The sequence below is a fragment of the Myotis yumanensis genome, unplaced genomic scaffold (assembly GCF_028538775.1).
Source record: "Myotis yumanensis isolate MYYU_CA2020_CCGP unplaced genomic scaffold, mMyoYum1.0.hap1 SCAF_3, whole genome shotgun sequence".
Classification (NCBI taxonomy): domain Eukaryota; kingdom Metazoa; phylum Chordata; class Mammalia; order Chiroptera; family Vespertilionidae; genus Myotis; species Myotis yumanensis.
This window is the reverse complement of record NW_027223754.1, coordinates 148,813,980-148,954,753: the sequence shown is the minus strand read 5'-3', so window position 1 is coordinate 148,954,753 and position 140,774 is coordinate 148,813,980. Positions and strand designations below refer to the sequence as shown.

Here is a 140,774-nt window from a genome sequence, read left to right as displayed (position 1 = left end):
CATAAGAAAAGATTACTCATTTCAGAGTCAAATTAGTAAGACAAACACAAAGACTCAATTAGAGAGCATTAAAGTAACAAACAGTGTGGACATTAATTGTGATCTAGATTCAGATCAGGGTGAGAAACAAGTACATGTGCAAATTTATTCGTAAAATACTCCTCTTTGGAGGTAGACCTAGCGGGAATCGAAGATGGCGGCATAGGTAAACACCGGAGACTGCCGCCGTGGACAACCACTTCAAAAATACAACTAAAAGTCGGAGCGGACATCAACCAGAACCACGGGAAGGCTGGCTGAGGAGAGTCTCTTCAACTAGAAGCAAAAACAACAGCATTCCGACGCTCAGCGGAGGCGCAGTGTGGAAAATTTAAAGGTACGGCGGTGCGGTGGTGAGGGTGCGCGCTCAAAGCGGACTGGCGGCTGAGGGCGCGATTGTCGTTTCCAATCAGGAGCGAGTCTCAGACTCTGGGCTACAGATCCGGGAGAGTCTCTAGGGACCCAGACTCAAACGGGAGAAGCGGGACTGTCTGGCTACGGCCCCTCCGAGGTTTGCAGCGATTGCTGGGACAGAGAGGCAGAGCCCCTGGGGACGGACTGAGAGCGGCCATAGCTGCTCCCTCCCCCCCGCCCTGTTGAGCCCGCCCCTCCCAAACCCTGCGCACAGCCATTTGCCGATCGCCTCAGGCAAGGGCTGGGCTAGCGCCTCCCCTGAGGACTGAAGTTTTCCCACAGCTGATTTCCACCGCCAGTCGGCCTGGTGGTCAAATCCCTCTAGTGTTAACTACAACAATTAAGGCTTGGCTAGAACAAGACTGCGCACAGAGACCACAAGGGGGTGCACCAAGAAAGCATAAAAGATGCGGAGACAAAAAAACATGACAGAAATGGAGGATATGGAGCTAAGAATCGCAATTTTGAGGGCTTGCCATAAATTTGTGCAGAGCCTCACGAAAACTAATGAGACCCTCGATGCTACGATAAAGAAATTAGAAAGTAAGCATACACAGACTGAAATAAAGAATATTATACCCAATAGCAGACCAGAGGAGCACAAGAATCAAACCAAAGATTTGACAAAAAACACCCAATTGGAAAAGCAAAATGAAAAAAGAATCCGAAAGTGTGAAGATAGTGTAAGGAGCCTCTGGGACAGCTTTAAGCGGACTAATATCAGAGTCATTGGAGTGCCAGAAGATGAGAGACAGCAAGATATTGAAAACCTATTTCAAGAAATAATGGCAGAAAACTTCCCCCACCTGGAGAAAGAAATGGACTTACAGGTCCAAGAAGCGCAGAGAACCCCAAACAAAAGGAATCCAAAGAGGACCACACCAAGACACATCATCATTAAAATGCCAAGAGCAAAAGACAAAGAGAAAATCTTAAAAGCAGCAAGAGAAAGAGGCTCAATTACCTACAAGGGAATACCCATACGACTGTCAGCTGATTTCTCAACAGAAACTTTGCAGGCCAGAAGGGAATGGCAAGAAATATTCAAAGTGCTGAATACCAAGAACCTACAACCAAGATTACTTTATCCAGCAAAGCTATCATTCAGAATTGAAGGTCAGATAAAGAGCTTCACAGATAAGGAAAAACTAAAGGAGTTCATCACCGCCAAACCAGTATTATATGAAATGCTGAAAGGTATCCTTTAAGAAGAGGAAGAAGAAGAAAAAGGTAAAGATACAAATTATGAACAACAAATATGCATCTATCAACAAATGAATCTAAGAATCAAGTGAATAAATAACCTGATGTACAGAATGAACTGGTGACTATAATGAATCAGGGACATAGAAAGGGAATGGACTGACTATTCTTGGGGGAAAAGGGGTGTGGGAGATGCGGGAAGTGACTGGACAAAAATCATGCACCTATGGATGAACTCAGTGGGTGGGGAGTGAGGGTGGAGGGTGGGGTGGGAGCTGGAAGGAGGGGAGTTATGGGGGGAAAAAAGAGGAACAAATGTAATAATCTGAACAATAAAGATTAAAAAAAAAAAAAAGAAAAAAAAAATACTCCTCTTTGATTGTCCCAGGCTACACAGGTATGAATGCCTTTCTGGGACAAATGGCACTTAAGACTTGACTGACAAGGGAGGAACTGATGAGGAGGCTGGTATTTGAAGTAGGGTGGGATGGGATGGGGTGGCAGGGAAGAGTGAGGAGGGATAGGTTATGTGTAGAGGAAATAACATGTGATAAGGCCTGGAGGTGAGAATGAAGACAGTGCAATCAAATACCTGACGTAAGTTCTATATGACCTCATTGCATCAGGAAGAGCAACAAGAAGTCGTCACCAATGTGCACGTGACCCACTCCCTGGCCTCCTTCGGGTGACTTCTCTCTCTCTTCCAATCTCCTCTCTTTTTAAAGTAAATTTTGGGCGCTTAACCGGTTTGGCTCATTGGCTAGAGCGTCTGCCTGCGGACTGAAGGGTCCCAGGTTCGATTCCAGTCAAGGGCATGTACCTTGGTTGCGGGCACGTCCCCGGTGGGCAGTGTGCAGGAGGCAGCTGATCAATGTTTCTCTCTCATCGATGTTTCTGACTCTCTATCCCTCTCCCTTCCTCTCTGTAAAAAATCAATAAAATATATTTTAAAAAATAAAGTAAATTTTGGTTCTCAGCCATTGAGCAGAAGATACAGAGATTCCCCGTATACCTCTTGCCCTCACCCATGCGTACCCTCCCTATTATTAACACCACCACCCTCCTCCAGAATGGTACATTTGTTATCATTGATGAACCTACATAGACATATCATTGTCACCCCAAATTACCCAAAGTCCTTCAGGTGTTTGTTGCAAGGCTCCTTCTCAATAAGGCCCTTCCCCAACCATCCTGGCAACTGCCAACACCACCCAGCATATATATTCACTATTTTATTTTTGTATTCATTATATATGGGCTATGTAACAAATGGTCCCAAAACGTAGCAGTTTAAAAAAAAATTTGTTATTTCATATGATTTTTAGCACTTTTTTAATTTTTACTGACTTATTTATTTTAATTGAATCTATTAGCTTGACATTGGTTAATAAAATTATATAGATTTCAGGTACACAATTCTACAATACATCATCTGTATACTGTATTGTGTGTTCACCACCCCAAGTCAAGTCTCCTTCCATCACCGTTTATCCCCCCTTTACCTTCTTCTACTCCCCCGCCCCTTTCCTTCTGACAATCACCATACTATTGTCTGTGTCCAAGAGTCTTCCTTTTTATTCTTTGCTTAATCCCTTCATCCATCTCCACCCTCCACCCCCTGAGAGTTGTCAATCTACTCTCTATATCCATTTTGTTAGTTTATTTTGTTCATTAGATTACACATATAAGAGAAATCATATGGTACAGTACTTGTCTTTCTCTGACTGGCTTGTTTCACTTACCATAATAAGTTCCAGGTCCATCCATACTGTCGCAAAAGGTAAGATTTGCTTCTTTTTATGGCTGAGTAATATTCCATTGTATAAATGTACCACACTTTTTTTATCCACTCATCTACTGATAGTCACTTAGGCTGCTTCCAAATCTTGGCTATTGTAAATAATGCTGCAATGAACATAGGGGTGCTTATATTCTTTTGAATTAGTGTTTAGGGTTTCTTTGGATAAATCCTCAGAAATGGAATTGCTGGGTCATAAAACAGTTCCATTTTTAAACTTTTGAGGCAACTCTATAGTGCTTTCTACAGTAGCTGCAGCAGTCTGCATGCCCACCAACAGTGCACGAGGGTTCCCTTTTATCCACATCCTCACCAACACTTGTTGTTTATTGATTTATTGATGATAGCCATTCTGACAGGTGTGAGATGACTTCTCATTGTGGTTTTAATGTGCAGTTCTCTGATGATTAGTGATGATAGCATCTTTTATCTGTTGCCCATCTATATGTCCTCTTTGGAGAAGTGCCTTTCAGGTCCTTTGCCCATTTTTTAATTGCATTGTTTGTTTGGTGTTGAATTGTATAAATTCTTTATAAATTTCTGGCATTAAGTCCTTATCAGATGTGTCACCAGCAAATATGATTTTCCACTAAGCAGGTTGTCTTTTTATTTTGTTGGTGGTTTTGTTTGCTGTGCAAAAACTTTTTAGTTTGATGAACCATAGTTCCATATGGTTTCTAAAGGTCTGGCTCTGGGACATTTATGATAGTGTGTCAAGATCTACTCTCTCACCTTAACCGGTTTGGCTCAATGGATAGAGCGTCAGCCTGTGGACTGAAGGGTCCCAGGTTTGATTACGGTCAAGGACATGTACCTTGGTTGCGGGCACATCCCCAGTGGGGTGTGTGCAGAAAGCAGCTGATTGATGTTTCTCTCTCATCGATGTTTCCAACTCTCTATCCCTCTCCATCTCCCTTCCTCTCTGTAAAAAATCAATAAAATACATTAAAAAAAAAAAAAGACCTACTCTCTCAGCAACCTCCACGTATAGAATACAATATCATTAACTACAACCACAATGTTGTGCATTAGATCCCCAGAACTTATTCATCTGATTCGTTTGTACCCTCAACATCTTCCCAGCCCCACTCCCGGCCTCTGGCAACCACCATTCTACTATTTCGATGAGTTGGGCTTTTTAGGATTCCACATACCAGTGAGATCATACAGTATTTGTCTTTCTCCGTCTGACTTATCTCACTTAGCATGATGAATACCCTCAGTTCCATTCATGTGTCACAAAAGGCAGGATTTTCTTCTTTTTATGGCTGCATAATATTCAGCATGTGTGTGTGTCACATTTTCTTTATCTATTCATCCACTGATGGACACTTAGGTCATCTCCACAAAGTCTTGTCTATTGTGAATAATGCTGCAATGGACACAGAGGGTGGGAGTTGTAAATGGTGATTTAATTTCCTTCAGATATATACCAATGGGACTTCTAGATCATATGGTAGTTACATTTTTAACTTTTTAAGAACTTCCATATTGTTGTCCATAGAGGGCTGTAATTGTGTTCTATAAAGTCTCCATTAACATGAATTCGCAAATACTAAACCATTGCTCCTAGGGAAACTACAGGATTGGCTTCTTGTAAGCCTCTGGTCATATCATTTTTATCAACTTATCAATCATAACCTTGTTTTATGTGTGTTTCTGCCTAAAGATATCTTACTTAATATATATTTTGATTCATTAACCTTGATCTCAGAACCAACAGCACTGTAACTCATGCCTGAACAAAGCTTATGTAACACACGTTTTCTCCATTAAGCATATCACAGCCTTTTTGCACTTAGGAGGAACACCAGACAGCACTTCAGCAGTTCTCTGGGGGAGGGGAGAGGGGGGGGATTTGAAATAGCGAAGTCATCGATGGAAAGCTACAAATATGCAAAAAAAATGTGACACTAAGTAGGCCACAAAAAGGAAACCAGTTTACAATGTGAGAGCTGAAAGAAGGCAGAGAGTCCCTCACGTTGTTCGACCTCTTGCTGAGAATCAGCACGTAGGGCAACTCAAAATTTCATTACTCTGCATATGCCTGCAAATGACCAACATTCACTGCATGTATTGACTGGGAGGTTACAAAAAATGTTTAAGCCTGTGAATTCTCAAATATAGAATCTGCAGATAATGAGGATTTACTATATATCCAAAAGAAGAAATAGTCATTCTCAAAAGAAATCAGTTGCTAGTAAAAGGAGAGAACAAAAACCAGTTTCACAGTCCACATAGTGCTCCAGTAAACCAAAGACTGAATAAGGATCCCCCATATGCTGTGAACATAAGGTAATTGTTGGCATTTGTTAGAGCACATTCGTGGGGGTGATTGAAGCAAGAGTATGATTGGTATGAGTTGGAGAATAATTGGGGTGGGGGATGAAGAAATGAAAGGAGGGGAGGCATCATTTGAGGAAACTTGGTTTTGCTCTTCAGAAGGGAAGACATTCAACATTGAAATGTAAGCTCTAGCCCTAGCCGGTTTGGCTCAGTGGATAGAGCGTCTGCCTGCGGACAGAAGGGTCCTGGGTTGGGTGTCAGTCAAGAACCCATGCCTGGGTTGTGGGCTCGATCCCTAGGAGGGGGCGTGCAGAGGCAGCCGATCAATGATTCCCTCTCATCATTGATGTTTCTATCTCTCCCTCTCCTTTCCTCTCTGAAATCAATAAAAATAAAAATAATAAAAAATTTTAAAAAGAAAAAAGAAAGGTAAGCTCTATAAGGGTAGGGTTTTCTTGTGTTTATTCCTGCTTCTACAGTGCCAAGGACAATGCATGGAACATAGTAGGTGCTCAATACAAATTGTTCCCAATAGCCCTGGTCTGTTAGAGCTGGGAGGGATCTTTGACATCAATGTGCCCAACCCCCTAACTTTACAAAGAAAAAGATCCAAGGCCAAAGAGGCTGAACAATTTGTCTACAGCTCACAGCTAGCTAGTGGCAGAATTATGGCTAGAAACCCAAGACCTCACTCTTACTTCAGTGCACATTTTTCCTACACTATGGAGCCCAAAATAGGAGAGTGGAAATGGGAGGAAGCAAAAGTATGTGGCCACATCACTAACAACAGGGATTTCAGTATATGGAGGGGCTAGTAGGCTTCCTAAGTAAAGAATATTGCAAAACAGTATACATAGCATGACTCCATTTTTGTAAAATAAGAACAATTCAGGCAGCGTACTCTTTGGAAAAAAAATTGAGGATCACTATACTGTTAAAGTGGTTTTCTCTGCAGGGTACAATTCCAAAAAAAAAAAAAACCCAACACCTTCACTTTTAACAGTACATATTTCTGCACTATTTGGATTTTGTCTAAGTATCTATTACTTTTGTTAAAAAATAAATAAATAAAAGAAATACTTTTGACAGCCACAGAGAAGAGTCCACCACGGTTAGAACTGTACAATGTTGTCTACATAAATCAGTGGATCTTTGGCCAATGTGTAGAACAAGCTTTGTGAGGATGCTTGCCACTGCCTGGAACAGCCATGGAAGTTTTCTTCAAATGCCATAGGGATCTAGAAGAAAAATGAGAGAAGATAGAACTTACTACTGCAAAGTAGGAGAAAGAGAAGGTGGTGGGAAGAAATAAGAGAGGCATTTCCACTGCGGGGGAGGGGGCGCGGGAAGCAAGAGATATTAAAAACAAAACACAAATAATCCGGGGATTAATAACATGGGCACCTACTGAGAAAGAAAATGACTCAGAGATTTGTAGTATCATAAACAGAGGGTTTCCTGCCCACTCCCCCCCCCCCCCCACCTCCTTGCCCAGCTCACATTCACACATACAAGCAAAAACAGCCCCGCTGTGCTCCTGCTGCCTGCACAGCTTGTAAATTACTAAACCCCTTGGAGCTCCCTTCATCAGGGCTGCCTGAGGATCCAACAAGCTGAGGCGTACAGCAAGTAAAACAGGCGGCAGGCTCATAATAGGCTGTTATCATGGTGGCTGAACGCAACGGCGGTCTTCCTATTGCCTGCACCTTGGGGAGATTCACAGATTTGTTTTCTGCTGCTCATACATTTTCTCTTCATTCAACGTCATTCTGTAGCATCGTTTGGAATTGGGAAAAGTTGGGTGTACGCGTGTCTACCTGAAGACGATGCTAGAGAGTCTCTTACACAGTGGTTCTGTTTTTTGAGAACATGGTGGACAAAAGATGGTTTAGGGGGCTTGTTAGCCAAAGGTCAGGGGGTACTTCCCCTTTTTTCCAGGCTCTAAAATAATAACATCGTTTTGAAAGTGAGCAAAAAGTTTAGAATTCTAAGAAGCAGGCATCATGCATAAGACTTTCAACTTAGATATCATTGGATAGCAACAGATATTCTCTGTACTGCTTTTTCGGGAATTGTTCAAACATCCAAGTACCAGGTAGAATAGGAGATCACTTCCCCTCTCACCCTCAACCCCATGCAATTCTCATACCACCCCTCCCCTACCCCTACAAATTAGAAGTTGTAAAAGAGCACCCAACTCCAGCTACACAACAACTGTTGCCTCCCTTGCCAAGAAGTTAGTGGTGGAGGCACCCTGGTACTAACTAATATGTTGATGTGTATAAAGGTGAGACTTTTATACTCAATATAATTGATAGGAACAACTTTCCCATTTGAAGCACTAAGAGGAGGTCTTCTCTTCCCTAAAAGAAATGTCACAAATTATTAAAATATGCTATAACGTGTCAATAATTGAAGCAGTGTAGTACTACTAGATGAATAGAGCAACAAGAAAGAATAGAGTGAGAATTAGAGCTAGATGCCTACTGGGCTTTCGCATATGATAAAGGTAGCATCTCCAATCAGTGGAGTAAAGGTGGACTTTTTACTAAAACAGGGCTAGGGCAATCAGAGGGTCACATGCAAAAAGAGTTTTTAAATAAAATAATACTCATCAGAATACTGTAAATCAAATAAATCAAAGATTTAAACATGGGGGGAAACAGAAGAAACTTCAAAAATATTAAAAAATGCAGGTGAATTCCTTTGAAGTAAGGTAGGATTTTCTGTGATTCAAAGTCCATAGGTTATGAGAGAGAATAATGACGCACTCAGCTATATAACAAACAAAAGCCTTCTAACTGGCAAAATAATAGTCATAATAAAGATACACCAAGAGCAAGTCAGAAGATAAGTGAAAAATTAGGAAAGATATTTATAATTCATATCTCAGGCAACGTAATCTCCCCACTACATATTTTTCACAGAATGGGTCTATAAATGTCCTTTAACACATGAAATGATTCTCAACCTCAGTCACAGGAAAGACAACTAACTGTAAGTCAGAACTGTATTGGGAAGCCATTTCTCGCCCATTAGATTGGCATCAATCCAAGAGTGTGACAGCACACTGCTGGAGGGCAGTGGAGACTCCTGTGGAGGAAAATTTGACAGCAATCAACAATGCATTTGCCCTTCAACCTGGCAATCCCACTTCCAGGAATTTATCCTACAGATATAGCTGCATAAGGAAAACATAATTTGTACCAGTGCATTCATTGCAATGCTGTTTGTAATTACAATATTTCAAACAAACTTAATGTCCATTAACATTATCCTAATGCCCCTTAAGTCCACTAATATAGACTAGTTAGGATAAACTATGGCATAGCAACACAAATAGAATACTATGCAGATGTAAACAGTAAAAACTGTATGCTTTCTACATATTGATACAGAAACATCACCAGATGTGATATTGTCATATAGTAAGAAATACATATTTGGTCCCTGGTACCTGGAACAGAGCACTGAAAACCATTGTAATTTCCTAAAAAATAAGGGTGACAGGAGCATCTTTTGTTATATTATTTGTTTTTGTCCCAGGTTCCTGACACAAGAGCTTCTAAGACCCTTGAAATCTCAGAAGTGATAAGAACAAATGTTTCTTTGTATGCTCATGAGGTGCCTTTAGTTGGGCTCAAAGATGGCTTCTGGATGTGGGCTAGTTTCCAGAGAAACCAGATCAAGGCAGAATCAGAGGGTTTAAACTTTCAACCTCATCTCTCAGACCTTCCAGCAGGGAAGAGGGGCTGGAGACTGAGTTAATCATCAGAGGCCAATGGTTTAACCAGCTGAGCCTATGTGATAAAGCCTCCATTATAAACAAAGGGGTTTGAAGAACTTTAAGCTGGTGAATGTGTCCACCTACTGAGGGCATGGCATTACCCAAACTCCACAGGGACAGAGGCTGCTATGCTTGACCCTTCCAAACCTCTCCCTATGTACCTCTTCTTCTGCATGTCATTTGTATCCTTTATAATATTCTTTACAATAAATTAGTAATAAGTGAAGTGTTTCCCTGGGTTCTGTGAACCATAATGGCAAATTATTGAATCTGAGAAGGGCATTATGGGAACTCTATTTGTAGCCAAAATGAACAGAGGGGTGTTCTGGGTAACCTGGGACCCCTCTACTTGTAGCTGGCATCTGAAATGGGGGCAGCCTTGCAGGACTGGGCCCTTAGCCTGTGCAGTCTGCACTAGCTCTGGGTAGTGTACGTTCTCTAGGCCTTTTAGAAAACATGGAGTTGTTCCTTTGGCCACATACATGTGAATCCAGAAGAAAGGTGATATTGTGGACATCAGGGGAATGGGCACTGCTCAAAAAGGAATGCCCCACAAGTGTTCTCATGACAGTGGGCATTGTTGTGAACAAGCAAGTTAAGGGCAAGATTCTTGCCAAGAGAATTAATGTACATATTGAGCATATTAAGCACATTAAGAGCTGAGATAGCTTCCTGAGATGTGTGAAGGAAAATGATCAGAAAAAGAAGGAAGCCAAAGAGAAAGGTACCTGGGTTCAACTGAAGCATCAGCCTGCTCTACCCAGAGAAGCACACTGTGTGAGAACCCATGGAAAGGAGCCTGAGCTGCTGGAACCCATTCCCTATGAATTCATGGCATGATAAGCGGGGGAAAAATACTTCTGTGCTGATAAAAATGTTTCCCTTAATTGAGTAGAAGTATGGCATCCCTTACCCCAAAAAAATAATTAAAGAAAACTTTGTGTCCTAAAAAGAAAAATAAATAAATAAAAAAAATAATATATTACAAAAATATGCCTGGCCAGCATGGTTCAGTGGTTGAGCATCAACCTATGAACCAGGAGGTCACAGTTCAATTCCTGTCATGGCACATGCCGAAGTTATAAGTTTGATCCCCGGTGGGGGAGATGGGGTTCAATGATTCTCTGTCATCAATGATGTTTCTGAATCTGCCTCTCCCTTTCTCTTCACATCAAAATAAAAAGCTTCTGCTCAGCAAAATAAACCATCAACAAAACAACAAGAGAGCCCACTCCATGGGAGAACATATTTGCCTATGTTATCTCTGATAAGGGTTTAATCTCCAAAATTTACAGAGAACTCAGACAACTTAACAAAAGGAAGATAAACAATCCAATCAAAAAAATGGAAAAGGACCTAAATAGACACTTTTCAAAAGTGGACATCCAGGAGGCCCAGAGACATGTGAAAGCATGCTCAAAGTCACTAATCATCAGAGAGATGCAAATCAAAACAATAAGGCACCATCTCACACCTGTCAGAATGGCTATCATCAACAAACAAAAAGTGCTGGAGAGGATGTGGAGAAAAAGGAATCCTCATGCACTGCTGGTGGGAATGCTGACTGGTGCAGCCACTGTGGAAAACACTATGCAGTTTTCTCAAAAAATTAAAATGGAACTCCCATTTGACCCAGTGATCCCACTTCTACAAATATATCCCAAGAAATCAGAAACACCAATCAGGAAGGATACTAGTATGTGCACCCCTATGTTCATAGCAGTGCAGTACACAATAGCTAAGATTTGAAAACAGCCTAAGTGCCCATCAGCAGATGAGTGAATTAAAAAAAAACATGGTACATCTACACAATGGAATAATACGCTGCTATAAAAAAGAAAGAACTCTTACCATTTGCAACAGCATGGATCGACCTGGAGAGCATTATGCTAAGTGAAATAAGCCAGTTGGAGAAAGATAAATACCATATAATCTCACTCGTTTGTGGAATATAATGAACAACATAAACTAATGAACAAAAATAGAGCTAGAGACACAGAAGCATCGAACAGACTGTCCAACGTAAGAGGGAAAGTAGGGAGGGTGAGGGAGGCGGGTAGGAGATCAACCAAAGGGCTTGTATGCACGCATATGAGCATAACCAATGGACACAGACGGAAGAGGGTGAGGGCATGTGCTGGGGGGTGGGAGTGGGGGAAAAAGTAGACTTATGTAATACTTTAAACAATAAAGAATTAAAAAATAAAAAAGAAATATAATATTGACACAGAATAAAATATGGAGACTGAAAAATAACCCATGCTTCTGTCTCTTCCCTTATTGCAGCAAATGAAAATCACATCCTCAGGTAAACTTCTAACCAAGCCCCTCAAAACCTCTTTTTCCCACTGTAAGAGGGGTTATCACATGCCAGATAGATAGGAGTCCCTGCTTGTAGGATGGGCTTGTTCAAGGATCTTCAAGCACAGGACTGTGATCAAAGGAAGACTCCATATTTGAAGGGAAGTCGGGATATGGGAGTATTGGGTTTGCGCTTGCAATCCCTCACCCAAGAAAAGGAATCTAGGTTCTATTGGGCAGGAATGCTGAACAAAGCAGAACTCTACAGTCTGGTGGATTCAGTCTAATTGTTTACTGGTTATGTTTTTCTAAGAGAGGCAATATACCATGCTGCCCAAGACTGAGGTCCCCAAAGTCAGTTGGGCTTAAATTTCAGACTTAATTATAGGATGTGAACTTGGCTTAGTTACTCAGTATCGGGAAAGCTCAGTTTCCTCAACTGCAAAATAAAGGTGGTAACTGGTTAAATTATGCACATACAGACACTTAGCACAATGCCTGCTACATAATCAGGACTTAGTAAATAGTAACCATAAATATTATTTGGCCCTTGCTCCAGGGGGCCTGTTGTCCTCTATCTTGTCAGGTAAAATATCATGCAGAGGCAATGCAGTTTTGAAAGAAGGCTACCGAAAATTTCACGATCTCCCTGTCATTTCATTTTTCATGTCAACCTAGATTTAAATTGAAGAGAGTGAAGCCCTCATTTGTACAGTTCTGGAATTGAAGATATGGTTTTTAGTGTGACAACTCTTTCAAAGAAACCTATTCTTTATGTTTCGGGCCTAGAAGGCTACTCCGTTAAGGAGGAGTAAGCCACTTACAGCAATTTAACCACGTGTGGGAGAAAATCTCAATGGAGGATAGACATCTTTGAACTCAGTTAAGCCTTTAAAAGCAGTTCAATCATTTGGCTTCAGAAAATCTTTCTTTTTTTTTAAGAAAAAGACTAAATATTTCAACTTTATTAATAACTGATCACATCTCAAAACACATTCCAGTCAAGTTATCAATCATAAAAAAAGTTTATCAAAGATCTATATATTTTTTATTTTTTAATGAATTAATCAGGGTGACATCCTATATAATATAATAAAGAGCTGATATGGTCGTCACACCCTCGTGCCCTCGAGCTGGGGCCGGGGACCTGAGGCCGTGCCCCCCGGCCCAGCACCAGGGCCAGGAGACCTGAGACCAGGCCAGAGGACCTGAGGTGACCCCCCCCCCCCACCCCAGTGCCAGGCCAGGGGACCTGAGGCTGTGCCCCCCGCCCCCGCCTGGCAGGGCTTGACGGGGAATCTGAGGCTGCGTCCCCACCCCCGCAGGGCTTGATGGGGTCCTGAGGCTGCACCCCCTGCCCTGCGGGGCTCGATGGGGTGGGGCCAGCCGGGTCTGGGTCTTGCGCAATTTTGAGGCATGTGTGGGTGGGCAGGAACTTGACTCTGGTCCTGCAGCACGCCCCAGACTCTGACAGAAGGAAGATTTTCATATACATTTTCTTTCATCTCTGACACTTCTATGATAGAGAAAGGACAAATAGCAATATTAAAATATTTCCTCTAATAAATTCCCTTTTAATGTGCACAAATTTCATGCACCAGGCCACTAGTTGGTTAATAAAATTATATTGGTTTCACGTGTACAGTTCTGTAATACATCATTTTGATATTGTATTGTGTGTTCACCATCCCAAGTCAAGTGTCCTTCCATCACCATTTATCCCCCCTTTACCCTCTTTTACCTCCCCCACCTCCCTTTTCCTCTGGTAATCAGCATACTATTGTCTGTGTTTATGAGTTTTGTTTTGTTTTTTTCTTTGCTGGTGGGGGTTGAGAGTTGGGTGAAAAAAAGAAACTCTTTTAAGTACAAGTGCAAATAGCAGCTTGGCTTCCCCCCAACCCCCCAGATTTATTAATACGTTATTGAGATATAACATATGTATGTTCAAGGTATGCAATGTGATGTTTTGTACATGTACATATTGTGAAATGATTACACAGTAAGATTAGTTAAAATCTCCATCACTTCACCTTTTTTTGAGGTGAGAACATTTAAGATCTACATTCTTAACAGCTTTCAAGTATATAATACAGTATTGATAACTATAGTCACCGCGCTGTCCATTAGGTCCCCTGACTTATTAATCTTACAGCTAAAAGTTTGTACCTTTTGGCCAACATCTTCCCATTTCCCCCACCCTCCAGCCCCTGGCAAGCATTCTTCTCCTATTTCTATGAGTTTGGCTTTTTTAAATTCCACATATGTGAGATCATACAGTATTTGTCTTTCTCTGATTTATTTCACTTAGTGTGATGCCCTCAAGGTTCATTCAAATCATTATAAAAAGCAGGATTTGCTTTTTGTTAGCTGAATAATATTCCATTGTATATATACACTACATTTTCTCTATGCATTCATCCATCTATGGACACTTAGGTTGATTCTATGTCTTGGCTATTGTGACTAATGTTACAATGAACTTAGAGGTACAATATATCTCTTCAAGGCAGTGATTTCATCTTACTCACATACATACCCAGGAGTGAAATTGCTAGATCATATAGTAGTTCTAACTTAACCTTTCTGAGAAACTCCCATACTGTTTCCCACAGTGGCTACACCAATTTCTATTCCCAGCAACAGTGCACAACAGTTCTCTTTTTTTGCATGGCCTGACAAACATTTGTCTCTTATCTTTTTAATACGAGTCATATAATAGATATGAGCAGTTTGGCTTTAGCTGTTGCATTGTTCTTCAATTTGCTTTTTCAATTATCTCATTCCATTGTTTATGGTAACAGTAATATCTGTATCCTAGAGGTAACTCAGTAAATACCACACTTTGTGACTAAGAATTGAACCATTACCCAGAGAAATCACTTCACTGACACACCAGTGCAGGGGCGTTTATCTGTTATCGTCTGAGACATCACAAGCTCTAAGAGGCTGGTGCTTATCTGGGAATCCCATTTAGCACACTTCTCTCCAGTGGTATGTCTATGGCCCTTGCACAGTTTTGCAAGGAGGCCAAATTTAGTAAGCCCTTTATTGGAATCAATGCCCTTGATTGACCTAGTTTCCCAAGCAGTTTGGAAATGCTGAGTTTTCAAAAAACATTTGCAATGTATGTGTGTGCAAGGATGTTTATCATGCCCATAGTGAGACTGGTGGTAGCACCAGAGAGGATGGGGGAGGCTGCTTTGATTGGGAGAGGCGGGACAGAAAGGCAACGGAATGAACAAGAATAACTTCATGGTCACACTCTGAGGCCCAAAACTGAATCAGCCTCATTGCAAATTCTTCCTCTGCCCTCTACTAGTTTTGAGAACCTCAGAAAGTTTCTGAACCTCTCTCACCTCAGGGTCCTCCTCTGAAGAATAAGGAAAACAGTAGTATTTATCTTATAGGTAATAAGTTCACTCACATAGGCATTTAATACAAAGCTCAAAGCTGCCATATATATAACCTGATAAATCTTTCAAATGGAAATAATAATAGTTCTTACTTCATAAGGTTATTGTGGTACTAAGTGAATTAATATATATAAAACCCTTAAGCTCAGTTAGTATAAGTGCTTACAGCAACAAGGACTCCTCGTCCTATTATGATACGTAATTATAATCCAGTCCTACTTTGCAGAAGAAGAGGGGTTAGTCTGGGGTTGACTAATCAGTAGTTTGAACTACATAAATTGATTTGGGATCTGAAAAACTGGCAATTTCTTATGGTGCAGCCTAATTATTTAACTTAAACCTCCTTTCATTTAAACCTTGTCTCAGAGAAGCAAGTGGAACTTTCCCTGTTAGATATGGGTAATATTATGGGATTGTACTTTTAAGGACAAGCCCCTCAGCCTGGGTGTGTCTATGTATCTATGGATGTCACTCCTTTGGCATTCACGTAGCTGCCACCAGGTGAGTAGTGGTGTCTTAGTCTCAGGCTCCACAGAACAGCCGGCCGGGCTTTCCCCGGGCATGGCAAAAATATAGCTATATGCAATACCTAGTGTGGCTATCTTCACTAATTTATGAATTCTTTGTAAAAACAAAGTAGTATGTAATTTAGAGTAAGCTTTATGATATTTATTTTAAATAAAAATGAATACATGGGTCTATGGTAACACCTCTCTTAGACTGAGTGGTTGAGCTTTTTTGTTTAGAATAAACTTGGTTTCTATATTCTTCTCTAATAAAAACCTTTTAGTTTTTCATTTATATTTCAAAAGTCAAAAAGATTTTATGTAGCTCCTCATGACTTTAGAATCAGAATGTCTTGCAGTTAGTTTATCAACAGTTTTTAAAATATATTTTTATTGATTTCAGAGAGGAAGAGAGAGATAGCAACATCAATGATGAGAGGGAATCATTGATTGGCTGCCTCCTGCACGTTGGACCGAGCCCACAACCCAGGTATGTGCCCTTGACTGGAATTGAACCTGGGACCCTTCGGTCTGCAGGCCAATGCTCTATCCACTGAGCCAAACCGGCTAGGGCAGTTTAACAACAATTTAATTATCAATTTGTCACTGATGTGAGATGTAGGTGCCCCTTGTCCATTTATTTCTTCATTGCAGTGGAGAGGAACCTACATGGTTTTGTAATTTAAAAGTCTGAGTTTGGATTTCAATATCTCTCAGCCTCAATATTTTTTAATTTAAATTATTTATTATTTAAAGTATTACATATGTCTCCTCCTCCCCCCCCCATTGACCTCTCCCCAGCCACTCCCACCCCCCAGCACATCCTCTCATCCCCTATTTTCTGTGTCCATTGGTTAAGCTTATATGCACGCATACAAGTCCTTTGGTTGATCTCTTACCCTCCCCCCCCCCCCTTCCCTGCCTTCCTTCTGAGGTTTGATGCTGTTTGATGCTTCTATGTCTCTGGCTCTATTTTTGTTCATCAGTTTATGTTCATTATATTCCACAAATGAATGAGATCATGTGATATTTATCTTTCTCTAACTGGCTTATTTCGCTTAGCATAATGCTCTCCAGTTCCATCCATGCTGTTGCAAATGGTAAGAGTTCTTTCTTTTTTACAGCAGTGTATTATTCCATTGTGTAGATGTACCATGTTTTTTTAATTCACTCATCTGCTGATGGGCACTTAGGCTCTCTCCAAATCTTAGCTATTTGTGCTGCTATGAACATAGGGGTGCATATATTCGTTTTGATTGGGATTTCTGATTTCTTGGGATAAATTCCTAGAAGTGGGATTACTGGGTCAAATGGGAATTCCATTTTAACTTTTTTGGGAAATTCCATACTGTTTTCCGCAGTGTCAGCCTTAATAATTTTTACTTGCAGAAGAGAGAAAACATTCATAAGATTGTTCTGAAAATTTAATTAAATAATGTAGGCCAAGGACAAGTCACATAAAATGCCTTGATTACGGTTACTTCTCTTCTAATAATGGCTAGAGTTTGCTGTGTACAAGGCACTGTGTATGGAACTACTCATGGGAGCTATTCAATAACGTGTATGGAACTATTCAATAACTTGCCTAAGAGATGACATCAACATTTCAAAACGAAGACCTAAACCCAGAAAGTCAAACTCCACAGCCTATATGCTAAACCACCACATCACTCAAGGAAATGATTTTTTCAAAAAGATATCCCAAGTTTATTAATACTGTGTTGCTTTTACTTACCAAATGTTTAGAACTTTATCAACTAAAAGGTTTTGAGAAGTGGTTCTCAACTAGTTGATGCAAAGAAACCCCACGAGGTCTTATGACTTTCTTTTTTTTTTTAAATATATTTTATTGATTTTTACAGAGAGGAAGGGAGAGGGATAGAGAATTAGAAACATCGATGAGAGAGAAACATCGAGAGGCTGCCTCCTGCACGCCCCCTACTGGGGATGTGCCCGCAACCAAGGTACAGGCCCTTGACCAGAATTGAACCTGGGACCCTTCAGTCCGCAGGCCGACGCTCTACCAGCCGTGGGCAAACTACGGCCCACGGGCCAGAACCGGCCCGTTTGAAATGAATAAAACTAAAAAAAAAAAAAGACCGTACCCTTTTATGTAATGATGTTTACTTTGAATTAATATTATTTCACACAAACACTCCATCCATGCTTTTGTTCCGGCCCTCCGGTCCAGTTTAAGAACCCATTGTGGCCCTCGAGTCAAAAAGTTTGCCCACCCCTGCATCCACTGAGCCAAACCGATTAGGGCTCTTATGACTTTCTTAACAGGTCAAGTGGTGAGTCTAAAGCTCAGGGTACAAACTCATGTGTGCAAAAAATAATATTTCACTCATTTTTCTCTATAATGGGACTTAACTTTCTTTCAAGTCCCATTCAGGTGGGTGGTAGAATGGAGTCCAAGTCATCACAATCAATTACGAATCTCTCTCACTTCTCTATCATTCCTGCTCACCAGTGAGGGCAGAGAGGAAACTAAGTCCTCTGTCATCACCACCCTTTTATCTGCTGAGATACACATCTTCCTCACTGATTGGTGACCATCAAAGCCCACAGGAATGGTTCCATTTCAATTACGTCTGAGCCCTTCTCAAAAGCACAGGATAAATCGGAGTGCTCTCTCAGGCCATCGATGGCCATGGGAAATTCTGGGGGTACTGTTTGTCTTACAACCTTTCTACTGAAATCAGCCACAGTCATTCCTACTACTTTTTGCCAAACATGGGCTAGCTAGACAGATTTCCAAGGGGTTGCCACTTCTCTAGACTCTACCTAGGGAGTGAAACAGAGATCCCCTTTCTTCTCATAGTTCCCAAATCAGTGGTGTGCTGGTAAATGGTTATCAATCAGTTCTCCAAGAGGAGAAGTCTTGATTTGTTAAACTTTCCAATGTCTGCAGTATAAAGATTCCCTCCATGGCCAATTTCAAGCTCTCAAAGTGAGAATATTGAAGGTGCCACAGTTGGCTCCCACAAGCAGATGCAGCCAGCTCCAGCACACCATTGCCCCAAACTATCTGATCTCTGACTTCTAGCCTCCAAAAATGTGAAAAAATAATTTTTTGTTGTTTAAGCCACACAGTCTGTGATACTTTGTCATGACAGCCCTAACAAGCTAATACAATATTTAAAAATATATATATATACCCATTTTCACAAGGCCGGTAGATACGGTATAGTCCTCAGACTTTTAGAACTTGACTTCAGACACTGGGAGTGCCCAACCCTCTGCCCGCCAGATTTCATAGTGCACCTCTGCTGACCTCCAACTGCAGCCCCTGCTCTCCTCAGCCTGAGGGCTTTCTCATCCCTTTCTTCCGGCAGCAGTTGCCAGGGCACTTATGCTATTAATGCTTTTTCACTTCCCTCCCCATCCCAGCATCCTTCAGCCAGTGACAGACAGTGCTCCCCAACCCTCGGTGCTGAGATATGAGCTCCCAGAGTGTTCTCAGCTGTACTACGCTCCAGTTAGCCAGCATGGTAGCCGGTTTAATAATACACCTCTTTACTGGATACCTCTCTGATTAATCTCCAGAGTAGATGCATTTGCTGTAGTTGTTTTCAATATGAAAAGCATCCTCTGTCTTCTCTCTAACTTCTCTTTCAAGTCTCATTCAGGTGGGTGGTAAGATGGAGTCAGTGGAGAGAATGCTTGAGTCTGGACAAAAAGATGCCAACGCTGTAACACACCCGTTAGGGTTGACCCTCCTGGCAATTTGGCCACTGCCCTAAATTCTTGTCTCACTTGCTTAAAATACTAAGTTAAAATAATTTTTATTCCTCCTGGAATCCCTCACCTTTTTAAAAATAGAGCAATTTTATCAAATAAGCTAGAAATAGTAGTAATTACAATTATTGCGTTCCATGTGCCAGCACTAAGTGCTTCCCATGCTTAAAATCATTTCTCACAATAACCATTTGAGACAAGGTATTATTATTCCTATTTAACATACTCCCTAATCGGTGCTCAGAGTAATTAGGCAACCTGCCCAGGGTCACACAGCTAAGAAGTGGCAGAATCAAGATTCAAACACTCTCAGTCAGATTCAAGCGTATAAGCTGTTAAAACAAACACTGATGGATATTTCTTTTTCTCAGGTTCTTTGTGGCCTTGTTAAGATTGATAAGGAAATCTATTATAGGAAGACTTGTGGAAGTTTACTCATTCAGCCAGAGAAAAATATGGTAATATACTCTAACACATTTGATCTTGTATCATCGCCACGTCTGGATTTGAGACACCTTGCAGAGGCCACAGAAAAGACGAGTTTTAAAGTTAACCAATGCCTTGGGCCCATGGAAAACCGGAAGGCAAAGACAGGGCAAACACTCTTTAAAGCAGGTGGATTTGGCAGAGGGAGAAGCTTAGAAGACTTATTACAGTTTTCTTTTAATTAATGCCCCTGCAGTAAATGATACATGGCTGTGTGTTGGTGTTGTTAACACACATGTAAACACATAACATGCACACACAAACCATACACACTGTTTTATTGTGACTTGGGTTTGTCATTATTAAGAACTAGGAGTTTAACAAAGGGAACCTGACGCCAGAAAAGAAGAGGAAGACTCGCTTGCTGGATATGCTGACCTTCAGAGAGAAGAAATGGAAAATAGTTGTCATAGAAAATTTGAAAATTCGTGAAGCATGAGTGAAAAATGATCTTTCTCCTTATATGGAATTAACAAAAAACAATTGCTAAATGTCTGGTAATTTATTTTGCAATTTGTGATGGATTTAAGATTAAGTGGATGATTACCTGAAGAAACACTAAGATTAATGTGTTGCGCATGGCAGAAAATACCTGTGCAAATTTTGCATGCAGTTTTAATAAATGAGTGAATGAATGAACATAATCACAATTTATAAAATGAGGATCATCAGATGTTTTTCTAGGAGCTTCTCTAATCACAAGTATTTAGCTCTTAATTTTTATTTTTATTATGTTATTTCAGTAATGACTAAAGAACTATTGGTATATTAGTCTCTACTATTCTGTATTTTTATGTTTATTCAAATTTTTAAAATCTGAATGAAAATTTTTTTCTTGACCCCCACATTTTAATTCTGAATGGAAGAAACTGCCATGTTCTTAGAGCATGGATCAGTGATGTTTTTAACATCAGCTACCATTCACAGTAATTAATTTATGATTAATGTAGGGCGATTGTTTATGCCAGGTTATACTCTCTAGTTAGTAAAGCCCTTCAGATGTTTCATCTTGCAAAATTACAAATTAAAGTTTCTAACATTATTGGTTCTTTGGAACCAAAAGTGTGAGTATGGTCATACAAACCAATTTTCAATTTTCTTTGGATTTTCCACAACCTTAACGGCTTTGACCTAACTAATTTTTAACGGGAACAACGAATGCAAAGGTACTCATTGTGGGCAAAATTTTTCTGAGTGATAAGCCCAAACCATGACTATACTTTAATGTATGAATATAAAGCTTCTATTTTTTTCCACAACGTGTGGCATTTTACATTTAGTTTAGATTTTTCTTCTTGAAATTATAAAACTTTAAGTTCTAATTCATCTTTTTAAAAAATAACTTGAAGCACGGTAGGAAATCTTTGATATTGGCTGCACATTCATCCAGGAACCAACCTTACTATCTTTCCTTTCATCAGTAATTAACGTGGGTCCTTTGTCTCTGCATGGCCTGACTCATACCTGATAAGATCTCCGATTCATGGTTATGCTTATACAGTTTGCATCTATCAGGTAATTGATTCCACCTTCTGGAGTCGCTGAGTCACAATACTGTAGTCACAGACATTTTTGCTTTACCACATAACGGAAGCAGACAAATCATTTTAGCACTCCTGCCCCAAATGGCCTTTTTTAGCAGAATGTAGGTCATCACAGATAGGCTATGATGCGAGATGCCACGATTTCAGGAATACTGCCTCCTGCTTTCTAAAACACGCCTTTTTCTCTCACTGTTTTAAAGAGAATTGCCTTCAACACAATGGAACATTTTGAATTACATAACATTGACTATATGGAACACTTTTACAGACCTTAAGCCATTGAATTGTGACTTTTGTAGATGAGGAACACAGGCTCCAAAGTTTAACCAGTTTGTTCAAGCTTAATATAACCCCAAAGCCAGTGGTTCCCAAACTACCTGCATATCAGAATCACCTGGGATCACATATACAGCATTTCATCTCTAGCTAGTCCCATGGGTGGATCATGGGTAGTTCCTCTCTACAGTCTATTTATTATCTGCTATTTGTGGCTTGTTTTTATTTACAAGATGGACTTCAGCCAAGAAATGAAACTAAACCAAAGTACTTTATAAGCCAAGGAATATATGAATAGTATAGTAAATTAATAGTAGCTTATCTTGAGCTGCCTCTTCTTTTTTCTGCAGTGGGTTTTATCAGAAAATGAACGGAAAGAAAAGTCTTGACACCAGTAATGGCTGCAGCAGTGGGGCTGTAAATGCCCAGGAAGGGTAACTGGGGAGGCAGCCCTGATCCATAGCATTTGCTCACTTCCATGGTATAAATACGGCCACCATGGCAAATTTTAAACTACTGGTTTAATATCCTGCTCACAAAATTTCTGAATAATTTACAATTGGCCCAAAATATAGATTCAGCACACTACCAGGTTTAGTATATATTGGGGGGTGGGGGGCAGGACTGAACAATTTCCCAACATTATCTAAATTGTCCATCAGGTGGTTCAGATAGGTTGTGAACTTCCCAAACATCTATCTGTTGGCCTCATGCCCTGACTTCCAAAAAACCTGAGTGCCCCCCAGTCCTCATAGCTCACTCAGTTTTCAAGAACATGCTCTGATATATCTGGGGCATAACGATGGCCTGGATGGAGCTAGTAGATGGAGCGTTTGGTGGAAGAGAAGTGGATGTCCTCTTTCTCTCTTACCTGCCTTATAGCAGGGGTAGTCCTATGGGAGAGCTGCCCTCCACTATCCTTGACGAGCCTTGTAGGGCCAGGGTGGGAATAAAACATGAAATACAATTTCAGGAAGTTTGGCTCTAAACTTGAGAGAAAAGAAGGTGGTGAGTCTCTGTCTCCACTCACCATAGGAGAAAGACACATATGGTCAATGCCAAGTGTAGGATCAACATTAGTGTGAAGCTGAGCAGCAAAGGGCCAAAGATACCACTGTCCTGCCTTTAATTCATGACTTAAGCTAGAGGGACAGACTGGCTTCTCAGAGGCCCCACATGACCCACACTCAGCAGGGCACAACCATACCTAGTCCAATGACAGAGACTTCTTTTTCCTGAAGTAGCCTTTGTGCAGCAGAAACTGAGTGATGATGGCATTTTGACAAAGTATGGGCCCTGAGTATGCTAACATGCCCAACGCTACCACAGGTAAAAGTACCAAAACCGATTCCAAAACCAAATGTAAATGACTCCAGGATCATTTACATTTTAGATTACTTGTTTCTTGGTAAATTTCCAAAAAGGGGGATAAATATTTCCTGAGTGTCTACAACTACAACAAAGGTACAAAATCCATCCTGGGTAGCCAACTATAACATCGTTCTATGTAAGGACAAACTTGTGTCGATTATTAACTCAATTTCATTCTGGTTGAATCCATTTGTACAATATATGTATATGCTGTATACTCTTTTTTCCTGACTAGAAAGGTAGGTGTTTCATTTATCTTCTAAGAAAGCAAAGTTAAAATTTTAATTCCCAAATGAATCAACCAGAGAACTGATCACAGCAGGACTCGCAAGTTTAACACTAGAGAGTAGGCAACGTGGGTAGATTTCAAGAAGCTTAGGTTTGATTTACCAGCTGAGATCTTGGTCCAGTCATTTAATCTAAGAGTGTCTTCCCATTTGTAAAATGAAATTTTTTATGTTTAAATCTCTTGATAGCATCCCTAAGCAATTTACCATGTTCTTTATCCCTAATTCTCAAAATCATCCTTCTTAAGAGTTCAGATTCCCAAAGAGATGCAGAGATGAAAGCAAAAATGAACATGCAGTTTCCATATGCATTATTTGTGCATTTTTGTCTGGGTTCTCAACCAGAGACACATGGGAATCTCAGCATCTAGGGTGAAGGTGGGGGGATAAAAAAAACAGGGTGGTAGGTGTGTGCATTTTGGAAAAATTTCCATTGTGATTCTGATGTTCTCTCCCCAATCCAGTTTAGGAAATACCAATTTTGACAAAAGTTGTTATCACCACTTTATAATACTATATGTAGGAATGGAATTAACTGCTAAAGGAAATGAGGAAACTTTTAGGATGCTGGAAATGTAATGTTTCTTGGTGTTGGTTTCAGATGTATACATTCTTTCCAAACTCATTGAGCTATAATTTTTTAAATGATTGCAGTTTATTATACATGAAAGAATATTTTAATAAAACTGGTTAAAACATTGAATTAACAATCCCAGCTCCTAAATACCAATAAATCTCATGAACCATTTCTCTAGTAAACTACTTACCCAATTCAAATGCAGGTCCTTTGAATTGATCTTTTAGTAAGAGTGATGAAACAATATTGATCCCTCAACATTGCTCTCTACCCTGGGCCACTGAGTAGGGCTTTTGAGAGGCAGTCAGCAGTACAAGATGGAGTAATGACCTTGACCTCATGAGAACCACACCCTAACCCATCCAACACCCGATAGATCAAGTTCACGTGGAGTGATTTATTCCAGTGTATGACCCCAGACTTTACCGTCTACAGCTTAAGCTGTAATTCCTTACTTTACTGTAAATCAGTGGTCAGCCATTGAAAACTCTGTCCTAGCCAACTAACTATCTCTCAGTTCCAAATTAATGTGCCTCAGTAGACATTTATACAGAATCCAAGATGATTTGTGTTCAAAAATCCACTTGTACACTAACTTATAACTTTTATTTCCATATTTAGTGCCTTCATAACTTTTTTACCAACAAACTATTTTAAAAGGTCAGTGAAATATAAGCAAATAATTGTATGTCCACAGTTCTTTATAACCTCATGATAATGCTAAGATCTTTAACAAACTTACTGTGAATCGATGATTTTGTATAGCACTTTTGACCAAATAAAGCAATTTAGAACAGGTTGTTTTCTAACCAATAAGCACGAATAATCGTATATTTTATCCTCACTACCTTTTATGTACTATTATAAAGCTTTTCTGTATTGTTATAAAAACTCTATTTTAAGAAAATTAAATTTATCATGATTTACAAGGTAAAGTCAGAATATGTCCCTATGAGTGAAGAAGTACAGTCAAAAAGTTTGTGTTAAATTTTTTAAAAATTATTCTGCCTTGGAAATTCTATATTTTTCTACTTTTATACAAAGATATCATGGACTTGGTTTCATTGCATTTGGATTGATGCAAAAGCACTATAACATTTGACTAACCTATTATGAGTAAAATGTTTCTAATAGATAATTATTTGTCCCATGCACTTACATTTTGGAGAAGCCAAACACTTGAAATAAACAGGGAATTGAAATACTTGATTTTTATTTTGAAATATCTACAAAGTTTTAGTTTTCCATTATACAAATAATTTTTCAAAATTCAGACATTATTCAAATGTAAGCCAGTACTTGTACAAATAGAATACACACAAAGATAAAAAATATACATATTCTCTCAGCAAACTTTGTTACATAAATAAGAAAGATATGTACAGCTAGTATTTTAAATCTAAAAGTATCTTAACATTATAACCACATATGGAAGTTACTAAAAAATAAACACTACAGAAAAATAAAAGAGCAAAATATTCATTTTATGACACCTACAATTATAAAGATAATAGAAGCAATCTTAGGGAAATATATACTTCACACTGGGATCTTAATTTTTACTTCACTTAGAATATTTCCTGGATAGGTAAAATTCACAATTCTACCAACTATCCATAACACTAAAACAAAAGTTAGAACATGTGAAGAACTTTATAATCTATGTCTTTATAATTTGGAATAGATGTAAAAAGAATTCTTTAAAAGTTAAATTTGTGTAAACCTGTGTCAAAATTTTCCAAGTAAATTGAATTGGCTATTGAAAATCAAATAGTTCTTCTTAAGTAGGAATTGTTAGGAAAAAATCCAAATACTTAAAAAGTCTTAACAGAGTAAAGCAATAAAGAAAAATTGTGCTAATAGTTCCCTAGATAAAAGCAACTCAAATAGGTGTGTTTAATTATGTTTTGCCCCAGAAATTCTCCTTCCTTTTCCGAGCTCGTGCCAGAGTTTGAAAAGCCCGGAGACTGGAAGCTGCAGAGCGAGCAGAAATCTCAGATAATCTGTCGTCTGCAATGAAAAGAATTATAGTCAATGCAAAAAATACCTCTTATAAAAATATTGTTTTATAATAGTAACAGAAAAGTAAAAGCATCAAGCTTTGTAACGTCAATATTGACTGACAGAAAAAAGTACTCTATTGAAATATAAGATACTAATATTTTCAGGACAGTTCATAGTAAATTTACCAAGTTTACCATATTCAGAATGAAACATTTAAATGTTAAATGAGCATTTTGTCTCCTTCCTGAAATCCCACAATGTCATCACCTCAACACACGACTTATGATTTCAGTACTACCTGGAAACAATTCATCATCAGACTGTCCTGCCCTACTTTAAAAAGTACAGCTGCTCTGAGTTGAAAAGCTTTTTAAAACTTCTTAAAAACAAAATGCCATAGCTTAACATGGTATTTATATCACATTTCTAAAATAATCTTACTTAATGTAGAAATATTATTTGACTTTAATATGCTACCTTTCATTATTACTGAAATTCCTCACTCTGAGTAAGCAAATCTATTATAAGATTATTTGTAAACATTGTTCTTCCATTAAAAAGAAAACAGAACTGGATTCAGCTTGTCCAGATATTTGCACTTGAAAACATAATAACTTAATTTCCAGCTCACTGAATTCTGAAAAAAGTCCCAAACTTGCTAAGAAGACAACCTTTAATGTACATGAACTTAAAATACATAAAGTATTAATTTAAATTTACTTTCAAACCCAAAATTTACAAATTCAGTAATTTCATATTTCTAAGGATAAATTAAAATTGTCATTTTAGTTGTTCACATCAAGGATTCAAAATTTCTCCTGCCACTATTAGAAACAAATGATTCTGTCATCATGAAAACTACACAGAAAAAAAAGCTCATTTTTCAAAATTGTATTTTTTTTAGAATGAAAAATTGATAAGAATATATCGCATTTGGAAAAATAATGGCTACAATGGTAGGCCAAATTCCACCCACACCGGGGGAAAACAGAGAGGGTATGGACCTCAGTATGATCTGAGGCTCAATCTTTTATCATCTGTTTGCCTTAGAAACTATTCACTGGGCCTTTAGGTCTCAGTTTACTCATTTATAAAATAGAGATAACTTCACCTCCCACATAAGATTTCAAGGATCCAATGAAGTAACACCTGGTGGAAGCACTTTGTAAAGTATATAGTGCTGATCAATTGTAAGATGATTATGCTATTATTAACTAAATGCCATATAATAAACCTCATACTTTTATCTTGTTATTGGACTATGGAAATACCTTCATCATTATAGGCTTCATGCTGCGGTAACTGGAAATTGTTCTTCCTTGCTTTTCCCACTTAAAAAAATAAAAGGCACAAGAAATTATCTTTCAAAGCTACCCAACAGTATATCTTATTTATAGCAAACCCTTAGTGAAAGTAAGCTATCAAAAATTTTATTAGCCCTAGCAGGTTTGGCTCAGTGGATAGAGCATCCACCTGGGTACTGAAGGGTCCCAGGTTCAATTCTGATCAAGGGCACATGCCTGAGTTGCAGGCTCAATCCCCAGTAGGGGGCGTGCAGGAGGCAGCCGATCAATGATTCTCTCTCATCACTGATGTTCCTATCTCTCTCTCCCTCTCCCTTTTTCTCTGAAATCAATAAAAATATATTCTTAAGGCAACAGTGGAGGGAAACCAAGAAGCAAGCATTTTGTTCTCCTAATGGCTCAGCATTTGGGAGTACTGAGTAGCACTGAAAGTTGAAGTGAGAATAAGACTGAACCAGGAAACTGGTTGGATACTGGAAATATTGGGGGAAACACTGTGTAAAGTGTATGATTGTCTAACCACTATAATGTACACCTGAAACCAATACAAAATATTAAAAGTAACTATAATTAAAAAATAAAAACTTAAAAAAAAAACAAACCAGACTGCCAGATCCTTCTTTAAATTTGCACAGGTGGGTAACTACTCCTCTCCCAAAAGAGAAATGGAGGTTTCTCTCTAAAGGCTTATCAAAGCTACTCTGAGATCATATATATTAATATTCTGAAAGAGATAAAACATATGATCCATAAAATAAAAACAGGATACTGTATACAAAAAAATTCAGAGTTAAAAAAATTCTTAAAAGTTAAAAATATAGCCAAATTCTTTTAAAAAACTCAGAAGAAGAGGAAAACGATAAAAATTTGTAACCCTTTCAAATTAAAATAAAAAGACAGAGATGGCAAATAAGAGAGGTAAGGTAAGAAAATAAGATCATGGTCACCGGGTCAACACCTGAATAATCAGTGTATCAGAAAAAAATGAAACAGAAAATGGAAGGGAAGAAATTACTGACTAAATAATTCATGAAGATGTCCCAGAAGTGAGGAACCGAAAAGACCTACTGAGTATCAGCGATATGAACGAAAAAAGAACTACTGTAAAATTTCAGATCATTAGGTATAAAGAAATGATCCCAAAAAGCTCCCAGGAATAAAAAAGACCCATACAAAAGATGGAAAATAAAAAGAGTATCAGACTTCTCAACAGTAATGGTATAAGCTAGAAGAGAGCAGAACAATGCCCAATAAAACTAAAGGAAAATAATTCATTGAATTCTATACATAGGCAACATTTGGCAATGTATGAAGACATTTTCGGTTGTCACATGTGAGGAAAGGATGCTATTGGCATCTAGTGCATTGCCTGAATGTGTATGGAAAAGAACTTGAGACACCCTCATGATTATACAAAAGTAACCTTGGGTACAGTACAATGAACTGTTCCAAAGATTAAACTCCTATTTAAAGAAAATACACTAATTAAAAACTAAGTAACATAGTTTATTAATATTTAGTAGATACTTATAGCCTTTGTACCTATGCGTATAAGACTTTCATTTTAAAAGACAAAAAATTAAAACCAAAATAATTACCATTATGCTGAAATTCTGGATCTCTCAGACAGCCGTTAATTCGATGAGAGGGATGCCAGTAGGACGAAGCACAGGGTGGAGAAGGAGACCGCCCAGACCTGTTTGTTAGATATTCTGGAATTTTTGAAACTGGAAGAGTGGCTTCAGCAAATTTGGTGATATTAATTTCAGAATCTTCTCTTAAAGGCAGGGGATCAACTGTTTTTATACCAGCAGCTGGAGAAGTCAGAGCTACCACATGACCTTCTTTCTAAATGACACAAAAAAAAAACACAAACAAAGAAAAACCACGTGTGTGTGTGTTTACATATGTGTGTGTGTGTGTGTGTATAAAACATTTGAATACACACAAAAATATCTATAATAATAAAAGCAAAATATGCTAATTAGGTCAGATGTCCTTCTGGAAGAAGCCAGGTCTGCAAGAGAAGCCCAGATCCCAGGTGCCAGAGGGACGTCAGTGCCAGCAGCCAGGGGAAGGAAGGCCTACTCTTGCACGAATTTTGTGCATCGGGCCTCTAGCATCATTATAAAGCAGTAGGAGAAAATATGGGGAAACTTTATGTAAAGTCCACATGGAGAAGGTTTTATAAGCCTAACAACCAATATAAACATATTTAGCTATAGAAAAAATATATATAAACATTAAAAAATAAAAGAAAGCCCTAACTGGTTTGGCTCAGTGGATAGAGCACCAGCCTGCAGACTGAAGGGTCCCAAGTTTGATTCCAATCAAGGGCATGTACCTTGGTTGTGGGCACATCCCCAATAGGGGGTGTGCAGGAAGCAGCTGATCGATGTTTCTACTCTCTATCCCTCTCCCTTCTTCTCTGTAAGAAATCAATAAAATATATTTAAATAAATAAATAAATAAATGAAAAATCAAATTTGAGGAAAATATATAACATATGATTGATGAATTACTATAATTGCTACATAAGTATTTCTTTAAAAATAGTAAGAAGAGATAAACCTAACTAAAAAGTAGAAAAAGGATATGTATAAGCAATTCATATATACACAAAATATAAATGTCAAACATATTCACCACTTATAATCAAATATTTCAAAAGAGAATCATTGAAGTACTAATTTTTTACCTCCAAAATTACAAAGATTACTTTTTGAAAAAACAAACTATGATACCCAGAGCTGGCAAGGATATAAAAAATGACACTACAGTGTTGTTGGGAGCACAGTCTTTTGGGGAAGTTGGCAAAACATAGCTAAAACCTTAACATTTTGAATCCTTTCACCACTTAGTATTTACACAAGAAGACAACAGAAATTTAGCTAAAGGATGTGTTTCAAAATAGAAAAATTAAGAAATAACAATAGGCATCTACTTTTAAAAAATAGATTTCAACAATAAGCATGTGGTTAAAATGACGACTGTATAACCATAGACTGTATATCATGTTATTAAAAATTATATAGAAATGATATTTAATTATATGGAAATACATTCATAATACATTACTAAGTGAGAAAAATAGATTATAAAGCCTTATCTACAGTATGATAAAAAATATACTATATACCTAAATAATTCAAAATTTCAAAGGTGGAAGTCCCTGAACAGTAAGTATGACATTATTTTTTTTATTTTGACACTTTTTTTTAATTTTCCACAATGATAACATATCATTATCCTAAAAGTCTCTGTGTAGTTTCACTTTTTTAAGAGAATGTAAGCCAGTAAAATCAAATATAGCTCCAAACTTTCCTGATTAATCCTTGTAATTGTTGCCTTTAGCTATTAACTTCGAGTTTATCAATGCAATATTCAAAACAATGCTTTCTGATCTTAGGCATCATTTTCTGCAATTAAAGAGCTCATTGCTTTAAAGTAGACATGGCCTAGGACCCTGGTCGGCAAACTGCGGCTCGCGAGCCACATGCGGCTCTTTGGCCCCTTGAGTGTGGCTCTTCCACAAAATACCACGTGCGGGTGCGCACCTACAGTGCGATTGAAACTTCGTGGCCCATGCGCAGAAGTTGGTTTTCGGCCTGGGCTAGTCTATTTTGAAGAAGTACTGTTGATATTTGGCTCTGTTGACTAATGAGTTTGCCGACCACTGGCTAGGATCTTATCCAACAAACACATATTTTTAAATCAAGATTAAGATAAAAACTACGAATCTTCTTGCTTCCCTTTTTAACTACATAAGTATCAATTAGGAAAACTGTTCCTTGATAGTTTTCATTTTCTACACATATAAATAGAATTTGAGGTCTCTGTGAAAATGGTTTTACTATTGTTAAAAAGACCTGAATGAAATCGTTATAATATTTTAAACACAGAGGGTTCCCAGGTTAATTTAACTGACTTTGTGATCTGTTTTTGAGCTTAAGCCTCCTTATTGGCCTCACTGCTTCCACTCTCCCCCAGTACAGTCCATTCTCCACTGAGCAGTGAATGATTTTATTTACCATGTAAACCAGAGATTTATATTTGCTTTGTTGCTTCTAAATCCTCCAACGGCTTCCCCAGAACAACATCCCCACCTGTTATCCAGCCTCCCCTTTCCAACCTTATCCCCTACTCTCTTCTTCCCTCTCTAGGCTCCGGTCATATCAGCTTTTTCACTCCTTAAAAACTCTGCTAAACACTTGCACTGGCTAATCTTTCTACCTGGAAAACAATCTGTGCCCCAGATCTCTGCATGGGCACCTCCCCTCATTAGTCAGGTCTTAGATAAAACACCACCTCCTCAGAGGTGCCTGTCTTTATGGCCCAAAGTAAAGCAGCCTCATCCACCCCATGGAAGTCATTTGTGGTTTTATTTCATTCGTAGCACTTACTACTACTTTAAATTGTCTTTATAAAATTTGTCTATTTCTCCCATAAAAACACAAGCTCCATGAGGGCAGGGATTTCGTTCTGAATATCAATTAATCCCAAGATCCTAGAACAGTGCCTGGCATATAGTAAGAGCACATTAAATACTGAATTGAGTGAATAAAAATGAAACTCCTGATATCCCCCTCTAAAAGTGGTTCCTGTCCAGAGTTCTCTTCCTCAGTGCACAGCAACCTCCATCAATCCTTTTGGGCAAGCCAGAAACCCAGAAGTCATTAATGGCCTCTCACCCCTATTATCCAACCAGCACCAAGCCTGGACATCGTTCCCCTTACACAATTCTTCAGTCTCATCCACTTCTATCTGTGCCAACCCTCCTTAGTTCAAGCCATCAACTACTGCAATGACCTTTTACAGGTATCCACAGCCTACTTTCACCTTCCATGGCAGCCAGAAAGTTCCTTAAAATATATCAATGGCTCCCCATTGCTCTTGAGATAATAACAGAAATTCTCAATATTGCTATCTTTTCCAGCCTCATCTCATATCTTCTCCCTGCCACACTCTATACTGGTCTGTTTCTTAAAACCCTAATTGTTCCTCTCTATAGGATCTTGGCATATGCTATGCTTCTCCTCCCCACTCTTTTTACCTGGTTAATTCTTCCCCTTCCTTTATATCTCAACTAAATTGACTTCCAAGAAGCTTTCTGACTTCTAGAACTATGTCAATTCCTTCCAGAATAGCACTTCTTTGAAACTTATTTGCTTTAACTTTATCTTTTTAGGGGAGAATTCTTTGAATAATGTGAATCTCTCTCACTGAACTGTAGGTTCCATAAGATCATGTACCATGTCTACTTTTGCTACTTCATGTGGATAAATGGATAAGAAACATCTGCCTAATGAATGAATGAAGTGAGCTAACAGATACTGGGAATTTTTTGTTTATTTTTTGTGTTTTTTTATATATATTTTTATTGATTTGGGAGAGGGAGAGGGAGAGGGAGAGGGAGGAACATCAATGATGAGAGAGAATCACTGATCAGCTGCCTCCTGCACACCCCACACTGAAGATCGAGGCTGCAACCCAGGCATGTGCCTTGACCGGGAACTGAACCATAACCTCCTGGTCCATAGGTTGATGCTCAACCACTGAACCACGCCAGCTGGGCCATACACTGGGTTTTTAATATTATTTATAAAATGGATAAATGGTACTTGATTAAAACAATACCATGAAAATTCTACTCTAAAGTTCTATGAAACAGTATTGTTCAGCAGTTAAAAATGTGGATTCTGGGAACAGACTGCCTGGACCCAAATTCTACTACATCATTTGGTGTGACCCCAGTTTCATCATCTAAAAATGAGAAGAATAACAATACCAATCTCCCAGAGTTCATTATAAAGTTACATAAAGTATTTAGCACAGGGCCTAGAAAAAAGTAAGCATTCAGGAAATGCTACCTATTATGATCATCCCTATATAAGTTACCCAAATTACTGTTGTACCATAATACTCCCACAATTCAAAGTATGTCATTAAAAGTTAACAGTGAAAAATTTTCCGGATATTATGATAATATACTAGAGGCCTGGTGCACAAAATGCGTGCACTGGTAGGGTCCCCAAGCCTGGCCGGCAATTAGCACTGATCTGTGGGGTGACTTGCGGGGCAATCAGGGGACCCCCGCTGGCACCTGCCTTGGCCGGCCCAGTGCTGACCGCTCGCCAGCCCTGCCCCCCGCCACCGCTGCTGGTCATCTCCCTCTGCGGGGCGATCGACGGGGCGATTTCGGGGGCCCCTGCTGGCACCCGCCTTGGCTGGTCTGGGGCCTGCGGGCTGGGGGCAGCTCCTGTGTTGAGTGTCTGCCCCCGGGTGGTCAGTGCGCATCATAGCAACTGGTCGTTCCACCAGTCATTCCACTGGTCGATTTGCATATTAGGCTTTTATTATAGAAGATGCTCCCTAATTTCTATAGTAAAAAGAAATGTAGAATGATTTCAATTAATTTATTTATTGAAAACTTAATACATTTTACATATTATTAATAATTAGCTTTTCTAAGGAAACAAAGGGGAAAAAATGATTGCTGCCTCCCAGCAATCAAGGGGGTAGAGAATGGGAAATAACTGATCTAGCTCCTGGTACAGCCCCTGGTAGTGCTGGTGGCAGAAAATTCACATCAAAGGAGTTCTAATCAAGTTAATAAGAGGCCTGCTTATTTTAGAGGAGTTTATAATTAAAATGTTACAGCTGTGCTATATACGATGAGGAGGATATTGGCATTAAAATGTTAAAGGACAATATTGCTCTATTTTAATTAATTAATTTTATTTAATTATTCAAAAACTTAGTTCCATAATAAATTAAAATAATACATATAAATCCAGCTGCAAATATAGATTAGGGTCACTCATTTTAGTTGAGGGTAGTGAGCCCTGTGGGCAAAGCTAACTAGAAGCTCCCTCCTTCCACATGACAGCCTGGATTCCTGAGGAAGTAGCAGGACAGTTCATGGGGGGCAAAAGATTCCTATCAATACTCTGAATTCCTATTGTCACACTTCTTTTAATAAACCAACAGGCTTCTTATTAACCACCTGATTAGAACTCCCTGGATGTGAATTTTCTGCCACCAGCACTACCAGGGGCTGTATCAGGAGCTAGAGTTAGTTATTTCCCATTATCCACCCCTTTGATTGCTGGGAAGCAGCAATCATTTTTTTCCCCTTTGTTTTCTTAAAAAAGCTAATTATCAATAATATGTGTAATATGTATGGGTAAGTAACAGGATATAGTTTAGATAGATATTGTCACTCCAGTCACACTCCTTCAACACAATTTAATGGGTACCAGCTATGAGCAGGTTTGGGGGACTGGACTCTGACCCATTCTCTCACCTCTCCCCAATACCTAATAACTCTCCACTGTGCCCTCTGGAACTTATGAATAGCCTTCAGCAAAATCCCCTAAAGAAATTCAACCTCTTCTTTGAATGTTCTCTATTTTACTTTAGCCACTTACTCCCATGATTATATGTTAAGCATTGTCACTACTAGTAACTGCAACCTCTTCATAATCTCAACTTCTGACCATCACCTCCTAACTTTAAAATTAATCCCCACGGGTACCCCAAGTCCAACAAGTCCTACATATACTTTAACTCCCTTTCTCACTGGGTCTCACTCCCTTGACAAAACATGAACCCCAGTTAAATCCAACTCTCTACCTATCCTGCATCTCTTAAGCCATATATGCCTGGAGAAAAACACACAACCCATCCTGACTGGCCTTCCATCAAATTTGTGACCACTGACCAAAAATGGTTCCTAACGCTGCCCTGCAATATTTCACTTTCCCTGGCCCACTCACTCTCCCGCTATCTGAAAAAACTATTTCATGCCTTATTCTCTTTCCTCAAACCTCCAAAATTTTCTTCCCCTGCCTCATTTCCATCAAGATCTTGCTTTATATTCCAACAAAATGCAAATGAGACTTTCTAAAAGCTCCCACATTTTCCTGTATTTCATCAGCAGTGCCCATAAAATTTGTTCTGCCTTCCCTTTTTTAACAATGAAGAAACTGTCAGTGCCTAAGGCTAACCCTTTCACATCTCTGCCAGGTCCTATGCCCTTTCTCCTACTCAAGAACATCTTTCCAACAATTTTCCTCTCACTCCTGCATCATCTTTTCTCTCGCTTCAAAACAGACACCAGGGGGTATGAGGGTATGAGTTGGGGCAGGGGGTTGCAATGGAGGGATATGGACACATATGTAATACCTTAATCAATAAAGAAAAAAATATTCAGAACAACAAAAAAAACAACTGCTGTCATCAACATACAAATGTGCTCTTATCTCCTCTTTCTTGATCTCACTTCTAACTCCCACTCCCTTACTCTGTTCTTTTCATAGGAAAAATTCTTGAAAGAATTGTCTGTGATGCTGTCTCCAATTCCTCTCCTCTCTGTTCTCTTGAACTCACATGCATTTCGGCTTTTGTCCCACACTACTACCAAAACTGCCCTCTCTCAAGGTCACCAATAACCTCCAGGTCGCTAAATCCAGTAATCGGTGTTCATGCCTTACTGACCCATCAGTAGCATTAGCACTCCCTCCTCCTCGACATCTCCAGGAGACCACAGTCTTCTGTTTCCCACCACCTCATGGCTGCTTCTCTTCAGTCTCTTTGCTGGTTACTCCTCAACTTCCCAATATTAAAAGCCTGGGGCTCAGACCTATATACACCTACTCTTCTCTAAAATCCACTTCCTTGATGACCTTCGCCAGTTTCAAGAACTTACATACCTGTACCACCTACATGATAAAGCGCCTTCAAATCTATCTGCAGCCCAGCCTCTCCTCTACACTCCAAACTCAATCAACTCCCTACTCAACATGTCTACTTGTATGACTAATAAGCTTCTCAACTTTAACATGTCCAAAACAGAACTCTTGGTCTTCCCCGACAAATCTTTTCCTCATACTGTCATCCCCATCTCAGTTAAAAAGCAATTCCATCCTTATTGCTCAGGCCAAAATTCCTGAGTTATCTTTGATTTTTCTATTATTCCCACCCCATATCTTATACATCAGCAAATCTTATCAGCTACACTTTCTATGAATATCCAGAATCAGACTTTATCCTATGACCTCCATTACAATCCAAGTGACCATCATTCTCGCCTGAATATTTTGACTCATATCACTCCTCTGCCTCTCCAAAGGCTTCCCATTTCATTAAGAATAAAATTGAAAGTCTTTGCTATGACTTATAAGGCTCTACACAATTTAGTGGCCCATTATGCCTCTGAACTCATCACCCATACTACTCTCCCTCTCTTGCTCTCTGTTCCTGAAGAAATGAGCTACCTTCTCACCTCCAGGATTTTGCACTTGCTGTTCTTTTGCCTAGAATGCCTTCCTAGATATGCATATGGGTCAATCCTTCACCAACTTCAGCTTCTGCTCAAATGCCAACCTCTCAGTGAGAATTTCCCTGGCCCCTTAGTATTCACTTGCCGTCTTATTTTTCTTCTTAGTACTTATCACCATCTACCATACTACGTATTTTACCTAGTTATCCTGTTTGTTGTCTCCTCTACTAGAATGTAAGTTCAATAAGGTTATATCTTTGGTGCTAAAATATAGCTGGAACACAATTGCCACACATTAGATACTCAATAAACAGAACTGTTTTTCTTCTCTTCCTGTTGAGTCACTACTGACAAGATTTGAAAGTGTATAGCAGAAATACAATGTCAACACCAGAAAAAACAATTCAATGCTTCTGCCTTACTAAAAATAGTTAACAGATTATCTCCACATACGTTACACAAAATTTTCTTAAGTCTGAAATTATCATTCATTATTACATGTGACTAAAAAAATCACTTCCTGAAGAGATGTTTTCCCCTAAAATAGAAATAGTTACCTTCCTAAATTCACTCTTTGGAGTTTCTAAACCATCCTGCAAAGACATTCTTTTCCTCTGTTCTGGGACTGGAGGCTTCACTTTAGATGGAGACACTAAAACAGCACCACCTGGAAAAATGCAGATGATGATAAGTTTCAATTAAACTAAATTTTCATGTAGATAAGGCAGGTGAAATAAGAGCTGCATAGTGTTTGCCTATTACCAACAGCTGGAGTGGTAAGATCGTGATGAGTCCTTTGAATTCCACCAAGTTCTCTCAGCTTCGGAGTAGGAAGCCTGCCTCCTTTTCCTGAGGATACAGAAGAAGAATCTGACCTACAAATTAAAATAATCTATTATGAAGCATTTCCTCCAGGAAATTTGCTATCATTGTGCAATAATAAAGTATAAAACTTTTAAGATAAGACCATTTTGTTTCTGAAAAACTAAATAAATCCACATGCAGGCAAGAGTGGCTGAAATACTGGAAAAGAGGGATGATCATTGCAAGTCAGCAAGAACACAGCAGAGAATTCTTTTATTAAATCAGAGCCTAAGTCTCATTTTAACTACAAAACTCATGAAAGAATGATAAGGGAGCTCAGCCGGCATGGCTCAGTGGTTGAGCATCGACCTATGAACCAGGAGGTCATGGTTCGATTCTGGGTTGGGGCACATATCCGGGTTATGGGCTCAATCCCCAGTGGAGGGCATGCAGGAGGCAGCTGATCAATGATTCTCTCTCATCACTGATGTTTCTATCTCTCTTTCCCTCTCTGAAATATATATTTCTTAAAAGAACTATATATTTTTTAAAAGAACAATAAGGGATTTGGACTATGGACAAAAAGCACCAGTACCAATGGTAGAGAACTACTCCCCAAAGAAATCTGCATATAAATCAATAGGAATTAGCTATTTGCCAAAATATTTTAACTTATAAAACACTAGAGGGGGAGGTCCCTCAGCTCGGTCTGTGCCCTTTCACAGTCAGTGACCCCTCAGGGGATGTCCGACTGCCGGCTTAGGCCCGCTCCCGCTGCACTTGCCAGCGAGGCCAGCTTCTGGCTGAGTGGCGCTCCCCCTGTGGGAGTGCACTCGCCACCAGGGGGCAGCTCCTGCATTGAATGTGATCAGTGCATGTCATAGTGACTGGTTGTTGTGCCATTCAGTCGACTTGCATATTAGCCTTTTATTATATAGGATTATCTTTTCATTCATTTTTGGTATAACCATCTGATATTTAAGAATATCAGCTATTTTCCTGAAATCATAAAGAAAAGTCATTCTTCCAGACACATTCACAAATCTAGCAAATCATAATTAGCAGGACATAAATGAAAATAACATTCACTACTTCCTCCCCAAGTAGCTCAGTATTCAAGTGTTCAATTACTAAGTTCAGATGACTCAAATACCTGATCGAATAAAATTAAAAACCATGTAGAATACCTACTTCCTGAGATTAAAATAAAATCTTTATTAGTCATAAAACCAAAAGCCCACTATACTTAATCAGTAACAAAATACATATTAACTGTGTACAATGCTGCTAAATATTGATTAATTTAAAACTCTCACCCTTCTTTTATGTTGTCTGCCTTAGATTTTTCATGTACTTCCAACTTCTCTAACTCTCCCATATAAACCTGTTTGTCCCTTCCTCTGTCCTCTGCATCTTCCTCCTCTCTCAGCTGTTTCTGTATGTTTTCATTGGTGACCTCTGCATCATCCCAAGCCAGGCGCCTTCTAACAGGTACGGTGGGAGAATCTGACATGCCCAGTTTCTCCATGGTATTTTTCTGGGGTTGTTCTTCCAAGACAGGCCTTTTTTCTTCTCGTTTTGTAGAACATTTCTTCAAAGTCTTATGGCTTGTAGGATCTCTGCATAACAAAATAAGTTTTATTTTAAACTCGAATAGTTTGAGTTTTCTAGTTATACCAATTTTAATGACTCCATCATTCCCTTCCACTATTCACAACTATACATTTCCCTCAGATATTGCCATGCCCAGATATTGAAGAAGGAAATCTAAGAGTTCATTTAATAGTATAATATACTAGAGGCCCGGTGCACAAAAATTTGTGCACTGGGGGGGGGGGGGTCCCCCAGCCCGGCCTGTGCCCTCTCAGGAGATAACGACCTGCTGGCTTAGGCCTGCTCCCGGGTGGCAGAGGGCAGGCCCAATCCATGGTGCAGCCCCTGGTCAGGCTCAGAGCAGGGCTGATTGGGGAGTTGGGGCGCCGCCCCCTGTCATGCACAGAGCAGGGCGGATCGGGAGGTTGCGATGCCACCCTCAGTCACACTCAGGGTAGGGCCGATTGGGGGGTTGGGACACCGCCCCCGTCACACTCAAGGCAGGGTTGATGGGGAGGTTGTGGCACCACCCCCTGTCACACACAGAGCAGGGCCGATCAGGGGGTTGGGGCGCTGCACCCTGTCACTCACAGAGCAGGGCCAATGCTGCCCCCTGTCACTCACAGAGCAGGGCCCATCAGGGGGGTTGGGGCTCCGTACCCTGTCACACACAGAGCAGGGTCGATCAGGGGGTTGGGAAGCTCCCTCCTGTCACGCACAGAGCAGGACCCATCAGGGGGTTAAGGAGCTCCCCCCTGTCATGCACAGAGCAGGGCCTATCAGGAGGTTGAGGAGCTCCTCCCTGTCACTCACAAAATAGGGCCGATAGGGGAGTTGGGGCACCGCCCCCGCCCCCTGTCACACACAGAGAAGGGCGGATCAGGGGGTTGGGGCGCTGCACCCTGTCACACTCAGGGCCGGGCCAATGGGGAGTTTATGGCTCTCCCCCGTCACATACAGAGCAAGGCCCGTGGAGGGGGGTTGGGGCGCCGGCCTTTATCACCCACAGAGCAGGGCCGATCAGGGGGTCGGGGCGCCGCCACTGTCACACTCAGGGCAGGGCCAATGGGGAGGTTATGGCTCTACCCTGTCACACACAGAGCAGGGCCCGTGTGTGTGGGGGGGGGGTGGGGAGGGGGGCTTAGGGCGCCGTACCCTGTCACACACAGAGCCGCAGGGCAATCAGGGGATTGGGGAGCTCCCCCCTATCAGGCACAGAGCAGGGCTGATCAGGGGGTTGGGGCGCCTTCCCCTGTCACGAACAGAGCAGGGCGGATAGGGAGGTTGTGGCCCCGCCCCCTGTCACACACAGAGCCGCAGGGCGATCAGGGGGTTTGGGCGCTGCCCCCATCACGCTGATCCCGGTGCCGGGAGCCTGGAGGCTCCGCTGATCCCGGTGCTGGGAGGCATATTACCCTTTTACTATATAGGATAGAAGCCTGGTGCACGGGTGGGGGCCTGCTGGTTTGCCCTGAAGGGTGTCCTGGATCAGGGTGGGGGTCCCCACTGGGGTGCCTGGCCAGCCTGGGTGAGGGGCTGAGGGCTGTTTTCAGGTTGGCGGGTGACTGAAGCTCCCAACTGCTCCCTTTTTTTCTTTTTTTTTCTTTTTATTCTGGGCCAGCTTTAGCTCTGAGGCCTCGCTGCTGAAAACATTGATACAATGTTGCGGTCAGGCTGTCTGAAGCCTGGCTGACTGAAATCCGGTTTCTGGGGTTTTGTTTAGCTTCTATATTTACAACATAGTTGCTTAGAGTTGCAGCTGAGAGGCCGGCAAGTGCGGGGAACGTTGGAGTCCGAAGTCACTGTAGCAAGCAAGCCTCCCTGTTCGCTTCAGTGCATGGCTGCCGGCCGCCATCTTGGCTGACAGTTAATTTGCATAAGGATATGCTGATTAGCCAATGGGAAGGGTAGCGGTCGTATGCTAATTACCATGTTTCTCTTTTATTAGTGTAGATTAAAGTTATGATCTGGAATTGCCATTAAAATACTCCAAAATAAAATATATTTATCTCCTCTTACTACTACCTTCACATATATATGCCTGCACCACTACTGACAAAATTCATGCATATCCCCTAAACTGGCATTATGCACATAAACTAGGATCGACCCCACATGTTCTAACTTGCTCAATTAGAGTTTATGCACAAACTCGAGTGTACTTGTGGATCTGGTAAGCTGATTCAAATTTTATACCTTAATAGATTAATCTTTTCTAGACATTATTAAAGAACAGGTTTTGTGATGAACTTAAAATCAGATACCACATAATTAGAATTTATAGTTTAATTTGGTATGTGTGACTATATTAATACACTGTCACAACTAAAAACTATTTTATTTGCTACAAATTAATGTGTTATTTCTCTTATAAAAAGTTAGATCATTTCACTATAAAGCCCAACACAGCAGAGAATTCTCCCATAGAAGTAGGACCTAAGTTCCATATTAACCATGGAAATTTATTAATAAATGATAATGGATATGTACTAATAATAGCTTACTTTTAAAGTTCTTTTACAGCTGCTGTATAATCATCCCTATTCTATTTTTAATTATTAACAAGGAACATTATAAAGTCCAGTCTTCCAGATTTACATTATGTATTCTTTATACACAAGTGTTTAAAGCAAGTATATATGGGTTTATTTTTCAGAAAGTAAACTAAAAATAATAAAATATAATATATGGCTGGCATATCTCCATTTAAGTAGAAGATGAATTTTGAGTAGTATGTCATTTACCTATAAAATTCCATGATCTACATAAGCTACAGCATACTTTTTCACCACACACAGAGAACATCTCACCCAGCAAGATCTAATGCTCTAATGTTACTGCTAACGGTTCCTTCTGAGCTCGTGGTCGAGGAGACATCCCACCAACTGTTGTTATCAGACAGAATCTGATTCAGATGGTCCCGAGAAAAATGTGTGCCCAGAACCCGTTTCCTGTAAAATTCAGCCTTCTCTCGGAGTTCTTTAACCTACGCAGGAGAATTAAGACATCATGCATTACTGTAAATGCTCCTTCGCAAACATTACCAAGTAGCATATCAAAGACACTGCACACATACAACCAGAGACCAATGAGAATGGAAGGCAGAAATAGCCACATACGTTTATCAAATTATGTGAATTTTTAAGCAGAAATTAAAAACAGTCAAGCTAAAGCACAATGCAGTTATTTCAAGCCAGCACATAGGGAGAAATCTGTAGCAGCTAAGAAAAATATTGACACCTACTTCTTATTTCAACTGAAATTACACAAGTACTCTATGCATTATAATAGTTTTTTAAAAAGCAACGAACCTCTGCATACCACATGGCATTTAGAGTACCCTAGGGGAGAAATACAGAAACATACTTAATGACAGGTTAATACCATAAATGAATATTAATGGGAATCAATGAAATACCTATTAGTCTTCCTTCTAAATATATGTACCAAACTTGTCAACCAAATATTTTGATATTTTAGTAATATTTAATTCAGTAACCAACATATGTTAATATAACTTCAAAAACCAGCCACATTATTGTATGGCTAAGATGCTGTCCATGACAGGTAACCTAATTACTATTCCAATTTTCTTACCCTGGGATAATTACTAAAATGACCCAACCCCCTAAGCACTCGTTTTAATTTCCTAGTTTTATAAATAGTTACTATCAGTACAGAAGCCCCTAGTGAGTCATGAGGCTTCTCCTCAAATTCCTCAGCATTCCTTGGAATCAGCAGAACCTCAACTTTTAAAAAATATATTAAATATATAATAGTTTTTTAATTCCACAAAATAGTAATTGTAATATATTCAACAAAGTGGCAGAGTACAAAAAATTTTTTGATGAACTATAAAGCGATCTGAATTCCCTAATATACAAATAACATATTTGCATATGAAATGGACTCTTACCCTCCTTTGAAACCCTTTCATTTTATGTATCATACTGCCACCTACTGGCTTCCATAAATATAAGTCCATAATGTAATAAATTATTTTAAATCCTATTTAAAATCATCTGTTAAAGGTTATAAACAATGTTACATCAATAAAAATTAAAGTAAGTAAAATAAAACAATCTTTATTCTCAAAATGACCTAATTTTTTCTATCATAAAGTTGAATGTTAGCATTCCATCTGGATACTGTCTGATTAAATCGCCTTGCTTTTACTTAAAGACAAAAAAAAAAGCAAATACTAAAACTTAGCATTGGAGAAACATATCCTCAACTCCGTACCAAGACACTGTGGAATTCAAAGAAAAAAAATGTTACATCTCTAGTGAATTAGCCAGAGTCAAAGGACATCATCTGCCATGACATAAGAAACCATATAAATGCTTTAGTGAACCAAACCTGAAACATTACTAAAGGATAATTCAAAATATTGTTTTCTTCATTGCCCAAAAAACTGACCCATGTTCATTTATCATTTTTGTCAACGCCTATACTTTGATGAAAATTTGGAGTATAGCAGATCCTCAATTTGGTTTCGTTCAACGTTGTTTCATTATAACATTGATCCGATGCCATAGGAATGTAACTCTTGTTTATATCAATTAGTATATGGTAAAACTGCTTCATTATACAGTTTTGCTTAAAGTCACAGAACCCATCAATGATATTAAGTGAGGACTCACTGTAGTGACCTTTGCATTTAACAGGTAGAACTGAGACACATGAGTTAAGTCTGCCGAATTATTAACCAAGGTAATCTGAATGCACAAAAACCTTGTTATAATGTACCATACTATAATCCAGATTTTATTTCTAATACATACCCCATGTTTCAAATGTTTCATGGGGACTCCTACTTACTACTACTAATTCTCTGCCCCTGGATGACTACTAAAATGTCCCAACCCCCTAAGCCCAAGTTTTAATTTAGTTTTATATATAGTTACTATCAGTATAGAAGCCCCCAATGAGAGAGTCACAAGGCTTCTCCCGCAAATTCCTCAGCATTCCCTGGAATCAGAAGAACCTCAACTTTTAAAAAATATATTAAATATATACTAGTTTTTTAATCCCACAAAATAGTAATTGTAATATATGATAAAATCTGCTGGCCTTACACTGATTCCTCCTCTGTGTTCTTAAAGCCTTTGGTGCATATCCCCATTAGTACTTATTTTATCCTACAGGAATTAATTGCTAGTGTCATTCTCTCCCATTAACCTACGAACTCCTTGAGGTAAGGAAGAATGTAGCATTTAAACATTGTTTCCACAGCCTGTCCTGAGTGTGGCCTAAGTGCACCGCCTGAGCTTAAAGGCTGGTAGCCAAAGATAAGCAAGAAAGTCCCTGTACTCAATGTGCTCAATTTGGTAGAGGAGTAAACCTCCTCTATGATAATTTATTATCATAATATTAGTATGGTTTATGCCATAATAAACAAATGAGATATAAGTTGAAAGAGTAGATCAAAAGGGGGACTGTCAGTCCTATACTGTGTGTAGGGTGGAGTGGAAAGGAACAGCGAAGAAGGCTGCATTCTATCTACGTGGGAGGACCTTGTTGTTTGATAAATGAGAGGATGGATAAATATGCTCTCCACGGACACAGTGATCCAGTTTTATTTGACATCAATTTTTTTAAAGAAGGGAGAAGAGACACAGAAATACTGTAAAACTTTGGTTTACTCAGTTCTATTTGTTACTGACATTCAAAACAATGTTTCAAATTTACTTTATCAGCAATCTTTATTAATAATTTTAGTGTTAATGTTATGTTCTACAAATACATAATTTTAAACTTCTATAATCCTAAACTAAAATAAAAATTAGGAGGTTGAGCCCTGGCCAGTGTGGTTCAGCAGTTAGACTGTTGGCCCTCGGACTGAAGGGTCGCAGGTTCGATTCCAGTCAACAGCACATACCTCAATTGCAGGCTCGATCCCCGGCCCAAGGTTGGGGTGTATGCGGGAGGCAACCAATGGATGTCTCTCTCACATTGATGTTTCTCTCTCTGTGTCTGTTCCCCTCCCTTCCACTCTTTCTAAAAATCAATGGAAAAATTAACAACAACAAAAATTAGGAGGTTGATATCTCCTAAGGCATTCTATTAGAAAGAGTTTTAAAAAATTGATGGTGTGTACACAATAGTAAGAACAATCCTTACAGCCAAGAACCATAGGCACTAAAAAGGATATAAATAAACCATTCCAAACTCAACTGAAACAACACACACATCTCTTTCCAGGCAAAATAATGTCATCAGATTACATGATATAATAAACACTATGAGTAGAATGTTTTCATTTCTGAATTTATTTTCCCCAACTAAGAATTTAACTAAGTCACTTAAAATCTATATACAGAAAATTCAAACTTAGAAAACTATAGAATGTGGAACTTTATCTTAAATAAAGTCCTATCTGTGAAAGACACATTTAAAAAAAATTACCCAGAGAACAAATTGATGGTCAGGAGATGGGAGAGGGGTGGGTGAAAAAGGTGAAAGTGATTAAGAAGTACAAATTGCCAGTTATAAAATGTCACAGGGGCCGAAACCGGTTTGGCTCAGTGGATAGAGCGTTGGCCAGGTTCGATTCCGGTCAAGGGCATGTACCTGGGTTGCAGGCACATCCCCAGTGGGAGATGTACAGGAGGCAGCTGATCGATGTTTCTCTCTCATCGATGTTTCTAACTCTCTATCTCTCTCTCTTCCTCTCTGTAAAAAATCAATAAAATATATTTAAAAAATAAAAATAAAAATAAAATGTCACAGGAATGTAAAGGATAGCATAGGGAATATAATCAGTAATCTATACTATAAAAGGGTTATATGCTAATTAGACCAGATCAACCGGACAACTTCCAGTCTTCCGGTCCTCCTTCCCAACAAAGCCACGGTGGTGGGGGCCGAGGCAGAGGGGTGATCAGGCCAGCAGGGGAGGGCGGTTAGGGGCAATCAGGCTGGCAGACAGAGACGGTTAGGGGTGATCAGGCAGGCAGGCAAGTGAGCGGTTAGGAGCCAGCAGTCCCGGATTGCGAGGGATATCCCGGATTGGAAAGGGTGCAGACCGGGCTGAAGGACCCCTTCCCCCGTGCATGAATTTCATGCACCGGACCTCTAGTCTATCCTATCTAATAATAGAGAAACATGGTAATTAACCGTAACTTCGCTACCCTTCCCATTGGCTAATCAGCGAGATATGCCAACCAAGATGGTGGCTGGCAGCCACACAGCTGAAGCGAACATGAGGTTTGCTTGCTCCAGTGACGGAGGAAGCCAAGGTTCCCCGCCTGCTGCAGCCCAGCTCTGAGCTCCAGATGCAACAATGTTGCAATTACAGAAGCTAAACAAACCCAGAAACCTGCTTTCAGCCGCCAGCGGGCTCAGAGCTTAGAGCACCAGTGATGGCAACAGAGTTTCAATTATAGAAGCTAAACAAACCCAGATACCTGCTTTCAGCCAGCCACAGCCTCAGAGCTGGAGCCGGCTCTCAGCTCCAGTGACAGCTATAGAAGGTAAATAAATCCCAGAATTAAAAAAAAAAAAAAGAGGCTGGGAGCTTCAGTCACCTGCCAGCCTGAAACGGCCCTAAGCCCCTCACCCAAACTGGCCAGGCACCCCAGTGGGGACCCCCACCCTGAAGGGGATGTGACCAGCTACAAAGAGCCATCAGCCCGTCATCCAGGCTGGCCAGGCACCCAAGCGGGACCCCCACCCTGATCCAGGACACCCTTCAGGGCAAACCAGCCAGCCCCCACCCGTGCACCAGGCCTCTATTCTATATAATAAAAGGGTAATATGCAAACTGACCCTAACAGCAGAAAGACTGGGAATGACTGGTCATTATGACACACACTGACCACCAGGGGGCAGATGCTCAATGCAGGAGCTGCCCTCTGGTGGTCAGGGCACTCTCACAGCGGGGAGTTCTGCTCACCCACAAGCCAGGCTGATGGCTGCCAGTACAGTGGTGGTGGTGGGAGCCTCTCCTGCCTCTTCAGCAGCGCTAAGGATGTCCGACTGCAGCTTAGGTCTGCTCCCTGCTGGCAAGTGGGCATCCCCCGAGGGCTGCCGGGCTGCCAGAGAGATGTCTGATTGCCAGCTTAGGCCCAATCCCCTGGGGAGCAGGCCTAAGCCAGCAAGTGGTCACCCCCAAGGGGTTCCAGACTGCGAGAGGGCACAGGCCGGGCTGAGGAACCCCCTGCCCCCGAGTGCACAAATTTTTGTGCACTGGGCCTCTAGTATATATATAAAAACCTAAGCAACCATTTGTTTGTTTGACCAGTAGCTATAATGCGCACTGACCACCAGGGGGCAGACACTCAACGCACAGGCATGGAAACATGGAACAGACTGATGAATCTCAGAGGAAAGGAGGGAGGGGAGAGGGCAGGAAGAGATTAACCAAAGATCTTATATGCATACTAGAGGCCCGGTGCACGGATTCTTGCACCAGTGGAGTCCCTTGACCTGCCTGTGGGGACCGGGCAGAAACCGGCAGTTCGACATCTCCCAAGGGGTCAATTGCAAAAGGGCACAGGCCAGGCCGAGGGACCCCACCGGTGCACAAATCTGTGCACTGGGCCTCTAGTATTATAATAACTATGTATGATCACTTCATAAGGTATGCAAATGTCTCATCACTATGTTGTACACCTGAAACTAATACTGTATGTCAACTGTAATTATTTAAAATTTTTCAATTATCTTAATGTAATTTTAATTATTAGATTATCTAACAATCAAGAAAAAAGAAAATTTAACATGGATTCAATAGCTATTCTGTGGATACATGCTAACAATTACAATTGCTAGTTATTATTAAAGACAATCCTTTAAGTGAGCATTTTAAAAAGATGCCAGTGTTTATATTATGAAGAAATATACAACCACTGGACAAATAAAACCAACTACCTTAATGTTATATGACTAGATACTTAGGACTTAGAATACAATATCCAGGGACTAGACTATAAATAGATTTTAAAAGTAATATCTCAAACAACATAGAAGAAAATGAAGATGATATATGGGCTAGAAAATTGTAATATGATTCCAAAAAATAAGTTAACATTATAAGATAACAAAGTCATTGACATCCAAGTGCACTGATGAGTGTGAATAATATTCCTTCATTAAATGTTAGGAGTGAAAAAATAAAGGAGTACCTTATGTTTAGACACTTCACATACAGTAAATGCCTTCCAGTAACAAAAAAAGAACAAAAAAACAAACAAACAAAAAACCTAAGACTTAAATAAAACGTGGCCACATTAAAGTCTATATCCTGGTTATAGACTTTTATCACCATCAGTGGTCACTGACCTCTTTACTAAAAATTCTTATTCTTTTCTAACTCAATTTACTTTTTGAATTATTTTGCCAATAAAAGTCAAGGCAAACTATACCACTAATTTAAATATTTATCACCACTAATGGCAATTAATGAAACAAACTCCCCCCAAAAGTCACACCAAGGTATCATAATAGGAAACCTTGAAAGACAGTTCTTAAATTAACAACAAAAATGTTCTCTTTTATCAGGGCAGCATAAAGACTATCAGACATAAAGATCCCATTAGTCCATTAAGATCTGATGTCTAAATACCAACTCATCTTAGTTTAAAGAAGTCTCAGAGACTAAGATAATTTTTCCAAAACAAGGAGCTTCTCATGAACCAACTTAGTGAAGCACCTAAAAAACAGGACAGGTGGGCCCTAGCTGGTTTGGCTCCGTGCATAGAGTGTCGGCCTGTGGATGGAAGGGTCCCAGGTTTGATTCCGGTCAAGGGTACATGCCTGGGTTGTGGTCTCCATCCCCAGTAGGGGGTATGCAGGAGGCAGCTCATCAGTGATTCTCTCTCATCATTGATATTTCTTTCTCTCTCTCTCGCTCTCCCTTCCTCTATGAAATCAATAAAAAATATATTAAAAAAAAAAACAGAACAGGTAGAATGGCCAACACCACACTGGTCCTCTATGGCCACATTCTGTGTCCTGCCTTTGCCTCCAGCTCCTCCTCATTCCCCACCCCACACTCCTTCGATATAGAGCTCTCACCAAGGTCTGGCATGGTTATAAACTGCTCAATGCACATATTTTTAACTTGATCTCACCAGAGTGAATATATAAAATTTGTCCCCAATAATAATCTGGGACAGCTTCAAGCTTTGTCTCTTACTGACTGTATTGCCTCTGAGCCATGTTCAAGTAGGGAAGTAGAGAGCAGCAATAGTGGAAGGAATCAAGAAACCTCCTGAAACAACATTCGGAGCATAGAAGTCACTGGAACATGAATCTGGGAGCTAACAGTGCAAAAAGCCAGCAAGCAACTCAAAGTGCCAATGTCTTCCCCCAGAAGCTGATGACGTGCAATTGTTAACCATGGTTTTAAGTATAGAGTTAAATAAAAGATTCATTCCCCATTCAAATTACTCCTCTCTTTACAATGATAGGGGGAGGGAGTATTTACTGATGTATAACCTAAAATAATATGTTTTAATTTAGCTAATTCACACAGAAAAGGCAGAAAACCCTCAAGATGTGGTTTAAAAGATGCTAACTATACAAAAACCAAAAAAGCTCCACTGCTTCTCCTTTGACTATAAGAAGTTAGTACTAAACTAGCACTTAATAATTCAAGGATTACTCTTTCCCTCAAACCTTTCTTTAAGGATTCTCAGAATTTCCCCCATATGTCAAGGTATCCTGACACCATATTAGTAATCCAAACCTCTATCAGCACAGGCCACTCCCTCCCTGTACTTACAGACTGTAATGGTAAACAATGATAGTGGCTTCCACTGTCAGACAAACTAATCTAGAAAATTAATTAATCTTCAGTTGCAAAGGTAGAAGTCTGGATGTTATAAAATAATCAAATATATCATACCACAATTCTATAAACTGACTTTATTAACACAACCAAATATCAACTGTAAAAATATTTTTAACTTTAAAGATTTTATAATAATCCATTATTAATCTCTAAGGTGCTAGTTGGTATTTTTAAAAAGTAAACACACTGATAAATTATATCCTAATACATACAACTTTAAGTTCCTGATATTTTTATTGCTATTATTGTATCATACATCTTTATATTGTCTCTATTACTAAATATATTACTGATAAAGGCTCAAAGAAAATGTGGGCTTACTGAGCTTATGTAGACTCACCTGATTTGGTATATTTTCCTTCACTTGTGTCCACGCCCCAGCTTTATATAAATACTGGGCTGGGCTCAGAAATTTTGCTCTATATTCAGAATTCACCTTCCTAACAGAAAAGAAATAAGAGTAAATATTTCATCATGCCAATCATCTAAATACTATGGTATCCTATATAAGATACTGGCAGGGGAGGGCAGTTAGGGGCAATCGGGCCAGCAGGGGAGCAGTTAGGCATCGATCAGGCTGGCAGAGTAGTGGTTAGGGGGTGATCAGGCTGGCAGGCGGAAGCAGTTAGGGGCAATCAGGCAGGCAGGCAGGCAGGCAGGCAAGCAGTTGGGAGCCAGCAGTCCTGGATTGTGAGAGGGATGTCAGACTGCCCATTTAGGCCCGATCCCACCATTGGGCCTAAATGGGCAGTCAGACATCCCTCGAGGGGTCCCAGATTGGAGAGGGTCCAAGCTGGGCTGAGGGACACACACCCCCATGCACGAATTTCGTGCACCAGGCCTATATAATAAAGATGTTAATATGCAAATTGACCATCACTCCAACACACAAGGTGGCCACCCCCATGTGGACACAAGATGGTCACCAGGGGAGGGCAGTTAGGGGCGACCAGGCCTGCAGGGGAGGGCAATTAGGGGTGACCAGGCCTGCAGGGGAGAGCAGTTGGGGGGGCCCAGACCTGCAGAGGAGGGAAGTTAGGGGTGACCAGGCCTGCAGGGAAGGGCAGTTAGGAGCAATTGGGCCAGCAGGGGAGCAGTTAGGCGTTGATCAGGCTGGCAGAGTAGTGGTTAGGGGGTTATCAGGCTGGCAGGCAGAAGCGGTTAGGGGCAATCAGGCAGGCAGGCAGGCAGGCGGGCAAGCAGTTGGGAGCCAGCAGTCCTGAATTGTGAGAGGGATGTCGGATTGCCCATTTAGGCCCGATCCCACCATCGGGCCTAAATGGGCAGTCAGACATCCCTCGAGGGGTCCCAAATTGAAGAGGGTGCAGGCTGGGCTGAGGAACACATCCACCCCATGCACGAATTTCGTACACCAGGCCTCTAGTTTATCTTATAAAATACGTACCCAAGCCTTTGATGTTTCCAAGGAGTGACTTTCTTTTTAAGCTGGCTTAAGTCTTTTGATTCCATTTCTGCTTCTAATTTTAAAGAACTGTCTGTTTTATTACACTAAAATGAAAAAATTTAAAAGCATAAATATTATAAAGTTTACTTGAATACTGTATTACAATTTTGTTTTTAGAAGAAAGCTTTAACTACTAAAGATAACATAGAAATCACAAGAAATCAACAAACAAGTCTTGAAACTAGTTTATCTGGTTACTTTTTTGAAGTATAGCTCAGGATATAGTTTCATTTTCTAACAATTAAAATTTTAGCTCCTTGGCTAGAAAGAAAGTTTTAATTAACAAATAAATACCAAAGTAAATAAACTTTTCATTACTACCTTTTGAGCAGTGATCTTACATTTGCCCTTGATAATCTAAATTTACATTTTATTATGTTATATTAATTAAATATAAGGCCCCAACTAATAAGTTACCACATTGCTTTACTTAATAACTTAACTACTCTTTTTTCCCTCCAAGAACAACATAGGCCCAAAAGTTTTACTTTTAGTCATATAATTTCTATTTTTAGAACCCATAAAATATCAGATATAATGTAGGACTTATACCCCATCTATAACAATAAAAGCATAATATGCTAATTAGACCAGACATCCTTCCAGATGACCTTCCAGACAAAGCTCGGGCTGTGAGGGAAGCCTGGGTCCCGGGTGCCAGAGGGAAGCCGGTGCTGGCAGCCGGGGGAAGTAAGGCCTACACTTGCACAAATTTTGTGCATCGGGCCTCTAGTTTACCTATAATTTACAATAACTTCAACCTGATCCTGCAACTTAAATAATTTCACAAAGCAGCAAGTGTTTGTATATCCTGAGGTAAAGCATGTGAATTACACTGGCTATGATTTGGCATGCTAAAACTTTGATTTAAAATACATATGTTGCCGAAACCGGTTTGGCTCAGTGGATAGAGCGTCGGCCTGCGGACTCAAGGGTCCCAGGTTCGATTCCGGTCAAGGGCATGTACCTTGGTTGCGGGCACATCCCCAGTAGGGGATGTGCAGGAGGCGGCTGATCGATGTTTCTCTCTCATCGATGTTTCTGACTCTCTGTCTCTCTCCCTTCCTCTCTGTAAAAAATCAATAAAATATATTTTTAAAAAAATAAAAAATAAAATAAAATAAAATACATATGTTGAGCTGCTGTGGCTCAGTTGGTTGGGCATTGTCCAGTGCACCAAAAGGCCACTGGTTCAATTCCTGGTCAGAGCACATGCCTGGGTTGTGGGCTCAATCCCCAATGGAGAGCATGCAGGAGGCAGCCAATCAATGTTCCCTTCTCACATCAATGTTTCTCTCCCTCCCTCACCATTCCTCTCTCTCTCTAAAAAATCAGTAAAAATATTTTTAAAAAATAAAATAAAATACTAGTGTGTATGTGTGTTTATGTTTTATTTCCATTATTTAATTTAAAGTATGTGTTTCTGTTACTGCTGTTACCTGTGGAGCCCACATTATTGTAAGGTCAATCATTTGATATTAGACATAGCAGACTTACCTGCTGTACTTGTGAAGCATTCATCACACTGTATTACATTTAGCTATTTCCACTTCTGTCTCCCCAGCAGCCCAAGAACTGCTAAGAACTTAGCATAGTTATCATTGTATTCTCAGTAGCTATCCAATGCCCAGTTCCTACTAAGTGCTCAATGAACATCTGCCATTTAATGAACAAACAAATGACTTAATGAACTAGCTAATAACAAAAATGCCAAGTAGTGTTAAGTGAAAAAAAAAATGTGAGTCTAAAATGAGGATTTTGTTTTGTTTAAAGAGTTGATGAATACCTTTTTATCAGGAGATACTGTTTCAAAATGTCCGTTTTCTTTCAAATCATTTCTTAATTTTGGTTCTTTCACGGGAGACAAACCCTTGAAATTTCTTTTGTATTCACTTTCATGGATTATTGAGTTACCTTTGAATTGTGGAACAAATTTGCTTTTATTGTGGAAAACCTTAAAACAAAAATTAGTTTAGTTTAATTTTTTGTTAATTACACAGAACTCAGTTTTTCAATAGGTTAAAAATTTTCACGCATAAAGTTGAATCACAGAAAATAAAGAAGACCAAATTATATATGACTCTATAATTTCATTTCACATGTCTAAATAAAATCCAAAGGGCAACAAAAGCAGAAATAGACAAATGAGATTGTATCAAATTAAAAGCTTTTGTACAGCAAAGAAAAACAACAGAGTGAGAAACAACACATGAAATGGAAGAAAATATGTGCAAACCTTAGATCTCATAAGGGGTCAATATTCAAAATATATTTAGGAACTCAATACAATAATCCAATTTAAAAATGGGCAAAGAGGCATAAAAATAGACACATAAATAAATAAGTGCTGGCAAGGATGTGGAAAAAAGGGAGCCCTTGTGCACGCCCCAGCCATGAGCAATGAGCCCAGCTTCTGGCTGAGCAGCACTCCCCCTGTGGGAGCGCACTGACCACCAGGGGGTAACTCCTCCATTGAGCGTCTGCCTCCTGGTGGTCAGTGCGCATCATAGTGACTGGTCGTTCTGCCGTTTGGTCGATTTGCATATTACCTTTTATTATACAGGATATTCTGAAACACCAATCAGAAAGACTATATGTTCCCCTATATTCATAGGAACATTATTTACAATAGCCAAGATCTAGAAACAGCCCAAGTGCCTACCAGTAGATGAGTGGATAAAAAAGCTGTGGTACATTTTACACAATGGAATACTATTCCGTGGTACAAAAGAAGAAACTCTTACCCTTTGTGACAGCATGGATGGACATAGAGATTATTATGCTAAGTAAAATAAACCAGTCGAGAAAGACAAATACCATGTGATTTCACTCATATGTGGAATCTAATGAACAAAATAAACTGACGAATAAAAGAGAACTAGAGTCATGGCTACCTGGAACAGACGGACAAATGTCAGAGGGAAGGTGTGGATGGGTGGGTGGGTGGGAAGAGATCAACCAAAGAACTTATTGATTGAACAATGAGCAAAATGCTTATTTTTAGCTTAAGTGTTCTAAGCTACTAATACATCCTAACTGTAATAAATGAATTCGACAATGTAGCAGGTTACAAAATTAACGCCCAGAAATTGATGGCATTTACCATTGCAACAAAAAAGTTTATTCCTAAAATAATTAGCAATAAACGTTACCAAGGAGGTATAAACTTGTACTCAGAAAACCACAGGACATTGAAAAAAGAGAAAGAGGGAGATATAAACAATTGGAAGAATATACTGTGTTCATGGATTGGAAGAATAAACATCATTAAAATGTCCATACTACCCAAAGCAATCTATAATACCAATAGCATGTTTCACAGATCTAGAACAAATACTCCAAAAATGTATATGAAACCAAAAAAATCCCTGAATAGCCACAGCAATCATGAGAAAGGAAAACAAAGTTGGAGGGATCACAATACCAGATATCAAGTTATACTACAAAGGCACTGTAATCAAAACAGCCTGGTACTGGCCAAGAACAGGCATACAGATCAATGGACCAGAACAGAGACCCCAGAAATCAACCCAAGCCATTACACTCAATTAATTTTGACAAAGAAGGCAAGAATATACAATGGAGTAAATATAAATACAGTCTCTTCAATAAATGGTGTTGGGGAAATTGGACAGATATATGCAAAAAAAAATGAAACTAGACCACCAATTTACACCATACACAAGAATAAACTCAAAATGGATAATAGATTTAAATGTAAGTAATGAAACCCTAAAAATCCTAGAAGAAACCATAGGCAGCAAAATCTCAGCCATCTCTGATAGCAATATGTTTGTGGATACCTCTCCTAGGACAAGTGAAACTAAGGAGAACATAAACAATTGGGACTACATCAAAATAAAAAGCTTCTGCACAGCAAAAGAAACCATCAACAAAATGAAAAGGAAGCCCACTATACGGGAGAACATATTTGGCAATGATACATCTGATAAAGGGTTCATATCCAAAATATATAATGAACTTATACAATTTAACAAAAGGAAGACAAACAATCCAATTAAAAAATGGACAAAGGACCTAAATAGACACTTCTCCAAAGGGGACATACAGATGGCCAAGAGACATGTGAAAAAAATGCTCAAAGTCACTGATCATCAGAGAGATGCAAATTAAAATGACAATGAGGTATCACCTTATACCTGTCAGAATGGCTACCATCAACAAATCAACAAATGACAAGAGCTAGCAAGGATGTGGAGAAAAGGGAATCCTAGTACATTACTGGTAGAAATGCAATTGGTGCAGCCATTATGGAAAACAGTATGGAGTTTCCTAAAAAAAATTTAAAATGGAGCTCCCATTTGACCCAGTGATCCCACTTCTAGGAATATATCCTAAGAGACCTGAAACACCAATCAGAAAGACTGCTCCGCGAAACTCCCCCGCCCCGCGACTGCTTCACAAAACTCGCTGCCGCCCTGGTGACTGCTCCGCTAAGTTCACGGCCACCCCGAGAAGCAGCCCGCCACCACCACTCAACAGTCCCAGTCCCACGCCGCTGCCACCCCCTCCTTATGGTGAGAAGCTTGCAACATGCACAGGCATGGAAACATGGAACAGACTGATGAATCTCAGAGGGAAGAGGGGAGGGGCGAGGGCAGGAAGAAATTAACCAAAGATCTTATATGCATACTAGAGGCCCAGTGCATGGATTCGTGCACCAGTGGGGATCTCTTGGCCTGGCCTGCAGGGACTGGGCCAAAACTGGCAGTCCGAAATCCTGCAAGGGGTCCTGGATTGCAAGAGGGTATAGGCCAGGCTAAGGGACCCCACCAGTGCATGAATTAATGTACCGGGCCTCTAGTATTTTAATAATATGAAAATAGAAATTAGCTTTACAAGGCAACTCTATTGTCAGCTCTACCATTTTTTTTCCCCTCAACATGTATTTCTTCCTGCAATAGAAAATACTGAACATTTTGAATATCCGGTATGTTCGTTCGTTCAGTTTTTGTTTCTTTGCTTATTTTTAGTTTAAGGCAAGGGAAAAGTCACATAATTATTATGTTCCTATTTTTAAATGTTTCCTTTTATCTTAATACTTCATAATATGGTTTCAATTTTATAGTATATTACTACTGTTTATAAGGAAAGCAAATGAAAAAGATGGAAGCTCAAATAATATTATTTCTTTATAACTCTGAATAATACATCTTCATAGAAATTGAATCCAAACAGTGTATCTTTTTAAGATACAATATAATCTCAAGTATTTTTCTGCCAAATATTGCTTACTCCTTTACATATTAATATAAGACATCCTTCCAGAAAACAGAAGTCTGATAAAACAGAACTAAACAGCTCCTTTAGAAGTTCCCATCAGCAAGCATTTCATTTCTTCAAAGAGCTCTTCAGTCCACAGACCCTGAAACTGATATGCTTTGAAGTAACAAAGGGTATTTGCTTCCCCAAAAAATTATTTGAAACCCTCATAAAAAAGCAATAAAACTACTATAGTATTGCCAGTGATTTACATTATATTTCTAATCCTATGAAAAAGAACATTTCTATATAATAGTCTCATTGAAATATGTAAAAGTTGTTAATGGGACTTTAATTGGAATCATCTCTATTTCAAAGGTGACATACTCTATAAAAACTGAAGAATTTATAATGCTTAGGTATTAAGTAATTTTTGGGTACACTTACTATCCAAGAATACTTGTAAGCCAGCAAAAGTATTGATCCTACTTACTAGGTTCATAAAGGGTATATATCATTTTATATTATTTTGTATGTTCCTAAAATGTTATATAAATTTCAGGTATTTTAAAAACTGAATAACAAGTAAATAAGCCCAAACCTTCCACAATATATAGAATCACTGGTATTATCTTAGCCTAAAATGACTTATGTTCTTGCCTAGCTAAATCTAACTATCCTCTCAATACTTAGGTGTTTAAAGTGAATGTTGTGATACAGGAGAAAATGAACGTGAGGATGTGTAAAGAGATGTGTGTGTGTGTGTGTGTGTGTGTTTATAAAGAAAAACACAAATATGAGGAGAAACAAGTCTGAGCTGTCATGAGCCTCTGAGGATATTCTAAATGGAAGTATTTCCTACCTAGGCCTAGGAGTACGTTTAAGAACATAAAAGAGTTAAGAGCCTAAGAACTGAGGATGACAGTAGTAAAGCAAGAGTATTTATTTATTGGTAATGGTAATCCAATACTAAAATTATGTAAGGGTACAATGAATCTAATATCACATTTAGTCATCATTATAGCTTTTGAATTTTATAAATGTAGTTATCTGTGAATTCCTATTACTGTTCATTTAATAAAAAGATAAAATTGTATATCTTCTATTACTGTCAAGATATTTTGTATTTATTGAAATAAATATCTAAGGCAGTTATGCCTTTCTTAGAAGACAAAATACATGTATTAGTCAACTAAACACATTTTAGAATAAAACCGAGTTAATTTTTAAATAAATAAAAGAACTCACAGCATGCAAAACCTTATCAGTTGAGAAAAAAGTTTTCATTGCCCTGTCTCATACTTAGCATAGATAGTACATCTGGCAACAATGATCATCAGTAGCCTAGGACAATATAGTATGAATCAGAAGTAATCAAATGATTTTAGCAAGACTCTCATTTTCACTTCTCTAGAACCTACCTCCAGGCCTACTTAATTATCTAATTTCTTTTAGCAATTAGTTCTAGATAAATCTGCATAATTAGATTAAATGATGATATTCAAAAATATATTACATCCATTAAACTACCTGATTGGCTGCAAACACTGGCGCAGTTTCTTTAGGGGTCTTCCAAACAAACTGCCTTTGATATTCAGAATTTCTCAAGGCACTTTGTGAAGGAGAAACAGTCAGTCCAGCTTTCTTCTGCAGAAATCTATCCAACTGTTAGGGAAAAACAATCCCACCCAACGTCATTAAAAATTTCCATTCACATTTTTCTTTTTTACTGTGGTTAAAAAAACATAACATGAAATTCACCCTTAACAAATTAAGTCTACAGTACAGCATTATTAATTATATCTACATTGTTGTACAACTTTTCTCAATTGATAATATACCTTTTAAATTGTCAAACTATTTAAAATTCCTTTAATACTGTCAAGAAATTATTATGCATCCCAGAAAAAGATTAAAAACTCTCAGTTCCTTCCTACCAATTATTTACAATTAAATCCATTACTGAGAAATAACAGCCTCTTGCTTCACCAACACATTGCTTCTGGGGCACCACTTCCCCCTGTTAACCAGCTTTACACATTACCTTCCTAGATTCCCCTATGCACCCTGGTTTTCACAAGCCATGGATTCTTCTCCGGCACTTCTAAGTGCCTCTCCGTGGTTCCAGTCAGCAATGGACATGAAATGGGGAAGCAGCACAGTGCAATGGAGAAAAACGCGGGAGGCAGTGAGCTGTCTGCACAGGTCCCTGCAGCCTCGACTTATGTGCTCCCAGGGACCTTCTGCAGGCCAGCTATGACATAAGAGAGAACTGCAAGGTCTTTGAGATCCAGCCAAACTTTCCTTTCTTTTGCATTTCATCAATTGAGATTCTGTTTGTTTTTTTCTTCCTGGTATACAATAATAAATTGAAAAGAGCCTAGGTAGAAGTCAGCTCACCATCCCTGCCAGAGGTAATGACCTACTCCCCTTCTCTGTCTCAACTTGATCTCTCCCTTAGGACTCAGGTACTGATATATGATGAATAAAATCCAGAAGCAAGCTGTCCACCCAATGAAGAAATACCTTGGTATGACCAGTACAAAGTGACTATTAAGAATAGAGAAGGCAGGGGAGGGTGGAGGTGGGGGGTAAGAGATCAACCAAAGAACTTGTATGCATGCATATAAGCATAATCAATGGACACAGACACTAGGGGGGTGGAGGGTGTGGGCATGTACTGGGGGGTGGGAGTGATGAGGAGAGGTCAATGGGGGGAAAAAGGAGACATATGTAATGCTTTAAACAATAAAGAATTAATGAAAAAAAGAATAGAACTAATTCACAATAAAGTCAATAGCCTCTTGTTAACTATGCTATAGACCAGTGATGGCGAACCTTGAGCTCAGCGTGTCAGCATTTTGAAAAACACTAACTTAACTCTGGTGCTGTGTCACATATAGAAATTTTTTGATATTTGCAACCATAGTAAAACAAAGACTTATATTTTTGATATTTATTTTATATATTTAAATGCCATTTAACAAAGAAAAATCAACCAAAAAAAATGAGTTCGCGTGTCACCTCTGACACGCGTGTCATAGGTTCGCCATCACTGCTATAGACAAAAAAACAACAGAAAAATTTTAAACATTAAATGTAGTAATACTGAAATGATGAAATCTACAAAAATATTATATGCTTTTGTAAAGAAATACAGTGAATATACTTACCCTATTATCTGTTTTTTCTGAGAGAAGCTTGGTACAACTTTCCTGTTCCACATTTTCATTAACTGGTATGTGGTTTATTATTGCATCCGTATTATCTTCCACGATATCTGAAGCCCTTTCAGCTCTGGAGTCTGGAGAGTGACACGTGGTTCTCTTGGGAACCTTGGTGGCTTCTAGTGCAAGAACCCTTTCTTGGTTAACATCTTTTTGTTCTGCCCCTTGTGATTCCGGTGCTTCTGGGGCTTCAGGTTCTGGTGACACAGCCACACTGTTCTCTGAGGTAGCTCCATTCCACTCAAGAAATTTTGAAATCTGTGGGTCATTTTGAGGGACTCTTCTTTTTGAAATAAAACTTGGCTCTTTTGTGATTCCTACAAAACAGAGTATACAAAAGTAGCAGATACCAAAGCATAAGGTTACAAAGACAACTTTTAATAACACTTATGGGAGATGAAATGAAATATAAAATTCAGCTGAGAATCCAAGCAGTTTTTCAACATAAAATCTTTAATTTTGCTTTAAAGAAATATTAAAAATTTGACCATAAAAATATTAAAATTGGGGTCACAATGTTCAAGCTATCCTCACACAAGTCACTAGAACCACAACGTGATGGCCTGGCAAGTCAAGCAGCACATGCTGCTCCGTTTCTAATTTCTTTCCTGTGCTACTTAACAGAACAATGGGCCCTGGTACTGTCAGAATTTGGAACTTTTCACAAAGCTTCTCTTATGCACAGCAGACCAAGATGAGAAGGGATGAGGTGTCATTATGATGGATCTTGGTTCTACATTTGCCTTGATTTCCTGAGAATTAAAGAGAATGAACCCTTTTAACAAGAGCTAAGATACTATTTCTTTATATTTCTGTCTGGCAACAAATGTCCAAAAACTTAACCTGCTGCGAGGTAAGAGGAGCTCGGTGGAATGACAGACACTAAGATACTGCCCCAGTTTGGTGCCATTCTTTAAATAGAAAGAAGGTTGTACAGAGTGAGGAAGAAAGATAAGACTAGAAGGGAAGGGAAGGAGAAGAAGGTGGACAGAAAATCCGCATGAGGTGTAAAAAAAAAACCCATAGTTCTTTAGCCTCTATCGTGGATGTTCCGACCTTTGGCCACAGACAGAGTCCCCACCCTTTCAAGGCTCCCCTACACCAGTGGTCTTCAAAATGGGTGCACATATGTCTGGAGGCATATATAGATACTCTGAAGGTGGGGGGAGAGGGTAAACAGAAATGGGCAGCTTAAGGAAATCATTTTCCAGATCCTAACTTCCATATGTTACTTCCTGACAGTGATCTGCCTAAGAGATGCACCTGCCATCGGTAGTTTTATTTCTCACCACACCTTTCGTAATCGCCCCTTTCCTACTTCACAAAAGACAGACACATCTCTCAACCAGCCTCGGGGAATAAAAAATATCTCATAGGTAGGGAAGGAAAACAAAGAGACAATTCAAGAAAACATAACTCCTGGCAGCAAAGCAAAGAAGGCAGAGATTAGAAATAACAAAGGAGCCACGCCTTATTTCACCCAGCTCCACATCTCTACCTATCTTAAATTAAAATTCAGGTGTGGAGAGTCATCATGTGAAATGCATATATGCATATTAACTCATTTATTTGGATTGAAAAGTTTGACCTCTTTTTTCTCACAGAAAATAATTTTGATTAGTTTTGCCAAGGACTAACTTTATCAATTATATCTATGATGAACATTTACCATAAACTGAATGATCTAAAGTGGAAGCTCCAGTTTTAACAAAATATATGTCAAATACATGTACAATATTTAATATACCAGAAATCACATTTTTTGAAACTTTATCACACTTATGATAAAAAAATTAAATATCAACTTAAAAATGTGAAAGAATATAAAGACCTTTTAAGTTCTTTTAAGGGTATGAAAGCTTGAAGTTTGAAGCCCACTAGACTTTTCTCTGCTTTAACACAGACAGGCGCTTCTGGTAGAAGAACAAAATAAACGGAGAAGATTTTCAAGTGGCCTCCCCTTATCTCCCAGCACCAGCAAAAATACACTATGGGGAAAAAATATACTTGTTAACAGAACACCCAGCCAGTCCTAGGTAACACCACTGTTGTTCCTGGCAAACCTCCCATTTTCCTTTATGAACATCCTGGAGTTCCCAACTCAGGCCTCCCCCTTACCGAATATTCTCCATTAACATGCCTCCCTAGACCATTCCTCCATTTATAATGTACTAGTGGCCCGGTGCACGAAATTCGTGCGGGGGGGGGGGGGGGGGGGGGGCGGGGAGGTGGGGTGTCCCTCAGCCTGGCCTGCACCCTCTCCAATCTGAGACCCCTCAAGGGAAGTCCGACTGCCAGTTTAAACTGGCAGCCAGACATCCCTCTCACAATCTGGGACTGCTGGCTCCTAACCACTCACCTGCCTGCCTGCCTGATCGCCCCTAACCACTCTGCCTGCCAGCCTGATCACCCCTAACTGCCTCTGCCTTGGCCCCACCACCATGGCTTTGTCCGGAAGGTCTTCCGGAAGGTCTCCTGGTCTAATTAGCATATTACCCTTTTATTAGTATAGATCATTTTCCAAAGTATCATTTCATTACCTCTCAACCCTCAAACAGACCTCTTCTAAGTTAAAAGGACATGGAGGCAACTATTTGGTTACCCAATTTTCTTCTAGCTCCTCAGTGGAGCATCCACAATGTAAGAGAGATTTATTTTGGATTCTTATCTAATCAAATTTGTGGAGCTTCTGATCATTTGGAGAGGATTATGAGCATTACCCTGCCCAAGAAACAGGGACATCCAGCCTTTGAAGTCAGGCTCTGGGCAAAGATTCCGACACTTCAAAGGATCCCCTAAAAGAGCCACCCTTCTATTCAACTCTTCCCTTTATTTCCAAAACCTAATCCTGGAAACCCTCTCATTTTACTAATTTCCCAGGCCTGGCATGTACTCATAAGCCTTTCCTTCTCCTGACTCAAAACAGCTAACATTTGAGGAACTTACCTACCACACATCAGGCACTTTCACATGTCACATATGAGGCAGCAAGCATTCATCTGTATATATGGGTCTGACCCTTAACAGGCAACAGCTCATTTAATCCCTCCCAGCAGTTCTGTGCAATGTGCTTCCTAAGTCTCACTTGGTGAAATAGGCCAAATTTGCCAAGGTCACACAGCTAATGTGGATTCAAACTCAGGCTTATTCATTCATTCAGAAATTAGTGATAATAAGAACCAGAGTGTAACAAGGTGGTGAAGACAGGCTCAAAGCGCTGCTCTCAGAGATTTTATACTCTGGCGAGGAAGAATTAAGGAAGCAGGTAGAATAAAGTCAGTCCCTCTCTTTTCCCCTCTGCCAGACTCTGGGAAACCTTGGGCCAGGGCTCTGACTTCCTTGGTATAAAGGGAGGAAGGATGTATGATGACAAGAATGTGGCCTCTGAACTCATGGTTTTGAACAGTACAGACTTGATTTCAAATCATGGTCCCATCATTTACTAGCCGTGAACTTTGGGCAACATAATCTATCTACGCTTCAATTCCTCAATACTTGGGAATACTCCTCCCCGGGCTTGTCTACTCTGTTTTCATATATCAGCTCAAATAGCGAATCTAAAGTACATTTCCTCCAATCCATCCCTCCCCAAAGGTAGCTATCATGCTCGCCTACACTTTAAAAAAACAACCTGAAATCCCCTATCAGTGGTCAGCAAACTCAGTCAACAGAGCCAAATATCAACAGTACAACGACTGAAATTTCTTTTGAGAGCCAAATTTTTTAAACTTAAACTATATAGGTAGGTACATTGTTATTAACTTAATTAGGGTACTCCTAAGGCTTAGGAAGAGCCACACTCAAGGGGCCAAAGAGCCGCATGTGGCTCGCGAGCCGCAGTTTGCCGACCACGGCCCTAGCTTATTTAATAAGTTACTTGTTCTGCTCTTCCCTACATTTAAGGGTCTTTGTCTAGTTCGAGACTATTTCCCTAGAAGCTAGGAATGGTCCTGGCCTATAGTAAACCCTAAAAAAAAAATTTGTCATATAAACAAATACGTAAGTCAACCAGGCCAACGGATCCAATGCTTCACAATTTTGTAATCATTTTGCAAACTTACCCCAAGGCTTATTCAAGTAATAATGACTATTCGTTTCCCCAACTTACCTAATTGATCTGATCTAAGTCCAGCCCATGGGTGCCTTCGACCCACTGAGGCATTACAGGACTCTGATAAGTACGACTTTTTCCACAGAAAGTTCCTCTGGTATTCACTCAGCCCCTGCAATGCAAAGTACAATTGGAGTACAATGTAATTAATGAGCGTTGTTTTAAAGAAGGCATCAGTAAAAATCATTTCTGAACCTCTAAAAAGGTTTGCAAGACTTAAGATTGATAAACAAAGAAGAGCTCCTTCACAATAGCTAATATTGACCCGGCCCTGTGCTAAGCAGTTCACAGGCGTTATATCCTTTAATCCTCGCAACCACTGGAGGCAGATGCTCGCAGGAATCTGAGGCTCAGAACAGCTACCCTTCGGCTGGCTGCCTGATTCCAAAGCCTGAGCTCTTTTCTAATAACAGTGACAATCTAAAGCCTCACCACTATAATTATCCTAATTAAGGTCTCGAGGAGGACACAATATTCTGCATTATGCCTAGTCCCTTTGAAAATTCTGTCCAAGTCAATTGAAGAAAGACAAATCCCCCTCCCCATCTGGATACAAACCCTTAAGATACAAAGCTAAGGCAGTCGGGGTTTGTGGAAAGCTTGGCCAAGCCGTTATGTTGAAGGGTGCTTGACGCTGTCAGCTACCTAGACATTTTAACGAACCAAATGCATGACTATGAATAATGTGTGTTTCTCACACCCTGTCGTTGTCCTATCAAGATCCCATTTCTCAAGCCTTTAAAAGATAGACGCACTTTCAAGTTTCCAAGGGGAGGGGCTTTAAACGCTAAACTGGGAGGTGGGCGCCAAGTGTCCCAATCTGAAGCCCACTCGAAGGTGCTCTCCCGCCATCTCCATGGAGCCTCCCAACCCATCTCAACACCATCCAACTAGACCACATGGTTAAGTCGGAAGCGAGTGCGAGCGGCGAGGGAGCTGGTAAGAGGAGACGAGCATCCTCCAGGGCTGTGGCAGGCAGGCGCCCAGCCTGGCAGGTTCGGCAGGGGCCGAGGGGCGCGGCGCAGAAAGCCGGCGAGGCCGCCACGCCTCGCACCCGCCCCGCCATGGCTCCCCCGCCCCCCCATATCAGCCTTCGGGCCCGCGGACCCCGGCCTCACCTTGAAGCGCACCGGCATGTCGCCCGGCACTGGAGCCCCCCGCACCCCGACAGTTAACGGGACCAAAAGCCCCGAGGGGGCGGGGCAACAACAGTCGGTTTCCTAGCAAAACCCTCGGCCCGGCGTCCCCGACTACGCGCCGGCGCATTCCGCGCTTCCCTCCTTGAGCCCCGTCGCTCTGCCTTGCCCCGCCCACTCGGAGGCCTAAGGACCAATAGAAACTTGGAAAACTGCTTGCCGTCATGAATATTCCACCAATCGATGCCCGGAAGGGGGACTCCCGCCTCCCGTGCCAAATCCCGAGGGCTAATCAAGACGGCGGGCGGAGGGCCGGCCAATGAGGTTCCCGGGACGGCGGTGGGCGGGGCCCCGCGGGAGCTTCGTCTGGGAAACTGCTCGCCCGCTGCAGGTAACGCGGTTCCCGCCCAACAATGGGTGTCGGTGGTGGTGGGATTCGTGTGTCTCAGGCCTCGCGGGGCCAGGTTCCTGACGTCATAAGGCATAAAGGTGTGTTCTTCATTCCAAAATGTGTGACGGAACCGAACGTTTGTTTTTCTGAAGGGAAAGTGATGAGGTCTGTTCTCCTGAATATCAGTTCCTACAACCCAGTGGTTCTCAACCTTGGCTGCACGTTAGAATCACCCGGGAATCTTTTTAAAATCCTGATTTCTGGGCCTCATCCTCCGGAAATTCTGTTTCTTTGTTATGGGGTGGGGCCACAACATTAGTAACAAAGAAACAGAATTTCCGGAGGATGAGGCCCAGAAATCAGGATTTTAAAAAGATTCCCAGGTGATTCTAATGTGCAGCCAAGGTTGAGAACCACTGCTAACCGAAAGCCATGGTGGACTACTTACTGCCACATCGAAAGGGCTAGGCCAAAAAATAAATACAGCTTAGGCAGGACAAAAAAAAAAAAAGAATTTATTATATCTTGAAAGAAACTGCTGATTTCCAGTGGTGTTCTTGCCTCCTCCAATACCCCCTCAAAAAAAATGTACATATAACTCTTACATTAATGATGCTTGTGAGTCTCACTGTCTCCCCTCCCACCCTTTTTTAAAAATTCGATTTCATTTTAATAGACTTTAATATATTCTACGATTGACAGAACACCGTGCAGACCCTGAGAATGGGAAAGAAATAAATGGTGTAGACAGTTCTCTAATATACTTGAGGAGTATTAACAAATATTCATTAAATAAGAGTATAATGCATCATGTGGTAAATTTCCAAATGACTGGTATAAGTGATAAGGGCTATCGGAATTGGAGGAGAGAGTCACCCCACGGGCAGAGATAATGAGAAAACGTCTCAGAGAGAAATATTTAGACTCAGCCTTGAAGATCAGAAGGGCTGAAATAAGTAAAGAGGGAAATGCCACAAACGAAGGGCAGATGTCTGAATGGACGGGGGCAAGGCTTCTTCCAGGAGCAACGAATGCAGTGTCTTTTACTTTTGTCATTTGTTTGCTGAAGGAAACTTTCAAATATTAATACCAATCCTTGATGCTCTTTTTAAAGCATGTTCTGCAAAGGCTTGTCTTCCCAAATCCTGACTGATGCCTCTGTTCTTCTTCATCACTGAGATACTTAAAAATCCATTTGAAGGATCCACCTGCTATATCTGAAACAAAGAGAATATTAAATTAGTCCCAACGTGCCGTGCATGCAGGGGGCCCTTGAAAAATGTTAATTGGTGATGATAGCATCTCTACCGTGTAAATTAAGAATGGCACAAACAAGACACCGTGGAACATAAAACAAAAGGCAGCCCAGACCTTACAGAGCAGGGAAGACAGAGCTGTGGTTGAACACAGCTTTGTGACCAAGTGGTGCCATGGTGACATCAGTGAAAGCAAGCATGTGGGGTGTAGCCTGTCTACTAAACAAGAGCAATAATAACTGCAGTAGTTGAGCTCCACTGAACAGGGAGTAAACAACAAGAAAAATCAAACAGCAGATGGGAAAAATAACTTAGTCACAACCTGAATTTGCTAATACGTCTTATAGGGAGAAGACTAGTTTATTTTTAAATGAAAGCCTACCCCAGTTTTTTGAGACAAAGATGTAGAAATGGAAAAAAAGGGACAACCATAGCAAATGAGAGTCTGTAGCCTGTTTTGCCCGCTCTTACATACTCCGATACTGCAGGAAACAGACCCAGTACCCTAGAAAGTTCCACCCCAAGTGTTTTGGGGAGACCCTAGAAAGTGTCTCCCATTTCCTTATAGCTACCACATAAACTGTACCCAATAGCTGTGTTATTCCGATAGCCACACATCTGTAGATGTCATTCTTGCTGCTGGCCACCACCGCCACACTTGCTAGGTACTGAGTGTCCCTGGGCACAGCATGAAACCTCCTCAGACAGCTCAACCCTGTTGGTGATCTGTGGCAAACCTCTCTCCCTTTTTTGTGTTACCCTCTATTAGGTGAGTACCAAAGTATTGAAAAGAACTTTAACACATGTATTTTATCCTCCCTTTTCTCCAAAGGGAAGTCTAAGCCAGAGTCTAAGCCAGAAAGTAGTTCAAGTGATAGATCTCATTCTGTACTTCGATCAGCTCTCTTCCACCAGTTAAGGCCCTCTTACTGGGACAAGGGTGCCTGCTATACCTGGCTCCCTCATCCATTTGTTAGTTTCTCTGTTTCTCACATAAATAAATTTGTTTATTGCCTTCAAGAGACTAGATTGGTACAACCTTTATAAAGAGTAATGAGGAAAAAACGCAAAAAAACCAACAACGAGTAATTGGGCAATCCTTTTAACTCAGCAATTGCACTTTTAGAACTTTATCTTAGAGGTATTCTTGCCCATGTGTGAAAAAATCTTTATTTGAGGTTATTTGCTGCATTGTCTACAGTAACAAAAGTTAGAAACAGCATAAATATCCATCTGCAGGAGACTAGTTAAATGCATCATGGTTTCTTTAGGATCCAGAGTAAGAACCGGCTCTGCAGCAGGTCCACATGCCAGTGCAGGCTGCTCTGCTCCTTCAGGTCTTCTGACCCAGCAGGTCCAGGGATGGACCCCTGGGGAGTTGGACCCCTGCTGGTCTTAAGTACCATATTCATCAGGATCCAGCCAGGAAAACAGAAACTGCCAGAAGCATTTCAACAAAGAAAACTTAATGTAAGCTATTGGTTAATTAGTTACTGGAGAACTTTAAAAGCTAAAAGGAGAAAAAAAAGATAGTAATTCCAGGAAGCAGCTCCCTCCCCTGAGGCTGAGAGAACAGAAGGAAAATGTTGAAATTAGTTGAACACTGAGGTTTGCTGAAGAGGCCTCATGGAGTTGGTCAGCTCTGAGAAGGGGTCACTGCTTAGCTGGTGCTGGTGCCTCTGAAGGGACAAAATGAGGCTGCCTTTGGGGATACCAAAAAGAAAAAAGGGGAGGGGGTGGAGACTGCACTGAACTGCCCACCCTGGAGTAAAAGGTTATTGACAAGGTGTTATTGAGAGAAAAAAAGAGTACATTCAGTCACTAGTGTCCCCTCTTAGCAGACCTAACAAGGTGGGATCTAAAAAAAAAAGCAAGGTGTGGAAGAGTGTAATACTATACCATAAGTTGGGGTAAAAGAAAGATGAAGAAAAGAAAGAAAAATGATATATTATAGCGACATCATTCACAGACACTTTCCCCCTCACTCATGAGTCTAACACCATTAGCAGTAGCTATAAAGATGAAAAGCATTGTATTCAACTTATAAATATATGGAAACTTTAAGACATTGGTAACTATCATTAGGGGCTATCCTCTTTACATAACTAACTCCTTCCATCGAACCTTTCTAAATTCACTTTCATTTATATATATCACAGTAAGGCTGTTCCTTCTTTGAGAAAAATACATATGAAAGTCCTTTAAAGCAACTTTTTATTTGCACTTGAAATACAAATCATTCTATTAATAACATGAAGTCAATCACATCACAAATCTAATAATCTCTCTTCATTTTCTCAGCAGCAATTGAAACATTGGATAATATGTATTTGCCTCTACATATTTAATTTTCTTTAACAAACAAAAATGTATTTTATATAAACAAAAACATTGTCAGACAATAAGGGTTGAAAGAAAATATACAAAGATGAGTTGAGCCCCTGCCTTCAAATCTGATTGCAATCAATTTTGGGGGACAGACACAAAGACCACAGGAAATGAATAGAAAGAAGGAAGCAAGGAAGGGGCTAATGTGAGCACCCTCCTATTCTGAAGATGCTTTTAAATCTAGTGCCAGAAAGTTTGATCTAAGACAAAAGCAGACAGGATAAGGGAGCTGCTTTTAAATTCCATCCTGGGAAACACCTGATCTAAAGGACCTTTCACTTTCTCTTTTGTTCCGCCCCAGATAGCTGAATCCAGGCCAGACGATCCTGGGGAAGATTTAACTAACTTTTTCTCAATATTGGTTCCCAAAAAGTCAAATTACTTGCTGTCTGTTGTCTCTCTTCTATTTCCTTATTGTCTCAGAGTAAAGCAGTTTTAGAAACTACCATTTTCTTAACATGTCAACCTGTATTTGCATATATAATTTTCTCTGAAATACCTTACAAGGTAACTTGAAAATTCAATGTCCAGGCTAGGTAAAGCTCTTGAGCTCTTCCTCTGTCTAGGCTCACACTTAACTGGAGTTTCCTTGGTAAACCCTGAGCTCAGCCTTTGCCAAAAAGCAATCAGTCTGAGAACCATTTTCTTTGGTGTTTTTCCATAGGCATTAACTTCTTTCTCCTCCTTTGAATGGATTTGTGATTGCACAATTAAAAAAAAAAAAGACAAAATCAAGAAATTCTGTTTCAGAAGCAAAATTGCTGATATTGTACATTAATGTCAGTAAGAATAAACAGGGTCTGTGATTAAGACTCAGCACTGAGCCAAGTGCAATTTGCCTTCACACCCATAGCTGTGGATTGCCTTTGTTGACAAAGAAGTGTCTGCATTTTGAATCCATAGGGCACCTTTTGGAAAGACTCTGGATTCTCTCTACAGCTTAGACTGTGTGTGTGTGTGTGTGTGTGTGTATGTGTGGCGTGCGAGCCTGAGGGACTCCTAGCCATATAAGGCTATGGTTGAGTATAGTAATTCTCAGTGAGGTATAAACCACTGCAGGCCACCATAATAATATGTTGAACATCTGCTGAACAAGACTCAGGGAACAAAATCTAGCGTCATAAAATTTCTTTCATTTTAACACCTTCACTGCTGATGATTCTGTTTTCTAAGAATTGCCTTCCTTTTCTTCACTGATTAGTCATTGTATTAAATTACCATCCTACAAAGGCACCTACAGGGACACAGATTTTTCTATAGTTGCCAGCTCTGCAGATTTGGAAGCATTTATTCTCTGACCACTTAAAACCAGATGTCATGGTCAGATCAAAGGATGCTACCTACCTGCCTTCCTAGGAATCTTGGCCCTAGAGTCTAATTCATCTCTCCCAATCATGTAAGCTACTTGTATCATCATCTATTGCTACAATAATGCTGTATAAAAAACATCTCAAATACAGCAGCTTAAAATAATAATCATTTATTTTTGCTCATTAATCCATGGGTCAGTTGGCCAGTTCTACTGGTCTAGCTTGAGCTTTGCTGACCTGACTGAGCTTGCTCATGAATTTGTGAACAGCTGATGGTTAGCTAGAGGCTGACTTGTCTCATACCATCACTGCTCCATGTGGGCCTTCATCTTCCAGCAGACTAGCCTGGATTGTTTTCATGGAGTTCCAAGTGGAAAAACAAAATGTGCAAGGACCCTTGAGGATCAGGCTTAGAAATGGCACATCATTTCTAGCACATTCCATTGGCCAAAGCAAGTCAAAAGGCTAGCCAGAATTCAAGGGGTATGGAAATAGATTCAACTCCTGAATAGGAGGAGTCACAAAGTCACATTGTTAAGGAAAGATGCAAAATTGGGATTATTGCAATAAATCTGCCTCAGCATTGAATATCCTGAAAATAATATTTCTATTTTAAATAACTAGAATAAATTATGTTCTCTGACCAATACAGTGGTTGGTTAGACACTTTCATTTATCTCTATTCCCTCTTAAAACTCTATAAAATGATAGTAAATGACTGAAACTGGCGAGGTCAAAGAGAGTGGCAGAGGAGACAACAGCAACATGGAAATATTGACAGATATTGGTGATGTGGAGAGCAGAGTATGTTGCGGGCTGGGTTCTCTAGAAAGCAGACCCCACAATGAAGGTGAATATGCTGAGTGTTTATTAGTGAGAGCTTTTGGAATCCACACCTGTGGAAGGGACAGCAAGGGAGCAGAACTGAGTAGAAGTTGAGTTGCAAGGCAAGCCTGACAACAGCCTCACTGTCCCCACATGGGGAGTCCAGAGCTAAAATGGTCTGTCAGAATTGTCCTTCATTGGGCCATAATGGGCTTCCCTAGGAAGGGCATAGCCTGGGGAAAAGTGGCTCTCTGTAGTACAAGTACAATAATCCCTAAAGGAATGACAATAAAGAGCATTCCCAGCTATCCTTCCTTGAGGCAGGATATGAACAGTAATCATAGTAGTAAGCAACTAAGCAGTCAGTGTTCCTAACAAGCAACACATATTTGAAGCCATAGACAAAAATACCTCCTGCTGGTAGCTAATCTCAATGCAGCTCTTAGAGTCTTAGTCCCTGACATCATTAGTGAAGGAGGGTACCTATCAACACTGGTGCCCTTAGTTCTGGCTCAAAACCCAGACAAAACACTAGACCTGCATTTTGCTGTCCCCTTTCCCTACCGTAGGTATCTCCTTTACCTTTCCATGTGGCACAGTATCATGCTTTGACCTGTGGCAGACCATCCACAACCTTGTGCTTCCAGAGATGCTGGTGGTGTTGGTGCCGTTTAAACAATTAGAAAAGCCAGATGCAGGGGCTAATAGGACATGAATTCCACAGGCAAAGGAAGGGTGGGAATGGAGCTGGGAGGAGCACAAGAACCCCCACCCTAGAAGGGAGCAAGGGGAAAGGAACTGGACCTGAGCTGAGCCCGGGACTTGTAGGCATATAAAAGACAATATTAAGAAAAATTGTCAGTATCAGTGAACCAAGAAGGGAAAAGAATATTGGCTCTCTAAAATTAATTCCAATTACAGTCGTTTATAAACTGGCTACTACCATTTATGTCTAATTACCATGTAGCACAGTAAGAAGTGTTCATGTCATAAAGTGCATTTTATAAATTGATTAGAAATCTAAACCCTGTACTATATGGACAGGTGTTAGGATTTGTTACTTATTCTTTGTAATCCAAGGATCCATAACACTAGAGGGCACATGATCCAGAGGGCAATGTCATTCTCTCCTGATGAGAGAAAACTCTGTGAAACAAATCTATGTTTCAAATAAATGTTCTCTGTACAGTATAAGCCAGTTTCCTACTTGAATTGTGATGCTCTCTTGATCTTGGATTTTTATTGTTAAGAAAGCAGTGTCTATTTCCAATTATGCTTCATCTTAGCCAAACATAAAATATGTGCAGATACTTCATGAATTGAAAAGTGTTAGAGAAATGTGAGCACTTTTGGTACTGGTGTTAAGAATAGTCTGCTTTTGTACCACTCATCTTTGCCATTCTTAAACAGTGGAACTCACATAGTTTAACATTATTAATCTCTCAGGCTCAAATTTATTATGAACAATAACTTTTCTTATTATTATTCTCAAATGTTTATTGAGTGCTTGCTACATGTCTTAAGAATATGCAGCATGAGAATGCTTCCACCAGGAAAACAGCCACCGCATGTGGAATAAAGGACTTCATGTATAGAAATGACAGCTTGCATGGATGAGAAAGGAGCTGGGGGAGTAGAGGTCTCGAACAGGGGTGGGGACCTTTTTCTGCCAAGGGCCATTGGATATTTTTTACATCATTTGTGGATCATATAAAATTATCAACTTAAAAATTAGCCTGCTATATTTGGTCAAACAATTAATCAACTCACTCCTAATGCCTTGACAGGGCCAGACCAAATGATTTCATAGGCCTTACATGGCCTGCAGGCCAGATATTCCCCACCCCTGGTCTAGAAGATGGCAGCCAGATGAGTGGGAAAAGAGTCACTGACGTCTTCAGTCTGACTGAAGTGGGTGGAGAAACTCAGCTCCTGGGGGAGGGGAAAGGAGAACATTGTCCGATAATTCTGCCGTAGCTTCAGTGAGAACTAATGGGAAGGGCTGTGGGCCCGAGTCTGGTGAAGCCCCGAAGAACCTTAGCAACCATCATCTCCAAAACAGTGGTCTCTTTCCACTTCTGCCTTCCAAGTCTTGCACAAGTCAACTTGGTCTCATTCACAAACTCCAACCCAGAACCACATAGGAAGGGGGACTCTGAGAAAGGTAGTTCCCAGCCTTAGACAGAAGTGATGTTGATAGGGCCAAGTTACCAACAGGCAAGGCAGCAACCAGACAACTCTAATATCTAGGACAGTGGTTCTCAACCTTCTGGCCCTTTAAATACAGTTCCTCAAGTTGTGGCCCAACCATAAAATTATTTTCGTTGCTACTTCATAACTGTAATGTTGCTACTGTTATGAATCGTAATGTAAATATCCGATATGCAAGATGGTCTTAGGTGACCCCTCTGAAAGGGTCATTCGACCGCCAAAGGGGTCGCGACCCGCAGGTTGAGAACCGCTTATCTAGAAGGTAAGTGCAATCATTAACATGTTTTGGCAGTTAAAATTCTGAGATGTGCAATAACTTACCTGAGGTTACACAGTAATAGGTGGCTGAGCTAAAACTCAAGCCTAAGTCTGTCAGATGCCTATGATCTTAACAAGTATTCTCTAATGGCCCTTAAAAATCTTTGTAAATACTGATTATCTGTCATAACATTTCTCTTAATATTACTTTCTGTCTCTGTGAGTACCAGAGGCATATGTTTTGACTATTCTAAAACATTGTGGGTAAGAGAGAGAGATCTCAAAATTAAAGTGATGTCAGGGACATTTCTGCTGCCCGTGGTATCAGGTGAATTGTTAGGCAGCTTACTGAGCTACATTATTAGAAAGTCCCTTTTCTTCCTCTGGCTGGGGAAAAATTAATTTCTATGCTCCTCAGTTCCCCAGTCTTTCCACATACTGTGCCTATACATTACTACCTTGAACCCTCCTTTTGGATAAAGGGAAGGGTATGCTTTCCATTATCTCAAGCTGAGTGAGAAGAGCTTCAAGGGAAAAATTGGAGAGCTTGACACGTGTTCCCTAGACTTTGTGAAACAGAAAAGCTATTGTCTATTTCCTGCCTGGGGAAACACAGTGGTAAATAAAGGATTACAGCTAGAGTTGCTGGTGTAATGGCAGAATGAAGAAAGTGGTAGGACAAACTACACTTCTGCCCACAGTAGGACAAGAATGTCTGAGTTGCGTTGTGAGTTAAGTTAAACAGATAGGAGGGGGTCAACTTGGGGTCATGTTCACTCCTACCTAAGGGCATTGCCTAGAGCAGTGATGGCGAACCTATGACACGCGAACTCATTTTTTTGGGTTGATTTTTCTTTGTTGAATGGCATTTAAATATATAAAACAAATATCAAAAATATAAATCTTTGTTTTACTATGGTTGCAAATATAAAAAAATTTCTATATGTGACACGGCACCAGAGTTAAGTTAGGGTTTTTTCAAAATGCTGACACGCCGAGCTCAAAAGGTTCGCTGTCACTGGCCTAGAGGGTAAATGGACACGCTGGTGGATTGCTACAGTCCAGATGCCAAGGGTGGGATCATGGTGGCTATGGAAGTGCAACCCACCCACACCAAGGGAGCTACAGTCAGAAGTCTTCAGTGGGCACACCTCCAAAACGTCCCTCAAGGGAAAGGGCAATCGTGCACCTGCCACCTCAGAGGAAATCATCAGATTACAGACAGCACAAGCCACAAAAGGCATTTTTCATTAACCCCCTCTCCTTCTGAGGCTGGCCCTGGAAAGGTCAGAAATGGCACCTAGAAAAAAGGGAGAAATTGAAGGACAAGGTAACACAAGGAAGCAGAGAAGTCAATTATGCATCTGTCCCCAATCAGGCACAATTTGGGGGTTGGAGAGGGATAGCAAAAGGAAAGGAAAAGGGAACTGGATCATAGTTTTATTCTACATGGGAACTTTTAAAATCACCAATAGAAGGCTATTCTTGTGACTAAACATGACCAAGGCCTTTTCTTTTACTAAGAGTCACTGAAAAGTTTGGGAGTTAACTCAGATTACATCCAGGAATGGGATTTAACAGGGAAGATGGGAAAGAACAAAGTCAATTTCTGCTTTATCCTTTTCAGTCCAGCTTGTAGGTAAGATGATTATACCAATACAGGAGGAACAATGGGAGAACATAAAAGAACTCTTAGCAACTAAAAACATAAAACAATCTTAAACTGTCATATAAGAGAAAATGCAGTTCAGGGCACCTTCTAGAAGTTAGATCAAAAAGAAAAATTCATAAAAATAAATAAAAGACAATAATCAACAATCATTGAGGAGGTTCAAATTCTGACATTATAATAGGAGTTTGAGAAAGAGAAAACAAGAACAAAATGTAGAAAAATAAATTACCAAAAAATATTCAAAAAATCATTCCAGAATTAAAAACATGAGTGTCCAAATTAAAGTGCTCACCAAGCATTTGCCTTAATTCATTTAGCAAATATTTAAAAGCACCCTATTCTAGAACTACAGCAAAGGTAAAGTCCCTGCCAAGGAGTTTGCATCCTACTGGAAGGAGACAAGTGATGTGATGTGTCAGATGGTAACAGGTGTTATTAAGGAAAATAAATCAGGATAAAGGAAAATGGAATAATGGGATTGCTATCGTAGGTCATGTGGTCAGGGAAGGTCTCTCTGATAAGGTGACAGTGGAGCAGAGGGAACAAGAGATGCAGACATACTATAAATATAAGTACAGCAGGGACAAGGTTCTTTATCCGCCTTATATACTGATATATCCCAGCTACCTGTGCCTAACACATAGTAGGCACTTAAGAAACATTTGTTGAATGAGTAACTCAAGGCATAGGGAACAGCATGTGCAAAGGTCCTGACTTAAGAACTTCCTGGGCTTGTTCAAGAATGCCAGTGCATATGGAGTAGAGGAAGCTTGGGGAGAAATGGTAGGCAGTGACCTCTTATACAGAGACCATGGCAAGGACTCTGGATTTTATTCTGAGATAGATGAAGATCCACTGCAGAGTTCTGGACAACAGTGTCAAGATACGATTGACATTGCTACAGAACGACCCTTGCTTCTGTGAGGCAAATAGTAAGGGAACTATGGTGGGAGTAGAAGACCACACAGGCAAATATTATCAGTGGCTTAGGGTATGGCAATGATTTTCAACCTTTTTGACGTCGTGACACACATAAACTAATTTCTAAAATTCTGCACACACTAAAAATTTATTTTTTGCTGATCTGACAAAAAATAGGTATAATTTTGATTGATTTACACAAATAAGGATAATAATAGTAATTACCTACCCTTTTACCTTCAAAGTGACTTTTTTAAAAAGTTGCCTATATTTGTATATCAGGATTTCTGGTACCAAGAATTAACCAATCAGACACAACCTTACACTGAGGTGAATTAGTTATGCAAATAATAACAATAAAAACCTTGAGAGTATGTGCTTAGGAAGTTTTCAACATTCAGTATTTTTGGAAGAGTCAATGAAGTACTGACGGGGTGGTCATAATAATCTGGGACTCAGTGTATTATGTGATGTGACCAATAAGATGCAACTCTACTATATGACCTATATATTCATGGTTCAAGACAGAGCATTCACACTGGATGGCTACTGTTGTGCTGTCTGTTGTCATCCTATATAATAAAAGGCTAATATGCAAATAGACCGAACGGCAGAACAACCGAACAACCGGTCACTATGATGTGTGCCACAGAAGAATGGTGGAGCAGGTGAGCAGGGGCGCCAGACCAAGGCAGGGTGTCAGTCACTGTCATCGGGGTGAGCCTCTGGTGGTTGCTGAAAATTCTTTGCTCCCGCGTGCACCGTGGTCCCACCCGGCGGTCGCACCTGCAGCTGGCACCGGCCCTGCTTGCACCCCTGCCGATGCCCGGCACCAGCCCTGACTACTTGGGTGCGAGCAGCAGCTGCCAGCCCCAATTGCCCCTCAGGGTTTCTCTACCTCCTCCTGCTCCTGAGGGGAGATTGGGGCCAGCAGCTGCCTCTCGCATTGGCTGCCAGCGACGGTCTCGCCCATACCCACAGCTGGCACCAGAGCCACTCCTCACACCCGCTGCTGGTGCCTGGCGCTGGTCCCAATCACTGGGCGCCATCAGCGGGTGGGAGTGGTGGCTGGTGGCCCTGATAGCCCCTGAGGGCTTCTCCACCTCCCCTTGCTCCAAAGGGGCAATTGGGGACACTGCTCGCATCCACTGACTACGCTGGCCCTGCTCACACCTGCTGCTGGCACCAGCCCCAATCACTCTGCACCTTCAGCGGGTGTGAGCAGGGCTGGTGCTGTCAGCACATGGGAGCAGCTGCGGGAGCAAGGCTGCCAGCAGACAGGAGACTGGGGGCTGTGGCGGGAGGGGATGGGCGGGGGGACACGGAGGATGGGCCAAGACCCACCCCTGTGCCTACTGCAGCCTCGCAGCACACAGTTCCTTTCAAGGTGCACGAATTCATGCACTGGGCCCCTCGTTTTATTTGAAAATCAAAGGGAAAAGAAGTCAGTACCCCAAATTAAATAGTCAGGTATTTAGCATAATACTCTGCAGGTCCACCCATGTTGTTGCAAATGGTAAGAGTTCTTTCTTTTTTGTATTGCCACAGAGTATTCCATTGTGGAAATGTACCGTAGCTTTTTTATCCACTCATCTGCTCATGGGCACTTAGCTATTGTAAATTGTGCTGCTATGAGCATAGGGGTGCATGCATTCTTTCTGATGAGTGCTTCGGGTTTCCTAGGATATATTCCTAGAATAGGATCACTGGGTCAAATGGCAGTTCCATATTTAATTTTTTGAGGAAACTCCATACTGTTTTCGACAGTAGCTGCACCAGTCTGCATTCTCACCAGCAGTGTACTAAGGTTCCCTTTTCTCCACAACCTCGACAGCCCTTGTCATTTGTTGATTTGTTGATGGTAGTCATTCTGACAGGTATAAGGTGATACCTCATTGTCATTTTAATTTGCATCTCTCTGATGATCAGTGACTTTGAGCATTTTTTCATATGTCTCTTGGCCATCTGTATGTCTGCTTTGGAGAAGTGTCTATTTATGTCCTTTGCCCATTTTTTAATTGGATTGTTTGTCTTCCTTTTGTTAAGTTGCATGAGTTCCCTATATATTTTGGAGATTAACCCCTTATTGGATGTATCATTGGCAAATATGTCCTCCCATGTAGTGGGCTCTCTTGTTATTTTGTTGATGGTTTCTGTTGCAGTGCAGAAGCTTTTTATTTTAATCAGTCAGAGAAAGATAAGTATCACATGATCTCACTCATATGTGGAATCTAATGAGCAAAATAAACTGATGTATAAAAATAGACCCAGAGACATAGAAGCATGAACAGACCATTGAATCTCAGAGGGAAGGCAAGGAGGGTGGGTGGGAAGAGGTCAACCAATGAACTTGTATGCATATATGCATAACCCTTGGACATGGACAATGGGATGGTTATGGCAAGGGTGGGGAGGAGATGGGGGCAGGCTGGAAGAGGTTAATGTAGGGAAAAAGAGGACCTATGTAATACTTTCAGCAATAAAAATTTTTAAAAAATAGCCAGATATTGCAGGTTTTAAAAATTCTTGCAGCACACTAGTTGAAGACCACTGGAATAGGGTAAATTTCCATGGATATAATGAGAAGTGATCGGATTATCAATAAATCTTAAAGACAGATGGACAAGACTTACTGATGATTTGATGTCATGTGTGAGAGAAACAGAAAAGTTAAGGATGAAGCCAAGGTTTGCAGCCCAAGCAACTAGAAGGCTGGAGGAGAAAACTGTTAAATGCAGGGTACAAGTGCAAGGGTGAGAAATTAGGGGTTATTTTGGACTTAGTAATTTTGAGATGCCTAAAAGATATACAATTTGAGATGTCACATGTATTTCTTTGCTAAATGAACAAATTTAGTGTATGTGTGTGTGGGGGGGGGGGGGGGGAGGTTGGGGGAATGCATATTCAAGTTTATCCTCTTCAATGTAGTGCATCTATCTCAAGGGCCAGACAGGTGACCAGATTTTAGGGCCCATTTCCAACCCCCAAGACTTCACATTTTAATAGTCCTCACAGCCAGAGTAAAAGCTATTGATTCTCCCTTTTATGGCTCCTACAGGATCTTTTTTCCCCACATGTATTCACTTCTTCCCTCTTTCCTCTAGCTTTTTGAGCTATAGGTCTCTCTTATTTTTGGTTAAAAGAAAAAGAAAGAAAGAGAGAGAGAGAGAGAGAGAGAGAGAGAAAGAAAGAAGGAAGGGAGGGAGGGAAGGGAGGGAGGGAGGGAAGGGAAGAAAGGGAGGGAAAAAAGGAAAGGAAGGGGAGGGGAGGGGAGGGGAGGGGAGGGGAGGGGAGGGGAGGGAAGGGAAGGGAAGGGAAGGGAAGGGAAGGGAAGGGAAGGGAAGGGAAAGGAAGGAAAAACAATCTTTATTTTCCTGACAAAACTTCCCCCTTCCATCTGTGATGAAGTTTTCTCTCCTTAATACTAATTTCTCTCTCCAGGCCCCTCCCCAACCCAGTCCTTTCAGGGACAGGCCTGCAGCCTATTCTCTGATCTCTTCACCCTAATGGGCTGGGGATCTGCAAGCTTGGGCTCCGCACCATTCCCTGTGGTTAACTTCTCAGTATGCACCTCCCTCAGCATTCATCCTTGGCCATCTGCTCTCCTTTCTGCATGCTTTCTCCCTCAGAAAGCTCATCCATTCCCATAACTGCAATTAACACCTTTTTGCTGATGACTCCCAACTGTTATTTTATGTCTTCACTTCTTTTCAGAGAGGACCTCCTGAAGGTAACTGTAGTGGTCTAGTATAAGCAGTGGAATCAGATGGCCTGGATTTAAATCTCAGTTTAACTATTTAAAATCAGGGTCACATTTAACCTCTCATCCTTCAAAATATGTGAATAATAATGATAATAATATAATATCAATTACAAACAGTTTCTATGAGGATTAAATGAGTTTACCTGTGTAAAACACAGTACCAGGCATATAGTAAATAAATGTTAGTTATCATTATTGGAGATCATGCTGTCACTGCAAACTCAATTTATACAACACCAAACTCTTTATTTGCTTCTCTTCCCCTTTAATCAGTTCTCCTCAAGTTTTTCTTTGATATCTCTAATTATCAGGCCCACAGATTTGAACATTTGTAATAATCTTTGATTTACTCTCTACTTCAATGCCTTTATCCAGTCAGTTGACAGTCTTGCTTACTTTTCTACTAATTTTTCCCTGAAATGCCACTTCAGTCTTTTTCTTTCCTCTTCACCCTCTCCTATGCTCCAGACCAGCCCCAACTCCTCACACTAACAACACCAGAGCAACTACCTCCTCACTAGTCTCCATGGACTCAGCTTCCAACCCCCAAACCATGGAGATCTTATCTAAGACCTCATTTATTGTTCTCTCCTTCAATCAGAAACTTTCAGCTCTCCCTGTTTCCATCCCCATCAGGCAAAGAATCCTCTGAGGAGAGAGAAATGTCTAGAACTTACATAATACAGCTCCATTCTGTGCAATCTCATTTCCTTTAACTCACCTGCTTTGCCACTCTGTTTCCCCACTGCCCCAAGATCATCTCATGTTCTTTCTGGCCTCTCTGCTTTCTTGCATGTTCTCACCTGAAGTGCCCCCTCACTTTTCTCCACCTGTCTTAACCCTACATGTTCTTCAGCCCAGTTCAATCTCCCTGAGGTATATAATCCCACTTGATCTCATTCTTCCTATTATTGCCACATCTGAAGTCAGCATTTGACCCCAATTATATATTGTAGCATATTATTCCATACTAGTGGCCCAGTGCACGAAATTCGTGCATGGGGAAGAGGGTGTTCCTCAGCCCAGCCTGCACCCTCTCCATCTGAGACCCCTTGAAGGATGTCCTACTGCCAGTTTACAGGGATTGGGCCTAAACCGGCAGTTGGACATCCCTCTCGCAATCCAGGACTGCTGGCTCCTAACCGCTCACCTGCCTACCTGCCTGCCTGATTGCCCCTTACCACTCTGCCTGCCGGCATGCTCGCCCCCAACTGCCCCCCACTGATGGTCTGCTTGCCCCCAAATGCCCCCCCTGCCAGCCTGATAACCCCCAACTGCCCCCCCCCCCCTGCTGGCTTGCTTGCTCTCACCTTCCCTCCCCACTGGCCTCCTCGCCCCCAACTGCCCCCCTGCTGGCCTGCTCACTCCAAACTGTGCCCCCCTGCTGTCCTGATCACCTCCAACTGACCCCCACTGATGGTCTGCTTGCCCCCGATGGCCCCGCCCCCCACCAGCCTGATCACCCACAACTGCCCTCCCCTCTGGGCCTCTAACCACCTCTACCTCGGCCCCACCACCGTGGCTTTGTCCAGAAGAACGTCCAGAAGGTCTCCTGGAAGGTCTCCCAGTCTAATTAGCATATTACCCTTTTATTAGTATAGATAGTTCCCAATATGTCATTTTTTGCATGTATTAGATTATAAGATCCTAGAAGGTTGTAGTGTTTCCTAAAATTCAATGTCTCTGCTCCACTGCTTCCCTACCCTGCACCTAGGAGAGCCATAAGTAAATGGTAAAGACTCCGAAAACCTTGATGATCTATAATAATAAAAGTGTAATATGCTAATTAGATCGGACAGCCAAAAGACCTTCCGGATGTCCTTCTGGATGACATTTCGGAGGAAGCCGGGGCTGGGAGGGCCGAGGCAAGCCACCGCAACTGTGAGGGCCGAGCCCCTTGCATGAATTTTGTGCATCAGGCCTCTAGTAACATAATAATAATAATAACAATAATACACACTACACTATACTGGTGTACCAAGTACTCATCTTAGGAGCTTTACATATATCAAATTGTTTAATCCTCACAATAATCCTATAAAGTATAAATATTATTACTGTTTTATGGCTGAGGAAACAAAGACACAGAGAGTTTAAGTAATTGCCCATGATTGATAACTGATCCAGAGTAATCTTCACATGCAGAGGTATGTGAAGGAAGGCTGTTTTGTAAAAAAAAAATAAAAAAATACATTGATGACTCAAGGAAAGTAAATCCTAGGACTCACCCTGACTTCAGTGATACAAAATGTTTTCCTGGGTTGTGAAGGAAAAGGAATAAGTAAGAATCACATTTTTTAAAATAAAGATGCAATATGTCATTTAAAAAAAATTTTTTTTTCTAAATGAATCACAGAAGAGACCGAAAGCTGGGCTCTCCCCTCCAACACTCATCACCTCTCATGTGTGAAGGAAAGACTAGCGTGACTCCAGTCCGTCATGAATGTGGTAAGTTGAAGAATCGAACAAATCGTTTTCCTGTGGCCTATGTGGGAATGTGTACCTGGTGGCTTTTCTTAGAGAAGGAGAGGGAAACAGCAGCCTGCTCAGGAAACGCTGCCCAGTGAGAGGCCAGCCCTTCAGAGTATCTGCCCTGGTTGCCAAACAGAGGTTTTGCAAATCTGGATTAAAAGTTCTCAAAATAGTAATCTTCTCTTACAGTTTAAAAAAATGAAATGGGAATTAAGAAAACTTGCAATATACTTCATTGCTTTTACCATCTCACTGGTATTCAAATATGTTTTTTCTCAGCTCAGACGATTTCCATATGGGTGGGAGACTTTAGATTTAATTTTATTAAAGACAATGAGCATCACTTTGAAACAGTAGTTATCTATATGTCATTCTACCTCCAGCAATATACTTGTGTGTGAAGATGTTTTCACTGCCACACACTGACATTCAGGTGGGTTATTGGCTGTCCTGCCCTTGTATCCAATCTGCCTTAATGGAAACGTCTTAATCTTTTGGGCCTTGCGTGTCTTCAGCTCAAAAGAGTCTGCAGGCCGAAGTGGCACATTCTGGGGAGACTTGTTCTGAACCCCTTCATTTTCTATCCTCCAACAGTACTGAAAGTGGCTTAAGGCACTACAGATGCCGAGGGCAGCCTGCCAGATGAAGCAGAAAAGCTGCAGGAAGCAGACATTGTGGGAGAAAAGTGAGTGCAGATCCCCTGAGGTAGGTGTGCGTTAACGTAACCATGGTTTTTAATCTCCGCAGATACTCTCTCTGTAACTATACATGCCTTGTATAGTATGTTCAAAAGAAACATGATAATGGCTAACAGCTGGACTCTTTCTAGCACTTTCTTATCAAGACTTTCTAGTTTGCAGCTTCCCAGAACAAAGTGTCTCCAATGCTTAAGCCCAGAAGCTTGATTTATAATTTAGTGTGATGAACCCTGTCTAACTTTTATTATCAATTGGTTTGTATGATAATATGTGTACGGAGCAGCTATTGTACATAAAGATGACTTATTTTAATGCACTAGACCTTTCCATTTAACATTCCCTTAGCCCTGAGAATTAGAATATCTTTGTTTTTATGTAGATAGTTGCCATTTAGCCAGCTGCCATAAGATAGCCATCTCCATCTGATTTCTTTGGAGCTACAATTCACATATTAAACTAGAATTCATATCTTTTATCCACCTAGGGTGGTGAACAGAAAAGATCCTGTCCACAATTGGTCTAACACCTGTGTGTTCTCTCTCATAAAAGCCAATCCCACGTTAAATCTTGGACAATGTGTAATCATTACAGCCCTTCTGGAGCTCCCAAATGCCAAGGCATTTGTTCCACAAGACAGCCTGGAACCAAGATGTAATCAAGCCTTTCACTTGTCCCACTGGACTGGGCTATGAATCATCTCCCTTTCTTACCCAACTGGCACAGATAAATAGCAACTGAACAGCATTTTGTCTTCTGAAGAGTATAATGTCCTTAAATTACCATACGGTGCTAGTTGTTGCATTCACTGGTAGCTTTTATAAAACCAGACATATCTCAGGAAGTCCAACTAATCTCAGGAAGCAGCCCACGTGTGGAGAAATCCCATTGCAGAGTTCACAACCTCTTAAGGAGATGGAGTAAGCAGAATCGTCCTCAGGATCACCTGCCTGGGAAACTTGAGCTGATGAGACCTGCAGCTCCAAGCAATGACACCCCTTTTTGTTCTCAGGTTGATTTCACTGCCTAAATCCTTCTGTCACCTGCCTCTTCCCTGGGGACTGAGCTAATAGGAGATTGTTATATCTATCAGCAAGTCCATCTGGCTCACTGAAATTTATCTCACGAATAGCAGCTAGTCAAAAGATGGGAAGAGTTGCATAAACTGGTCTAATTTCTATGAGTCCCCCCTAACTTTGTAGGGGGAAAGCACTAGCTTCCCCTTCATTGCAGCAGCAACCTGTAAGGAAATGGATCCTTTTAGAGCATTCAGATATGGCCTAAATTGGGGCTCTTTACCTGGCTTGTTCCTGGTATTTTATTCAGTTAAAATTGCAGTGCTTCATTCTTCCACTAAAAATTACTTTCTTTCTTAATCTTCATAACCTAGAGGGAGTACCTATCATTTAGGCATATACAAAAAGGTAATAATGCCGTGGCAATATAAACAAAGAGCAGGGAAATCTTTACTCTTGCCCATAGATTCCTGGTGAATATTTTAAGAGTCAGTGGGAGTTGTGATACTTATTTGTGTTTTATCCCTGGGTCACATTTGCAGCACTCTCCTCCCTTAGTCTGTGGCTAGAACACAGTTTCCCAAACTATATACTCTACAGTGGTAAAGAATGCACACTCTAGAGCCATCTGCCTGGGTGTGAATCCTAGCCCTAGTTCACTAGTGTATGATTTTAGGCAAATTTCTCAATCTCCACATGCCTCAGTTTCCTCATTTGCAACATGAAAATAATAATGCCTATATCATGAGATGTTAGTGAGGATTCATTTAGTTACTATAGGTAAAATATTTAAATAGTGACTGGCTATCCCTAACCGGTTTGGCTCAGTGGATAGAGCATCAGCCTGCGGATTGAAAGGTCCCAGATTCGATTCCGGCCAAGGGCATGTACCTTGATTGCAGGCACATCCCCAGTAGGAGGTGTGCAGGAGGCAGCTGATCGATGTTTCTCTCTCATCAATGTTTCTAACTCTCTATCCCTCTCCTTTCCTTTCTGTGAAAAATCAATAAAATATATTAAAGAAAATAGTGACTGGCTAATGTAAGTGCTAGATATTATTATATTTATATACTAGAGGCCCGATGCACGAAATTTGTGCAAGAGTAGACCTTCCTTCCCCTAGCTGCCAGCGCTGACTTCCCTCCAGGACCTGGGCTTCCCTCGCAACCCCAACTTCCTCTGGAAGGTTGTCTGGAAGGACGTCTGGTCTAATTAGCATATTACACTTTTACTATTATAGATTCCACAGAGCACTAGTTTCAAGAGATGTTCCTGGGGAAACACGAGTCTGTAATCAAATAAGATTGGAAATGCTTCACACTAACATATTTCTTCATATCTACAAAGTTATTGCCCTGGCCAGTGTGGCTTAGTTGGTTGAGCATTGTCCCATGCACCAAGAGGTCACTGGTTCAATTCCCTGGTCAGGGCACATGCTTGGGTTCCAGACTCAATCCCTAGATGGGGGTGTGCAGGAGGCATCCAATTGATGTTTCTCTCATCAATATTTCTCTCTCTCTCTCCCTTCTCTCTCTAAAATCAATAAAAACATTTTTTAAAAATCTACAGAGCTCTCTATTAGGTACCATTAAGAAAGAAAAAGCAATGCCAAGTAAACTAGGACACAGCATTTTCTCAAGGATTTGGCAGTTGGGATTTCAGCTGCATTGCTCCCTTGGCATGTGGTAGGCAATCCTTTTGCACCCACCTCAGTAACAAAATATAGCCTCAACTAAGAACATAAGTATTTTCTTAAGTTCTGTCAAGCACTTGGTTATTGCTTTGCAAGCAAATGTGGAATTGTTGTTAATCCTGCATTAATGAGTTTTTGCTGCTCTAACATCATACATATACCCCACTGATCTGTTTCAGTTATGGCCTAAATTTTCTACATATAGCAACTTTCTTTTCAATGCCAGTGGTGTGATATTTATGAAGATGTTTTAAAGAGCAATTAAATATCATATATGTTCTAAGAATGTACTTAACTCAATTGACATGATACAACAAGAATAGCTGTGACCAAGTTCATAGGTGCCCAGGCAATGGCCAACCATCAGGGCACAGCTGCTGCTTTGCCAACAGCAGCTGTTAAGATGTCATTGTCCTTAAAAAATATCCTAGTTTCAGAGATGATAAATTGTGGGAGGAAAATACTGCTTAGAATGGATGAAACATTTATGTCCCCCTTTAGGAGATTCCCAATACACATTAGTGTATTTAAGGTGGGAGGAAGCCCTGCAGTAAAGAAACCATCTTCCCTGATTTAAATCAATAAACTGGACACAGCCCTCTTTACAAGTTACACCTACCAGTATGCTGGGGTGTACTGAAACATGCAATTACAGGGTAATCTCAGAGGGATTTTTCCAACCACTTTATAATCAAGCAGCAGCAAAGAAAAGGAAGACTGGCCATGACAGGGTTCAGGACATGCTTCTGGAAAACATGGCAACTTGGCATATTGGATATCTTAAGCTGAAGGAGTTTGAGAAAATGGCAGAAGCAGGAAGGTCACTCTGCCCTTTTCTCCCCCATTCACCTCTCTCCTCTTGAATAGGTCAAGCCCTCGTGTAAGAGGTGGCTTCCCTATACCGCTGAGGAAAGGAGCATCTTTATCTCTGAAAACAAAAGAAGAATCCTAACAAACAGGTCTTGCTAAGTTTTCCCAGTTTGCTCCTTAACATGTCATATTTCTACACAACTGCCCACTCTTCATCTTCACTTTTTCAATTCCTTATGAAGGCTCTAGTATCACATAAAACTTATATTCAATAAATTTGTATGCTTCTTTCCTGTTAATCTGTCTTCTTCAGTTTAATTTTCAGGCCTAGCCAGGGGTTCTAAGAGGGTCAGGGAAAATTTTTCCTTCCCTACAACCCTGTTGTGTTGGTGGAGCCGGGAATGGCACCAAGTATTAGAACGGTGGGGTCAGGCTGCACCTTGGTTCTACAACCTCGGTACTTTAGTTCTGGCTAGGAAAGAATTCTGAGCGAAGACCCACACTATAAGAGAACATTTATTTAGACAATCACAGAGGTGAAAGAAATGAATGGTAGAAGTGGTGGGCTCAGGAAACAAGTTATAGAGGCAGAACAAGGGCCCTTGGAGCTTAGGAGAAAGAGGGTAAGAGAAAAACGCGCCTGGGGGTTAGAAGTTGGGGGAGGAAGAAAGGAAGGAGAAAGGCTCAGGAGTGCTCCTAGGAGGGAGAGCACGCTGGGTCCTCCATCCTAAGGGCCTTTAGGGTGGAGATTTTAGGGGAGGTCCCAGGGCAAAATCTCAATACAGTGGTGCCTTGACTTACGAGTGTCCCGACTAACGAGTTTTTTGAGATACCAGCTGTCTCTCTGCCAATTTTTTGCATTGAGTTGATAGAGTAATTTGAGTTAACGAGCTCCTTAATGAGCTCAGTCTCAGAACGAATTAAACTCGTAAGTCAAGGCCCCTCTGTATAATGTTCACAGCTTTCTCGGTGTGTCCTTGCAGGGTTGGGGTCTGCACTGATAATTGGTCAGCACCAGGACAGGGGATTATTATTTAATACAGCTGGCTCTGAGATCAGCCTTGGCATCACTTCTCTGGCTTTGCTGCTTTTCTGGGCCTGGAGCTGAAACACAACTGAGGCGTCTAGGGATGAAAGGTCAGGGGGTCCAAACCGTATGACCAGTGATAAGCTAAAGGAGGAAGGTCACCCTGGGGTGGAGATCACCCTACCATTGTCTGCTGCTAGGTACCTGGAGCTTTCCACCCTGGTAACCTGTACCTAGCCCATCTTCCTTGCTCTGCTCATGTCTAACTGCCTACCACAGTGGAATCAAAGACATAAAAGGAAACCTCAAAAAATTCCTAGAGACTAGTAGTAAGGAGTCCATATCTCCATTCTCTTAAGGAAAACACTTGCCTTGATCCCAGACCAGCATTTCCATCATGATGAGACTAATTCCTTATAACTGGTCAAATTCCAGTTTATTAACAAATATTATTGAGCCCTCAATATGTATCAAACCCTGAACTCAGCATCAGAGCTACAAAGTAATTATGGAAACTCTATTACACCATCTGTAAAATACAGTAATAATAATAATAGTGTTGTTATACACTAGAGGCCTGGTACATAAATTCCTAAACCAGCAGTCGGACATCCCTTTTGCAATCTGGGACTGCTGGCTCTTAACCACTTACCTGCCTGCCTGCCTGATCGCCCCTAACTGCCTCTGCCTCGGCCCCCGCCACCGTGGCTTTGTCCAGAAGGATGTCTAGAAGACGTCTGGTCTAATTAGCATATCACACTTTTATTAGTATAGATATGCAATGAAGAAATGTACGTAAAGCACTTAATACAGCCCCTGGCACATGTATTGCAGGGTTCATCACAATAAGGGAGGTAGAAGGGAAATGCTGAAGGAGCATGGACTGCTGTGAGCCATGAGGGCCACTGCCACTCACTCCCCTGTCTCTTGTTCTAAAAGGGTCTATTATCATAGAGGCCACCAAGCAAACAGCTTACTGTCCCCTGGTTTAGTTTAACTTTAAGTTCAACTCATTCTAGTTCCTTTGTGCCTGCAAAGCCACAAGAACTAAATGAAGCTTCAGCCTGTTTGGCATTTGGTTATCTGCCCCCTGCAAATGCTGGCATATGGCAGAGCAAAGCAATGACTTTGTACCTTCAGCTTGACATTTAGGATGAGAACCAGCAATGAGAAGATCATTTTGTAGGGGGGAGAGAAACGGTGCATACAGGCATGGGGAGGCAAGCCAGAGACAAAATTCAACTCAAGGCTTTCACTTCTGGCCCCAGAATGGCAAGCTAAGTGAAAGTAGGCACCTCAAGTACTGTCTCTGAGCTGAGCGCCATGGAGAACTTTGTGAGACATTTAGGCCCACTTTCACTGGAGTCAGAACCAGACTAGGTACAGAGATTTTAAAGACAAGGACGCTGTGCTCAGGGCACCCACTTCCAGCCAAGCTTTCAGCTCTTTCTCCCTGTTAAAGAGGCTCAGCCAGCCACTCCTAAATTTTTTGTTGGACTTCTCTGCAGCAAGATGTCAAACATCTAGCGGCTTAGTCTCCTGCTGGGAAAGAGAAACTGAAATGAAGGGAAGTGTTTTAAAAGAGATTATTTGGAGGATGGGAAAACTATATTAGTGTACTTTTCCCTGTTTTTCTTCTTAAGAGACTCAAAAGGAAGAGAAGAAAATAGAGGGACAATTCAACACTGAAAAACGACAACTGGCAGAAAACTGAGAGATAATTGGTTCTGAATTTTCTTTTCAAAGTGAAATACTGTTTTTTTCTTGCTGGGGTCAGTTCTCACTGTATTAGTTGATAACTGAAAGCTACTTGGTAACACGGAACAACTTATTTAAAATATTCACTAGGGAATTCATATGCTTCGTCCCGATTAAGTGTTTGTAATAAGGATAGCCTGTCTTCATGCGCCAAATATCTCTCAAGAGAACAAAGAACATCAGATTTTCAAAAATCTAATTGAAGTTATTTATAAAATGTTAACTAATACAGAGAACCTGGTATAATATTCATCTGATACTGTTATCGGTGGGGAGAGGTCCTTGTCCAAGCCAGTTGCTAGTGGAAGTAGGTTTCTTGTGATTCCTGAGAAAAGGAGTTCTCTGAAACTCGCACAGGAGGATGAGATATTGTAGAAAGCTTTATTTCTGTGGAATTAAACTCCTGAGTTGTCAAAGTCCTATTTCCCTTTGCCCCACCACAGAAGAAATGTGGCTGTGGCTTCAGCAGAGCTAGAGTCAGAGTCAGTGTTTGCTCCATGTTGGAGCAGTGTCCAGTCCAGCATCAGGCTATTTTAATGTGTGTTCCCAATTGTAGTCCATCAGTTCATTGCATGTGGGGTCTGCATGGCCACATGGTCATAGAGGGAACACGGGTGAATGCAGTGAATAGGAACAAGAGAGCTCCACAAGCCAAGAGCCAAGAGAAAGAACTCCTTTGTTTGGGAGATTATACCCAAATTTTCGTGGGCTTGCAATAGCCCTGCTTACTCTAACCCAAGGCTTGACTGCCAGGCACTTTCCCTGCATCACCCCAACTCACTGGGCATGTGCCCATATTACCCTTTGTCCAGTCCCTTCTAGTGACCTGCAGGGAATGAGCCAGTGGTTCCCTGTGAAGTTGCAGCTTCTTGGTGAAGCTGCCCAAATGACATGCCTATAATATCTGGCCTCCCTTTTGCTCCTTTCCCATTATTAATGCCTAGCTAATTATAATGATACTAGAGGCCTGGTGCACGAATTCGAGTGCCAGTGGGGTCCCTCGCCTGGCCTGCAGGATCAGGCCGAAACCAGCTCTCTGATATCCCCTGATGGGTCCTGGATTGCAAGAGGGCACAGGCCAGGCCGAGGGACCCCACCACTGCATGATCAGGGCTGGGGAGAGACGCAAGAGGTTGGCCAACCAGGGAGGGGGCGGTGAGAGGGCTCCAGGGCGTGTCCAGCCCATCTTGCTCAGTCCCAATCGGCTGGACCCCAGCAGCAAGCTAACCTACCCATTGGAGCAGCTGCCCCTGGTGGTCAGTGCATGTCATAGCGACTGGTCGACCGCTCAACTGTCTGCCCCCTGGTGGTGGGTGCACATCATAGCGAGCGGTTGAGTGGCCTTAGCATATCATTAGCATATTATGGTTTGATTGGTTGAACAGCCAATCGGTCAACCAGACACTTAGCATATTAGGCTTTTACTATATAGGATCAATCTCCTGTAAATAACTAGTGTTATTGCTTTGATTTTGTTCATCTTCAAGAATTAGAGCTGTCTATATATGGTGACTTCTTAATAATTGAAGCAAAACACCACACAGACTGAACTTAGTTAATGGCAGCCATGACAAAGTTGAGTAACTTTAAGTTGACTTGGCTTCTCCATGCAGACATTAGTAGGGATTAGGAGCAACTTGTTGAATCAACAAAGATTGTTCCCACATGCAAGGAGAAAAGGAAGAATGAGCTAAAAGATAACAAAGGAATAGTAAAATACAATGCCCAGAATCACAGCAATGGGAATGAGCGGGAGATAATACCAGAGAAGAAAGATGTAGGTGGACATACACCGACACATTCAAGGAAAAGTTTAGTAGGGAAGGTGTTTGCAAACCAGTGAAGTAACACAAAGATGGTAAGAAAAGGGAGCTAGCCCTAACCAGTTCCGTTCAGTGGATAGAGCGTCAGCTTGCGGACTCAAAGGTCCCAGGTTCAATTCCAGTCAAGGTCATATACCTTGGTGGCGGGCACATCCCCAGTAGGGAGTGTGCAGGAGGCAGCTGATCAATGTGCCTCTCTCATCAATGTTTCTAACTCTCTATCCCTCTCCCTTCCTCTCTGTAAAAAATCAATAAAATAAAATTAAAAAATAGAAAAGAGTTTCTCAAACTCACTATAAAAAAAAAAAGAAAGAAAAGGGAGCTAATCTTATTTTTGCGGCAGCCTCTGGAACTGCCTGGAGGATGGAGAGAGGCCTAGAAAAAGATCGCATATATCATTGGTTTCTATGGTAATGGCTATTGGTGTCACCATCAGAGCATTATGACTTCAGAATAGGAATGAGGATATAAAAAACAGCATGTACTGTACTGACATATTCCTTTTTAATTCCTCCCCAAGCTTTTAGTGTTTATTTGTTAACTTTCATAACACCTATGCAATAAGGGGTATTATCCATTTTATTTCAGAGATTAAAAATCAAAATAGGAACAGTCTAAATGGACACAGTGCCTGAAAAGGTATATTGCTGCTGATCTTTTACCCTACATTATAAACTTGTGAAATAATATATGAAAGATTGTTTTGTTGTTTGCTGTTAATATGAGTATGTTGAGCTAATCATTTTTGGGAAATGCACTAGCATTGTATGGAGGAAAAAGCATTCTTTTTCTTTAAATCCTCACCTGAGGATTTCCTTTGTAAGCAAAGGGAAAACATAAGAATAGCTGTTAGAAATGGTTTTTCCATCTGGTTGGAGTGGCTCAGTTGATTGAGCATTGCCCTATGTATGGAAAGGTGGCCAGTTTGATTTGTGGTCAAGGCACATACCTGGGTTGCCAGTTCAATCCTTGGTGGGGGCATGATGGAAGGCAACTGATTGATGTCTCTCTCTCTCTCTCTTTCTCTTTCTCTCTCTCTCTCTAAGCATGTTCTCTCCATTCCTCTCTTTCTGAAAAACAATTTAAAAATATTTTTAAAAATAATAAATTCTGCCCTAAGCGGTTTGGCTCAGTGGATAGAGCATCGGCCTGCGGACTCAAGGGTCCCAGGTTCAATTCCGGTCAAGGGCATGTACCTAGGTTGTGGGCACATCCCCAGTGGGGAGTGTGCAGGAGGCAGCTGATCAATGTTTCTCTCTCATCGATGTTTCTAACTCTCTATCTCTCTCCCTTCCTCTATGTAAAAAATCAATAAAATATATTTTTAAAAATAATAATAAATTCTTTTTAAAAGAACAAAACACATTTACTATCTCACAGTTTCTGTGGGCCAAGAGTGTGGGCATGGCTTAGCTGTGTCCTCTGCTCACGGTCTTACAAGGCTGCAAACAAGGTGTCAATCAGGGCTGCATTCTCATCTTTAACTCAGGGTCCTCATCTGAGCTCCCCCAAGGTGTTGGCAGAATCTACTTCCTTACAGTTACAGGACTGAAGACCTTAGCTCCCTCCTGCTAAGTAGTTTGTAACATGGCTCTTTGATTCTTCAAGGCCAACATGAGAGCACCTCTCTCTTCAGAAAGGGCCCAGTCTCTCTTCTAGAGTCTTTCACCTGATTAGGTCAAGCTCACCAGTATACCATCTCCTGATCTTTTTAATTGAATTTACATTTCAACTTTTTCAACAGCTCAGCATTGCTTACCAAATGTTTTGTGTCAAAGATTGTCAAGCCATCTTCCCTGTGGGTTACTTGTATTGTAACTGGCATTCTTCCAGGCTTGTTATATTTTTTCTATATACTTTTACAAGCTTTGTTTCACTTTAGTTTTGTCTCCTTCTCTCCATACTCCTTCATTCATCTGTCCAATGAACCCCTTCAAACATACCTGCAAAACCTGGGGTGGATCCTATGAACTTATCACTATAAAGTTCTTAGTAGAACACTAACTTACATGGAGAGGAAGTTTGTATAGCAGTTAAAGAGGCTTTGAAATCAAACAAATTGAGTTCTGATTCTGCCCCTGCCACCTACCAACAGGGTGACCTTGGGCCAACTACTTCTCTAGCCTTTAAATAAGATTATATTTTTGTATACTTCACAGGGTTGTTGAGGATAAAATTTGACAGTATATATAGAACATTTAGTATTTTTTATATTTTTTTATTGAGGAACATTTGACATATAACATCATATTACTTTCAGATGTACAACATAATGATTCAATATTTGTGTATATTGTGAAATGGTCACCACAATAAGTCTAGTTACTATCTGTCACCATACATAGTTACAAAAACATTTTGCCTTATGATGAGAACTTTTAAGACCTACTCTCTTAGCAACTTTTAAGTAAGCAATATAGTCACCATGCTGTGCTTTACATCCCCATGACTTATAACTGAAAATTTGTATCTTTTGACCCCCACATCCTTAGTATCAATCCCCCACCCTCACCTCTGCCAACCACCAATCTGTTCTCTGTATCTATGAGTAGAGCATTGAGTAATTATACCCAGGGCTATGAAAAGCCAGGAGTCTCTCCCTAGGTGGCTCTCCTTCCATTTTCGTGTATCCTACCTCACGTTCTCTGCCTTGCTCTAAAGCCTTTTGACACTAACCTCCTTTTGGAGTTTCTATTCATATCTTGAGGACAAAGAGAAAGAATGCTCAGAAAAGCTATGGGCATGCTCGGTGTCTATTAGGACCCCAGGAGGTGACTGAGGGACCATAGCTCCAGAGAGCAAAGTTTTCTTTCTGCGTGTCTCTCTTACCAGTAATGTGATCTTGGCAAGCTGCTTAACTTCTCAGATGTTCAGTTTTCTCTTCTGTAAAATGCCATCACAATACCTACTTCATTGTGATCATGGGGTCTTATGAAGGTTAATGTGATCATGTATATGAAAATCACCTTGTACAATATAGCACACAATAGTCACTAAATAAAGTATAAATGGATAAACTATGAATAAAAAATAGTCCCTACCATTCCCACTTTCCTCAATTTTAACAGTAATTAAGTAAATTCTGTTATATCCTATGATGAAGTTACTAACATCACATAGTAGAAGAACATTTATTGACATGAGAAAATGCTCATGATCTATTACTAAGTGAAAAGTATTTTACATCATTTTGGGGATTTGTTTTTTTTAAAAAAAACTACACACACACACACACACAAATAAGGAACTGTAAGGATTTTTGCCGGTGTTAACAATGATTATCTCTAAGTGATGGCCATGTGGGGGGTGGGTGTGTGTTTCTCTGTTTTTCATGTGTTCCCCATTGAACATGAATTATTTTCCTTTTAGGGAGAAAAAACAAAAATGAACTTAAAAAGGAAACTATACAATATTTTAAGTATTATATGGTGATTCTTATGTACATAAAGCATGATCATGAAAGAAAAGCAGTAAACACAGCAGGGAATGTGGAAAGAGAAAGCAGCAGCCAAGAAGTGGAGGAAGGGAACAGGAGAAAAAAGAGGTCAGAGAAAGGACACGCGTTAAGTCAGGGCTAAGACGCATAAAGAGCCTTGTCTTCTAAGCATTTGTTTCTGGGACTGCCAAAAAGCCTGTGGGGATACAGAGCTGTGTCCCAGCCAGCCAGGCCACTAACCTTCAAAGTTCACTGGGGAGGGAACTGGGAGCCCATAGGCTGCTGAACTCTGGCTTTGAACTGCCCGGTCTTTTCTGTCTCGGGTCCACAGAAAGGGTGATGTCCTTGCCTGCTTACGTAAAAGCTAAAAGATGACCCAGATGGCCTCTCTTGTGGCTTTTCAGCCTAGGAGACCTTGATTTACTAAGATTTGATTTACTTTCTTCCATGAGCAATAAACCAAAAGTTATCACCACTAGGTGGCATGCCCCAAATACTATTTCACTTTGAAACTGACAGAAAAGTTGGTAAGTCAGTGAACTACAGGCACCCTGTAAGTCAAAAGAATTGTTAGAGGCAACAAAGTGAAGACCATTTAAGGTTTTCAGTTTCTCCGTTAAAAACAAAAACAAGTACCACCTCCACAATGAACACTCTTCTCTCCAGAATAATAAATTCAATGTTTTTCTCATGGACACATTGGAAGACTTACTCCTCACCCCCTCCTCCATCCATGTCTAGAACCAACAACCCCATTCTTCGCCAACCACAATAAACTAAATGACTCCTATAATACTCCAAAAGTGGAAGGAGGTCTCTGGTGCCATCACAGAGGAACGTTACACAGATGTAACATTAGCATTAGTTGAAGAAGACAAAAGTCCCCATGTAGAATCTCTTAGAGTTGAGGGAGGACTAGAATGGTATTCAGCCCCAAATAAATAAACTCCTTTTGACCTAATAAGCTTCTCTTTCTAAATGTCAGTGCTACTGCCAAGACCTCTATACTTGGCTAGGGCTAGCAGTCATTTACACCTTGCTGTGGATTAATTTTCTCTGCTATCTTTTCTCCTAAAAGCTACATGATATTGATATTCTGTGAGAATAGGATTTTGGTCATATGGCTAAAGAGAGAGATAAAAGTCCATGAAAGGAGCATCCAGAAAGGATAAGACAAGGTGGGACCTTGAACTTGTGGGCTCTGCATGTGGCTGCTGAGGTTCCCTAAACTTTTGGAGTTTTTGAGTGAGGACAGAATAGAGTAGATGGAGAAATAATTAAAGAGAAGTGATGAAAGAAAGGGATGTGGCAAGACACATTTTGCATAATTTGCAGATTTGCCTAGGACTGTCTTTTTTTGTTGTTAATCTTTACCCAAGGATATCTTTTCCATTGATTTTTAGAGTGGAAGGGAGGGAGAGAAACAAAGATTTTTTAAAAATTGATGTGAGAGAGACATCAATTGGTTGCCTCCCGCACGTGCCCCAACCAGGGCCGGGGATCGAGCCTATAATCTTTCAGTCCACTGGCCAATGCTCCAACCACTGAGCAAACCAGGTAGGGCTGCCTAGGACTATCTTGCTTATAAAGCCCAAGTGGTGAAATGTGAAGAAATATAGGCAATATTTCTGTTTATTTCATTCTAACAGGAAATCCCCTGTTATTTAAATTAAATTTATGAGATGCAACAATAAATATAAGGACAGATTTTTTAAGCAACACACAAATGGATCCTACCCCTTTCAAAGTAGAAAACTTAGTAAGCTGGGTGATCACTCATTTTAATCACTCCATTTGGGGAGTTCCTCTTTTTTAATTGATTTTAGCAACTGACACATATCTTTTGAAAAACCACTGTGCTAACAAAACATTTTTTTTGAACATGGATTTCATTTGTTGATAAAACCAAAAATCATTTTGAGCTGAATTTGGCAAATTGGAAAGAAGACCAACAAGAATTTCCATTTCTGACAAGGAGGGGGGTGGTGGTTAGAGATCAACCAAAGGACTTGTATGCATGCATATTAGCATAACCAATGGACACAGACACTGGAGCAGTGCGGGCTTGCCCTCAGGGGTGGGAGTGGTGGTGGGGGGGGGGTCAGTCAGGGAAAAAGGAGACATATGTAATATTTTAAACAATAAAAAAAGGCAACGTGGAATTTAATTGAAACAGGAAAAGGAAAAAAATGATGGAAAATAAATAGATAAATGAAAATAAGCAGAAGAGAGAGAGATTCACGCTACCAGGAACCTCAATCTGGAAACACTTTTGTCAAAAGGAGGAGCATGGGGAGGAAAAGGAGCTGAATATTGAAGCTGACAAAGAACATTTCATCTGATCAAAATCAAGAACTAAAGGCAAAAGAAGCACTATGGAATGTGTCTCTTTGGGACACATCATAAATGGGAGAAGGTGTTTTATTCAAACTACTCACATCCAACTAATCATCACACCCCCATCTGGACTCTGAATCTTCAGGTCAATTGAATAGGGCTCTCAGACAGTGAAAAACAGGGCCTACATACAGAGCTGCCAATGCTGGCTTCACCAGAGATACCATTCAACGAAAAGTCGATTGGAGTCACTCCCCTTGTCCTCATTCAACACAAAGCCCGGAGTACAAGAACAACATTGGTAACAACAAACACAGAGAACAATCCCCAAAACCTGAGCATGCCATTAATCTGGTTAAGAATAATAATACCTCCCATTGTAATTACAAAATAAGCATAAAGAATATAGTTAACAATACGATAGTAACTACCTATGGTGCCAGGTGGACACTTGAATTATTGGATGGAACATTTTGTAACCTATATGAATGTCTATCAACTGTGCTGTACACCTGAAACAAAAAGTGCTGAAAGCTAACTGTGATAAAAATATAATTTAAAAAGGAAAAAAAAAGAATTTCCATTTCTGGTCAAAGTGAGATGTGATTTTAAAGTATTGGTTAGAAGTATATGCTCTGGTATCAAGCTGGGCCCCAACCCCCCATTACACTATTTTATTAGCTTTGTGAATGTAAACAAGAAATAAAATCATTCTCTGCTTCAATTTCCTCATCTATAAAATGCAGATGATAATAGTACCTACCTGATAATATTGCTATACAATTAAATGAGATGATGCATATTAAATATGTCCATGGTGCTAGTACAAACTATTTACTCAATAAGTAGTAATATTGGTAGTAGAGGCAATAGAAATAATACCGGTAGTAGTGGCAATAGCAATAATAGAAATAGTGGCAATAGCAATCTACACTAATAAAAGAGAAAGATGCAAATTGGCCATACCTTCACAACACCCACCAGCCAATCAAGAGTGAGTATGCAATTTAACCCAACAAAGATGGCGGGTTAATTTGCATACCCAGGTGCCGAGCAGCCGGGGGCAGGGCAGGACACTTGTGTCATCATGACACAGGCGTTCCGCACCGCCCCAGCCACTCCGGGCCTCTGGGCAGCATGGGAAGGTGGAAAGGTGACTCTGGGCTGGAACGAAGGCAGAAAGGCGGCTCCAAGCCAGAGCAAAGGTGGTGCTGGCAGCCAGGGGAAGGAAGGCCCATTTTTGCATGAATCTTTGTGCATCAGGCCTCTAGTAATAGCAATAATTGCCATTGTGAAATGTGGCTTTAGAACTCAAAGAGGCAATTAAAAAAGTATACAATCTCCCAAAGTAGCAACTTTAAATAAACACACTAATTTGCATGTATTGACATATTTTTTTAATCTTCTTTTTTGATTATTAGTCAATCCTAATTTAAGCACATGTGGTACATATTTTCCAATGAGCTTCTCCAGTCAGTGGAGAATATTCAACAGGCAGTTTCTGCACCAGTGGTTTTAAATTATCGTACCAATCAAGTAGAATTAATTAAGATGCTCTGTTCCCTAGACATGTCAAATTGTATGCTTTTTGTTAACTCACAATAAAGATGTACCAACCTTATGCAAATCATTTTTAAAAACTACTAAAATAAATCTAGTCAATCACTGAATAAAATAAGTCAGTCAATCAACAAATAATTATTGGCCATGACTTTTGAACTATGTGGGCTGGCCACTGCACCAGCCACCAGAACTATACAGATGAACAAAACAAACATAGAAGACGGTCAGGAAGTTGGATTCTTAAAACTACTTCTAGCTAAGGTGCCCGTGGACACGCACACACACGTATATACAAAGGGCCTCACCTCTGGAAGAACACCCAAGACATAGACAACAGTGGTTGCCTCTGGGAGCAGCCATTTTATTCCCTTTTGTACTGTTTGAATTACTATGTGCATGCATTCATTATCGTTTCAAAAAGTAGATAGAAGCTAATAATTAAAACTTTAACATAAATCAAAAAATTTAGCCATGCATATCTATAACTAATCCATGTATTCTATGTGAGATCTTTGCACTTTCCTCTAAACTCAAAGAAAATTCAATCCCACCCAACCAGCATGCTCAGTGGTTGAACGTCAACCAATGAACCAGGAGGTCACAATTCGATTCCTGGTCAGAGCACATGTCTGGATTGCTGGCTCAGTCCCCAGTAGCGGGTGTACAGGAGGCATCCGATCAATAATTTTCTCTCATCAATGATGTTTCTATCTCTCTCTCCCTCTCTCTTCCTCTCTGATATCAATAAAAATATTTTTTTAAAGAAAATTAAACCCCTCACTGCAATATGGTACTGCTATTGATCCCCAGCTCATTAATTACTCCTAATTTCCTTTGTAAGTACACAACAACAGCTGTGCAATCAATCAATCCATGCGCCACAGTGACAGCCAGTTGAAATGCCTTGCTAAATGAATTCGGTCCTGGTGAAGTTATCAGGATCTTGCTGTCTGGCTGGGTAATCATTCCCTAGCTAGCCGCAGGGTCTGAAACCCACACAGCATCTTCCTCATCCATCAGCAGCATGTCTCCCAGAGGTGCCAAGAGTGACCTTCCCTGTGAATGCTGAAGCTCATTTTCCTCTTTGAAGCTCATTGCTATGTGCTTGACTCCAGAGAGCAGTGTGTCCTTCAGCTTTAACCTTGCCAAGAAATCCGTCAATCAATCTATCAGCAAACATTTATTAATCATCTCCCATGTTCAAGGAACCATGATGGATGTTTTGGGGAATGTCAAGAAATATAAGATGTGCCCTAACCGGCTTGGCTCAGTGGATAGAGCGTCGGCCTGCGGACTGAAGAGTCCCAGGTTCGATTCCGGTTAAGGGAATGTACCTTGGTTGCAAGCACATCCCCAGTAGGGAGTGTGCAGGAGGCAACTGATCGATGTTTCTAACTCTCTATCCCTCTCCCTTCCTCTCTGTAAAAAATTAATAAAATATATTTTTTTAAAAAAAGAAAAATATAAGATGTGGTTTCTAACCTATAAGAGTTTATTGTCTAGTACGAGATAGAGAACATTTAACAAGTCAAAAGGTAGAATCATAAAAGGTAGAATATTAAAAGTGACAAAGTAAGAGGTGAAGGGAAAAAGAGAACTAACATTTATCAAATGCCTGTATACTGTGCTAGGTGCTTCATATATGCTTTTTATTTAATCATCCTGCCAGCTCTGCTTTTAACTCCGTTTTTTAGACTTAGAGATGAAAGTTGCCTAAAATCACACCGATAATGGCAACGCCTGCATTAAAGCTTCAGTAAGTCTGGCTCCAGGGCTCTGCTCTCAGGAATACCTGTGCTGGGACCAGCCAATGTATGAATAAGTGAGCTTTTCTTTGGAGGCAATACCCCTGGGCAAACACTGGGAAAGGCATGGGCCTGGAGCATCTCCTGTCTCCTTAGGGTTTCCTGGTATATGTCAGAGACCCATCATCCAGGACAAGCAATTTGACTTGATTATAAGTAATGAATATATTAAAACAAATACCCTGGAGTAGAATGCAACACTGACATTAACCCCTTAAAATACAAGGCACTCATGCAATGCCTTCTTGTAATGGGAGGCACCACAAGTTTGGGGCCATGGCCCAGACATCTGGGAATAATAGGTTACTTTCCTCTACCATTGGGGGGGTCTCGGGGTAAGGCTTGAGAAGTGTTTGTATGGACAAGACACATCTATGGCACACATATGGCATGGCACATGATATTGTGGAGGCAAAAGATAAAGCAAAAGGGGGTCCATAAGGCTCCTGCAGGTCTCCAGGTTCTGGTCTCCCTTGTTATACATCCTCTCATGTTGTTTTTATTTCTTGTACTGACTAATTAGTAAACCTCTTATTAGGAACACTCATGTGTTGCCTTGTCCTATAAATCATCCTCAATTTTGCTCTTTGTCTTACACCCCCACATCTGAGCCGTCATCAAAGCCTATCATCTCTACCTTGAAAATATACATAGAATATAAATATACACCACTCGTGACCCAAACCTCATCTTCACTCCCCTTGCATTGTTGCAGTAGCCTCCTCACTGGTCTCCCCACTTCTGCCCTTGCCCCCCATAGTCTATTCTCAACAATAGCCAGAGGGATCATGTTACAACCTTCATCAGATCAAAAGAGTACTTGGCTTAGAACCCCCAATGACATCCTGTCCCGTACACTGGGAGTGGCATGGACCTGTCCCAAGGCCTCCAAATGGGGCCAGCCAGGGGAAGGGACCACGGGAAGGGGCTGCAGGTGGTTGGCCAGCTGGCCCTGCCCTCAATCGGGCCAGTTGGCCCGGCCGCAGTGGGCGTCATAGTAATCAGTCATCCCGGTCATTCTGTTCATTCTGGTATTCTAGTCGCTGGCTTTTTATATATATAGATATGTTTATTGTCTACTTCCTGCCACTAAAATGCCACTTCCACAAGAGCAAGAATTTTTTTTACTAGACTTTATTTTTTAGAGCAGTTTTAGGTTCACAGTAAAATTGAGTGGAAAATACAGAGATTCTCCACATACTCCTTCCCCCTTTATCAATATTTCACAGAGTTTGTTATAATTGATGAGCCTATCTTAACATATCATTATCCCCAAAGGGTTTAGTCTTGTACATTGTATGGGTTTGGACAAGTGTATAATGACATGTATCTGCCATTATAGTATCATATCATACAGAGTATTATTGAGGCTTTTTATACTCAGCATGTATTTCTTTTGTGGTTCTTTTGTTTTTTCCACTTTAAATATTTTTTTTATTTTTCAATTATAGTTGACATACAATATTATATTAGTTTCAGGAATACAACCCAGTGATTAAACATTATATAACTTATTAAGTGATCACCCTAATAAATCTAGTACCCATCTGACACCATACATAATTACAATATTATTGACTATATTTCCTATGCTATCCTTTAGACCCCCATGACTATTCTGTAACAACCAATTTGTACTTCTTAATCCCTTCACCTTTTTCACCCATTTGCTCAACCCGCCCCCCCCCCCCCCCCAATCTGGCAACTGTCAAAATGTTTTCTGTATCTATGAGTTTATTTCTGTCCTGCTTATTCATTTATTTTGGTTTTTAGATTCCACATATATAAGTGAAATCATAGTCTGTCTGACTTTTTTCACTCAGCACAATACCCTCTAGGTCCACCATGTTGTTGCAAATGGCAAGATTTCATTCTTTTTTTATGGCTGAGTCATATTCTATTCATGTATTGATGGACACTTACATTGCTTTCACATCTTGGCTATCTATAATAATAAGAGCATAATATGCAAATTGACCAAATGACCGAACATCAGAATGACCGTCCAGACGACCTTCCAGATGACCATGCTATGACACCCACTGTCAGCCAACGCCAGCCAAGGCAGGTGAGATGCAATAGGTTGGGGGCCCAACCATCACCACATGATTGCCCTGCAGAGGGAGGCCCAGGCCACTGGCTGGCAGGGTGATCAATCAATTGGGGGGGCTCCACAATCACCCCAAAGAGGGAGGCCCAGGCCACTGACTGGTGGGCTGCAGCGGGTGGGCAGGGCCTACCTCTTTGGGGCAATTGATCGTGGGGCTCCCGGACTGTGAGAGGGCACAGGCCAGGCTGAGGGACCCTTCCCACCCCACCCCAAGTGCACGAATTTCATGCACTGAGCCTCTAGTTGTGAATAATGCTTCAATGAACATATGAATGTATATGTCTTCAATATAGTGTTTTGTGTTTCTTTGGATAATACCCATAAGTGAAATCGCTGGGTCCTTCTTTGTCTCTTGTTATATAGCCTTTGTTTTAAAGTCTCTTGTCTGGTATAAGTATTACTACCCCAGCTTTTTCGTTTGTTTGTTTGCTTGCTTGCTTCCTTTTTCATGAAATATCTTTTTCCATCCCTTTACTTTCAGTCTGTGTGTGTATTTTGATCTGAAGTGAGTCTCTTATCGATAGCATATGTAAGGATCTTATTTTATTATTTATTCAGCCTCCAGGTGTCTTTTGATTGGAGCATTTAATTCATTTGCATTTAAAATAATAGTTGATAGGTATGTATTTATTGCTATTTTAAGGATTTTTATCATTTCATTTACTTCCAGCATGTTGAACAAAGCTTGATACATAGTTGGGAGGCAACAATAATAGTTGAATGAATCTGGTAGTCTTTGACTCAAAAAAAATTTTTTTTTTTTTTTTTAATAAAGCACGATCAAACTGAACTACTTGCCAAGAGGTAAAGAGAAATTGTGTTTATATAAATTTTAAAACAAGTTGCAGAATGTGTATAGTATAATTCACTTTTTAAAATTATATGTTTGGGTATATATTATTGAACACTAATTATATGCTAGCAGTTTGATAAACATACTATACATAGGCCATATAATATACTATTATACAAATGTTTGTAATTGTGTGAATAAAGTTCTGGAAAATACATACCCAACTATTAGAGAGTGGGAGTGAGGTTTGAGGGACCAAGAGAAGACTAGCTTTATTTTATACATTTTCTCCATTAGTTGAATGATAAAAATGAAATTTATTATTTAACAAATAAAAAATAAAAACATCTGAATATTAGCTTTATTTCTATTTAAAAATTTCCATTTTCATTTTTAACTTCTCACAGAATGGTTTCCTTTGGATTTGGGGGTTTGTGCCAATTTACATGGTTATACTCTCTCAGGAATGTTTTCTTGGCTTCTATAGAAAATAAATGTTGGTGCCATCCAGAAAGAAAGCAAAAAATTGTGATGCTTTATTTTTCTCTTTGGGTTGCATCTTTTTAAAGACTTTTTTTTTTGTTCAATTGGCATGGTTATGAAATGAGAAATAACACAAGATTGCCACAATTCCAATATTCAGCTTATCTTTATGTTTCACATATTCTTAAGATTGCTGTGGCCTCAGTATCTGCAATTTCCACATGTTTAGCATAGCAGCATGGTGCAATTGTCCTTTGCAATGCTGCAGACCAACAGCAAGATGCCTTGCCCTGCTGCATTTCACAACACACAGGGTCTTTCCACTTCAGCTGGACAGATGCCCAGAATGGCTAAGCAGAGGATTCTTAAGGTCGCAGAGAGACAAGGCCTGTCAGAACTGAAATGGCTCCACCCAGTTAGCAAGGGACCTTGTATGTGGGGCAGTCTGCCTAAGTCCCTCTGGCACATGTTTGTTGTTTAGTTGGGCAATTTGGACTGCTGTTCACAAGGCAACAGAGACTCCACCACCTATCATATCTGGACTCTCGCTGCTGCCTTATGAGAGTTACTTCTGCCTCTCAGTGACCACGCCCTTTCCCAGGCTGGGCCCACAGGAAGTCGGGCAGGGAGGGGAGGCCTCGTAAGTTGTGGGAACCACACAGTCTCCTGCACTGCTGACCGAGATCTACTCCACCCCTCAACCTAGAAACTGGCTCAAAACCAGCTTTTCTTCTCCTCCCCAGCCCTCTTGGCCTGAATAGCTGACTTGGGTGATGTGTATGCTCATTCTTTTCATACTTAAGAAGTTTTGAGTACAGAAATGAACTTGCTCACTACTCAGACTGCATACAAGAAGCCTTATGCTGAAACCTCCATTAATAAAGGCATGCAAATGGAAAAGAAGAGTTATATATATTATTTCTTGTGTATATTTATAAATATATATTCACATATATATTTTTAATGGTAACAGTAGTTGCCAAATATTTTTCAGTTGACTGCTGGAGTGTACAACCTTGGTACAACCTTTCTGAAAGGTAATCTGACAACATGTATCAAAAGCCCTAAAGATGTTATATGCACCAGTAATTCCATTTCAGGAGTTTAATCTAAGGTAACACAAGATGTACATAGAAGGATGTTCATTCCAAGATTACATCCATGAGGGTGGAATACTTTAAAGCCATTCAAAATAATATATTAGTTTTTTTAAAGGTATGAGGAAGTACTCATGATAAATGAAGAAGCCCTTATATTTATGCAAAAATGTACATATTCTATGTGAAAATATACACGTGTACATACATGTAATATATGTATGTGTTTTTGTGTCAAAGAGAGAGGAAGCACTTCCTTTCTCGTGAACTATCCTCTGCCCTTGGCTACCCACCACTGTGCTCTCTCCTAGTTTTCATCCTAGACACTGGCTGGCTGCTCCTGTGATCTCCCATGCTGCATCCTCTTTCCAACGGATACATTTCGGAGGACCTCGGGTATCCGTCCTCAGACTTCCTCTCCATCTGCATTTAACTCTGTAGACCAGCTCCATCTCTTTTCCATCCTCTCTGTGCTGATGATCCTCAGATTAAAGTCCCCAGTTCCTTCCTCTTCCTGGGAACTCCAAGCATATATCCAACAGCCTGCCTCACCTGGGGGTGAAATTTTCACTCAGACTTCTCAGATCCAAAATTAAACTCTTGTTTCCACCACCATGCCCCGCACCACATACCTGCTTCTCTCTCACTGTTCCCCATCTCTGTAAGTGGGTTATCATTTCACCAAAAATGGGACTAGAAATCTGGAAATCATCTTTTTTAGGCCTTCCTTCCTTATATCCAGTCCATTAGCAAGTCCCATTGTCTCTCTGTTGAAAATACATATCCAATCCCAACAACCTCTCACCATCTCCACTACCCAGCCCTCAGCCCAGGCATCTCTCCCCTAAACATCTGTATGAGCGTCCCAATTGATCTCTCTGCATCCACACTGCCTGCCTACAATCCATTTCCCACATAGCAACCTGTCATCATTTAAACAACAATAAATCAGATCAAATCGCAAGAAATCCATAACCAAAATGTTAAAAGTTATCCAGAAACGATGAAATATAGACTGTTCCTATTTTCTCTGTCTGCTTCTCTTGTCAAATTTCCAACAATAAGCATATTTCACTTTTACCAGTAAGAAGTCAAAATGTTGTTTTTAAAAAAACAAATTCATTAGAGGGTTCAGCCTGGAATGTTAAGAGTGTATCTCCCATGAGTCAGTGCAAGCAAACTAGCACCAAACAAGCTTCCGAGCTGTGATGAATGCTCGGCCTCCAAATGCAGCACAGCAGCTATGGAGGAACATCCTTCCTCCTGTACAAAGCAGACATCATTAAGTGATCGCCACCATTGTTAGGTGAGCTTAGACACAGCCTCAGAGTCCTTCCTTACAGAGGCAGCCACTGTCATTCAGTTAAGATCGACACTTAAGAGGAAATACGTTAGTCGTCTGTAATAAGCATTCTATCTGAAGATTGAGAAGTTAAATTTTTATACTCCCTCGTAAGTGAATATAATGCACTAAACATTTCAAATTGTTTTTACATCTAAAATCTCATGTATTTCCACAAAACCCCATAGGGTAGTAGGGCAGATATTTTTATCCCCATTTTAATGAAATTGAGAGCCACAATTGTTAAAGTCACACAACAAAGCTCTGGTTTCCTCATTGCCACGCTCTTGTGTGCTTTCCCGTGGTTCTCATATAACCTCTGAAGGCTATGAGAGAGGTCAGAACCACACACCAGACACTGACCACAGCGGAGAGGGAAGTGGGGGCCTGGGGTAGCACAAAACCTGAGCAGAAATGGACTGCAGATTATGAGTAATTCGTTACAATTAACGCCTTTGAACATAGAGGAGAAACAAAGTTCACAAATTTCATAACCAAAGTCAGCGTCCTCTTCCGGGGCAGGGCCTCTGGAAGCCAAACATATTTATTGGTTACTATGGCAACAGTGACTGGGGATTTGATCTATTCTGAAGTAGCTTTTTATTTGGGGGCTTCCAAGCCTACAAAGAACAGATTGCTCAACTGGCTTTCGCATCATTTCACACTTTCCTGTCACCTCTTCGGCAGCTGTACAGAGGTTCAGAGGCCAAGAAAAATGAAATGTCCACATGACCAGCACAAAGTAGGATATGAATTCCAACTGCTGTTCCAGCTGTCTGAAAGAAGCAGCTCACTCCCCAGGCCACGCCGCAATGCTGACAGCCATCGGAGACAGTGTGACCTCTGTCCTTGGCAAGTCAATTGAAGTTTCATAGTAGGAAATAGGTGGAGAAAACTTCTGTTCCCAGAGGAATAGGCATGCACTCTAAAATAGAAAAGACGAGGGGAGTGGGGGGAAGAACATTAATCTTTTTGTAAGGTGCCAGGACCATGTGCCAACATTGGCAAGTGGGGAAGTTCATGGTCTCTTCAATGTCGGTTTTGGCCACCTTCCTCCACACACACCTCCCATTAACTGCTCCATCTGCCCCCACCCTCCTAGGGCATTCTCCCCAGCCCCCTACAATCAGATACCCAGAGGCTAGATCCTTCAGATTGTTTACCCACTTTTATGCCTATTTTCTAGTTTTGGAATAAAATGTTTCTTTGAGCAATACACAAGTGAGAGAAACCATTCTTTGGCCGGAAATTTCTTCTTCCTAACGTTACAATAAGAGTGACCCTGGTATAAACTTGTTCTACATTTTTTAGGTGCAGGGCTGGAGTGGGGTAGGGGGATATAGAGCATCTAGGTTGTGCTGTCAGCCCCACTTCTTTTAAAGTTCATCCCACCCCTCCCACCCTTCTACCCTGAAACCATCAACTCCAGAATCCAAAGCTTTGTTTTACTTTGCTGCTAAAATGCCCTTACCCTCCCCTCTGCTTTGGCAAATGAGAGCCCAAGACCTTCAGGTGTGCTGGGTGAGAGTGATTATGTAGTAGCACACAATATTGCTGAAAGAATGATGGGCCGAAATCAGAAAACCAGGGTAAGAACACAGTACTGGCCCCTTCCACTTGTTAATGACACATCTCAACTCTGTCTAATTTCCTCTACAGGATGATAATCACCACAAAGTGTAACATGCTCATGTGGTATTAATATAGCACTATCATGAAATACCATCAATGCCAATTATAGAAGCTAGAGAGTAAAGTGAGATGAGGAAAACAAAGTGTGGGTTAGCCGAATGAAAGAAATAATACATCCGTAAATTGCTGACAGGGTGTGCTAAGTGCCCTGCAACCCAGTAACAATTAGGGATATTCTATTAATTATGTGCCAGACTAAGTCTGTTGTAAATTTAGCTCGATTACAATAATTAGGTTTATGCAGGGCTGTTTTCTCACAATTAAAAAAAAAAAAAAAAGAGGACCCCTCCAGGAAGAGGGGAAATGGCATCTCTACTGTGCCTCATGTTATAGTCTCCTGAGTCTGCCAGCTGCTCACCGTCCGCTCCTGCTTTCTATTTCACTCTGTGCTACTCACTCACCTTCCCGCTTCATCCACCCCATGGGTTCCCAGGTTTGGGCAAAGGGAAAAAGGTCCTTCAGGGTCAGCTAATAACATGGCTTCACTGAGAGGAGCTGACAAATGCTGGGCCAGAATGGCTGGTGTTCCCTAGTGGGAAGAGCAAGGCAAAGGAGACGCAAGCAGCAAGCAGGTGACGAGAAGGAGGTTGTCGACACCTGGAATGGTCAGTGACAAGAAGAGGAGCCCATGGAACCAGCCCAACACTGTGCAGTTGTGGTGCTTGATGAAGGATGGGGGCCAGAGGCAGGAGGACGTGTCCCCCAAAGAAGGCTGCTGATGACCAGGGCTGGGAAGCATTGGGTCTTTCTATCCGCCCAGCTCTCTGGGGCTCTCCCTGGTGGGGGCCCTGCTGCTCTAACAGGGCCTAAATTCTCAGAGCAAGACCCTCAGCCAGACCCTAAGCCATCTGAGAAACATAAACCAGGCTGGACAACATTCCATGCCATCAGACCAGGCGGCAGAGTTCAAGGGAAAGCCATGACTCCAGTTTTCATGTGAAGTTCACAAAATAAAAAAGATGTTTCCCCAAGTTTCCAAGTCTGAGCTGGGTCTACTGTCATTCTAAAAAGGACAGCTCTGGACCCCGCCCCAGGGCTGAGGTTTCCCATATGGATCAACGAGTAAGAGGCTGGATGTCAAAACATAAGGAGACATAATAACAAGGAGAGTATAGTTATGTTTGTTGCCTGATAATTACAGGGTCCGAAAATAAGCTTAGAAGAAGTCTGGTCCTCCACACCCACCAGAGAAAATATGTGTCTCAGGGTGAGGACAGATCTGTGTACGAGAACTCACTGTGAGAATTACCCCCATCTCATCCCTGCCCCGCCCCACCCCCACACATATTTCAGTTATACTCTGCCAATGCGGGAGGCAGGTCCTGGTGTCATGTCAAAGCAAAGCTTTCAGTGGCTTCCCGGGGCCCTTGGAATGAAATCCAAACCGCTGACGAGGCCCACAGGCCAGGTACCTAGGAGCCCTGCCTGCTGGCCAGATCTCTTTGTTTTGTGTTGCTGCCCCCTCGCTCACCCTGGTGCTGCCACTCTGGCTGCTCTTCCTTCCTTTGCTGGCCACAGAGTCCCTGGACCTCTGACACCAACTTGACACAAATAGCTCATTCTCATCCTCAGGCCCAGTTTCACTTACAGGCCCCAGGAGGCCTTTTCCACCCATGAAGTCATCCAGCAAATATGTATTGGGAACCTGAAGTTGGCTGTGCACAGCAGCGAACTGCAAAGCTCCTGCCTCCTGGAGTTGACATTGGAGTCGGAGGAAGCATAATAAACAAATAAATGGGGAAATATGCATACTGTGTCAGAAGTGGTAAAGGTTGAGAAGAAAAAGCACAGTTAAAGGGTTAAGGGGGGAGAAGGGGAGAGGGAGGGAGGAAGCATTAGTCTACCTAAAGGTATTTTTCAGTATTCTCTTTCCTAGCCTTTGTTTCCTTCAGAATGCCTATCTCAGTGTGTAACGTTTTAATGTATGAGTTGGTTTCTTGTTTTAAGTCTAGAATGTAAACTCCATGAAGGCAGGAACTACTCCTGCCCTATTTCCTGTGTATTCCAGCATTATGCTTGGCCTAGTAGGGGCTTGCTAAATTTGTTGAATAAATGGATGAAGGAAGGAAGGAGAAAAGGAAGAGAAAGAGTCAGGGACAGAGGGAGAAGGGAGAGAGGGAAAGAGTTGGAGCTATAGGAAAGAGCAAAGAAGTCAGAGAGCAGGGATAAAGAAAAGGTGAGTGGAAAGGTGATCTCAGTGAATACTGTCCTCAGGTAGACATAAACCGTGTGTGTGTGTGTGTGTGTGTGTGTGTGTGTGTATTGGTGGGCAAAGAGGATAGAGGTTGTCCTGTGCCCATCTAAAGGGTTTGAAATAGAATAAACCAGAGCAAACTTAAAGCTATCTCACCCACTCCAAAAGGACAAAATAGATGCTCTAATCCAGGGGTCCTCAAACTACGGCCCGCGGGCCACATGCAAATACAAATATTGTATTTGTTCCCGTTTTGTTTTTTTACTTCAAAATAAGATATGTGCAATGTGCATAGGAATTTGTTCATAGTTTTTTTTTAAACTATAGTCCGGCCCTCCAACGGTCTGAGGGACAGTGAACTGGCCCCCTGTTTAAAAAGTTTGAGGACCCCTGCTCTAATCCATGGTTGGCAAACCTCGTCTCGAGAACCACATGCAGCTCTTTGGCCCCTTGAGTGTGGCTCTTCCACAAAATACCACATGCGGGCGCGCACATACAGTGCGATTGAAACTTCATGGCCCATGCACAGAAGTCGGTATTTTGTGGAAGAGCCACACTCAAGGGGCCAAAGAGCTGCATGTGGCTCGTGAGCCACAGTTTGCTGAGCGGCAGTTTGCCGACCACTGCTAAGTGAGGACACAGCCTAGTGGGATGAAAACTCTGCAAACGGAACTTGGAAGGAGATGAAGAGAGGGGCAAATGTTGGCTGTGTCCTCAGTGCTGCTGCCTTTGCGGGATACATGTTCTTTGAAAGTTTTTAAGGGTTTAAAAGGAAGTGACTTTGGTAAGGGTAAATGAAATGAGCACTCACATAAATTGCTAGTGGCAATATAAATGAATAAATAACACTTTGTGAAGGCAAGTAGGCAATATGTGTTAAAAAACTTTAAATGCCCATTGACCTTAAAATTTTACTTCGGATGTTTTAAAGAAATAATTCAAAATATGAAAAGCTTTATGCCCAAAGATAATTATAGCAAAATTAATAACAAATTGTAGCAGGCAAATGATCTTAAATGTCCCAAAATAGAAGATGTTAACCAGAGTACATCTACTTGATAGAATAGTATGCAGTCATTAAAAATTCAGTTTCTGAAGATTAGGTAACATTGAAAATTTATAATAATAAAAGCGTAATATGCTAATTAAACCAGACGTCCTTCGAGACGACCTTCCAGAAAAAGCTGGGGCTGTGAGGGAAGCCCAGGTCCCAGGTGCCTGCTGGTGGCCAGAGGGAAGCCGGGTCCTGGGTGCCAGAGGGAAGCTGGTGCCAGCAGCTGGGAGAAGGAAGGCCTACTCTTGTACGAATTTTGTGCATGGGGCCTCTAGTACTATATATAATGTTAAGTTAAAAAATTCTTACAGCCCTAACCAGTTTGGCTCAGTGGATAGAGCTTCAGCCTGTGGACTGAAGGGTCCAAGGGTATGTACCTTAGTTGCAGGCACATCCCCAGTGGGGGGTGTGCAGAAGGCAGCTGATTAATGTTTCTAACTCTCTATCCTTCTCCCTTCCTCTCTGTAAAAAATCAATAAAATATATATTTTTTAAAAAGCATCATGCCTTTAAAAAAAATTCTTTACATTCAAATATAAGATTAAAATGTTTGCATGATATAGTCTTTAACATCAAATTTATATGATTAATTACATTCATATAACATGGAAAATAATATGATTAAAGCAAAAGTTAATAGGAAATGTTTCTAAAATGTAAACCTTGGCCCTAACTGGTTTTGCTCAGTGGGTAGAGCATCAGCCTGCGGACTGAAGGGTCCCAGATTTGATTCCCGGTCAGGGCACATGCCTGGGGTGCAGGCTCAATCCCCGGTGGGGGTTGTGCAGGAGGCAGCCGATCAATGATTCAGCCTCATCATTGATGTTTCTATCTCTCTCTCCCTCTTCCTTCCTCTCTGAAGTCAATAAAAATATATTTAAAAATAATTATAAAATAAAATGTAAACCTTGGTTCAATTTAAATTCACTTCCACAAATACGGGGTGTCCCCACAAGAAATGTTTACACACTTTGAATGATTATAAAGTCAGTGTTTCTTAACATAAAGCTCATTTTCAAAATTAAGTGAGTTAACAGCTATTAAAGTGTGTACACATTTCGGGGGGGGGACACCCTATATTTATTGAGCTGTGTGACATGAGCCAGGCGTGGTGCCGTGCATTAAGGATAAAGAGATGCTTTCACAGGCAAGGGCTAAAATGCTGTATGATGAGCTATATGGTGGGAAAACCTGTGGATTTTTAGAAGTGAAGAGGAGGACCTACACACTCGGGTTCGGTGGGGGAAGAATGGTCAGGAAGGGTTTATCAGGGGAAGTGGTATCTAAATTCTGAATCAGAGAAAAGATGAAAAGTCAGACACAGACCAGGAAACAGAGGAAAAGAAAGAATGGCACCAAGAAAGATGAAGAGAGTTCCAATCAGAGTGAACAGCTTGTGAAAAAGACCAGAGGCAGTGTGAGAAAGTGCAGCTCGCTTAAAGAATTGCGGGAAATTCCATTTGGCACAAGTGTAATATGATAGGGGCTCAGAGGAATTAGAAGTTGAAGAGACACACCGAGCCAACCCTATTGAATGGTTGGGACCCTGAGGACAACGGGAAGCCTGTGAAGTGTTTTGTCTTAGAAAGATCTCTCCCTTGCCCTGCAACTAGATTGAAGGAAGGCAAAGCTGCAGGGAAGGGGGAAAATGTAAAAGCTGTTTTGATAATCCAGGAGAAAGAGAAGGGTGGTTTTTTGTTGTGGTAAAGGGATTATGGGTAATTTTTTCACCTTCATATTTTTCTAGTATTTTCAATCTTTAGCTAACAAGCATGTGTTATTTTCATATGGGGAAAAAATAAAGTGCTTTAAGGAAGATGAAGTTTATATTATTCTGCCTGAAAGTCCCTCTGAGACTTTGGGACTATCTACTAAGCCCAGGGCCTCTTTGTCTGTACAAGAATCCACACCCACATGCTGACCCATAATGCCCTGGGAACCACCCACAGTCTCTACTCTGAGAGGATGGAATTTTCCATAGGCCAGGACTCAAGGTAGACTTGGCAGAAGTAACAGCAATGGAGAAAAGAGAAAAATGACTTTCATCTCATATATTCATTCATTCATTCATTCACTCATTCACACATATTAAGTACCTGCTATGTGCCAGGCACTGATCTAGGACTAGGGATACAGAAGTGAACAAGATGACAAAGTTCCAGTTGCATGTTCTAGGGGGCAAGACAGATCATCCTATATAATAAAAGTTAGTATGCAAATTGTCCGAGGTACTCCAGGAGTTTGACCAGGGTGCGGGACGGCCGGGGGAAGAGATGGAGTACCCAGCCAGCAGCCACTAGGGACCCTACCAGTACATGAATTTCATGCACTGGGCCTCTAGTCTACAAATAAAAAACCAGCTGTGTTCCCCTTTTGATGGAGAAAGACCTTGTGCCTTACTGCTACTTATTGATGAGAATGGCTTAGGAAACAGAGAAATAATTGCAGACTTGCTGATTCATATCCATATAAATGTGGCACCTGTCACAGAGGCCTATGTTGCCACAGTGTTTGTGAATGGGTTGAGTAACACTCTTTCCTAGAACACTGCTTATAATATCAATTTCATATGCATGTATGTATATGTATATTTACAAATGTAACTCAAATTTCTCCAAGCCTTCCCAGCCATTGGGTACAAACGAGGTTACAGTAAAAATAACAACTCACACTTTATTAATGTGTTCTCTTGACCATATAAGGAGGAGCCTCAGTAATCTTTTTCCCATGCGGATATTTGGGAGGATCCAAGGGCATCTCATGTGTGTTCACAAACAGGCTTCTTTTTAAAAAAATTTTCAATTATAGTTTACATTCGATAGTATTTTGTATTTCAAGTGTACAGCATAGTGGTTAGATAATCATATGCTTTACAAAGTGTTCCCCCTGGTATCTCCAGTACGGAACTGGTACCATACATAGTTATTACAATACAGGCTGGGGTAAAGGTAGATTTACTATTGTTTGTATGGAAAATAATACAATAATTAATAAATAATAATACAAGATTAAACTCTATGTTTTGTGTACTCACAACTGTAAGCCTTTTGCCCCACCCTGTATTATTGACTATATCAAACAGGCTTTTTTTAAAATCTTATTTTCCAGGGTATGAACATATCAATATATATATATATATATATATATAATTGATTTGAGAGAGAAACTTCAATGATGAGAGAGCATCAATGATCGGTTGCCTCCTGCATGTCCCACACTGGGGATTGAAGCCACAACCCGGGCATGTGCCCTTGACCAGAATCAAACTCGATACCAGGCCCACAGCTCCGACACTCTATCCACTTAGCCAAACCAGCTAGGGCTCAAACAGGCTTCTTATGTTCTTGCACCTCAGCCTCATCAATGATATCTGCTATATAAGCAGCCCTTTGGAGTATCATCTTACCCCAGTCCTCTATAAAACCTCTGCTTCCTGTCCAGGGATCAATTTACAAAGATCCCAAAACAAACTGTTAAGCCCTAACCGGTTTGGCTCAGTGGATAGAGCATAGGCCTGCAGACTGAAAGGTTCCAGGTTCAATTCCAGTCAAGGGCATGTACCTTAGTTGCAGGCACATCCCCAGTGGGATGTGTGCAGGAGGCAGCTGATCGATGTTTCTAACTCTCTGTCCTTCTCTCTTCCTCTCTGCAAAAAATCAATTATATATATATTTTTAAAAACTGTTGAGGTAGAAGACTCTTTTCAATAGGAAAAATGTTTCTTTCCCTTAACACTATGGAAAGGCCCAACCTGAGCCCATGTAAGTGTTCAGGACCCTTCAGCACCAGCTCTAGAAGTGACTAACAGTGTCTGGGTGCGCTCTGAGGAGCATTTTCTCACCTGCACCCTGAAGCAGCATTGCTTGTGGCCCTTTGTCTCAGAGTTCCTTGTGAAAAGCAGTCCTTTTGCTTCTGCCTGCAGATCCCTCTCCACTGTGCCCAAATTTAGTCCATAGTCTGGTTTTGGAAACAGCCCTGTGGTGGCTTCTTTCACTCTCTTTTCTCAATTCCAAGTCTTAACCACAAATCTTCCTCCAGGCCAAGCAACTCTGCTCGGGCTCTCTAAGAGTCACCAGGTAGGCCCAGGCATGGCTGAATTTCTATTTGAAGCAGGTGAAGTGTAGAAAAATTAATTCAAAAGATCAAGGAGAGTATTGGGACAAAAAATGCCATCCCATACCACTGAAAAAGAGGAATTAACAAAGAGGAGAGCAGGCTGCAATCAGTATTATATCCCTCAGGACACCCGCATCAGGATGCAGTGTCCGAGCTCAAGTAAGGTGCCTACCCGCCTTCATGCACCCTTACTACTGGGCCCACTGCATCTCACACATGACCCTCTACTTCAGAAGCCCTGCTATGGAGGACAGAAGGCCTGAGGAAATCAAGAAGGGAAAACAAGACAGAAGAGAAATTTCTAGGAACCATTTCTATATTTCTATTCTGAGGTTGTAATCCAAATTTTCTTTGATGGTGAGCTTTGCCCTATAGGTTCAGGGTCATTTCACATGGCAGCTTTTGGACCCTACCTAGAAGGTCAGTTCAGGAACCTACCATCTGTTCCAAAGCCATTGATTAAAGTCAACTATTTATAAAATACCAGAGACCCGGTGCATGAATTCGTACACAGGTGGGATCCATTGGCCTGGCTAGTGATCAGGGCCGATGGGGGCTGTCTCCCACCCAGATCAGGGCTGGGGCCAATCAGAGCGAGCAGGCCCAGGGGAGGGGCAGCAGGAAGTTGGCCAGCCGGCCGGCCCCAATCGGGGCCATCGGGGTGGGCCGGCATGGGGGGGGTGAGGGGCTGTGGGAGGTTGGCTGTGGTAGTGCACTGACCACCAGGGGGAAGCTCCTGCATTGAGCGTCTGTCCCCTGGTGGTCAGTGCGAGTCATAGCAACTGGTCATTTGGTCTTTTGTTCTCTTAGGCTTTTATATATAGAGATACCCCAATCCCCCACCTCCAATAAGCTGGCATTTTGGAAGGGAGCACCTATCTCAAATGCCAGCACAAATGCTGCTTCCTTCCTCCTTAAAGCTCGTCTGAAGCTCTCACCCCCAGATCCAAACTCTTTATCATCTTTTTTTTCTTCCTATAAAGACGTTGTTTTGCCTCCTCTCACCCGGCGGTATAGTGATTTGTGTGCCCATTTTCATCACTAGAGGTTGAACTCTCCATGGCAGATGCCAAACTTTATTGCAGTAGCCCCAGCAGCACCACCCAAAGTCCCTCCAGTAGCAGACACTTAGATGGTAATTACTGTTCCCAGGAGGCTACTTACAAAGGCCTCTTTCCTTTGGCCCTGATGTGTAGTAGAGAATTCCCATCCAGTCTACAATAGTATTCCTTAGGGACAAGATGTAGAGGCTGGGGTGCCTTGCTCGGCACAAGGGCTCCCCAGTATTTCTGTGATTTCTGTGATTCCAGCAAAAGCAGTCAAGGATTTTCTCTCACTGTCTTTTCCCAGAGTCCAGCTAGCATATATTATGGTATTGTCAGGATGTTTTCCAAAAAGGGACAATGACCCACCCAGGGCTCATACCCAGCTTGTCCAAACCTCTGACATAAAGGCCTACATCTGTTCTGATTTGTCAGGGTCTTGTCCTTGGCCTCTCCCTCACATCCCTAGGCCCTCCCCCCACCCTCACCAGCCCGAATTCTCCACTTCCTTTGCATACCCTGTTCCCTCTTCCATCCCTCAGGCAGACCTATAGTCATCCATGAAGTCTAGTTGAACAGTCACCTCTTGTATGGAATCCCTCTGGCATCTCCTCATAGCAGAGTGAAGGCTCTTTCCTGTAAGTTCCCCAGCACTCCGCATAGACTCTCATATTCTATGCTGAAACTGCTTTTTGTTTCCATCTCCCCCAATTATGTAAGCTTGCATTTCACTCATCTCAGGAGATCAGCAAGAACATTGCTTGGCAGGAAAAGTAACATCGCAGCAAATGTTTCTTGAATGAATGAATGGACATGATCCTTACAAATGTTTTTGAAAAAGAAAGCAAGGAAATCTCCTGTGGCTCTCAAAATTAACGTTTTTGTGATTTTGTTACTACAGGTTCATGTCTTGCTCTTTAAATGTAAAAATAGTAATGGCTAAGATTTATTGAGTACTTGCCATATGCCTTATCATATTAAAATCCAAAACAACCTCCGAAGCAGAGGATATTATCTCACTTTGCAGTTGAATAGAGGGAAACAGAAAGGTTAAGTAAGAAGTGTGTCCATGTTCAGATAGCTGGTAAGTGGGAGTCTGGTTTAAAGCCTGTTTTCTCAACTGCCACGCTTTCCACACAAGCTTGCTACTTACTATGAATTATAGTATGTGCATTTTCCTGTATCATTAAACTATTTCTAATGCCTTTATTATAGAAAAATAAATTTCTCCCTTCACTCAAAGTGTGGTGTGCTGACTAGGGGCACTCATATCATCTGGGAGCTTGTTAGAAATGCAGAATCTCAGGTTCCACCCAGGTCTACTGAGTTGGAGTCTGCATTTTAACAATTTTCTTGGTGATGTGTATGTATGTTAAAGTTTGAGAAACACTGATCTAGATCAGGAATCAATAACTACAGCCCATGGGCCGAACCCAGCCCATCTCCTGCTTTTGTACAGCCCATGAGCTAAAAATGCTTTTACATTTTTAAACAGTTGAAATTTTTTTTCAAAGGAATGACGCATGAAAATTATATGAAATTCACATTCATTTTCTTGCTGTCTGTGGTTGCTTTTGCACTACAATGGCAGACTTGAGTACAAAGGTATTTATTTACTACCTTTACAGAAAATGTTTGCCACCACCTCCCAACTCTGTCTCACACCTGCCACCATCAGCTCTGTGGTTCATAATGGAAGTGGGGGAAAGGGCAGCTGCCACTTAAGGGGACTACGGAGGGAAGAACATCCCCAGAGAGAACCAGGGTTCGGCTGAGGCCACATGGAACGAATGGAAGGGGACTTACTCTGCAGTGGAAGTCCAGGGGAGAGGTGATGGGGCTGGACGTGTGTGGTAAGACAGGGGTGCTTAGGGACAGGACACACAGAGAAAAAAAAAAAAAAAGACCAGGATACAGGGGAACACAGATGACATGGTGGGGAGGGAGCTCCTCAAAGGTGCAGGGGAAGGCTAACCAAGACCAAGGATGAAAGATCGGATGCAGTTCTCAGCCTCAAGTTTTCCCACAAAGCCCACAGTTGCAGTTGTTTTGAGACTGCTGCAAGAGGCCTGGGTGGTGTCCCAATTGTTGAAATTGGCAGACTGTTCCTGAGGTTTCCAAACTGTGAGGGTGAAAGGATATTCTCATCCCTAAGAAGAAATCCTAAACGTGATGTAGATAGTGTCAAAATTAACTAGCTCTCTGCACCTTGATCTTGAGATGGCATCAGCCGCCTCCGTAAGGAGCTTGTTACATAGGCAGACGTGAGAGCCTGATTCAGTGGGAATCTGTGTTTTAAGAAGCATCCTAGATAACTCTAATGCTTTCAGAAATATGGCTTCAGTGAATGAAAGAACTCAGAATTCTGGAAGGAGTCAGCTTGAATGGGCCATGCTTCTAAGAGCCATCATTTAAATGGATGAGAGACTGTTCTCTGGTTTCTGGTGACGTGTAGGACTTCAGAAGAGGCACCAGCATTAGAGAGGAATTGATGCGCTCTGCCTGCTAATACCAATAGGTGAGAGAAGCTAGGGGAAGTGTCACAGGCATCTGGGAAACTCAAGGAAAGGCATTAGCTTGGAGAAGGCATGGGAGGAGCTGGGGAGTGAAGCTAAGGGTTCTGATCCAGAGGAGCACCGAATGAGACTCGGAGCACACAGTGCCAGAAACAGAAATGCCTGCCTCTCCCTAATGAGGATCTCAGGAGGTACTTGACAGGCTGGTGTGCTCAGGGGTCAGGGCTACCACAGGCCAATGGCCGACCTAATGTGCATTTGTGTTGTGTTCTGAACTTTGTGACATTTCACCCCTACTCCCACCACTCCCATGGTCTTATTTGACTGTCCACTGATTGCATATTTTCTCAGGTGCTAGATGGGGCCTCAGCACCAAATAAATTATGATACTGCCCCCAAGGAGTCCCTGACACCAGGGTAGCTATGCAGTGACAGCTTGTTTTTCACAAGTTACAAAAATAAAAATACCAGGTAGCATGACTATAAGACATGTCTCGTGCATCAATAATTCAGTTCCCCCCACCCCCAAAAAAGCTGGGTAGGGAGAGGAAGGACAGGATGGGAAATTAGTGCTAGTTTTAATCTGCTTTGGAACTGCCATGCAAAAGCAGTCATCATCTCTGTTTTTTCTGTTTCCTGTTCATTTACGGAAATTATGCTGGAAACAACCACATTTGAGGCGCAGCATAAACCATCTGTCCTGTTTTGGCTTCTCATTGAGATGTTGGTTCAGCTTTTGCATGCAGCACCTTGCTGCCCCGAGATACAATAGCATTCCCAGGCTCTTTGAGCCGTTAAGGAGAGTTGCTATTAGGAACTGAGCACATTTACACAGACTCTCCAGCCCACCCAGGAATATGGGTCTGACCCTTATGGATAGTGAGTCAAAGAGTCAGATCCAAGCAAGGCTGACACTCCCAGCCCAGTTATTTTTAAGCCCCAGAGGCTGCTTCTGCATATGATATCACTTACGGAACTTCTCTAAGCAAGGACCCCTCTGCTGCCCCGGTCAGTGTCCACACCCATCCCGTCCCATAGCATCAGCACAATGACACATGTGCTGCTCCACCCAGCTGTGCATTTGCCAACAGTCTAAGGATGTGGACACTGAGTAAATAAACACACACAAATAAAATTGGCCTTGGTGCAACCAGCTTTCAGGAGTTACATTTTGTTCCTTCGGCTTTAAATTTTCAGTGCAATAGGACAAGAAAATTGCCCAAACTATATTGCAAAGCTGATTAGGAATTTCTATCACTAGAAATAGAATTAGGTTACTTTGGAATGACAGATTTTTTTTTAACTTATACTGCAGCTTCCATATAGAGATATGAATATTAACTTAAAATAATTTTACTAGATTCTATATATTGGATTTATAAATGAGTTTATGATTAAAGCCATATATTAAAAGCTTTAAATGCATTCTAATAATAATTAGTGACCATCCACACTTTAAAAAGTGGGAACTAACTAATGGAATTTGCTTCAAAGAATCTGGCCTATTAAATATGACATTAAATATTCATCTATTTAAAAAGCTGCAAATGTCAGTGAAGAAACAAAGCTGACAAACGCTAGCAGCATTTCATTAAGAAAACCGCCTCGAACACTGGTGGGATTTTAATGAAACTGGGGACTCAGACAAGCTTTACTGGCTGGCGAGGCACCTATCCATACTGCTTTTGTTGTTTCCAAAACACCGAAAGAACCGGAAAACAGCAACATGGTGCCCTGAATGGAAATGTCTCCTTTTCTACATTTCTACTAGCCCAGTCTTATTGTAAATAAAACCTTTATGTAACTAAATCAATATCGACTTCACTGGAAAACTGTGGCATCCATACTATTTGGTTAACTTGATTACCACAGTCAGGTTAAGAGGGGACTAGAATGAATAATCAGCACATCTAGTAATTTAAAAGGATCGTTTTAGCAATTTCTTTTAATCTTTTCTACTGCTAAGTGTTTCAGATAGGGATGCTTTTAGCTTCACATAACAAAACATCCTAATAACAGTAGTATAAAAAATAGGCTGCTCCAGTTTTCTATTGCTGCATACCAAATCACCCTCAAAATTTAGCAATTTAAAATAATATTTATTTTGCTCATGAGTCTGCAGTTTTGGAGGGCCTAATCTGCTCCCCTTGGCATCAGCTGGGCAGCTTGGAGACTGTGGGACAGAATCATCTGAAGATTGGTCCGTTCACCTTTGTCTGTTCTTGATGGGAAAACTGAGGGAGTGGGATTCTAGTCCAGCGGGGGCTCCCCTGGCATCTCTGTCTCTGTGTGGTCTCTTACGTGGTTTCTCCAGCACAGCAGGTTCAGTGTAGGCTCACTTTTGATACATCAACTCAAGGCTTTCAAGGCAAGAACGCAGAACTGTATCCCCTTTTATGATCTAGCCTGGGGACTCACGCAGTGTCATCCCTACTGCATTGTTTGTTAGACCCAAGTCACTAAGACTGGCCTACGTTCAAGAGAAGGGAAACTTAAAAAAAAGAAAAAGAAAAGAAAAAGAAATAAATAAATAAGAATCTATAGCCATCTCTTAAATCCATCAGATAGGGGTTTATTTGTATACTAGAGGCCTGGTGCACAAAAATGTGCACAGGTGGGGTCCCTTGGCATGGCCTGTGGGGATTGGGCCAAACCCGTGGTCCAATGACGCCTGCCACTCCCGCTCGTCCCAGCCCCACTGCACCTGCTGTGGGCTCGTGCCATGTCAGTCCTGATCAGAAGAGGCTTGTGCCACCACAGTGGCGCTCGCTAGCTGTGAACCCTGCATCTAGCACCTGTCCCAAGAGGTTGGAGGGGGCCGGGTCCCAATTGGCCCTCCGGACAGGCCCAGGGTCAGTTCTTGCTGGTTGTTGGGAGCCACCTGGCAGCCGCTTTTATATCGTTTTTTTCTTGCAGAGCGTCTAGGGAGGGGAAGTGGCCGTGGTGCTGGAGGCCAACTTCCAGGAGGCCAGCGGTGCTGTCAGGATCATGCCGGCAATGCCAGTCCGTGGGTGCCTGGCCCGTTCTCCGGAGATTAGACCTACAGGACTACTGAAGGAGTGAATGGCTGCTGCCAGGCTGGTTTCCAAACTGTGAGAGTGAAAAGTTATTCTCAACCCTAAGAAGAAATCCTAAACGTGATGGAGATAGTGTCAAAATTAACTAGGTCTCTGCACCTTGATCTTGAGATGGCATCAGCTGCCTCCATAAGGAGCTTGTTACATATGCAAACTTGAGAGCCTGGTTCAGTATTAGCAGGTAGAGCTCCTGCGTTGAGCGTCTGCCCCATGGTGGTCATTGCGCATCATAGCAACTGGTCATTTGGTAGTTCGGTTGGTTAGGCTTTTATATCCTATACTAGAGGCCCGATGCACGAAATTCATGCAAGAGTAGGCCTCCCTTCCCCCGGCTGCCAGCATCAGCTTCCCTCTGGCACCCAGGCTTCCCTTCGGCACCCAGGTCCCGGGTTTTCCTTGCATCCTGGCTTTGTCCAGAAGGTCATCCGGAAGGACATCCAGAAGGATGTCTGGTCTAATTAGCATATTAGGCTTTTATTATTGTAGATAATTAAAGCCTAATATGCTAAGTGTCCGGTTGTCCAGTCGTTCATTCAACCAATCAATGCTAATGATATGCTAAGGCCACTCAACCACTCACCATGACATGCACTGACCACCAGAGGGCAGATGCTCCAACTGGTAGATTAGCTTGCTGCTGGGGTCTGGCCAAAAAGACTGAGTGAGATGGGCTGGACACACCCTAGAGCCCTCCCGAGGTCCCTTCCTGGCTGGCCAACCTCCTGCATCCCTCCCTGGCCTGATTGTGCATTGGTGGGGTCCCTTGGCCTGGCCTGCACCCTCTCTCAATCAGGGCTGAGGGAGCCCCCCCCCCCCCCCAGAATGCACAAATTTCATGCACTGGGCCTCTAGTATATAGATATAATGTCTTGAGAGAAGCAGTTCTATATTATGTGGGGCTCCATGATATAATAAAAATATAATACAATATAACATAACATAATATAATTAATCTATAATAATAAAAGCATAATATGCTAATTAGACCACATGTCCTTCCAGACGACCTTCTGGATGAAGCCAGGGCTGTGAGGGAAGCCTGGGTCCCAGTGCCAGAGGGAAGCCGGTGCCAGCAACCAGGGGAAGGAAGGCCTACTCTTGCACAAATGTTATGCATTGGGCCTCTAGTTTAATATAAAAATACAATCCTGTGCTACCATTTCTAGTATATTGGTTTATGGTCTCAAAGTCTCAAGATGACGGCTGTAGGTCCAGACATTGTAACCATGTTCAAGACCCCAAAAAAGTGGAAGGAGTCATGTCAGCAGCTTCTAGTCTCTTTTATCAGGAAGTAAAAGGCCCTTCCCCAAACCCTCTTCAGCAGAATTCCACTTATGCTTCAGAGTTCTTGGCCAGAACCCTGTCAGAGAGCTGCCCCTTGCTTTGTGAGAGATTGGAACAGTGACTGTTTAGCTTTTCCATTCTCTGTTTTAGAGGTAGGCCAGGGTGGAGAGATCTGGAAAAGGGCATCGAGTCAGCCAAGCCATGCATCTGCCTTCATAAGCCTTCATATCAGACCCATAAAATCACGAGTAGGAGGAGCTTCAAAGAGTTCCTCTTTTCCCTCACCCAGAGTTAACAATGAAATGATCCAAATTTGGTCAGCAGAGGAAAAAGGAATCAGCTGATGAATGGAATCATTCTCAACTATATATTTGCAAATAGGATCAAAAACTAGATATTGAATCAAGTGAATCGTTTATACAGTTTAAACAGGAAGCAGAATTGAGTCACCACAGAAGCATTTGCCAACAAGATAAGAAAGACAAAGAAGAGGGGAGACCACTGCCTTCTGATAAAAAATTAGAGCTGCCTTGCAGTCCTTGGTTGAGAGGCCCAGGGCCTAAAAATAACTGGGGGCAGGGCAAAAAGGAACTATTAACTTATAACCCTAACCCAAATGTTATGTCTTATTTTAGAACAGTCCTTTTTTTCTTTTTTTTTAAGGCTTCTGTCGTTCACTAGTGAATAGAGACAAGAAAAATACTGTGAGTTGATGGATTTTATTTAACCCATCTGCAACAATTATTCAAATTTAAGCTTTAAAGTTTTATAACATTTAGCTACAGACAAAAATCAAAACTTCTGTTTTTCCTCCTTATAAGTACAGACCCGACCCCCCCCCCCCCACCCCCCACCCCCCGCCCGCCACCAGGACTGTTGTTTCATGCTATGGTCTCACACAAGAATAAAGAAATTACATTACAGCAGTTATTTTCTGGATCCCTTATTTATATGAGCATTAGCACATGATCCGAACAATAGCTGAGATTGAAAAATGAGACAACTGGATTTACTGACGTTAATGGTGTTGAGAGCTCTTTCCCAGGTAAATGAACAGATGTTCATTGAAAACACATATGCTTAAGGGAGAGAGTTGAGTATGAAGAAAGAATGTGCCCACAGTGAGAATTCCAGTAAATCCCAGGACACAACTTGCAAATGACTATTTAATTCTCGGGTCGGGGAAAGGGAATGGGAATTGGGAAACCTTTTCTGTTATAATGAAAGAAGTTTGACATAAGGAAAATAACTTCTTAAAAGTGACATAGCACATATTAAGCAGAAAAGAAGCCCAGTTTGCAAGGGTTCCCATTTATAGTTAATTGTGAATAGAAATTCATACAGGTCTCTATTCTAAACAATGACTAATTTGATCTAACACGGAATAGACAGTTCTTAAACAAAATCATAAAACATATATTATGGAGTTAACAATTATTTTTTTATCATTTATAAGCTAATTCTCTTTCTTCAATGTTTCTATTACATTTAATTAAGAAGCAAAGAATCGGATTATAGAGATCACGACTCCACATATTTCTTACTTGTATTTCAAATTATAATCATATCATGATGACTTGTGATCCTCATAGGGTACAACAAAATAATATATTTGAATCTGTCCTTATTTTTAAAAATACCAATTTAGAGACTTACTATAAGAAACATCAGAATCTCCCAAGCCACATACCAAAATTCAAAAGTACAGAAACTGTCATAAACTTATTTTGCAACTCTCAAAAGCAACTGCCAACTGTTCTAGGCCCAGGATAAGTGTTCCACTTATACTCACAAAATTTCATTGAATATTCAATGTCTCTCACAAATACATATATATTCTTCATGTATGAAAATATTTTTAAGATCAAATATTTCCCACACTTATTTCTAACTGGAAATTCCCATTGGGTTTTGAATGAAAGATCTATTAGATATTACTCAATTAGAAGACAAGGTTAATAGTCCCTGTTAAGCAATCATATGCTTTTTATTCTGCAAAGACTAACACAGATATGAAACAGGGGTGGCCATCCCCAGAGCATATGTCTAAGACAACACAAAAACTGAAGTAATTTTGGACATGAGCTTGTTGTCCCTGCCATGCTCCCTTCTCACTGCCACTTTTCGCCTTAAATGAAATTTAACAGCAATGCTTCTCTTTCCTACACCATATCCAGCTTCCTCAGTGCTAGTAGTTTTAGGACACACACACACACACACACACACACACACACACACACTGAGTTTAGATAAAAAGCATTTGTTATGTCCACTGCCAGGCATCATACGGGTGTTGTAGATACAGTGGTACAAGGTGAAGCCTCAAGAATCAGGCTGTTTAAATTCACACCCCAGTTTACCATTCACTACCTTTACAGCCTCAGGCAAGAAATTTCAGCTTTTCTAAGCCCTAGCTTCCTTATCTGTGAAATGAGGATATTAATAATACCTACTTCATGGAGGTTTTGTGAATATTAAGTAAAATAATTCATATACCGTACAGAGTCTGAAATAAACTTAGCTATTATCACCATCATCATCACCACCACAGTATGGTCTCTTTACTGGTTTCCCCAGTAAACTAGGGGGAAAAGACACATAAACAGGTTAACCCCACTTTTTGTGTTGTGGTAAGTGGAGCTCAGAAGAGAGGCACCTATCTCAACCTGGAATTCAAGGAAGGTCCCTGAGCTGAGAGTTGAAAGGTGAGTAGATTTAGCCAGATGAAGAAAGATGTTCCAGAGGGAAGAGCTTGAGCAAAACCACAGGGCATATGCTGTGTACAGGACTGGATATGGTTTGCTATTATTAGACATGAAGTTCAAGGTGGGGAGTGGTCGAAAATAAGGCTTATGAGGAAGGTCAGGACAAGGTCATGGGAAGCTTTTGATACCGCACTAAGATAACTAAATTTCTTTCTGTAGACCAAATTTCCTAAACCAAGTTATATAAAGTACTTGTATTCATATAGGTATTTCATGGAATTTTCTTGATATTCCTCAAAATAATGGCTTCAGTGTGACTTATGTTTGGAAATATCCTCAATTTTACCCCTGCTTATTGATTCACAATGCATACATTAGCAAATTGAAGGCTCTGAGGAGTCCTGCAATAAAAGGACCTCTTATCTCAGGTTAGTCCAATATTTTTAAAATTGATTTTACAGAGGACATCACTTTTAAAGAATGCTGGAGACATTTTGCCAGATTTTAATCAAAGTAATGAATTGGACAGTTTAGTTTCATGAGATCATTATAGCTATAGAGATGGATTTTAAATGAGTATGATTAGAAAGTATGACTAAGATGATAAAGATCCAGGATGGAGGAGACGGAAAGATTTGAGAAATATTTAGGAGGTGAAATCTTTAAGTTTTACTGATAGAGTAGAATGAGGAAGATGGCTGTCTAGAGTGATAACTAGAGTTCTGGCTTAAGCCAAAAGAATAGTAGTGCTATTCACTTCAAAATAATACAGAAAAACATGATGCAGGGGGAGGAATAAGAGGTGGGTAAGAAATAAAGAACTTAATCTGGGACATAATAAGTTTGAAACACCTATAAGACTTCCAACTGAAATTACAGGTAGCAATTAAGTCAATAAATCACTATTTAGCCCTACTCTAAATTATTCTGGTAAATAATTCCCTGATTTTCCAATTCAAAATTGCAAAGTTAGTTTATGATTCCATAATGCATTATGTTAATTTTAACAGCAAATTTACTAAGATTATTGTTTAGTTATATTAAAAAATTCAGGGTTTTCTTAATGCTTTTCCAAATTAAAATATGCAAATGTATATATGTAGACAGGTGAATATCAAATTACTCAAGGTAAATTACTTAAATTCTCACTTAAAAAGTGAATCTGCAGTAGGGTTACTGTCATAATTCAGATGAACTGCTACATATTTACATAAATAAGTTAATTTTTATATATATTGTAGTGAATCATCTAATAAACCTGATTTTTCTTTTGTTCTATGTCTAAGCTTTTTAAAAGCAGGAGATGCATTTTCCTCTTTCTGCCCTAAGGGTCTCAAACAGTTTCTGACACACAGAAAGGGTATATGAAAAGGTTGTCGAGCCTTGGCTGGTGTGGCTCAGTTGGTTGGGCCTTACCCAGAGGACCAAAAGGTTGCCAGTTTGATTCACAGTTAGGGCACATACCTGAGTTGCAGGCTCAGTCCCCAGTAGTCAATTGATGTTTTGCTCTCACATCAATGTTTCTCTCTCCCTCTCCCTTCTCTCTCTCTCTCTCTCTATAAAAAAAAAATAAATCAATAACAAATATTTTTTTAAAGTTTGTTGAATAAAATTAATTAAAGCAGGTAACAATAATAAATACAACAATGACAAGTTTCCAACTCTACTCTAACCCTAGTTGATCTCATCAGCCCTCTTGGCTTTAAATATACTCTATATGCTAATGACTCCCAAACTGTTACCATCAGAATGCAGGCTTGTATTTCCAACCTTATTTGACTTTATCATTCGAAAGTTCAACCACGATCTTAAACTTTATGTGTCCTTGGTGACACTGCTGGTTGCTTGCCTTCATAATATCCATTCACCTCCTTACTCCTTATCAAAATGGGGCATTTTTGTTCAGTAAACTAATGTGTCCAACTAAAAAGTTCAGCCTCCCTTGCAGCTAGAGGTGGCCACTGACCATCTTTAATTTTGGTCAATGAGATAAAAGTGGAGGTCTTCAGGGGATTTCTAAAAAAATGTTTGCTTTCCTGACAGGCACTACCCCTTCTCCTGTCTGGAGTGCTGATGCTATGCCTGAAGCTGCATCACACCTCTTAACTGATGAGACTAAAAGACATGGTTAAGAGGATCAAGAAGAAGAAAGAATATCTCTAAGATCTCATTGGCATTCATTAGCTATCATACTATCTAGCTTATCTTTGAAATCCTTGCTCTGGGGGAAATAAATCAATTGATCAATTCATTAATTGATTGCTTAGATGTGGTTTGTCAGGTTTTGGGTTCCTTGAAGCTGAATGCAAACCTACCTGATATAGCATCCAAAACAAAAATTATTATTTCCATCTTCAAAGAGCACTTTATGACCCCCTCACTCATCTCTTAGACCCGTTCCTTTCCATCATACACCTCTCAACTTCTGCCTTCACCATCCATCCAGGAGATCAAGCAGAAAAAAAAAAAATATTCTTAATGCCTTCCTTTGGTTCTACCTCTACACTATATTTTTCTTTTAACCCATCTTCTCTCCATTTCCACCATCCAACTCATTACCACAGCCTACCAACTACTGTCCCTGTTGCAATCTTGCACTGCTACAATCCAATAGGTCATGTCACTCCATATTTTAAAACCTTCCGGTTGCTTCTTCATCTACACTAATAAAAGAGACATGGTAATTAGCGTACGACTGCTACCCTTCCCATTGGCTAATCAGCATATCCTTATGCAAATTAACTGTCAGCCAACATGGTGGCCGGCAGCCAGGCAGCTGGAAGCGAACATGAGGCTTGCTTGCTCCAGTGACTGCAGACTCCAACGTTCCCCACCTGACTTGCCGGCTTCTGAGCTGCAACTCTAAGAAACTTTGTAACAAATATAGAAGATAAACAAAACCCCAGAAACCAGCTTTCAGCCAGCCGGGATCTCAGAGCTGGAGTTATACATTGTTTCGATTATAGAACGCAATCAGCAGCGGAAGCCTCAGAGCTAGAGCCAGAGCTAAAGCTGGCCCAGAATAAAAAAAAAAGAAAAAAGAAAAAAAGGAGCGGTTGGGAGCTTCAGCCAACAACCACCAGCCTGAAAGCAGCCCTCGGCCCCTCACCCAGACTGGCCAGGCACCCCAGTGAGGACCCCCACCCTGAAGGGTGTGTGACCAGCTGCAAATAGCCATCATCCCTTCATCCAGGCTGGCCAGGCACCCCAGTGGGGACCCCCACCCTGATCCAGGACACCCTTCAGGGCAAGCCAGCCGGCTCCCAGGCCTCTATCCTATATAGTAAAAGGGTAATATGCCTCCCAGCACCGGGATCAGCGGAGCCGCGAGGCCTCCTGGCACCAGATCAGCGTGAAAGGGGGCAGCGCCCAAACCCCCTGATCGCCCTGCAGCTCTGTGTGTGACAGGGTGCGGCGCCCCAACACTCCCCAGCCCCCCATAGGCCCTGCTCTGTGTGTGACAGGGTAGAGCCATAATCTCCCCATTGGCCCTGCCCTGAGTGTGACAGTGGCAGCGCCTCAACCCCCTGATCCGCCCTTCTCTGTGTGTGACAGGGGGCGGTGCCCTAACTCCCTTATCAGCCCTACTTTGTGCATGACATGGGGGGAGCTCCCCAACCCCCTGATCGGCCCTGCTCTGTGCATGACAGGGGGGAGCTCCCCAACCCCCTGATGGGCCCTGCTCTGTGCATGACAGGGGGCAGCGCCCCAACCTCCTGATTGGCCCTGCTCTGTGCGTGACAGGGTACAGAGCCCCAACCCCCCTGATGGGTCCTGCTCTGTGCATGACAGGGGGTGGCGCCTCAACCTCCCCATCCACCCTGCCTTGAGTGTGACAGGGGGCGGTGCCCCAACCCCCCAATTGGCCCTACCCTGAGCGTGACTGAGGGTGGCATCGCAACCTCCCAATCCGCCCTGCTCTGTGCATGACAGGGAGTGGCGCCCCAACTCCCCAATCAGCCCTGCTCTGAGCCCGACCAGGGGCTGCACCTAGGGATTGGGCCTGCCCTCTGCCACCCAGGAGCAGGCCTAAGCCAGCAGGTCATTATCTCCTGAGGGGTCCCAGACTGTGAGAGGGCACAGGCCGGGCTGAGGGACTCCCACTCTCCCCGCCCCTCCCCGAGTGCACAAATTTTTGTGCACAGGGTCTCTAGTTTATTTATAATAAAATCCAGATGCCTGCCTATGGCTTACAGGGCTCTTTATGACCTGACCTTATCTTGTACCCTTTTCCTACTTGCTCCCTGCACTCAAGTTGTACACCTTCGCTCCATTCCTCAAAACCCACAAATGCATTCCCACCTCAGGGCCTCTCCCCTTGCAGTTTCCTTGGCTTCCAGGGCTTTCCCACCCGGCTCTCCCCAGGACTGGCTCCTGGCCATTACTCAGGTCTCAGTTCAAATATCACCTCCCTAGGGAGGTCTCCTCTGACCACCCCCCTTTCCCTGTGATTCACTATCCCTGTACCCTGCATCATTTCCTTCATATGCTTGACATTATCTAAAACGTTCTTATTTAGTTGTTCACTTGTTATTTTTCATCTCCCCTTCTAGATTATAAGCTTCCTGACTGCAGAGACTGTGTCTTATTCACTGCTCCATTCCCACCTCTACAACAATTTTTGGCACAGAGTAGGCCCTTGATAAATATTGTTTTTAATAAAGAGATGAATTCCTTTAAAAATAGCAACACAGTCCTGGACTCCTAGAAATCTGCCAAAGTGTATGACTCTAGAAACATATAATTTTCTTGTCTAAAATTTTAAAAAGCAAAACAGAATCTTAGATTTAAATAAAAGCTTATTCTAGCAATATATCTCAGAAATAACCAAATGTACTTAATTCTATTAATTATCCTCTATCACAGGTAAATATTTTGCTTACTACACATACTCTTTAAGGTAGTTATAGTAACATAATGAGGGATTAGAACCTTGATACAAGTTACCAAGTGTCATGTTTTTATATACAACAAGCCCTTAGATGTTTGGAAGGGAGCCCAATAGACTCAGAGTTCAAAGCTTCCAGATCTATTTACATGTGGTATCGCCAAGGAAAGGCCATCCTTCAGGCTATTCCTATAGACAACATAGAAAGCCAGGGATTCTTTTTCCAGACTCTTCAATTACTGCCAACTGAAAATAAAGTGTGTAGGAAAAATGTTCCAAGTAATCAGTACAGCCTCTTTAAGGAGCAGATGCTTTCAGAACCACAAGGGGAATCGTATACATTTCTGGTCAGTTCTATTTCTAGATGATTTATGCAGCAATTGGGATATTTTGTAGCGTTATACAGTATTTTCATTAGTACATTCTTCAAGTTGGGAGGAAATAAGAGTCTTAGACCACCACCTTTCCTAGCAGCACTGCAGAGGCAAGTCAAAGACTCAGTGCCCGGGGCTCTCAAAGGCTTTGTCATGTTGCATCATGGACAGCCCAGGACAGGAGAGGAGGAGAGCCTGCAGGAGCTGGGACAGGCGAGGCAGCAACCAGAAACACTCTCTTCCCTTGGACCCTTCCATTTCCTCTGCTTTTCGCATTCTCAAAGTGTGGTCTGCAAGGTGCCAGTGATCCTTTCAGGGGATCTGTGAGATCGAAACTACTCTCATAATAATGTTTTAAAAAATGACTTGGGAGAGAAAAAATGGCGGAGGCTTAGACGGACGTGTTGGTGCTTTGTCCCGGAGCAGATAGGGGCGAGCAGCTGAAACGGGTAACAATCAGCCCGATCAAGCTGGGGAGGTTCAGCTGAGAGACAGTCTGCAGCCAGGAAAGACAGAGAACTCCTAAAAAATGCGGATGGTTAGAGATTGAGGCTGAAACCTCCCCCTGGGTGCCAGCGCAGCGGCGAGACCGCGCCATCTTGGGTTGCTGTTACCGGCATCCAGAGATCGGCTACTAACCCAGCGGCTACTAACCCGGAGGCAACGACTCGCAAGCAGCACGACTGCAAGAGCCCAGAGGAGACCTGCACTCCTCCACGGAAAGCAGATTCAAGCAACAGCGGGCTCCTGATCACCACAAGCTCTGCCTGGGGAACAGTTGCTGTGTGTGAAGCCTCCCTCCACCAGCCAGAAGAGCCACCACAGCTGTGAACAACACCCACCAGAGGCTCTGCTATCAACAGAGGAGCCGCTGCTACTGCAACCGCCCAAGGAGCAACCACAGCCCGAGGAGCCACTGCCACCCAGGGAGCAGCCACTGCCACCTAGGGTCCAGCCACTGAACGACTCAACAACTAGTCATGTCAGTGAGATCAAACATGGGTAGACAAAGAAACCCCCAAAGGAAAGAAAAGGAGGACTCGCCAGAAAAGCAGCTAAGTGAGACAGAGATATGCAACATAACAGAAAAAGAATTCAGAATAAGGTTCCTAGAGTACATGCACCGGATGTTCAAGAAGCAAGAAGAAACAGATGAAAAACTCAACTACTTATGCAAGAAGCTAGAAGAAACAGATGAAAAAATCAACAACTTAAGTAAGTCCCAAGAAGAAATGAAGAGCGACATAGCTGCAATAAAAAACACCATTGAAAGTATCAACAGTAGACTGGGAGAAGCGGAGGACCGAATTAGTGAATTAGAAGACAGGGAAGCAACACACTCAAACTGTACTGCAAATGGAGAAAAAAATTAAAAGACAGGAGGAGAGCCTAAGGGAGCTTTGGGAAAACATGAAATGAAACAACATACGAATAATAGGGGTGCCAGAACAACAGAAAGATGAACATGGATTAGAAAACCTATTCGAAGAAATAATATCAGAAAACTTCCCTGAGGTGGGGAAGAAAAAAGTCACACAAGCCCAGAGAGTCCCAAACAAGGTGAACCCGAAAAGCCCCACACCGAGACACATCATAATTACCATGGCAAATGTTCAGGATAAAGAGAAAATCTTACAGGCTGCAAGAGAGAGACGGAAAGTAACATACAAGGGATCTCCCATTAGATTATCAAATGATTTCTCAACAGAAACACATCAGGCCAGAAAAGAATGGACGGAATTCTACAAAGTGATGCAAAGCAAAGGACTGAATCCAAGAATACTCTATCCAGCAAGGCTATCATTCAAAATTGAAGGGGAAATAAGAAGCTTCACGGACAAAAAAAGGCTAAGGGAGTTTATCACCACCAAGCCAGCAATGCAAGAAATGCTAAAGGGACTGGTGTAAAAAGAAGAAATATCAAGCTCAGAAAGAAAACAGCCACACACACACAAAAAAAGAAATGGCTACAAACAAGTACCTTTCAATAATAACTTTAAATGTAAATGGACTAAATGCTCCAACCAAAAGACATCAAGTGGCTGAATGGATAAAAAAACATGACCCATACATCTGCTGTCTACAAGAGACCCACCTCATTAGAAGGGACTCACACAGACTGAAAGTGAAGGGATGGAAAAATATCTTTCACGCAAATGGAAAGGAAAAGAAAGCTGGGGTAGCAATACTTATATCTGACAAAATACATCTCAAAGTGAAGGCCATAACCAGAGATAAGGAAGGCCACTTCATAATACTAAAGGGATCAATACAACAAGAAGATATAACCCTGGTAAACATATATGCACCCAATGCAGGAGCACCCACATACATAAGAAAACTTCTGGAAGATATCAGGGGAGAGATCGACAACAATACAATCATAGTAGGGGACTTTAATACACCACTGACATCACTGGATAAATCCGCTAGACAAATAATCAGCAAAGAAACAGCAATCCTAAATGACTCACTAGATCAGATGGACTTAATTGACATCTTCAGAACACTTCACCCCACAGCTGCGGAATATACATTCCTCTCAGGTGCTCATGGGACATATTCAAAAATAGACCACATATTGGGTCACAAGCAAAGTCTCCACAAATTCAAGAAGATTGAAATCATAAAAAGCTTCTTCTCAGACCACGATGGCATAATGTTAGAAATAAACTACAATAAAAACAACCCAAAATACTCAAACACTTGGAAGCTGAATAGCATGTTATTAAATATTGATTGGGTTACCGATGACATCAAAGAAGAAATTAAAAACATCCTGGACACTAATGACAATGAAAACACAACAATCCAAAACCTCTGGGACACAATGAAAGCAGTCCTGAGAGGGAAGTTTATAGCTCTACAGGCCTATCTCAAAAAACAAGAAAAAATGGTAGTTAATCATCTAACTCTACAACTCAAAGAATTAGAAAGAGAGCAACAAGAAAACCCCAGAGTGAGCAGAAGGAAGGAGATAATAAAGAGTAGAGCAGAAATCAATGAAATAGAGACCAAAAAAACAATACAGAAAATCAATGAAACCAAGAGCTGGTTCTTTGAAAGGATAAACAAGATTGACAAACCCCTAGCCAGGCTCACCAAGAAGCAAAGAGAGAGGTCCCAAATAAACCAAATCAGAAATGATAGAGGCGAAATAACAACAGACCCCACAGAAATACAAATGATTGTTAAACAATACTACGGGCAACTCTACTCCAACAAACTAGACAACCTGGAGGAAATGGACAAATTCCTAGAAAAATACAACATTCCAAAACTCAATCAGGAAGAATCTAAAAACCTCAATAGGCCAATAACTATGGAAGAAATTGAAGCAGTCATCAGAAAGCTTCCAGCAAACAAAAGCCCAGGGCCAGACGGCTTCACAGGGGAGTTTGACCAAACATTCAAGGAAGAACTAAAACCTACCCTCCTCAGACTACTACAAAAAATTCAAGAGGAAGGAACACTTCCATGCTCATTCTATGAAGCCAGCATCACCCTAATACCAAAACCAGGTAAAGACATCACAATGAAAGAGAATTACAGGCCAATATCCCTCATGAACATAGATGCCAAAATCCTCAACAAAATCTTAGCAAATCGGATCCAGCAGTACATCAGAAGGATCATACACCATGACCAAGTAGGATTTATCCCAGAGATGCAAGGATGGTACAACATCCGTAAATCAATAAATGTGATACATCACATAAACAAATTGAAAGAAAAAAACCACATGGTCATATCAATAGATGCAGAAAAAGCATTCGACAAAATCCATCACCCATTTTTGATAAAAACTCTCAGCATGGTGGGAGTAGAAGGATCATACCTCAACATAATAAAAGCCATATATGACAGGCCCACAGCCAACATCATACTCAATGGTCAAAAACTAACACCATTTCCCCTAAGAACAGGAACAAGACAGGGATGCCCACTCTCACCACTCCTGTTCAACATAGTACTGGAAGTATTAGCCATTGCAATTAGGCAAGAAGAAGAAATAAAAGGCATCCAAATTGGAAAAGAGGAAGTAAAACTGTCCTTATTTGCAGATGACATGATATTATACATACAAAACCCTAGAGACTCCATCAAAAAGCTACTAGTCTTAATACATGAATTTGGCAATGTAGCAGGATACAAAATTAACCCCAAGAAATCTGAGGCATTTCTATACACCAATAGTGAACTTTCAGAAAGAGAGATTAGAAAAACAATCCCATTTACCATCGCACCAAAAAAATTAAAATACCTAGGAATAAACTTAACTAAAGAGGTTAAAGACCTCTACTCAGAAAACTACAGGACGTTGAAAAAAGAGATAGAGGAAGACATAAAGAGATGGAAGAACATACCATGTTCTTGGATTGGTAGAATCAACATCATTAAAATGTCCATACTACCCAAAGCAATCTATACATTCAACGCACTTCCCATTAAAATACCAATGGCCTTCTTCAAAGATCTAGAACGAACTCTCCAAAAATTCATCTGGAATAAAAAAAAGACCCCGAATAGCTGCGGCCATCCTGAGAAAGAACAAAGTAGGTGGGATCTCAATGCCAGATATCATGCTGTATTACAAAGCCACTGTTCTCAAAACTGCCTGGTACTGGCACAAGAACAGACATATAGATCAGTGGAATAGAATAGAGAGTCCAGAAATTAGCCCAAACCAATATGCTCAATTAATTTTTGACAAAGGAGGCATGAACATACAATGGAGCCAAGACAGTCTCTTCAATAAATGGTGTTGGGAAAATTGGACAGATATATGCAAGAAAATGAAACTAGACCACCAACTTACACCATACACAAGAATAAACTCAAAATGGATAAAGGACTTAAATGTACGACAGGAAACCATAAAAATTCTAGAAGAATACAAAGGCAACAAAATCTCAGACATATGCCAAAACAATTTCTTCACTGATACAGCTCCTAGGGCAGTTGAAACTAAAGAGAAACTGAACAAATGGGAATACATCAAAATAAAAAGCTTCTGCACAGCAAAAGAAACCATCAACAAAACAACAAGAAAACCCACCTCGTGGGAAAACATATTTGCCAACGTCATATCTGATAAGGGCTTAATCTCCAAAATTTATAGGGAACTCATACAACTTAACAAAAAGAAGATAAACAATCCAATCAAAAAATGGGCAAAGGATCTAAATAGACACCTTTCAAAAGAGGACATTCAGAAAGCCAAGAGGCATATGAAAACATGCTCAAAGTCACTAATCATCCGAGAGATGCAAATCAAAACAACAATGAGGTACCATCTCACACCTGTCAGAATGGCCATCATCAACAAATCAACAAACGACAAGTGCTGGAGAGGATGTGGAGAAAAAGGAACACTTGTGCACTGCTGGTGGGAATGCAGACTGGTGCAGCCACTATGGAAGGCAGTATGGAGGTTCCTCAAAAAATTGGAAATGGAACTCCCATTTGACCCTGTGATCCCACTACTAGGAATATATCCCAAGAAACCAGAAACACCTATCAGAAATGATATATGTAACCAGATGTTCATAGCAGCACAATTCACCATAGCTAAGATCTGGAAACAGCCTAAGTGCCCATCAGTAGATGAATGGATTAGAAAACTGTGGTACATCTACACGATGGAATACTATGCTGCTGTTAAAAAGAAGGAACTCCTACCATTTGCAACATCATGGATGGAACTGGAGAGCATTATGCTAAGTGAAACAAGCCAGTCAATGAAGGAAAAATACCACATGATCTCACTCATTCATGGATAATAAAGACCATTACAAACTTTTGAACAATAATAGATACAGAGGCAGAGCTGCCTCAAACTGATTGTCAAACTGCAGTGGGAAGGCCAGAGAGAGTTGGGGGGCAGGAGGGAGGGGAGTAAGAGATCAACCGAAGGACTTGTATGCATGCATATAAGCATAACTAATGGACATAAGACACTGGGGGGTAAGGGAGGGTAGGGGTGTGTCAAGGGCAGGGGGAAAAAAGGACACTTATGTAATACCCTTTGTAATACTTTAAGCGAAAAATAAAAATAAATAAATAAATAAATAAATAGGCAAAGGATCTAAATAGACACCTTTCAAAAGAGGACATTCAGAAAGCCAAGAGACATATGAAAACATGCTCAAAGTCACTATTCATCCGAGAGATGCAAGTCAAAACAACAATGAGGTACCATCTCACACCTGTCAGAATGGCCATCATCAACAAATCAACAAACGACAAGTGCTGGAGAGGATGTGGAGAAAAAGGAACACTTGTGCACTGCTGGTGGGAATGCAGACTGGTGCAGCCACTATGGAAGGCAGTATGGAGGTTCCTCAAAAAACTGGAAATGGAACTCCCATTTGACCCTGTGATCCCACTTCTAGGAATACATCCCAAGAAACCAGAAACACCAATCAGAAAGGATATATGCACCCAGATGTTCATAGCAGCACAATTCACCATAGCTAAGATCTGGAAACAGCCTAAGTGCCCATCAGTAGATGAATGGATTAGAAAACTGTGGTACATCTACACGATGGAATACTATGCTGCTGTTAAAAAGAAGGAACTCGGAGAACCAAGATGGCGGCGTAGGGAGCGGACCTGTGTGTGCTGCTCTCTCACAGCATCATTGAAACTATCAACTATGAAGTAAACAACCGCCACTCAGGACCATGGGGAAGTTGGCCCAGTGGGAGATCTACAACTGGAGGAAAAGAAAGAAGCGCAGTGCGACTGAGTGGGAGCTATGGAGGCACCAAAACCAGAGGTACGCAGTCACACGCCACGCGGGCTGCAAATGGATTCTCGGTTTTTTACGAACCCTCGAATCCTCTGGGCTTGCTCGGGGCGGGTCTCTGAGGCCCCAGATCCCACAGGGAGAGGCGGCCACGGCCTTGCAGTGGTCGGAGAGCGAGGGAAGCTCTGACACGAGGCTGCTTGCCGGCACCAAGGGACAAGAAGTCCTGGTGTCCCGGGGAGGCGAGGGGCGCAGAGACGCCGCCATCGCTATTTCCTCCACGCTGGCGACTCCCTGTGACCCCGCCCTACCCTCAGGGCTGTGCCAGAGGCACAAGAGGGAATGACTGTGCTTTTACAAACTCTCAAATCCACTGAGCTGGTTCGGGCAGGTCTCTGAGGCCCCAGGCCCCAAGGCGAGAGACGGCACGGCCTTCCAGTGGTCAGAAAGCGAGGGAGGCTCTGGCGCTCGGCTGCTCGCCGGCACTGGGGGACGCAAAGTCCTGGAGTCCTGGATAGGCAAGGGGCCGCTGAGTCTCCGCCCCGGCGACTCCCTGTGACCCCGCCCTACGCAATTTACATTCCCATCTGGGCTGTGCCAGACTCACAAGTAGAAACGCCTTTGCTTTTGCAAACTTTCAAATCCACTGAGCTGGTTCAGGCGGGATCATGAAGCACCAGACCCTACGGGGAGAGGCAGCACGGCCTTGCAGCCATCAGAAAGCGAGGGAGACTCTGTTGCACAGCTGCTCGCCGGCACTGGGGGACACAAAGCCCTGGCAGAGAGTCAAGGGGCCGCGGAGACTCAGCCAGTGCTATTTGCTCCGCCATGGCGACTCCCTGAGTCTCAGCCCTAATCAATTTACATCCCCATCCAAGCTGTGCCAGGTGCACAAAAAGACCCACCTGCGCTTTTGCAGCCTATCCCAACAAATTGCAGACTTCAACTGCTCGCAGACACACTCAAGAAGCAGAACCAGGAGAACCAGGATGGCGGCATAAGGAAGAGACCTGTGCGTGCTACCTCACACAACAACATCGAAACTACCAAATATCAGACAAACACCTATCATACAGAACCATGGGAAAGTTGGCCCAGTGGAAGCTCTACAACTGGAAGGAGAGAAAGAACATTGAGACTGAGTAGGATGTGACACCAAGTACAGAGCCCAACCCAACAAACTGCAGATTTCAACTCCTCGCATAGAAAGAAGCGCATTGACACTGAGTAGGATGTGCAGAGGCACCAAGTACAGAGCCCATCCCAGCAGGCTGCAGATTTCAGCTCCTTGCATCTGGGAGGGACGCAATCGGGGGGCAGAGTCGGGTCCGGGGCCGGCCAGGGCTGGGCCTGACTCGGCCGGCACTGTGGAACTGCTGTACCAGCAAGCGCACAAACATGCCCACTGGTCCCAGTCTCTTGTGGGGCGCTGGGGGACAGCAGAAAGGCAGTCTGCGCACTTGGTGGAGGGCAGGAGTGCTGGATGTTCAACCACCAGGAACGCCTGGAGATTTTGTCTAGTGGGGAGCCGTCGGCAGGGGACAGAGGGCCAAACTTCCTGTTTCCCTGGTAAGGCTGGGATGGCCCCGGTGAGGTCGGGATGGCCCCGGTGAGGTTGAAACGGCCCCGGTGTGGTAGGGACGACCCCGGTGAGGTTGAAACAGCCCCCGTGAGGTAGGGACGACCCTGGTCAGGTCGAAACGGCCCCAGTGTGGTAGGGACAACCCCGGTGAGGTTGAAACAGCCCCGGTGTGGTAGGGACGACCCCAGTGAGGTTGAAACAGCCCCCGTGAGGTAGGGATGACCCTGATCAGGTCGAAACGGCCCCGGTGTGGTAGGGACAATCCCGGTCAGGTTGAAACAGCCCCGGTGTGGTAGGGACAACCCCGGTGAGGTTGAAACGGCCCCCGTGAGGTAGGGACGAATCCAGTCAGGTCGAAACGGCCCTGGTGTGGTAGGGACGACCCCGGTGAGGTTGAAACGGCCCCCATGAGGTAGGGACGACCCCAGTCAGGTCGAAACGGCCCCGGTGTGGTAGGGACGACCCCAGTGAGGTTGAAACGGCCCCCGTGAGGTAGGGACGACCCTGGTCAGGTCGAAACGGCCCCGGTGTGGTAGGGACGACCCCGGTGAGGTTGAAACAGCCCCCGTGAGGTAGGGACGACCCCAGTCAGGTCAAAACGGCCCCGGTGTGGTAGGGACAACCCCGGTCAGGTTGAAACAGCCCCGGTGTGGTAGGGACAACCCCGGTGAGGTTGAAACGGCCCCCGTGAGGTAGGGACAACCCCGGTGAGGTTGAAACGGCCCCCGTGAGGTAGGGACAACCCCGGTCAGGTCGAAACGGCCCCGGTGTGGTAGGAACAACCCCGGTCAGGTTGTAACAGCCCCGGTGTGGTAGGGACAACCTCGGTGAGGTTGAAACGGCCCCCGTGAGGTAGGGACGACCCCGGTGAGGTCGAAACGGCCCCGGTGTGGTAGGGACAACCCCGGTCAGGTTGAAACGGCCCCCATGAGGCAGGTATGACCCTGGTCAGGTCGAAACGGCCCCGGTGTGGTAGGGACAACCCCGGTCAGGTTGTAACAGCCCCGGTGTGGTAGGGACAACCCCGGTGAGGTTGAAACGGCCCCCGTGAGGTAGGGACGACCCCGGTCAGGTCAAAACGGCCCCGGTGTGGTAGGGACAACCCCGGTGAGGTTGAAACGGCCCCCGTGAGGTAGGGACGACCCCGGTGAGGTTGAAACGGCCCCCGTGAGGTAGGGACGACCCCAGTCAGGTCGAAATGGCCCCCGTGTGGTAGGGACAACCCCAGTCAGGTTGAAACAGCCCCAGTGTGGTAGGGACAACCCC

General features: G+C 41.6%; 1 protein-coding gene across 2 annotated transcripts; it reads right to left on the bottom strand.

Annotated features, from left to right (window-relative positions):
• Positions 1 to 25,397: 25,397 nt before the first annotated feature.
• Positions 25,398 to 65,082, bottom strand: MDM1 (Mdm1 nuclear protein). 2 transcript variants are annotated; one of them, XM_070407640.1, is made up of 15 exons: positions 64,960 to 65,082; positions 63,839 to 63,953; positions 59,677 to 60,047; positions 58,034 to 58,168; positions 53,067 to 53,234; positions 51,221 to 51,324; positions 50,156 to 50,255; positions 42,329 to 42,358; positions 41,828 to 42,003; positions 38,741 to 39,043; positions 37,383 to 37,495; positions 37,178 to 37,287; positions 28,936 to 29,185; positions 27,305 to 27,364; positions 25,398 to 26,039 (listed from the first exon to the last, which is right to left on the bottom strand). In XM_070407640.1, exons 1-15 carry the CDS (start codon positions 64,975 to 64,977, stop codon positions 25,930 to 25,932), a joined length of 2,163 nt encoding a protein of 720 aa, XP_070263741.1. In that variant the 5' UTR covers positions 64,978 to 65,082; the 3' UTR covers positions 25,398 to 25,929. The 2 variants fall into 2 exon arrangements, with proteins under 2 accessions (XP_070263741.1, XP_070263742.1); XM_070407641.1 differs by lacking the exon at positions 42,329 to 42,358.
• Positions 65,083 to 140,774: the final 75,692 nt, after the last annotated feature.

What these genes read in the sequence shown, in the direction of transcription:
- MDM1 (XM_070407640.1), bottom strand. An exon ending in ATGCCATGTGGTATGCAGAG is followed by an intron (nt 42,004 to 42,328) that starts GTTCGTTGCTTT and finishes TCTCCTGCGTAG; the next exon opens with GTTAAAGAACTCCGAGAGAA. An exon ending in CAAAGAGTGAATTTAGGAAG is followed by an intron (nt 29,186 to 37,177) that starts GTAACTATTTCT and finishes TGTGTCATTTAG; the next exon opens with AAAGAAGGTCATGTGGTAGC.